A 136,680-nucleotide genomic window follows, 5' to 3' on the forward strand; every position below is an offset into this window, starting at 1 on the left:
GTGTATGTCAAATCTACATCATCTCTGCATGGTATAATGCATTATATAAATGATTACAGTAACTTAATTTTCTATATTATGACGAAAGCGAAGTTTATTCAAACTGGCAAATTTTAAATCTTCAAATCCATTGTGGATTTATTCCTTTAATGGAATCATTACATATCATCTAAATGTCAATTGAAAAATAAATTATACTTCTTGAAGATGTAAAAAACTTCATTTATTTACATGCCAGAGTGTCTGATTCTCTGCTATATACCTATAATTATAATGATAATAACTGTAATAATTCTCTACTGCAGAGCTTGCGTTTTAACTGTATATACGATGACAGCTTGATGCTTGTCAGCAAATTTGTATTGAGCTTCAAGTGCATACAGCAATTATCAGTTAGTTGACAAATTGAAATAGAGATTAATATTGTAACATATATATACGCCCAAAGCCTTAAGAAGACATATATGTAATGTATGTGAGAATACGCAAGTTGTCGTGTTTGTACGAGTCTGCTTACTACCTGCATTTTTAATATTTAGTGTTTAAGATTTGTATGGTTGTGTTTTTGTTGTTGTTATTTTTATAGATATTTAAAGAACTGGGAAACGCTTAGCTAACGGAAAAAGAAATAAGATATAAACTGACCTAAAAGTGTTTTCCCCTATAGCTAAGGGATTATCACCAACCATAAAGGCTTCAAGTCGGCCGAATTTGGTCACATGACTGTTTGACGTCAGAGCTGCGATGTTTGTCTATTTGGAGAACGCAATGTTTATGTAATGGTAAACAATTCGTGTCACATGGTAGTTTTGTTTTAATTGTCCCATAACAGAAGATTAAAGGCTCGAAAATAAACTGTATTTGATAAAACTGTGGTAGTGTTCTGGAATTTTTTCGGATGTCATTTTCCCTTCACTCAATCAGCTGGTGCAGGGTGATACGACGAAAAGCTATTCTCCTGACGACTAGTTGTAACGGTGAATCAATTACTGGAGTTTCCCCGGAAGCGACTGTAACTATAATAAAAAAGCAAAACAAAAGAAAGGAAAACCCCCAGAATACCAACATTATCAGAATAGATCCAACTAAATAATAATAACGGCAACAGCTCTTCCTTCAAGCTGAGGAATAACCAAAATATTCATAGTACTATATTTCGTAAATAGTTAAAACGTAATAAAGTAACAGTGAAGAACTGTAAGTGAGGTCAATTTTCTAACTCGATAACTTTCAAATATTATTGCATCAAATATTTGGGCAAACGATGATTACTTGTATTAGTAGTTTGATTTAATAAAACGAAATGAGCACCAATAACGACTTGTTGATTAACAATATTTGTGTTTTACAAAAGGTATTGATGGTAATTATTTCGTGAAGACGGAAATATGATCAATGCTATTACTCCTTTGTTTGTCTTTAAACACGGTTATCAATATATTTGTCTTTATTCAAACACACAAATATGAATATTGTTGATCAGAGAGTTCCATGCGTATTATTTTGATTATATTTATTTTTTATATTATTTCACATGCACATTTTGTTGTGGGAAGCTGGCTTGCGTACAATACGTAAGCACCACCATGTATGATCATTCCACTGAATCCAGTTGCACGTGTAGATTGACCCAAATGCTTATTTTTTAGATTAAAAAGCGTATATCTAAACACGTCATAAATTCAGTGAACTTTTCATTTCTTCAACTCATATATTTTTGGTTTCAAGTATATTAACACGTTGATATGATTATACTATTTTAATTAAGCATGAGCTATGCTGTGTATTTAATGTGTATGAACCTGAAAATGCATTTGTGAAATATATTTCAAGTTAAACCAGAAATTGTGCAGTCAGATTAGAAGTATGTTTCCAGTTTTCAGGGGCAAGAAATGCAATATCAGTTAATCATATTCAACACATTTGTCTCAAATCGTGAAAGTAAATCCACATAAAAATATCAGCTACAGAACAACTGAGGCCGCCAGCAAATAGAGCAGTATTAGCAGTCGTCACTTATCAGTAGCTGTCATTCGCGAAACCTTACTTGGATTCTCAACTGTAATGGCGATTCAAGGCTGTTATCATCACGTTTTATGTTCTAGGAATTTCACTGTTGTGCGACTCTCCTGACAATTCAGATGGATATGCCATCAACCTTTATTTCTTGTTTTAACTAACTGTTTTAAAGTTTGTTTCCACTGGATAGTGAACGGTTATTTCTCAAGGTCTCAACATGTAGGCCGTCATCGTCGTCTGAAAGCTGCGTTCCCTGTTTCACGAATTTGTGGAACTGTTGTGATCGACAGTATTTCATTCTGGCTCATTTGTTGACAACTTGTTTTTAAAACAAACAAGTCCAAAATGTCTGGTCATCAAAGGTGAGATATATATCATAAATACAATGAGTTTATTTATATCACAAAACCTTTTTGTTGCGCATGCACTGAAAATCAGCATTACGACTTCGAGGACAAACTAGGCTAATATTGGTTTGTTTACAAATTCCGTTAGATAATATGAGTCTTAAGTGTTTCTATAAGAAGATATTTTACAATAAATGTGGGATATTCACTTGTATGTTTGCATAGTTGTGGGATGGGACAAATTTTGAATCTTCTTGAATATCGCATTTTCAATCACACCAGTGGTCATAATTCAGGCTCCGAAATCGGACAACATTGCAGACATACAAATGAAACATTGTAGATGAGCAAGGACTGTTACAACATTTAACATCACATCTTTTGCTCACTTCAGTCAAACTTAAGTTGTCGAAAAAAAATTACACGCATTGAATCCTTTTCTCAGCTGTCTGTAGAAAATGGCCGCCATATTGTCTCGGAATGTTGTCACTCGGCTGACATAGTGGATTCACGCATCAACCTCCCCTGAATTGTTGTGGTACATCTCGGTAATTTAAATGAAATGTGCTGTTTAAGTATCCACTCATTCTTTGATTTGTGTATGCGTTATGAAGTCAGTAGTTACGTGCATTGTCTTGACTGAGGTACTGATGGGGGACACTGACACAAATTGGAGCATACTAACCTGACCCAATTTTATAAATATATGTTGGCACAGCTAATTAAACTCACTCTTTATTTCATTAATTTGGCATGTTTACCAACATGTTTTGTATTACAATGTCAATGATTTCTAGAGTTACTTTTTTCCTCAGATGTACTGAATTTTATTGATATGATATCTAGATTAGTTTTTTGTGTGTGCTTTCTTGATATTTTGATGGATTTATTTAGCTTAATGGTGCAATTTAGCATACAAGACTGGACATATTGCTTTTGTGCAGAAGGTTTGCCCTGATGCTTTTAAAGATGACAGATAAAGTTTTGGACCTTTCAGGTTTCATGTGACAATTTCAGTTTGTGTTTTCATTGATCAAAACAGAAAAGTGTTATCCGGTCGGCTGTATTGCACAAACATCTCTTCATGGACATGATGGACTTATTCCCAATGTCACGTTCTCGATCTATAGTAACTGCTGTCATCAATAGATAACAAAACACTAAAATTGTTCACCATCAAAGCAAAATCATGCTGTGCTGCCTGTGTATTGTCATGTTTATTTATTGTAATAGTGACAGCTTGTGGGACACAGGTAATTAATGCTCCAATATATTATGTTGATCATTTGAACTTGTAAAACCATTCTGAGATGACATGATTGATATGAACATGCACCAAAAATTCATCGACATGTTATTTTTTGTCAGAGTTGCTGCTTTTGCATATGTAGTCTAGACTTAGTTTTATTCATCACGAAAAGACAATCTAATATATTTGAATGTAACTTTTGAGTGGAAATTAACATTGCTGGATGTTTTGCTTACCAATCATTTCAATGTAGAAAATGATTCCAAGGAATCCGCTTTCTTTCTTTTTTTGTGTGTGTGTAAACGACGAAGTACTGATAATAACATTTAACCTTCTGACACCATTGACATTAGATTATTATTCTTGAAAGACATTTTTAAGAAATTGTTCACACCTTATAAATGGACATATGCCTATAAAGTAGTTGTTAATTTTCAGTAATTTATTACTGGTTTTTGTTTACCTCCATTTGTCTTGCACATAATCCATCATTTCTAGTTAGTACAGGGAGGTAACTGGTGTCCATGCTTACTTGATATGAGTGCAGTTTTGTTGACAGAGGTTTTGATTATGTTCAAAACACTTATTTTAATTGGGGCAATGAGAAATTACCTTAAACAACATGCTAGTAGAAATATTTCCAAAAAGAAGTCAACTCATTGGTTAACAATACCCAATAGATTGGACCCCGGAGAGGAGCAGTGTAAGTAAAGCCCAAAGAAAAACCATTAATAACCAGTGAATGCTAACATGTGAGAAAATAGGTAAAATAAATTATCATGAGCCCAATACCCTTTCAGTTTGGTAAGTTCCATCATGTGTTCATCTACTGATACTACTGGTGATCGTATGTTGAAGTGTGTGGATCAACTTGCCCAGGGGTTTTAGAATTATTCAACCGAAATCAAAATCACACAATCCATACTTTGGATCTACCAGGATAGAAACTTCCTTGTACTTTGTATATAATTAATAGCTACATTCCCGTAAATAACAGAACTGGTCTCGTAAATAACAGAACTGGTCTCGTTTTAAAATTGCTCAGAGAAATCTGATTAGATTTTTGTCATGGCACTCATTATCCACATTCACAAGGATAATTTGGCCTATTTCGGACCCGTTTCTCTGTGTCAAACACAGCAAATAATCTGTAAATCACTAAATGTTTACAATGAGAGTCTAAAGTAATATAAACAAAACATGTCAAGTAAATCAGTTCCTAAAGGTACATGTACATGCATATTCTAGAGGTACTTTTGAAACCTTATCCTCAGATCCCTATCAATATAGTATCATATTTTATGTACTGATACAAGTATCTAATGTTGATGTTTCAATATTTTAAAGAATGTTTTTGTAAATGCAGTAACATTGAAGGTTAATGTGGTACGATATTGTATTTGCACAGCAGTTTGATTTTAGGGTACTTTTTGACAGAAAATAGGACATAGTTAACACAGGCAGTGAGTGTTCAAATTGTCAGTGCTAAATGTCTTTTTTAGGAACAGGAATTGCAGAATGTATCATGTTCGTTTTGGTAGTTTGATGATGCAATCTCTATGTACTAAGCATGATGTAAGGAATCGTGTACAGTCATCAATGCTTGAGTCATTACTTTAGTGAGGGCTACTTGCAGCAGGGTAGCAGCTATCTAGGACACTCTGAGCAGAATGATGGAAGAATTGTTATTGATTGAGAAAGCACTTTGACTGGATGTGCCTGCAGTGGCTGATGCTGTCTGCATCAGGTTACAGGTTGCATTAACACAGTCAATCCCAGTAATTGATTTGTTTGGTTATTAATGTCTTAGTGTACATCTCAGTTTGTAGGATTCCGTTGCACTTGCATGTTTTCATGTTGGGAATGATTCAGTGGTGCTCTGGCTGGTGGCTGTGTTTATGTTTGTACAGGTATCAATCATATCTATGATAACAATGTGTTATGAAGTAGCATGTCAGTGTTGATATTGTGACCTTATATTTTGTCAAGTAGACAGTGCATACTGGACAATCTTTAAGGCTATGTTACCATATCAGTCATCCTGATCCTGTTGATGCCTATTTCCTATTGTAAGGTGCAAATGTTATGATTTTCAGATCTTCTGAGATCATGTTTCGACATCATAGCAGTGTTTTGTTAGTGGCCCTGAGTTATGGTAGAGTTGAATTTTTGTTTCTCAGATTTAGTCATGTAGAAATTATGCTAAACAAAGTATTTGAAATGGCACCTTTGTTTTTTAAGATCTTTGTTAAGGTAATTTTGTTTCAAATGCTGTTTGTAGCATGTGTGAGACAGGTAATGGGAGGAAGGTTGTGAAATATGCATGACTTAACTTTAGTGATAACTATCCACAGTAAGAGATGTAACACCAATATGGGCTTCCTAACTTGTGACAGCCTGAGGGTTATAGACCACCATACAGATAACATAGCTGATAAAACGATCATGAGTGATGGGCACTGGTAGATTATATATTCCCTGTATTGAATAATGTATGTGTACGGTGTGTACGGTGGGCGCGGTGGGCGAACTGGCTAAAGCGCCAGGCTAGTGATTCAGCGAGCTTGAGGTGACGGGATCGAGCCCACCTGTGACCGGGTGTAAAAACCTTGGAGTCAACTTTGTGTGCAGACTCTTTCAGTGTTGTCACAACCCCTAGTGTACAGTACACAACCCTGTGCACTTAAAAGAACTCACGAATCCGTTGGTATATGACCAGATGGTGGCCACATGAATACGTGCAAACACCCAGTTGCGGGTACAGCAACGTGCAGTGAACTTGGACAAAGTACTGTGACTATGTGTCCCAGTCCACCCAGCTGTGAATGGGTACCTCGTAAGGATGGGAATGCCACAATAACTCGGTGCGCCTAGTGGCTGCAAGAGTTGTATGCTCCCCAGGGAGTTGAGATTGAAAATGACAATGCCGTTGAGATTGACATCCAGTGAACGAGGGAAAAACAAAGCGCCTTTGAGCAGCTGAGCTGGGCTGGATATCGGTGCTATATGTATATGTTAGTGTGTATGTGTGTGTGTGTGTGTGTGTGTGTGTGTGTGTGTGTATGTGTGTGTGTGTATGTGTGTGTGTGTGTGTGTGTGTATGTGTGTGTGTGTGTGTGTGTGTGTGTGTGTGTGTGTGTGTGTGTGTGTGTGTGTGTACACACAAAAGCTGTCATTAGTCTCATGTTGGGAGTGTAAGGTGTCATATATTGTTTATCTGCAGTAGCTGACCGTTTGACAGTCAGCTGTCAACACGTTTGTTAATAATTGTGGATATGGGCTGAAAATACCCACAATGCATAACTATCATTCTTTATACATGTAATAGTTTACGATGTGAAAAGAATTTTGAATATGGTAACAATGAAATTGTTTAAGAAAATGTTTTTTCTACAGTGTTCATTTGAAAAATGTCACATCACATTTTGCCCATGTCAAATATTATTCTGAATGCTGGAGTTTAGTGTGGAATCCCCTGTGGCATGACTGTTTGCTGACACTTGAAATATAATTTACTCAGAATAAGAACTGTAAGCATTAGCCCAGCATAATTAGCTGCAAAAGATTCTTAGATGATCCGTCCTTATGAATACAGAGGAACAGTGTTATGTCAAAACAATCTGGTTATCATTACAGTGATGTTGCTTGACTATTGGTTGATTAAGGGATTAATTACTGTTGAAGCTTGTTTAAGATTCTTTGATTATATTGGTCACAGAGACCTACATGACATCCATATTTTGACAAGCATATTATGACAAGCATATTTAGCTCGGGACTGTGCTGTGATTTGTCAGTAATGTGCCAGTGGTGTATGACTGACGTATTAATGTTATTAATGAATAATTATGTATACATCTGCACCACATACATTGGGTACCATTGAAACCATTTTGGGTACCATATTGTTTGATATCCTTCCTTTAAATACTTAAGTTCTTAAGATTTGGGGGTGGTGGGGTATCCTAGCGGTTAAAGCCTTTCGCTTCTCACGCTGAAGGCCCGGGTTTGATTTCCCACATGGGTACAATGTGAGAATCCCAGTTCAGGTGTCCCCTGCAGTGTTGTTGCTGGAATATTACTAAAAGTGGCATAAAGGCATACTCACTCACTCCTAAGACTGAAGGGAGAGGATCTCCCTCAATGGTATTCCATGTCAGTCCTTGGACTATCAAGCACCTTTTGTTGGAATGTGTGGATTCCAGCCGTGCTTGCTCACTCACTCACTCACTCACTCACTCACTCACTCACTCACTCACTCACTCACTCACTCACTCACTCACTCACTCACTCACTCCTCACTCACTCACTCACTCACTCACTCACTCACTCACTCACTCACTCACTCACTCACTCACTCACTCACTCACACTTGACCGCCTCCGTGGTGTAGTGGTTAGAGCATCCACCCGGAGAGACGTTAAAATATGGTACTTGTTGGTCCCTGCCTGGCGTTCGGCATTAATGGGTACAACAAGGACTGGTCGGCTCGGAGTCAGTATATTGTATCTTAGTGGGGTATTCATGCTTCACTGCGGCATGGTATCTCAGTGGGCTAGCACTATAAAACCAGCTTAAGTCTGGGCTAGTACAAGCAGCCGCATATACACATACACATGCATGCACGTCGTCATATGAGCGATATAATCTCAAGCACGACGTAAAAACCAATTTCACTCATTCACTCACTCACTCACTCACTCACACAAGATTAGATGTGAAGCAGGTGTATAAGAAGCCGCAATTCAATGCAGAAGCCAGTAATAGTGGGTTCAAATCCCACGTTAATATTATGTTTTCAGATTTGTCCATTGCCTTGTCTTTGGGTAACACCAATGAGAAAAAGTCTAGACTCTTTATTTCTTCAGGCTATATTATATTTAACACTAAAATGGACGAACATTTTATTCAAATGTGCATAATCAGGGTCATGTATACGAAACAGAAGTACAATTCTAAATGGCAATACTGTGAAGCAAGTTAGTCAGTCTGTTTAGACAATGTCAGGGTTTTATCTACAAAGTGAGAATAATAGTAAAGTAAAGAAAATGTAATTTTCTGAGTAAAATTGATATTTTATACTTATCCTGACTCATGTATTATTGCTTGTCTCCTTTCCTTCCCGAACGTTAGTGGAACACTTGTATCTCCTTTTTGAAGCTCCCTTCAATAAAGCAGACGTAAAATCACTACTCACCATGAGTTGTCTTCCTCTCAGTTTTGGCGGGAAAACGGCGCCACCTGTCTTCCCACGCTTCACTCTCTCCGAATAGCTAGCCCGACACTTCGATTTACAGGGAAATCCAAAGTTCCTAGCGGGGAGGTTGGGAGGGCTTACCTCATGAGTCAGGATAAGTATAAAATATCAATTTTACTCAGAAAATTACATATTTTTCCTTATCCTGACTCATGTATTATTGCTTGTAGAATCCTGGTAGCACGGAACTGGTGGTGGGACAAGCCGCTTCTGGATTCAATTAGTGATTTTTTACGTCTTGATATCGTGACCCTTTATGAGAGATCTCCGTCTGTGTCGCTGTCGATATCGGGATGAAAAGACGCTTGGATTTTTCGTCTCCTGGTCCTAGACCTTTGTATGTAGACTTTCAATGCTCTTACTGGGCATAAGGATAAGTCCTGTGTATCCTGTGGCCCAAGGACTGATGATAGTGCTGGGATGTGGAATTGTCTGTCCGGTTGACCTGGCAGTTGATTCTTTGCTATAAAGTCCCATCTCAGTCCCAAGGACTATATAGTGCGATGTTTCGATTTCCGTCAGATCGTGTCCTCTCAAAGTCTAGAGCATGTTTTCGACATCCTTGCTGCTCTTGCTATTTCCGAAGGCGATCAGGAATAGAGTTTTTCTCGTCAAGAACTCAAAAGATGTCCTATCTAATGATTCATAAAAAGCGTCACTGGTGAGATGCCAGAACTATGTTGAGGTCCCACCGGAGCTTTAAATCTCTGCTGTTGGTCCTCCAGTTTAAAAAGAGTAGTAAGGCCAGTAACTCTGGTACCTTAGTCAGTTTTACACTCATCCTCATAGTGATAACTGAGCTAAATGCCGCTAGGTATGTTGAGAGTGTTGACCCTTTCAACCGCTTCGTTTGTCTTAGGTGACAAAGATAGTCCGCCACTTGAGGGTGTGTCGCTTTTATGGCTGTGAAGCTTGTTTTCAAAGCGTAGGTCTCGAAGCTTCGCCATTTGTCGTCGTACAAGTTGCGTGTTGACTTGCGTAAAGCAAGCGTGACTGCGTTCGCTGCTCTGGCGGAATATCCTCTCTTAATCAAGCACACCTAGATACGCTCCACGCGTGTAGCCGGAACGCCTGTGGGTTGCCGTGTGCTTGCTTTGTATGTGGATGTACTAGCAAGTTCGTCCACTCTGGTAGTTGCAGTTGAGGCGGTCCTAGTTCTTGTATGAGAATGGGGAACCATATTCTCGCTGGCCAGTAAGGTGCGACCAAAATCAGTTGCAGGTTCTTCGTCTGTATGATTTTCTGCAACACTTTCGGTATTAGAGCTGGTGGTGGGAACGCGTAAGCGTTTAGTCCTTCCCAAGAGATGCTTAGAGCATCTGTTGCCCATGCTCGTGGATCTGGTATTGGAGAGACGAATGTTACCAGTTGATTGTTGAATCTTGTGGCAAATAGGTCTATTAGTGGCGCTCCTATCTCTTGTATGATCTGTTTGAAGATCTCTGGATGTAGCATCCATTCTGTTGGGGATGGAGATAGTGCGTCTGCTATCACATTTTTGGCTCCTGGGATGTGGCATGCTTTTATGTGGATGTTCAGATTGTCTATTATGCTGAACAGTTGAAGGCAGAGGTTCAGAAGGTTCGCCGACCTTGTTGATCCTTGTCTGTTTATGTAGAACGCCACTGTGGAGTTGTCCGTGTGTACCGTTAGATGAGCATTTTTTAAAATGCTGGTCCAGTGGAGTATGGCGTTTATCACTGCTTTCATTTCCAGCTTGTTGATGTGCAGATCTTTCTCGTCTATTGTCCATTTCCCAGCTGACACTTCGTTGTCGAGGTGTGCTCCCCAACCTTGGAGAGATGCGTCCACATAGAGATTCGTCTTGCACTCCGGCTCTGCTAAGTAGGTGCCTCCGCAAACATTCGATCTCTGAGTCCACCATATTAGATATGGTTTTAGTCTGTCCGGGAGTCCGAAGGGGTCCGGATGGTCCAGATATACATTCACGAAGACCTGTAGTGGGCGTAGTTGTAATCTCCCTCTGCGCGTCATATCCTGTGCTGATGTGAGGAGACCCAACAGACTCTGCCACTGTCGGAGTGGCCACGGAGAGAGTAGAGCTTGCGATACCATCTGTTGTATCTTTAGCCAACGGTCCTCTGGTACTGCTATGCGGTTTTCTGTTGTGATGAGCCGAATTCCTAGGAACTGCAGGTCATGTGTAGGCTCTAGTTCCGACTTGAGGAGATTCACTAGCCACCCTAGTTGAGTGAGAAGCCTGATGGTAAAGTCCAGCTGTAGTCTGAGATGATTGGGATCTTGATGAGCTTGAATCCCGTCGTCTAGGTAGAACGCACTGCGTAGACCTGGATGATGTAGGTATGTGACTATGGGCTTGGTCACACAACCAGGGGGCCGATGATATTCCAAATGGCAGGACTTTCCATTGGTAGTGTCGTCCGTCTAGTACGAATCTCAGGTACTTCCTTGATTCCGGATGTATAGGAATATGCAGGTATGCGTCCTGTAGATCTATGCTGACCATGTGGTCCAACGGACGGACGAGATGTAGTAGTTGTGGTAGATGATCATGCTGAACTTTTGTGGTTTGCGTAGATAATCTCTGTTGAATGTCCTCATGTTGTAAATTAGTCGGAACTTTTATTTGGAGTTTTTCTTTGGTACGAGGAAAACTGGGGAGTAGAATCCTGGTGAGATCTGGTCCTGGTCTATCACCTCTATGGCATCCTTCTCTAGTAGAGATGTGACCGCTTCTTGTAGCCTCTCTGTCCGCTGGGTTGCAAAGTTGAACCTCTGTGGTGCGTTTGTTAGTGGAGGGGCTGCTTGTAGTTGTATGTGATATCCGTCTCTTAGGATGTTGGATACAAAAGGATCTTGAAGAATTCCCCAGTTCTCCCAGTAGTGTTGTAGACGTCCACCCACTTGGGAAGGTTGAACAGGAACGGCTGGGGGTGGAAGACTCCAGTCATTCCGAACCCGACTTTCATCGTCTATAGCCTCTGGCGCCTCTGGGTGCCCTGCCTCGTCCGGGTCGTCCTCTATAGTTGCCGGATGGGCTTAATTTTAAAAGAATCCTTTCCTCCTTTGGAGGTCCCCATTTTCTTTTCTCTTGCTTTCTGGATGCCTGCAAATTTCGATTTGCCCGAGTAGCGTTGGGACGTCTGTCTGATGACACTGGCTAGTGTATCAATGGACCTTATCATCAAGACTTCCCTAGATTACTCCGTGACTTCCTTGGCGACCTCGTCAATCTCCCATGCAAAGATGGATGTTGTAGACCATGGAGCTCTGTACAGCGTCTTGGTGAAGCGTTCACTCCAGTTGCATGATGACAATAGTCCTTGTCTTCTAGCTAGCGTCAATGCTGCTGATATGGAAGATAGATGCTCCGACATAAATTGGTGGTCCTTTTTCTGCGTTAGTAGGGCAGAATAAATCATCCGGTCTTCCTCTGCAGTAGAGTTCTTAAACTTGGTGATGAGCGTCTCATTAACTGCCCTGGATATGTTATGTCTGAAGAACATCCTTCTGGTCATAGTGTCTATCTGTGCCAGCTTTTTGTCATCAATCTTGTAAGATTTGGTCCGGGAGTCGTTGATGATTTTATAGTTCTCATCTATTTCTTGTGCCTTCATGAAGGGGTCCATGTTGTGTAGTGATTTCGGCCGAAAAGGTCCTCTTAATCTGCGAAGAACTGCCCGTAGAGCTGCTTGAAGTCTTAGGGGTGTAAGGCTTCTTCTGCGTAGAAGATGGCCTCTTCTTCTTCGTATGGGTTGAGGAGTTGTCCGATGTAGAAGACCTTTTCTTCGGTGTAATGGCGGACAACATCCCACGTCCATCCTCATAGGACGCCTCCGGCAGGTCACTGGATGGAAGTATGTCGTCTGACGACGATTGACAGCTCTTGAGGGACTCAGCCGGTTTATCCATGACTTGTAAAAGTCGTCTGGATTTATCATTAGCATGCCTAAGTACAGAGAAAGACTAATTATTAAATTGAATTTGTGTTAATTGCTGACATAAGTTACAGCGAGAGCTGGAAGTACATATTGTTGTGCAACTGGGGCACAGTAAATGCGGGTCTGCAGCAGATAACCTAAACCTACAACGAAAACAGGTTTTCATGAAATGTAAACAACTGAACAATCACGTAAAAACCGTGAATAAACAGTCAAATTACGAATAAATTTCAAACCATATTGTAGAAGGATACTCCCTAAAGCCTTATAAAGGTACTTTATAGGGAAATAACTAATTAATCAAAGGATATAGTGCCGTATTGGAGACACAGGTGCTCTCCCAACCGTCCACTAGGGCGAAGAAGGAGAGAGTGAAGCGTGGGAAGACGGGTGGCGCCGTTTTCCCGACAAAACTGAGAGGAAGACAACTCATGGTGAGTAGTGATTTTACGTCTGCTTTATTGAAGGGTGCTTCAAAAAGGAGATACAAGTGTTCCACTAACGTTCGGGAAGGAGGAGACAAGCAATAATACATGAGTCAGGATAAGGAAAAAATTTTGTTTTTCAATGTATTTCTGTAAGAGTATGGCTACTGCATGTGAGGAGTCACCAGTAGGTACAAATCGGATATACACAGTCACTAGTCTGTTAGTCTGTGACTGTTGAATACCTAGATGGAATATAGTTGATGTACATATGGTGAACAAATAGTGTCTATCCCTGAAGACATGAGAAAGTGACAACCTTGTTTTTGTTCTGGATGGGATTAGTCTGTTTATTGAAGTACACATCAAAGGGTTAACAAGGTTAAGGTGTTCAGTAATCATGGTAAAAGCTACTAGTTCCCTTTCAGCTGACTTAGTATGTAGCGGGGAGGCATTGTTCTTTTCTCTGCATTTTGGATTATACTCCTCTAACATACTTTTGTTTAACACATTCAAGTGTTCTAATAATGAAAGTAAACTTGTAGGTTAGGTTCCTAGAATCAGGTTTTTGTTATCTGTTTCCAATCGGCCGAGATTGTATTCATCCATATCAATAGGCATTCTCTTCCCACAGAGGTTACTCCTGTCATATCTTCCTACGTAACCTCTGTTCTAATACGGCCCTTTCATGGTGTGAGCGTTCAAGACTGGTGATTGGAGGCAATCAGATTTAGTTGTGCAATCAGCGACGTTTATCAAAAGTGATCATTCGCAAGGCCTCGGTAATTTCCGTATGCTTCGAGAAAACTAAACCTCTTCCCCTGCGCGATGCGCAAACGTTTCTTCTAGACAGAACTCAGTCATGTTATGGCGGATCAGTGGCGTCTCCATCGCCCTCGTTGACAACGGACAAGCTAGCCATTAAACGTCTTGTGTGTAACATCAACACAAGTCCCCGGCAGATGGGGGATATTTGTGGCCCCACATTGCTTGTGTTAGTCAAGTTGAATCTAAGTCGATGTGACACGTGTTATGATTGGACAGAAAGAAGGGAGATAATTCGTTTTGCGATCTTTTGCCGCTAGGGGATTTTACGAGAACCAGGAAATATGGCCGTATTAGAACAGAGGTTCGTAGGAAGATATGACAAGTAACCTCTGTGGGAAGAGAATGATCAATAGGCAGCCTTTAGTTGACACAAATACATGTAGCTGCATTTCCTTCATAGAAATCATGCATAAGAACTATACCCATAGCCGGGGAATATTTGTATGATTATGGTTTGAGCCAATGTTTCTCTTTTCATTCAAGACAAGTTCTGCAAAAGAAAACAATTGTCACATGGTGTGTATTTCATAGGAAGAATACATAACTTTTCTAATTTGCAAAACCTAACACAGAGTTAACTGTGTCAATCGTCAAAGTTGTGCTGTGGTAATAATATTGTGTATGATATATCCTCTGTGGGCATCTCCATCTCATCTACCTGTTTATTTGCACCAGACATTCTAACATATTACAAGCTCAACTTCTGTCGCTTTGTTAACGATTGACATGTTGTTCAAAATCTTTTGGTTCCTGTCACATTAACTAGTCTCACTTCGTTTTCAACATATTGAACTGATGGTCAACATGGATTAAGAGTTGATTGAAAAATGAGTGTATTTCTGGTGACAGACTGATGCTTTTTTATCAGTTGAGTAAATATCTTTGATTTAAAGATTTCGTTAGGGCTGAGACGATTCACTGATACATCATGATACATTTAAGTTTGATACAGCTATCATATCGTTGACTGGTGTATCGATACAAAACTATACACAACTTTTTTTCAAAACAGTAATTTCTTAAACATGTTAAAGTATTTAGAGAAAAATATGCAAGCATGATAGAGTTACTTGTTTGTTTATTACAATAGTGTTATTGTTATACACAAATACCTTGAAATAGATCATTTTAAATCTTAATATTGTGTCATTCTGTCAAGGGGTATGTATCGTGAAACGTATTGTATCGCAGGTAAAATATCGCGATAGGTATCATATCGTGACATAGTGTATCATCCCAGCCCTAGATTTCATATCAGGTTTGCGCACATGGCTAAAATGTGTGAAGCCAATTTTTGTTGTCCCCTGCCATCATATGGCTGGAATATTGCTAAAAGCGGTGTAAAATTTAACTCACTCACTAGGTTAGATTTGGGTATGATTTAAGATCCAGAAGCTGGTTTGATTCACATTTAGATTTGTTAGGATTAAGCTAGATGCAGCTGCATACAATTTCTGAGAACACAAGAACCCTTTCTGATTGGTAAAGATCCTTTATGGAACATATATTCAGAGCGCAAATGAGAGCTTTTGAAATATTAAAATGTAATGATATTTAGGATGGTAAAGCATGAAGGAACAGTAAAACAAGCATTTGGTTCAACAACATGACAGTTGTCATAGAGGAAAACAACGTGTGAAATCCAATGCCATATGTAACTGTTACAGTAAGCAAGGAACAGTAAGAATGCTTTTTACAGAAAATTTGGTGGCATCCCATATGTGTGCAAGTATGGATGAACATACAGAAGCAGTTGGCATATACTAGACTAACGCTTTGTCTCTGAATATATAATTTTGATTGTAACAAATAAACCCATTTAAATTGAAAAGGAGCCCAAGGAGGACCAGAGATTCAGAACCTGGGGAAATCTAGATTTGCTTCATTTAGGGCTTTAGCACTGCAGGGAGGGCTAGGCAGTAGGGAAAATAATATAGTTCAGGGACTGTGATACAAAGTAGGCATATATGTGCATGATGCATAAGATCATTGTTTAATAGAGTTTTGATTATTCCCTTGATTGCAATGCTTTTTGCAGTTTCAGCATTCAACTTTCATACCTCAGTTTTGAAATAACCAGAACAGATATGTAAATGATTAGCAATTAAGAATGTCTAACCCTTAAGAAAGGCATAAAAACAACAACCCCACATTGATGAATGAAAAAGACAAAATTTGTTTGACTGTGCACTTTGACTGTCTGAATAGATCCTCAAAATAGTACTGTGCTTTGAGCGTTGCGCAGGTGGCCTTCACCTTTGTTGTGCGATCACCTGGGTGGTATTTAGGTAGTAGCGTGTGTGTGCTTTGTGACAAACACATTTGTAAACATGAAGGCAAGTACCTGGTCCTAACATACTGGCTTCTACACACACTCAGTTGCTCTTCACATTCAGCCCATGCTTGCACATGTTATGTTGGTGATCTTATATGCTTCCTACTTGCATGGAACTGTTCTTTGGATGTATGTGTACTGTGGTTACAGCGCACAGATAGGCATTGTTTATAGACATCATAACTAGGGCATGAATTAAAAGAAAAAGTACAGCTTATTCAAGTCTGGTAAATTATGATGAATTTGATTTTGTTGAAATTTCTTGCTCTAATATGATTTGTGAAATATGAAATAAAAATGTAGAACATGTTCTTAACTCATGAAATTTATGGGATACAAATCTCCTTCAATGTGTCTCAGCCACCAAATGTTAAATGCTTGCAGACGGACAGAAGACTATTAGATGTTTGAAACCCCAAACATTTCAGCATGACATTAAGGTGTTTGTTGTTGATTGGGGGCTGTGGGGTAGCCTAGTGGTTAAAGTGTTCACTCGTCACGCCTAAGACCCGGGTTCGATTCCCCACATGGGTACAGTGTGTGATGCACATTTCTGGTGTCCTCCGCCGTGATATTGCTGGAATATTGCTAAATGTGGCGTAAAAGCATACTCACTCACTGTTGTTGATTGGTTCATTCATGTCAGTAAACATAGGGTAACTTTGCAGAACAGAGGGAATCATTATGTAAACACATCAACATCAGCAAATCAGAATTTCAGAAGTTTAATTCTGTTGTATGATGGAAACATGTACCATACCACAACAAACAACATGCAATCCTTTGGTTTCTTTTCTGCTAAAACCAATGCAAAGTTTGTGAGTTAGATGGGGGAAGTGTTTGAGACAGCCAGCAGGTGTTTGGTGACAAGGTGTAGTCTCCACATGACAAGTCCAGATCACATTTGCTCCTTTCAGGCCTGGTAGATGCCTGTCAGCTACAGACCACAGCCAATGTCCCATCCTGTGGTAGTAATCCCTTGTTGCATTACTAAGCCAACATACACAGTTTGTAATTAACTGTCTTTTTAGTGGTTTGTTTACAAATTCAGCCTTACTTGGATGCCAATCTTGTGTAGATATGATGCATTTGCTTTGTCCATTCCAATTGATTTTGACTAAAGTAAGAAATTAATATGTAGCTGAAAGAAACTTTATCACACTGATTGGAAAGTGTCCTGATTTTATTGAATATATGAAATAATAAAAAGATAAATAATAAATCACATATACTGTGAATCCTTGTTATTTTGGCCTACGTATAGTTGGAACGATGTTGCTGCCACTGTGTCCGAGTGATCACCAACAATTTATATATCTCAGAATTTGTTAATCTGTATGATTTCATTGGGAGGTCACTTCTTACAACAGATTGTCTCAACCTTGTATTTATCCTGAATACTCCCATTATTTACATTTTTTTCATCCCTTGTGATATGTTCCATGTAAGTACATTTACCCATTAATGTGAAGTACAGGTTCATGAGCATGCTGGAGCTTGTTTAGGTAATTCTTTGTGCAAAAAGATCTTAGAAAAGTGTTTATATCTTTCACATTTTTCCAGTGTATCAAGTCAATATTCTTCTGTGAGAAATACACTGAAACGTACCTTTTGCCACCCTAGTTGTTCTGAGTCTGGGTAACACACTGCAAATGACATGACCCAAAATCTAGCCATTCAATCATGTTACACTGTTCATCATTAAAATGAGTGGCCACATCACAAATGTTAATGTTGCCTGGTTGAGGCATGATGCCTCAAAGATAACTGAAAATGCCTTGTAACGTGTGTATCATGAGGACTTTGCTGTATTTCAAAGCTCATGTAAGCATCTTTTCATGAAAAGAAGTATATCTCCTGAGTGATTAAATGTACACAATTTTGAATGTTGGAACTAGAAGTTGGGTGGGTACTTGAACCAGTGAGCAATGACATTGTGTGCAAAGTTAGTTAAGAGAGAGATTGAGATAATGATTTCATGTTTGAAACAGTGCAATTCTTGGAACAGGCATATTGTATTTATGTAATAGAAATAGAAAGGATATATGATGCATTGGAGACTAGGATTAATTATGCAATACTGCTGAGCCTAATGAACATGACTGGAGATCACAATACTGTACATAACAACTCCCAAAATGCCCACTTGCTTACCTATGAAGCATGTATGTCATTATTATTATGGTTATTATTATATACTAGTACATATATCAGGCACCTGAGCAATTATACTACTCATACTTTGATAAGGATCACAAAAATTCACAGCTTAACTTAAACATAGATTTCTAATTTGAAATAGTGTCCATGTAAAACTGGAAAAATAATGATATGGTAACACCTCTTTAAACAAACAGCCACTTTAATCTAACCTTATGCACCTGATACATGAGTAACCATAAAAATGGTTTTCATGGCACCAATCATCCAATTTGCAAATCATGGAACTAGTCATTGACAAGTACACAACACCTGTCAGTAACAGGTATGGATCCACAAGATGCAATGACATACTGAAACCTACTGTCCATGCTTACTATAAGCTTAGATATGTAAACCAAATTTGACCCCACATCATAGTTTTCTGTTGAATCCATGATTTGATCCTTAGCAAAGTGAATAGTATACATACAGTTGACACTGTCACTGTACATGGCTCCTTCTGTAATGCATAATCTGAATGTTTGCCATTTTAGAAAAAGAGAATCAAAGTCATAGGAAACTTGTTTTGATGTAAGTTGTCAGTTGATGTTTATAAGTATTCTTGAATATTTTTGTTTATCTGAGACACAGTATGTTAGAATGTAGTGATATACAATGTATAATATACAATAAGCATGACAGTGGAAATTATTCAGTGATGACGACTGTAGTGACTGTATGTGACAAATGTTTCATTGACAGCAGTTTGAACTTTGTTTAATTGGTCAAATGTTAACTATTCAATCTTGGATAAATATTTGATTTGTTAGTTATGGTCATGGTGGAATTTGTATTTTGAAAACAGATCAGTACTGGGCCAGGCAGAACGATTTGTTGTGGTTTCACACAATAATCAACTAAACTGAAATAATCCTTTGGTTTTCCTGTGAAGATGTCTTAATTGACATAATCTATAGATACATTTTAGAGAAACAAAATGAAAACACAAGTTACATATATCTTAAGGTAATCTTAGTTCAGTTTCACAAGGTCTTGCTCAATAACAGGATAAGGATTTAGGTTTTGGTGTCCATGTTTTCTAAGGAACATTGTTTTGATTATTAAACAAATGAATGCCTCTTCCTATTTGACCACAATGTTTATATTTTGTGAATCATTCATATTCATTGATAAAAGAAATGAGATGTCTGTGGTATTTGATTGTGTAGTTTGTACTGTTGTGGATATCATGGGCATGTTTGCATTTGTTGAGGTTCAACACAGTAACCAGCTGCAAGTAGTTTGACTGGCCTAGAAAAAGCACCCACTAACAAACAATGACATCCCATGTCAACATGACCTGAACAGCGGAGTGCTATCTGTCTCTAGTAGATATTTATCGTTCTGCAGAGGTCTCCTACAATATACAATATTTGGGGATAATCCTGGTAAACCTGGCACATACAGTGTTACATGTTTATCATGATACGGATGGTTGAGGTTTAATGATGTAATGGAAGTACTTGATGGTGATGGATGTGTTGCTCATAGCTCTGGAGTGACCTGGTCAGCCTCCACAATGTTTCCTAGAGGCAATGAGAATTTAACACTTTTTAAAGTAATTTTAGGTTATCAGTAAGCTTTCCAGATACAACTTTCCTTGCACTAGATATTCATTTTTTGTTGTTAAAATTACATAGCTTCCATGTGATTATTGTTGTAAAGGAACTATTACTATTCCCAGTCTGGTTAGGATGGATGTGATTCTTAGATAAAAGACCAGTAACAATCTGTTATGACACTGTTTGTGTGAATGGATTAGTAATTCTTGTGGTATCCTATATCCTGGCATCAAACACCGCCTGTTTGAATCTATACATCTATGTGAAAGGACTTCCTAACTTAATCATAGGGAATTTCTGGTGTTGAGTGTCTAGACGCCAGACACAGGCATGATGAAGTTAGTGTCACTTTCACACTGCAAGATCAACTTTCATCATTGTCAATTAACAAACTAGAGTGACCTTTCTACAGATTGTCTATTTTAAACATTAGTGCTGGTGGTATATGTTTTTTTTTCCCAGTTTTGTTTAGTGTGTTTGAGTTTCTTAACATACATTCTTACATGTCATCTAGTCCTTGTGACATTCATTTGACATTATCACACATACTCAGAACATTCATGACCTCTTGTTTCACCACTCATTGGCACATAGAATATACAAATATACGGATGTTGTAACAGCTTTCTGGTTGTTGGCTTGTTATGTCTTAAGACTATGGCTCAATTGACCATATGGGTGCAGTGTGTGGAGCCCATAATCCTTATGAAGATAAATCATATTACATCATTGCCGTAATTCTTTGTTTTGAATGTCATCACACCATAAAATCTGCAGGTTTTCTACAGAACTCTTTCTCACTGTCAACTATCCATAATCATTTTTCACACTAATAGTATCTCCCTTCCTAAACCCCTTACACATGTGCCAGGCCTGAAAACCTTGCATCTTTCCAGAGTGTGCTATGGCAACTGCTGACAAATTGCGAGAGTTGTCTTGCACAAAATCGTCACGATGTGGCTGAAATATTGCCTATGTGACGATAAATATTTACTCACTCACTCACTCTTTCACAAATTTTGTGGATTCACACTGTAAAGTTTAATTTTAATTATGTATATAGTTTTTAATTATCATGTCAATCTTGTAGAAAAAAATGTTTTGTAATTGTAGTGGAAGAGGATATTTTACCTGATGTAGATTCAGGCTACGCGTAGTGGATCATGATGGCCTTGCTTTTGTGAAGTACTGGGCACACCTGATACCTGGCACCAGGCAGAAAATAAGCCTGAACTCTCTTTGAGTGTCCTCTTGGTTGCCTCTTGGTTTTAGAAGATTAAGAAAACATAATTCCACAATGTCCAGAACAACCAGGGTGTTTCATGCTCTCAACGTCTCAGGTCTCAGGGCACCTAAGAATAATGTAAACCTATTATGGATCCAAACAATTAGAACAATATTGTTCAAAATTGGTGGATTTAGAAGGAACCAGACCCAAACTAGATGGAAATCATAAACGTTTATAGTATATTTCAACATTGGTTCACAAGTCATAGCCCTAACATTGCTTTGAAGAAGAGGCCTCAGGGTATACTGTATCGTATGTCTGAACACATTGATCCTGATATGTTCTGGCAATGATATAATAGAGGTCTCATATTCGTAGGATTTATTGAGGCAAAATACCTCTATTACAATATGAGTAATTGTAGCCACTTCCCGTATTAACTGCATGTAATTAAGAAGTTTGCAAAGAAGTGAGGTTTTCTCATCTGGCTCAAAAGTCTGGGGAAGTAAAATAATATTAGTGTCATAACTGATTATGGTTAGTTGACAGTGAAAGGACTTCTGTTGAAATTCTGAAGACATTATAGTGTGATGTCAGCCAAAATACATGATAGCAATGATGTAATAGAGATGGTATTCTTTCACTTATTGACAGTGATAACTATCACGTTCTGTAACATGACCTTGTTCATTGCATCCCTCGTATGAAGGTGCTACTGACAAGACCATCAAATATCTTCACATAATTTCAGACAGCACTACTTTCATCTCTCAATTAAGAACCCATCAAAATTTGACTTTTCTGCGAGTTTCATCATAATGCATGGCATGGATAGTTGCTGAAGTCTACGACTGGTTTACCTCTTTATCCCAGATAATTATCACTATGCAGCTGAGGGTTTTTCGTCAGTATTTAAAACTGCTATAGAATATCTGTTATGTCTGTAGAGGCAAGCCATTTACTGGTATCCTGTTTTTGTCCTTTAGTTTTCAACATTGACTTCAGTTTAAGTTTCCAGCTACTTAACAAAGCTTGTATTTGCCTTTACAACTGGGAAAACATTTACCAAAAGCTCACGTGTAATAAGATGTGATATTCATTTTGGCTATTCTTAAGAAATTTCCTTCAATTAGTTTATGACATGTAGTAGCTCACACAAATACCTTAGTGCCATCATGTACAATCAGAACATATTCTGTTATATTGTGTCTGATTGAAAGAAAGTGTGTAGATGCTTTTACTGCAGTTTGAATCTAGGTGAATCATTGTAGTGCTGGATGCTGCAACAAGTACAAATATATCCACCAGCAATGCGATGTAGTCAGTTGCATGTGTACACACCTCTTGTGCTGAGACATTGAAGAGTCTGGAGGAAGTGCACTCCAACACAAAGTTGTTCTGGACTGTAACCTGATCAACAGGCAGCTTCTGTTACAAGCTGTAAAAAAATAAAATGTGTTGGTGGATCTAAGAATAACTTTAAAACGTGAAGAGTGAAGCCTGATGCTGCTATTATAGGGAAAATGAATGGTCTTTGATGACTCGTTAACCATAATTATGTATTGAGATTAGAAATGCATGTTTTGCTGTTTACATCAGTGGTGACTGTTGTCTATGTCTATGTCGTGTTTGTATTAGAAAATTCTTCAGCCAGGCATGTTTCTGTAATGTGCGTAGTGACTCATTGTCTTAGTGGGTAATGACATCCAAGGTCAAAGGCAAATTCATAATAGAAAGATTAGAAATGCTAAAGGATGACATGTTCTGGTAGTTGTCATTTTGTTTCCATGAAAGTAAAGGTCAGTGGTTATCAGAAAAAGAATTAATAGAGCATTAGAATTGTACGCAAAAATACTACCTTTAGAATTAGGGTGTAGATATTATTCATCTAAAAGACATATCTTGACAGTAAGGTTACAACCTAGAAACCACAAAACCACTGAAATGTCACATATTTATTCCCACCAGTGACAGCATCCCACCAAGACAACATCTTTCTTTGTTTAAGACGTTCAAATCCAATTTTCAGCATGATCAATCTTTATGAAATTTTGAAAATCAATTTGTGGTCATTATTCTGACATTTTGTTCAACATGTAATCATTTTTAAGTGAAGTTTACATGATGATGCACCTTTCTCAATCGACAAAATGCAGGCTGCGAAACTGAGGTTCATAAATGTATGAAGGACCCTTTTTGATGTGTTTGATGTGCAACGTGTTGTTAATTAGGGGATAACTGTACTGTGTTTGGTTATATAGCCGCAAATTTAATGTTATATCAATATAATGTTAAATTTGTGGCTATATAACCACCGGTATACATCCCCAATTCGTCAAACACAGTACAGTTATCCCCATTCTAATTCAACTCGTTTTACGCTGTTTTTTCGTGAAAGAAATTCATTATTTAAACCAGGTCAAAGTTCCTCTCGGTCAAAGGTTAATCATATCACTCCTTGAACTTACACCATCACCAGAAAAAGTAGTTCCCTATTCAAACTTCAACACATTTATTATGTGCACACTGTCTAAATCTGATAATGATGAATAAATCATAGTGTTATAAATAAAATGGATGGAATTATGATGAAACCACTCTCTAGTTATCAGAAATGAGCGGCCCGCTGATTCCTCAACTCCGGACCATTATCAGTTCTGTTGTGAAATGACGTCACAGCAGGTGACGTCATGCTCCATAATGACGTCATAATCTTGTTTCTAACAGTGTTGGGTCAACAGCCCATTGCGAGTAAGTTGTTTCAACTTAAAATTAAATTTATGATACTGTTTTGTCTTTTTTTAACACACATTCCACCCATTTTAGCTGGATAGGGGAGTTAATTGGCCAAGGGCTCCTGCACATGACAATGCCCTGAAAAACAGCGTTACCACAATTGTGTAGGAATACAATCAAAGGTTTTGGTGAATCGGTTTTCAAATTGTGACCGTATATGCTGATTATACGGTCGGAAATTTATAGCATTGACCAATCAGAACTCGTGCTACATACTAAGTTGACTTAGAATACTTTTTTCACAAGAAAATAGTTTTGAATTTATGTTAACATTGACACATTTTGCTAGGATTTATCTGCTTCCATTCCGATGGCAATACTGACTTCTCACAGGATGTTTATGTTGCCTGATGTCACCAAGATAAGGGTGATTGCACTGCAGTCCTTCAGACCTCAAATACTGAATCACTGTCAGGGGATGGATGAATCTTACCTTGTTTCCAGTGACAATCACTGCTTTTGTTGTTGGGGGCCAGCAGCAACATGAAAGTGTTGACAGAATGAAGCTGTCCAGATGGGTTGTTGTTACATGTTATCACCCATGTTGTGTCTGCTTGTCGATGACATGTCAGGAGGTCTCCAGTTGTCATCAGGTGCACATTGACATAGATTAATCTACTCAAACGTCACATTACCTTTCACATGTCCTCTTTCAAGGAGTACACATGCAGTGTTTTCAAGCATCAGACTAGTGTTTATGTGGTCATGTCAATTTCGAAAAATATATCGAATGACAGTTCTCCTTATTTCATGCCTTAACACTCAGAACAATTTAATTTTTCTGGCCATTTTGCCAAATATTTTGAAAATGGTGTTCGTATATTTGTAATGATAAGTTGGGAGTATTTGTACAGACTGTAATTAAATTGGCTTTGGGTGTGTAAATTGTCAGTTCTGTTCTGTTTCTTTTCTATTGTATATTTTCATTGTTGTATTTGTTTATTCGTTCTAGGCTTTGCAAATATCTTTGATAGAGATGAACTGTGGCATGTGTTTCTCTTCATGATGAAATCATAGTTTGTTTGAATTATTGAGGTAAATGGGTATTTTTTTTTCCCTCAAACGTATGAGAAAGTTATTTGAATATCAATGCTGACAGTAAATCTAGGGTCTACTGACCAAATGTATAATTCAGAACCATTTTGGGTAGGCTTTAGTATTAATGTATGGACATTAAATATAGAAAACCAAACAAGAGGCATTGAGACCATATAGTGTGGCTAGATACTTAGTTGAAGACTTGAAACAAGTCTATTGGAAAACACTTGACGGTAATTCAGGGTTGTAAAAATCAATACATACTATTGTTTGAAGGCTAGGAATAATGTTTTCCTCGGACAATCAGGACCATATGGTTAGAACGTGAGGACGTCTGCCACATTGTACACACTGATTCAGATTATTACTTTGTTGGGTTGTGGCTGACTATTCTTGGTTATCAGATGCGGTGAACATTTCTAGTTATTATGAAAAATGTTTGCCAACCATGTGACCATGTCTTGCTACACAGTGTTGCCAAATGTCAAATGTGTTTACTAAGGTTTCTAAATCTGACAGATGTTGACTGTTGTCATACTCTTAACAGCATCCATCAAATTACTTTGTTTTATAACTGAAGGTTTCCTAGAATTGAGTTTGGTGTATGAGATACAGGAGGTGGGTGTTTCAACATTTTGGCATGCTTATTGTTCTGGCAATGTGGGGAATTCCAAGAGGCAGGTACACTAGTGCAACATATTCTCAGTCTGCTAAGCTGCCTCATTGCTGCCTTGCCTTCACAGTCTTAGTCAGCTGTTTGCAGTGCAAATAGTTACATGCTGTTGTGGGGAGGTGGATAGAAGACAGAGCCTGATCTTGCACAAGATTGTGTCGCTGCCCTCAATAAACAAAATGCTGAAAAGGTGGCCAACAAAACTATGGAATGTTGTGAGATCAACATGTTCATGTTGTTGTTGCTGCTGCTGCTGCTGCTGCAGTCAGACATCAGATTTAAATGGATTCATGGCCTTCTTCAGACAGCTGTTATTTCTAGGGATTATTTGTCAGTTAATTTTTCAGTTAAATCTGCTTCGAAAATGAACACTTATAATATATGAGGCTTTGTCCACAAAAATAATGTTTAAAACCATTTAATAATGGAATACACTTAGTTCAAGAAACTATAATTACCACTGCACAATATTTGGAGAACCAGTGGTTATGAGCCAGATATATAATGCCTTTTTTGCTTTCAAAGTCTTTGTAATTTGGTACAAATTCACTTAGTGACTCAATTCGGCAGCTATTATACTTTTCAGAACACATACCACATCATGAGTGAGCAGGGAGGTTGTGTAGGCTTGTTTGTAGGCTAGTTGGATGTCAGATTAGAATCGTTTTCGTAGGTTTAATGGTTTTGTGAAATGAGCCCCACATGAAGATTGTTTTCGGTAGATACATGCTGCCTCAACATCATGAAGTGACTTTAATCTTTTTGAAAATAAATTAATGTTTGTAGTAGCAGTCATATATCTCCCCACAGGAAAATCACTGGAGTAATTTTTTATTACTTTTGAGAATAATAAATTATAGTTTTCAGAATTTATTACTATTCTTTGTCTCCATATGTGGCCTAAGCAATGAGATGTGGTGAAACGCCTCTGTATTTGCTGATATAATCTTTGCTGTCACATGGTAATGAATGCTGGCATTGGGGGAAAGCTGCCTAAATAACAGTATTCCCACTCTCAACTTGTTGGCAGTTCAGCCAGTTATTAGATGCTGTTTTATGTCATTTCATCTAAATTCAGCTGAAAAGTGTGTGTTGACATGTTTTTGGTCAGGATATAGCTACAGAGTAAAATTATGTATATTTGTGTTTTCAGACATGATAAGGAGCGTCTACGTGAGTTGGCGCAGAAAGAGAGAGCCACCAAAGCCAACACTTCCGCCTCTGACAGCCCCGCCATGCCACTCTTTGACAGACCTTGCAAGGTTAGTAGAAATGTATATTGAAATAGGTATGTTCCATATAGCTACACATTAAGTGTTAATTACCTGGTCTTTGAAAGCATGTAGGCAAGACAAAACTAGAAGCATCAATGGGTAAGTTTTTCAGGCTGTGTTCAGAATTTAACATCAACACATTCAGTGATGAGTAGACTAACTCTTAACCATGATTTATGCAAGGTCAGCAACACTAGTCAGTAGCAGGCAATGGGTGGCTGTACATGATGAATTCACATAATGTAAAAAAGCATAAGTTTAAATACAATATTTGTTAAAGTTAATGAGTTGTTCTGGCATGTCACACCCATATTCTTCACAAAAACACATTTTGATAATGAAATTAAGATGTTACACTGTACCCAATCATCAGGTGAAAATAAGTATTTGCGTGTATGATTCCAAAACATTTAGTTTCAAATCCAAATTGGAGTGTGCCAGTAAAACAATTGACCTTTTGACATGAGTGGTAGGCTCACTATATCGACAGCTCAAGTTCCACTCCCAACATTGGCAGAATGTGTGACACCCCACCTGCTGGAAATGGCTGGAATATTGACTCAAGTGGTGTCATACCATATTGCAGCCACTGGAAGCCATTACTCTTATTTCTTATGCTATTATGACGTGAAAAGAAGTCAGGCTTTGGTAAGTGTGTACATAAAACTGTAAAAATATATCTCTGAAAACGAAGATTTAATTACTTTGAGACAAACATTTGGGGCATGTAATATGTGAATTGCTTAGTGCTGGCCCAAATGTCGCTATATAGTTTGATAATGAATACAATAATGCAGTTTCTTCACGAAATGATTGATTTGAAGAAATTAACATTTCTGAACATCTGAAGTCATGTTATAAATGAAAACTTAGTTTCAGACAGTGATAATAGTCAATCCCCTCCTCCAATAGTTTTAAACAATTACTTATAAAAATATGGGACAGTTTTTCTAGTTGAAACATCATTTGACACATTATTTGGGTACATTTTAGAAGACATTATGTTCCGCCTCTCTCCACTTCTAATCAACATGGAGTCAGATACTAGAACTTCTATTATGCCTCTGTATGTCATTCAAAGTTGCCTATTTGAAAGAAGTGAATTCTTGCCATCTGGGGTTGGGCGCCAGCCACACTTCGGCTACATGAGAGAGATGTCAAGGTGACTCCAGTCCTCACTCGGTGCCAGAGAGAAACATTGCAGGAGAATATATTTACTAGCTGCTTCAAGAATGGTTCAAACCTGGTTTGTGTTGAAAAAAGGAAGACGATTATGGGAAATGTATTAAACAAGTGTCTTATCATGTTGATTGAAACATTTTAGGTGAAAAAGGTGTTTTGGAAGGTGTTGAGAAGGTAACACATTATCCATCAGTAATGTGAGGAGAGAAAGCGGAAGCTGAAGTGGTAGCTGGGTAATCTCTTCGAACTGATTCATGCTTCTCCTATAGGAAAGGGGCATTGCTGTAAACCTGTGACCTCTAAGTCTAATAAGCCCAGGTGCTTGTGCTGCATAGCTTGTTGACTTACTTTACTAAGGAGGATTTAACTAGATTCTTATGTCTTTCAACTCCATTGAATCACTGAGGAGGAGAGAAAGGTAATCAGATTAAAAGGTGTTCACCTGGAAAGTGTCTTATTTGTTTCTGAATTAATGAAATGACAATTTCATCAGATCAAATTGGCATGATTGATCCAAACAGTAGCATTGAAAGGAGACAAAAATGCATTCTGTTTAGACTGTTATGTATAATAATCCACTCGAGGGGAAAAAAGATCTAAATTGTAGAAATTAGTCTACATTTGATTGACATCTCTTTTGACTTTTGCTACCAATTTCTTACAAGTTTGACCTTTCATTCTTAATACTATTCCTTAGTTCATCCTGAACACGAATGATCACTTTCAGATATGCTTCTTGAAAATTCTAAGCATTGTCAGTCAATGATACTGAATTATCTATGTCAATACTTATCACGTATTCAGCTCATATCAAATAGTAATAATAATAATAAATAATTCATTTATATAGCGCCTAGTATCCATTTGACTAGTTGCCCACTGTACGCTTTAATCAGAATCTGATTATTATTACCTCGGATAACCCAAGCTGCCTGTGAGGCGCTTGAAGGTTAATAGTCACATGACTTATCTCACCGGGTACCCATTTTCTGCTAGGTGAACAGAGGCAAGTTTGAACAAACTCGCTTGCCTAAGGTGAGACCACATGTATCATGTATGCTTCATTGAGCGGCAGGACTGAAGTCCTAGAAACTCTCAAGAGTCAAGCTGCCAAACACGGTCACCCATCCAAGGACTCTCTGAGCTCAATGTTGCTTAACTTCAACTGTTTTGTGACCTGGACTGTATACACAAGTTTACTTCAATAAGTATTGACAGTATTGATACACCATCTGTCTTTACATAAAGATCTATTACGACCTATTGCGATTGTATTAAGATATCCTGTACTGTGTCACATTGTACACAATCTATCTCGATCTAATACAATTCAATGCATTTCTATTAACGACCACAGTCTATCACGATCTGTCATGATCTATTACGCTCTCTAGTGCTGTGACATGTTCTGGTGTGTTTGGTATGCTTTCCTATAAATTTTGTCACGCTGCCAGACGAAATTCATTGTGATCCAACTGCATTGTGTATCACACTATTTTATCATTGTAGAATATAGGAGATGTGACCGAAAAGGGCAAAGGAAAGGGCTCCAAAGTAACTCATGCTGTCCGAAAATCATGTCACAATCATGTTTAATTGCCCTTCTTTGTTTAAACAGAAGGCAACAAAAGGTAGCAGATCGTTATGAACGTCTCAAAACGTTAGAAATAGCAACAGATTGTATACTCAAATCATAATGATCGTAAAAAGTCGCTACAGATTGTCAAATATTCATAACAGATCTTCATTGAAGTGTAATTGATCAGATATCAAGTCGTAACAATGCATATCAGAACGTATGAAACCGTAAAGGAGCGTCAAGAAAGGGGAAAATAAACAAAACATTACATGATCATGAAGATCTTCTACGATATTTGGTTCATGTCGGATCGGCATAATCGTGGCCTAGTGTAAACGCAGCATTATTGAAATAGATCACCTATAACAGTCATTTTTAGTCTTTGTGACGGACTACTTACCAATCACTACGTGATGCAGAACTTTTCAAAATGCTACGTTAACCACACATGAAGTGCCCAAAGACCAAGCCATGCTGATCATAATTTCAGAAAGTCTCATTGTTTGACCTTCCTATTTTATCAGTCAAGTTTTATATAGGAAGGTACATGTATTATCAGTTGGAAATGTTTTAAGAGAAATTGTAATGTGACTCTCTAATATTTGGATTTGACTCCTAAATATGTTTTTGAGTTTCATTGTGACACACAAAATTGGATGTCTTGGGTGAACCCTATGTAGTGCCTGACAAGATTCCAGTCATAATATCCCCTTACCTTTTTCTTCTATATTTTCATTTTTGGGAAAATTATTATAAAAAGGTATCTGAAATAATATGTATGGACAGCTATTTCCCGATAACTGGCTTTCCGCTCGGTAACGTGACACAACAGCAGGACATACCTCCGTTTTCGAAGATTTTTATGAATAACACAGACTTTTTTTGCAGTTGTAAGAAGCGATTTTATTGGATAAACATTGGTTTCTAATGACGCGTTTTTGCCACAATCTGCTATAACATTCGTAATTACTCGCCTCTTTCCGTGACCTACAAGAAGACTTGTACCTGTATAGTAAGCCATTATTGCCAAATATCATGGCAATCCAATAAAATCGCGTGTAGTAAAATGTGAAATGAGTCAAATACATTAGTGACCAATTCGTGTTATTCCGGACAAGCCGAATAGCGTAGGTCACGGAAAGAGGCGAGTAGTTACGAATGGAGTCAAATGGTTTCTTTGCGATTATCGATTTTCATTATTAGTTTTGGGATTATAAAATTATCTTTTTACTGTTATTTGTTAACGACATAAGAAACTTACTTAACATTCCTTTCAAGGAGTGGCCATGTTTGGAAATATTCCTAGACTAAATCTTTGAAAGGCATTTAGAAGTGGAATGCATAAGAAGGAGCAAGCATACACTCCGAAAAGGCGTGTCCACAATAAAGAAGTTGACATCCATAAATCTTGCTTTTCTTATTCCAAGACTAGTTGTGAACATGGCCACGAGAGAGGTACGAGTCGCCATCCGGCTTGCCGGAATGACACAAGTAGTTACAAAGTCTGCTATAAGGCTTGTGATGGTCAAAATCATGCACGTGAGCTAAGGCAACCAATATTATTACAGCAATGGATACCGTCCTCGTAAACGAAAACTTTAGATTTAGACGAACGTTTTGGGTAAAATCATCCTATTCTGAATGGGTTGCGCACAAAATCACCACCTTATGGGACTTAGTTGCCGTATCGTGCTTGGTTATGACCTGTGACAAAAATGCTTCAAACATATATTTAAAACTTAAACATCGTGTGCAAGCGTGAAGCTCGAGGCGACGAAAGCCGAAATGTTATTTGGCTTACATTTCATGATCGCACTCAAAAAGATGGAATATAGTAACTTATGATGTACGTTTGACAACTTTTATGAGTACTGTTCTTGATTTTATTCTTTATTCAATTTGTTTAATTATTTCCTCGAAACATTGTTACTTTGCTCTTTGACAAGTTTGATGTGGACGCGTTGTCAAATCGTTTTTTGTTTCAATAACTATGGCGATAATATATATTTTTCCTTATCCTGACTCATGCTTATTGCTTGTCTCCTTCCTCTTGCGAACTTAGTGGAACACTTGTATCTCCTATTGAAGCTCCCTTCAATAAAACTGACGTAAAATCACTACTCACCAGAGTTGTCTCTATTTCCGTTTTGGCGGGAAACCGTGGCGCCACCGTTCTCCCACGCTTCACTCTCTCCTTCTTCGCCCTGTGAGCAGGTTGTGAGAGCGCCTGTGTCTCTTATACGGCACTATATCTTTTTATTACTTCGTTATTATCCTCTATTTTACTTTTATAGAGGTTTAGTTAGTATTCTATTATTACTTAGTTATTATCCTCTATTTTATTTTTATAGAGGTTTAGTAAGTATTCAACTACAATATGGTTTGAAATTTAGTCGTATTTAGCACTGTTTATTCACGGTTTTGTCCGTGTTTGTTCAGTTGTTTACCTTTCATGAAAACCTGTTTCAATTGTAGACTTCGGTTCTCTGCTGCTGACCCTCATCAACTGTGCCCTAGCTGCACTAAGCCATGTTCTTCCAGCTCGCGCTGCATTCATTGCCAGCATTTAAATAGTTTTGCATTTAATAAATACCTTCTTTGCGTCCTTAGACGTGCTGCAGATAGGTCGAGACGGGTTTGTCAGGTCATGGATAAACCAGCTGAGTCCCTCACGAGTCAACTGATGTCAGACGACCCTCTACCGTCTGGTGCTTCGCCGGAGACTTCCTCGGGGGACGGGCGTGGGACGGTGTCCGCCACCTCCAAGAAGAGGCCTGCTACTCCGGACGTCCCATCGTCACAGCCTAAGAGGAAGAAGTCGTCATCTACCCAGAGACGGCTACGCACCCCCAGGGCGACGACCACCTCTACGGGGAAATCAGCGCAGACTACACGGACTTTCTCGGCCGAGATTGTCCCGTTGACGGAACAGGGACTCTACGATGAGCAGCCGCTCGTCATCCCAGAGATAAACCACAGGAAGAGGCCAGTCTCAGCAACGGTGACTTCAGCGCAGATCTCTCCACAGCCCGAGGTATCTATGCTGACGGCAGATGAGCGATCCTTGGACCATGTCGCTACCACCGCAGAAAGGGCAGCTCATCTATCACCGCAGACATTCAACCCGGGGGGCCTTCATGCAGCAGTTTTCCCAACAGATCATGGAAATGATGGAGAAGCGCTTCGCACTGGAGAGGGCATCGCACGATCAAAACCCAGCCCGTAGAGAGGACCCGAGCCTTCGCGAAGGTTCCAACGCAGACGACGCTTCAGAGAGGCCCTCCGCCAACGTGACGTCTGGGAACAGAAATACGCCTCAGGACCAGCCTGCGCGAAGGACGGCTCAACCATCCCCTGCTGCGGACGCGGACGATCAGCATTCGCGAAGGCACTCGCGAAGGACGGCTCGCCCATCCCCGGATACGGAATCAGACGATCAGCATTCGCGAAGGCACTAGCGAAGGACCAATCACCTATCCCCAGATGCGGACTCAGATGATCAGCATTCGCGAAGGCACTCGCGAAGGACTTCGGATACAGTTTCCAAAACTTCAACATCACGCAGATCGTCGAGGGATTCGTCGAGGCATTCGCGAACCAAGCGTCGCTCATCTCCACGCAGGTCTCCGCGCAGGTCACCCTACAGACGCAGTTCACCGGGCTCCTCTCCACGCCGATCTCCACGCAGGTCTCCAAGAAGGTCGCCCCGCAAGTCTCCGCGCAGGTCTCCACGCAGGTCCCCGCAGTCGCGAAGGTCACCGCCGGAGGAGGAACAAGATCCCTTGCTCAATCCACCTGTCACAGAGGACGACGGCGGGATCACATTCTCGGACTCAGAAATACGCTACTGGATGGCCAATGGTCTGGACTTGGCGTCACCCTCAAAGGAAGTGAATGCAGCTCACACCTATCTAATGCAGGATGATGACGTCGACACGATCACTCTCCCACCGATTGATCCCATCGCAGCGGTCCCAGAGAACTTGGACGCAGCCTTCAAGAAAGCCACGAAAGCCCAGGCGCCGCCGCATCTGCCACAGTTCAACGCCAAAAAGTTCTCATCCCACAACATGGATCCATTCCTGAAGGCACAGGTCATCGACGAGAACTACAAAGTCATCAGCGATGCCAAGACCAAGTCTTATAAGATCGAAGACAAGATGTTGGCGCAAGTCGAAACGATGACCAGGCGAATGTTCTTCGGCCTCAACAGATCAAGGGCAGTCAACAAAACGCTCATCACTAAGTTCAGGGACTCTACTGCGGAAGAAGACAGGATGATATACTCTGCACTCCTTATGCAGAAGAAGGACCAGCAATTTATGACGGACCATCTCTCATCTATCTCCGCAGCACTGACACTAGCAAGACGACAAGGGTTCCTCGCCTCCCGCAGCTGGAGTGAACGCTTCACCAAGTCACTCTACAGCGCCCCATGGTCAACTCCATCCATCTTCGCGGGAGAGATTGACAACGTTGCCAAGGAAGTCACCAAAGACTCCAGAGAGGTCCTCATGATCAAGTCCATTGATACACTGGCCAGCGTCATCAGGCAGACATCCCAGCGCTACTCGGGCAGGTCGAAGTTCGCCGGTATCCAGAAGGTAAGGGACAAGAAAATGAGTACCTCCAGAGGCGGGAAAGATTCTTTTCGTCGCCCAACCGGCAACTAGAGAGGACGACCCGGACGAGGCAGGGCACCCAGAGGCGCCAGGGATCATCGACGATGAAAGAGGGGTTCGGAACAACTGGAGTTTCCCACCCCCAGCCGTTCCCGTACAACCTTCACAAGTGGGTGGACGTCTTCAACTGTACTGGGAAAACTGGGGACTACTGCAAGATCCGTTTGTATCCAGAGTCCTAAGAAACGGATATCGTATACAACTAAAAGCAGCTCCACCGCTTACAGTCGACCATCACAAGTTCGGCTTCAAGACCCATCTGACAGAGAGGTTACGAGAGGCGGTTACATCTCTGCTAGAGAAGCAAGCCATAGAAGTCGTGGATCCAGCCCACATCACACCAGGGTTCTACTCCCCAGTTTTCCTAGTGCCCAAGAAAAACTCCAAAGAAAAATTCTGACTTATCTTCAATATGAGGGCGTTCAACAGAGATTATCTATGCAGTCCTCCCAAGTTCAGCATGATACATCTACCTCAATTACTCCACCTCATCCGTCCGATGGACTACATGGCCAGCATAGACGCCTACCTGCATGTTCCTGTACATCTGGCCTCGAGGAACTTCCTCAGGTTTACACTGGGCTGTCTGCACTACCAATGGAAGGTCCTGCCATTTGGAATATCATCGGCCCCCTGGTTGTTTACAAGGGTGACGAAGCCCATAGTCACATATCTACATCATCGAGGTCTACGCAGTGCATTCTACCTCGACGACGGGTTTCAAGTACATCAAGATCCCAAGCATCTCAGACTACAGCTGGACTTCACCATCAGACTGCTTACACAACTGGGGTGGCTAGTGAATCTACTCAAGTCGGACCTAGACACCTACACAGGACCTGCAGTTCCTAGGCATCAGATTTCTCACGACGCAGAACCGCATCGTCGTACCAGAGGACCGATGGCTCAAGATTCAACAGACAATCTCACAAGCTCTACTCTCTCCGTGGCCACTACGACAATGGCAGAGTCTGTTGGGTCTCCTCACGTCTGCACAAGACATGACAGCCAGAGGTCGGTTACAACTACGCCCGCTACAGGTCCTCATCAATGCTCATCTCGACGACCCCGGACTACCTAAGACCACATCTACTATGGTGGACCCAGAGATCGAATGTCTGCGAAGGCACCTACTTAGCAGAGCCGGAGTGCAAGACTCATCTGTACGTGGACGCGTCACTCCAAGGTTGGGGAGCACACCTCGACAACGAAGTGGCGGCCGGGAAATGGAACAACAAGGAGGAAAATCTGCACATCAAAATGCTGGAAATGAAAGCAGTCGTCAACGCCATACTCAACTGGGCCAACATTCTACAGAATGCTCATCTAATGGTGCACACGGACAACTCCACAGTGGCGCTTTACATAAACAAGCAAGGATCAACACGATAATCGAACCTGCTGGACCTCTGCTTTCAACTGTTCGACCTAACCGACGATCTGAACATCCACATGCAAGCATGCCACATTTCAGGAGCCATGAATGTGATAGCAGACGCCCTCTCCCATCCAACTCAACCGTCTCCAAGGGAATGGATGCTACATCCAGAGATCTTCAACCGGTATTATCGCCCAACCCTACCTCTTACACAACATATACTACCCATCAAAAGTTTAGACTCGCTAGTGTAAATGTAGGAACTTACTTCTGTCAACTGTTCTAAACTAGATTTTCGCAAAATATTACATACTGTTTAAAGGTACTGTTTATACATGAACTGATGTATTGTAAAACAAATTTGTACCATTGAAAAGATTATTGTCATGAGTTCAATAAATGATGAAAATTGGCGAATTCTTAACAAACCTTTACACGCAAAACGCAGCTGTTCACATACACAACATTTGTACAGGCTGTCCTGCAATTTGATGCATGATTCTCGTGCAATTCATCTGCATAAGGTTTGCAGTTGGTTCTCCCAAGTTAGTGGAGAAAGTCATCGTTGCTGTAACCATATATATAAACATAACATATAGTGAGTGCTTTAAATGAGTCTAAACTTTTGATGGGTAGTATATTTGTGATGGCATATGCGCACGTTCGAGTAAGCTTCATCGAATCATCTCGTGGAGGAAGGTCACTATTTTGATAGAGTTTTGCCTGAACCGACAGAAGGGAGACACGGGTTACTGGAAGCTCAACAAGGTGGCACTGACGAAACATCCAAACATCTACGAAGTTGTCCATCTTCCAAAGAGCATTTGCTGACAGTGGAGCTACAACAGTTGCAGGGAACTGGCGCGAGCCTCTCAGGAAGAGGCTCTACAGGAACATTGACTCCGAACCCTGAAGGAACTTGTGAACAACATCATCGGGGACATCGCCTACACAGACCACAGAAAATGTGTAAATAACTTATTTGTATTTTTTTATGTGCCCAAATTAAAGAGTGTTAATCCTGTTTTCCTTGTAATTTGTGTGAGCTTCCAAGTGAGGCCTGCTATGTTCATTCAGCCATAACATTGCATTGCATGTACCACCAAGGCTATGCTCATTCAACCTAGAAACATCATGATTTTAACCTTACCGGTCATTAACCATCTTTTCATGACATGCAATCACTTTCCTAGCTGAACTACAGAATTGCTCAGTTTCTTGTGATAGGCAAGTACTTAATTTCTTTGGGTGTCCTTTAATTAAAGGAAAGACTATTACTGTTTTATAGAATTTCTTGATGGTAGGTAAGGCTTAACTTTGACTACAGACATTATAGCCAGAAGATGACAGCTGTTACAGTGCTCGAGACAGTAATTATCATTATTTGTGACTGCAGATCATTCTTCACTTCAGACCAAACAGTCTGTCTGCTCTTGACCAACAATCCATTTATTGTTTGCACCATGTTGTGTATGCAGAATGTTTTCACATTGTTTCTATTTATTTTGGATTGTAATGAGAATATTTTGGTTCCAGTTACTAAACATATGACATGTATTTCTTGTTCTTATCTTGGCATCAGTTGTATGTCACCAGTGTCAAAGATCAATATGATGCTCTGGTTGGAATGCTTTTCATCTGCAGTAATCTTGTATGGAACTCATCTCTTACATTAGTGTTGATAAAGCAAACCTGATCAAAAGCCAATTTTGAAGATGGAAGTTGTAAGTCCTACTTTTTATCATCACTTGGACTCTTGCCATCAAAAGTAGGTATTCAAAAGAGAAATTTTACTTATTTATTTAAAAAGGACTGCTTTAATCATTTGTCAGTATGTAACATTTGCTATATGTGATTTTTCTCATGTCTCCTACATTGGTAGAGTGTCAGACCACTGACTGTTTTTCAAGAAAGATGATTTTCAAAATTGACAAACTTTGCGTAACTATGAGTCAAGGCAATAGCTGGATTCTTTTGTCATGTAGGAATTTAATAAGATATTTTTTTCATTTTCATAAACATGACCACTGATCCAAGAAATCTTTTAAAATATGCAGGATATGTATCAGTCTTTAATTTAGTGTCATGTCTGTCCCAGCCAGCTCTAGTGGTCAGTGAGGGGCTTGAGTCATGATGGAACGTACCATTGGTTGGGGGATATGTGTAATTCATGCAGGTTCTTACATTGTCTTCCAAATAGACCCACAGTATTCTTCATGGCATTTTTAAAGATAATGGTTGAGGTAGGAAAAAGCTCAAGAGAATTTACAGTCTCAAGAAGTGTTAATGTATTTAACATTAATCTAAGTAATATGTTCTCTAGATAGAGTCCTGCTTTAAAAACGTTTGGGTCAAAGGTTACTGTTCAGAATTTGATGAAATGTTAAATATCATCGTTTCTGAAGCACACTTACCTTGACAGGAGCTAATGTTTCAAAAGATCAAGGTCATTTTTGAAATTATTGTGAAACATAATTGTATTATACATTACCAGTTATTGTTGCACTTCAGCTTGAACATTCCTGAGGTTTGTAGGGGCAGTGGTGTAGCCCAGTGGTTAAAGCGTCCCATTTTTGGAGTCCCCCTCCGTGATATTGCTGGAATATTGCTAAAAGCGGTGAAAACCCAACTCACTCACTCATTGAGGTTTGTATCATCTTAAGAAGTTTTCTTAAGGTCAAGATTTGGAAATAAGGATTTCCACATGATAGTACATGCTAGTATGAATGGTATGTTGTGATTTGATGTACTTTGACAGAAGTGTGGTGAAGTGGCCACGTATGTTTTTGCAGTACAAACCTTGCTCTTTTGCCTTTGCCTTTGCCTATTGCACTGCAATGTTGTAAGGATCACTGATTTGAAATTGATCAAGGCTTTTTAAATACCATTCAACCTATATATCACTGGCCATTGTTCTTCAGGCTGACATTATGATAAAAGGTTTATGACAATTTTCACTGAAAATTTGTGTTTCTTCTTCAAATATGATATCTGATTATACTCAATTTATAGCGATAAAAGTATCTGCATCCTTCATGTACATGCAGCCTCGATCCTGTATTTTGAAAATATTAATGAGAATTCCCATTGTTGTGTTATAGTTTTCGCACAAAAATATGTGGAATGGAAATTATTGACTGAAACTTATGTTTTTAAGCAGATTAATTAACAGAATAAAGAAGAACTAAATATTGATTGAATTCAGAGTTGGTTTATGTTTGTAAAGTGTTCATTACAGTTGTAAGATGTAAAAGATAATACTGCTATAAGATTAGACACGGACACAAATCGACTAGACCCCAAAACATAAAAGTAGTCATTTTCAACTGAAATGATGTGACATTAACCAATAGTTGAAAAAGAACTATGGACTGAATGGATTAAACATATTGAGTTTACCCCTAGACTATTGTGTAGAGTTGTTTGTGAGAGCAATATGAATGTTCAGTTCTTTGTATTGTTCAGTGAAGACTAGATAATGTGTGACAAGTTAGTAGCGAGTCGTATTGAGTTGGGAGTAGCAGATAACACTGATAGAATGTAGGTCAAGGTAGAGGTAGGTTTAGTCGGAACTGCTAACATCTTTGTAGCATATGCATGTCATCCTTCCTGTGCTGAATGTTTCTGACACAGCCTGTTAATGAGGCTATCTAAGGCTGTTAACAGTAAACATTAGATAATCCATGTGTTGTTCAAAAATAAGAAATGGTAGTTATTATTTATTGTCAGACAAAATGTTCAGGAATTTTGTGGTTTTAGGCTTTGAAATAATAAACTTTGTCTTTAGATAAACATCTTAAACTTCTTATTATTACTAAATGTATCTGAAAATATTCCATTTGAGCAACATTTCAGACATTTAGTGAAACATTTTTGTGTATAAATATTTCATGCATGTAACTGAATTTATTCAGTGAAATATGCAAGACCTACTGAACAATGAGTGAAGCTTACCGGGCAATAAATGATCTTTGTCCTCATTATGGCATTGTGAGCAGAAATTCAACAAGATGCACTTGGAGTTCAATGTAAAACCAGGTCATCCTGTTTTACTTTTCAAGGTTGAAAAAAGAATGTAGTTGTGCCCAAATTATTCAGGATTATTAGGCTCCAGCAGATTTAACAGCTGTGGAAATTAATATATATGAGGCTAGTGTGAGCTTGCTGGACAGAAAGAAATTTAACTCTGGGGAATATATGTGCTACAAAGAACCACACATATCTAAACATATCTTCAACTAGTGGAGCCTCCAGACATACTGCTGAATATATCCCAATTTCAAACTCTCTCTTAGAAACACTTTAACCACCAAAGCTTAGTAAAATGTAGTAATTCTTTTGGGTTGGTAAGATAAAACATCATGTTGCTTATAAGATGTTTTCTCAGACATCTACCTATAAAAGCAAATGACAATTTTTGGCTAGTTGACAGTTGGGCTGAAAGTGTTGAAAGACGAAAACTGTAAATGATCATTCAATGATGTAAGATAGTTCTTGAAGTGGTTTTAAAGTTAGGTCAGCCAGGTCATTCTATATTCAAGAGCTTTTCCAGAGGTATGTTTATGTCTGGAACACTGACATCTTAGTTTTTGAGGGTTGCTTGTGATTTTGTATGAATAAATTAGAGCAAGGATATGTATGTTGATATGAAAATAGAGCTTATCACCTTAACTTCAAGGTCACAAGGGACTTTGAGGTTTTACCCTTGTCAACGAGATATCTCAAGAACTGTTCACTGGATTTTCTGCATATCTTACACCAAGCTTCATCTATGGAAGCGCAGGGCTCAGTCGATTTTGGTGACCTTCACGTAAAATGTCAAGGTCACTGTGACACTTTGAAGATTTCAGCATGTTAACCTGCATGTTAAGCTTATCAGCGAGATATCTCAAGAACCGTTCACTGGATTTTCTTCAGATTTCACATCAAGCTTCATATAGGGAAGGCGCAGGGCCAAGTCTATTTTGGTTACCTTTCAAGGTCATGGCAACACTTTGTAGATTTCAGCATGTCTGCATGTTAAGCTTCTCAGCAAGATACCTCAAGAACCATTGATTGGACTTTATTCATATTTGACACCAAACCTCATCTAGGGAATGCACAGGGCCCAGTCGATTTTGGTGACCTTCACGTAATTTTCAAGGTCACAGCGACACTTGAAGATTTCAGCATGTTAACCTGCATGTTAAGCTTGTCAGCGAGATGTCTCAAGAACGGTCCACTGGATTTTTTTCAGATTTTCACATCAAGCTTTCATATAGGGAAGGCACAGGGCCCAGTCGAATATGGTGACCTTCGCGTAATGTTCAAGGTCATGCTGACACCTTGAAGATTTCAGCATGTTAACCTGCATATAAGCTTGTAAGCAAGATACCTCAAGAACCATTCTTCATATTTGACACCAAGCTTCATCTAGGGAAGGTGCAAGGGCCAGTCGATTTTGGTGACCTTCATGTAATTTTCAAGGTCACGGTGACACTTTGAAGATTTCAGCATGTTAAGATTGTCAGCAAGATATCTCAAGAACGGTTCTCTGGATTTTCTTCATAGGCTTTGAAGATTTCCCCTTGAGTGTTTTTTGATAGCTATTTCTTTATTACCAGTTAAGCCCATTTCTGGTGTCCCCCGCCGTGATATTGCTGGAATATTGCTAAAAGCGGCGTAAAACTAAACTTAGTCAGTCAGTCAGTCAGTCCAGTACTGGACTCAAATTAGTGATGCTATTGCATGCAATATATTCATGTCTATCTAGACAGTGGCTTGGCATCAGTTGGAGATGTCTGGAATCTGGAGAGGGCAAGGCAAAAACACCAGCATCAGTCAGTGATACAGTGGTAATCCTCTCAGGACTGCTTGCTGATTTACTGTTATCTTACTGTGGGAAGCTGGTTGTAACACATGATCAATATTGGAGCAAATTGTTCTTCAGATTAACATGACAAGTTACCAGATTCACTTATGATTTTAGCTTAAAGTTTCTTAATCTTTTGACACTATTAAAAAATATCATCAGATGTTTGCGTCCCTTTGAACATTTTTTGTATTTACTCTATCGTGGACCCTTTGCATTAAAAGGAACTGTTTTCAGTCTACACAATAGCTAGCAAACCTGATCGCTGACACTTTTAACACCTAACGCAAATGAGGTTGTAGCTTGGAAAATTCTTTCCATGAACAACCACATCATGGTCATATTTCCTTAATGGTATCTGTTTGATGACAATTTGTAGGTTGGTGAGTAACAATAAAGGCAAGATGCTTATGTTATGATGCAACATTTGGGAATGGATTCACAAAGGGGATTCACAAAGTGTACTCCCTCCCAACATAACTGTTAGTAGCTACTGCTTGTGAGAGAATCCATTCTATATCATACTGCAAATGTAAAGTTCTCTTTCTTTGATTGCAGGTCCAGAATTCAAATGAAGGTGATGACATGAACCAAAAGATTCGTCAGGTGCTTGGAGATTTTTCTGACTTCAAGAGCAGAGGTCCCAAGTACACGATAGGTGCAATGCCGGCACCCACAACTCCACAACCTCAAACCAGTAGCAGCAAGTTTTTAAGCATCCAAGCACACAGAATGGTGCTTTAAGACATGGAGAAAACAAATCTACACATGACCACAGCCGCCGCAGTTTAGAGGGATCAGGGTACAAATCCCAGCCTGGTCAAAGCACAGATTTTGATCCTAAGTCAGTGGACATCAAATCTGGCCATGGACATAAACAACGGAGTGATATGAAATCTAGCCATGACCACAAAGCAGGGTACAGCGACAAGAGAAGTCGAGACCACAGTGCTGACTCTTACAAAGCAGGAAGAGAACACAGAAGCCATCATAGCAACCATGATCGAACTAGAATGCCCTCAGATGGAGGTGGGGGATCTGATGGTGGTGGTGGTAGTGGAGGAAGCAGGCGAAGTCACTCCAGCGAACGCTCCATCCATTCCAAACAACCGAGTAGCAGCCACTCCCAGTCATCCTCCTCTTCACAACAGTCTAGTCTATCCAATTCCCAGTCCCCAGCAAAACCAAGTTTCCCATCAATGCATTCACCCTTGTCATCACAAAGCAAGTATCAGCTTCATTCCAAACACTCCACCAGCCCTAGTCCTAGTCAAACTGCCAGCAAATCACAGACTTCATCCAATATCATTGTCCCATCTCCCAAAAAGTCACCGGGCTCAGCCAGCAAGCCAATGTTCCAGTCTAAACCTTCTTCTGGTTCTCACCACAGTACTTCGTCATCTGTCCCAAACCAGGCCAGTAACATGCCTCTCAAAGAGTCAACGACTCCACCAAACGGTATTATCAGTCGGGGACCCTTGGTCAAGCAACAACAGAAAAACAAATTGCCAAAGCTTCTCATACAGTCTGAGGTAAGATTAGTAGCTTAACATCTGTTGATGTTGATTAAGCATTGCCAGCTAGTACAATTATTTTGTAAAAGGTATAAAACTCTTTGGCAGTATTAAATGAAGAATGTCAGTAAGCTTGTGAAATGGATACTATCACTTGAAAACAAATTCCTTTTTCATCCTGAATTACCCAGAAATTCACACATTCTTATCTTTTCAGAACAATGCCCCGTCTTTTGGAATTGAAGGTCTCCATGACATATTCAATGTAAGTATGTCTTCTTGTTCTCATCCCCACATAGGTACAATTTGTGAAGCCCATTTCTGGTGTCCCCCTGCCGTGATATTGCTGGAATATTGCTAACGGCATAAAACCATACTCAGTCAGTCTTGTTCGCATCGTTTGGAGTGAGTGAGTGAGTTTAGTTTTACACCACACTCAGCAATATTCCAGCTATATGGCGGCAGTCTGTAAATAATCGAGTCTGGACCAGACAATCAAGGGGTCAACAGCATGAGCATCGATCTATGCAAGTTGGATGCAGTGACATGTGTCAACCAAGTCAGCAAGCCTGACCACCTGATCCTGTTAGTCGCCTCTTACGACAAGCATGGGTTACCGAAGATCAATTCTAACCTCGATCTTCATGGGTTTGTTTGTCTTATTGTTTGGAGAACTTATTTGATGACAATATACAGTAATGTGCAGTTACATTGTATCATATGCTTTGGGAGGGGACATGATAGTATTTGAATGATCACATTCTGATGTCACAGTTATTTGGGATATATGAATTGAACATATATGTATCTCCACAAAATATTCTGGGATATTAGTACTTCTGCTCTGTTTTGTATTTTCACCTATGTTAACTTTTCAAAATTAATGCAAGCCTCTTCCCTCTTTCACACACATATGCTGACTTATGAAAGTGAAGAAAAAGTAAGCAGAGATTTATTTTCACAATAATAGTGTCATTGGTGGCTCTTCTGTCCCACCTAAATATTCTGAATCACAAAGCACATCCACACACGACAACAAACCTTTCTATCCATTATTGATAAGCTTCTATCTGGCAGTGCTGGCTGCTCCCACGGGAGATCTTTTATGCTAAAAACAACTGTGCCAGGGGAGGACTTCCCATCTGCGTAATCAGAAATTCAATTTGCAATGGGTGTCTCAGCATCCAGCAAATCAGAGAAGGAATAGATGGGATTTAGCTGAGACCATCCTGTCATCAAGAGAGTCAATTACACAGCCAGACCTTGATACACACCATCCATACAGCTAAATTAAATTACAAATATTGCTGAATAAATTATAACAACCAGTCTCCCAAGATGTCAGTCACTGTGGTAAAGTTGTCTGTACTGGACTTGACTGGCGGGACATTTTCTCTCTGTTATTGTCAAATGAACACGTGCCAGACATTTTGTTTGTTTTTGACAAATCAGCATGTGTCTGGAAAACCAGCAGTACCTCGTGTTATAGATTCTTATTTTATAAGTCTAATCTTGTCAATACACTTGATCATTTTTTCCATTTGTGTGAATAAGAAATATTTGCAACCACCCACATTGGTTTCTTTGCTGAAGTTCCTGAAATTTTACCTGATAGTTAACATATTGCCTTCCACTCTCATTTTCTTGAATTATTGATTTTCTATAAAAGGATGATTGCAATTGTAATCCTTATTTGTTTGGCAGGAAATGAGAAGTATCCCTGCACCTGTGTCAGAAATTAATACACCAAGAAAATCAGAGGAAAAACTGTCATTCCAAATTCCACCAAAGCTTGGAAAGGTAAGAAAGTGAAGGAGTCATTTTTATGGAAAAACCATTTGTGACCATTTATGTCTACACAAAACAATGTTGCAGTAAATGGAATGTTAGATGGAGACATTAACATCCAAGTAGCTAGATGTCCATGTGGGTTTGATTTAGTCTCATATCAATAACTCTTTGCATGAAGTACTGAGGACTCCTCTATACAATGTCTTTGCTCTGGTTAATACTGCACTTTGGTTGCGCAATCTAAATAAAGGAATATGGGTTCTTGAACCAATCACATCTTTCTGAAATGATTTGGCTTTTTTACCACCTCTATTAGAAAAATATTGCAAAAGAAAAACTCAACTGAAAACATACAAATAAGTTCAACTGACATGACTTATTTAAGTGTCGTCAGATCTTCATGCTCAGAGCTATCACATCAAAGTTATACAGCTTAACAAAATGTAATTGGTAATCTTTTGAAACCTGGGGTTGTGTTGTCCCTACATACCACATGATTGAAGTAAGAAGTGATTAGAATGGAAATCCAGTGTTACAATGTGACACCTTGTGTTTCTTGCTGTGATATTAACAATCACAGGCTTGTCTGATGCAGGCTGCAATCTTTGAAATGGCTGTACAAAAGCTAATTTTGGCCAAAGTCAGTATTTGCTCAGTCATGACACTGCTATAGAAAACACCTAACAGGGTCAGAGTATTGTCAGCTACTTACAGTTGGTGAGGTCATTGACAGGCTGTCCACTGACAGAGGGGATCAATAGGTGAGATGAATGCCATTCCAAGTTAGTATGGTTACTTTACTGTCTTTGTAGACCGATTATGTTTTAAGGTCAGTTAACATGGATGATAAAGAAATTTCTGAAAACTTTTGATACAATACTGATGTGGAAACGGAATACTAACCAATCCTGCATAATGAAATTAATTCGATCTGTGTTTTCACATTGGTCTTGTGCAGTCAAAAGCTTCTGTTACATTATTTATTTCTGAAGCTTTGTGCACTTCAGTTATAGCATGAAGAATATTCATTTTTACAGATGCATAGACATTTGGGATTTCTCTACTTATGGCTATTACTTCACCCTTTTCTTTCAAAGTGTTTTGACATGTACAAAACGCAACATGGTCCCAATAACAACGCAGCTGTCTCAAAACTTTGAACTGATCATGCTTTTTTCAAAACGTGAAAAAGGTTATTGTGGGACATTGGTCCAAATGCACGTGCATACTGGCAAACAAGGATAAGTTGAGCACCAACCCGACAATTGACCCGTATTAGCATGTATGAGTGCTGCCCACTGGCGCTTGCCATTGTTAGCGAAGGGGCCCTAGGTTGTCTGCGATCAAGTGTAGTGTGACTTGCTACACCGACGTGAGAGTCTTACAAGCAAGGCATAGAGTAAATTTCATTGTCAATGCAATGCACATGCACTAGCCTACATCTGCTCTACCATACTCGTATAGACGTTCTCTGCGCCGGTCCAAATTATCCTTGTTTGCCAGTAATTGTGGCATAAATACTGATGTTGGACAGAGCAAGCATGCAGTAGCCAAAAAATACACCTCGAACGTGCAAAGATGCACAACTAGACGGGGCAATCGGTATGTCCAATATAGGGGTTTCATAATGTCAGCTTGCAAGAACCTACAACTGCAGCTAGGCCACTAAATTGAAACACTGCTACCAGCAAACAGGCCAGACCCAAGATTGGGAAGATCAAGAGTCGATCAGGAAGATGACATCGGCTGAAGACCGCTACATCTGGCAGATCCACCTTACGAACAGATTCATGGTGGCAACGTCAATGGCGGCGACAGCATTAGGGCACCCCATCAGCAGTCTTTCGACAACTTGCTATGGCTGGTATATGAGCCTACTACCCCCTTCTGTGGAATGGCCCCGACTCATCTACACCACGAACTGTATGTCGGTGGCAGTGACGTGACTGGGAGAGAGTGCTCTTTACAGATGCAAGTCGGGTCAGTCGGTTCAGAAACGAGGGCAGAGTTCGATTTTTGGACGTTGAGGAAAGTGACTTGCACCTTACTGCATTCAAGAAGTTCATCTGTTCAATGGAGGAGGCGTCATGTTATGGGGTGGCGTTTGTTGCCAGAGAAACAAGGAGACCGGATATCATCTGAGGAAATCATTTTGCAGCATGACAATGGGTGCCCTCACACCGCCAGGAATGTTTGAGAATACCTTCACAATGTTAACATCAACATATTGCCTTGGCCAGTGCATTCTCCAGACATGAACCCCATTGAACATCTCTGGGATCATCTTGTTTATCAGCTGAGACAGCTTGTACCACCTCCAGCGAACCAACAGGAACTGAACAGACTGTCATGGACTGATGACATCAGTGAGGTGGGCACATGTTGGCGTGTATGGATGTCCAGTATGGTCACACTTGCTATTGATGACGTGTTTCCCGACTCCTGTCTCATGTGACACTCAACGCAGTATTTGAATGAATTCTGATTTGTGTCATATTTTATTTTGACCCCTTGACTCTTTCTTAATAAATTGCGACCAGCATTACAATGAATTTTGAGTCAAATTATTGGAAAATGACTTCTGTTTGTGAAATAATTATCATAAAGCTCACATACTTCCCTTTTAGAGTTGGTGATAACTTTTCTTTGCTCAGTTGTTTATTTTTCATTTTGATCTTTGACTTTTCACTTTGACCCACTGGACCAATGAAGCCAATGATGAATTTCTCCAAGAGGTTCAAATAAAAAATTTAATTATAACGTAAACATTCCCTCTGGATTATGGTAGCCTTATTCCTGTGGATACACAGAATACATACAGAAAATCAAAAGAAATTTTAACACTAAGTCATGGCTATTCCTAGTGGTATACCTAATCTACCCCTGAGTTATCTCCCTTGATCCTGACGTCACTGTATTGTTCTCCTAGAACCCTCCATAATTTTTCTGTATGGTCCACACGTATGACGTGCAGAGAATCAGTGAGATTTATTTTTCAATCAAGTCTTCATTTCTTCACAAATAGGTCAGTCACATCGCATTCTATAATAACGTTCAATCGCATTACTATTTGATATTGTATTTACGTATATTTTCTTGTTTTTGGACCCGCCCTTTTTGACTAAAACTAATATGGCGCATAACATATGTCTCCTATGCCAGAAGTTCATGGCGGACGTCGATCCCCACTCTCTATGTGTCTCATTCTTCAAGGATTGCTGTGCTTTTATCAGATAGAGGTCTATTATGTCAGATGAGAGTTGGCTTATTATGGAGAAAATTCGTTCTATGGCTAGGAAGCGTAAGTATCTTCATCTTCTGAATTCTCAGGAACTAAGAAAGCCAACATGGGATCACCTTCTTTGTCTATTAAATCTGGGCCTAAATCCAGATCTAGGTTCAAATAAAAAATTTGATTTAGCTGTAACAGCTGAATGATTATTCAGTCATTACTAGCTCCCTGAAAAGTGAGCTTGTGTCGTGGCCTGTTTGTCCGGCATCAGCCACCTATCACTATCATAAAATTCTCCTCAACAATCAGTTGACTGAAGAAGCTAATACTTCACATACTTGTTCCCATGATGACCATGGCGCTTTGACCATACTTCATACTCCTTAAAACAAATATTTGAATGACAATGCTGACTGCAACCTTTGTGAAGTAGCTTTGTCTTCAATAACATTTCAAACTGTTGGCTACAACTTCAGGTTAGCTACAGTGCCATTGCACTATTTTTGTATCATTTGATACCCATATTTATTATGATATTTGGGGTGGTGGAGTAGCCTAATGGTTAAAGCATTCGACCTGGGTTCGATTCCCCACATGGGTACAATGTGTGAAGCCCATTTCTGGTGTCCCTACGGTGATATTGCTTGATTCTTTTTCAGAAGTCCTCCTTGGGGTACATATAAGCATTAAAATGTCCATTTAAAATCCTACGACAGTTGTAACTATATTTTTCAATAAAATATTTACAAAACAAAAAACTCATTTGTCTTTTGAGACCACCCCTACAGGGCCCCACCGGAGCCCCCTACAACCAAGAGCAGGTAACTCTCGCCGTCTACCTCGTACCTCAGTTTTCATGCTGGCCTCACGCAGTCAGATGGACAGAGGTCAGGCGTCTCTCCAAGGGACTCCCCCTGGAGACACCGTCGCTCTCAATCCAGCCAGATACATCCTTGCAGGGTTGGGTCCATGTTCTGGGCGACCTGCGGTCTTTTCACAACAAAGTCACAACCTGCACGTCAATGTGCTGGAATTGACAGCAGTCAGGTTGGTATTCGATCCAGCACGGCGGGATTCGAATGACCTTTACGGCCAGACATTCTCACTCTGAACCGGGCGCCACACCCGAATCCTCGGATTCTCTGGGTGGCTTGGCCTCTGTCGGGTCTAACCCCCAGACACGCAGAATTCCTGCAGCCGTTGCAGACACAATTCTGGCTTCGAGGTGGGATTCCACACCTGTTCAGTGTGTTGATTGGTGGGGCACGCTGGTGTGCAGAATCCCTATTCTGCGGATTTAGTTCGGATATTGGAGTTACTATAACCTCGTTTTGGTTGAGAGCCTTATGACCTCCACCATTCCCGGGTACTCCATGGTAATTTCCACGCTTCACACCTCGTTCGATGGTGCTCTGCCTAGGCAACACCCTCTCGTACAGCGCTTCGTAGCTGGGTTCGACCGCCTCGGCGCGACCGAGCCCACCTTGAAATTGCCAATTATTCTCAATTAGCTGTCTGGCCCTGACTTTTCAAGTATATCGTCTCTCTCACTTCACTTGTTGACGTGGAAGACGGCTTTACTTGTGGGGGTGAGCTCTGGTAGAAGGGTCGGGTACATCCATGCGATACCCACTGACCCGACACTGACAGTATTTTATACTGATCATGTCCGTATTCGCCTCCCGGATACCTACCCCTCTCAGTTCAATATTGCTTTCCACGTGACTGCTCATATCGAACTTCCACCCCTTACCGATCTTTCGATTGCTCACCCGTTGGAGTGACTATAACGAACGAATGAAAGGGATCCGTACGGGTACCCATGTGTTCTGTTTGATGGCGGGAAGACTGGGGAGTCTGCTAGCAAGCGGACTTTATCTCGTTGGCATGTTTCTGTAATTGTACGGTTACAATGCTAAGGTTTACCTTCCACCGAGGGGTTGAAGGCAGGCTGGGTAGGGCAGATGCCGCTTTGTTGACAATACACAGCAGCACTGCTCAATGAAGAGATCGGTTCTGTCGCTCTCTGCCGGCAGAACGCCTTCATTCGCCATTACCGACTTGACACGCATTCTAAGGATCGTGCACGGTTCGGTCTTTCGGTTCTCTCCAGTGGAGAGTGTCCTGCCACCCTGACCATGTTTGTAACTGGTCATTGGTATCGGTTCTGTGTTCAATGTCGATATGGTTCATATCACTACATATCACCCTTTCGGGTTGGGTCGGGTTTGGGTGTACATACGTCCCTTACGTCCTCTTCACCTAAAGGCAAGAGAGGGCGGGGGCAGGTTTTGAACGCTATAACCAGTCATATGCTATTAACCCGTCTTGCGACGGAATTGGGTACGAACCCCCCATGGGTCACTGTTTGGTATGCCTCTCTTCGAACCGCATGTCACGTGAGCAGGTTAGTGTAATAGTGAGCCAACACATGTTCGACTACGCTTTTCGCTATTCAGGGGATTTTTGTACGCTAACAGTTTTTTCCCTTTTCCCGAGACTTCGGTGTTTGGGAGTCTGTGTATTTGGGAGACAAAACGAGTTTTTGTTTTGTAAAAATTTTATTGAAAAATATAGTTACAACTGGCGTAGGATTTAAAATGGACATTTTAATGCTTATATGTACCCCAAGGAGGACTTTCTTCAAGGAATTCATAACCTCTACAGGTTTGTATAAATATTGCTTAAAGCGGCTTAAAACTAAACTCACTCAAAAAAATATAAGGAAATTTATAACTCGGTCTATGAATTTTTTCATAAAATTACAATTGTCCTTTTGTTCGATGTTCAGAGATATGATTCTATTTTCTTTTTACAGGATGTCACACTTCCGAAAGCTGACATTGGGACAGGTATGTGGCATGTTTACATTTATAAAAGTGTTTGGGTGATTTTTATGTTGTGCATAGAGGGTTGTTTCATTTGTGGTAAAGCCAAAAATTGCCATGCAGAAGAAAATTATCCCAAAACATATTTTCTACCAGCCTGAAAGAAAACTTAAACATATGACTTAAACAGGTGATTAACACTCAAGTCATACAATGTGATGCTTTTCAATATTTCTTTGCAATTCCATTGAGAATGTTAATAAAGTCCTTGATCCAGACAGATGCTGTGTGACCCAAAGAGGTTACTTACTATCTGACAAACACTGCAGTATGATGATAGAAAACACAATTATTTACATTATGCAATCACATGATAGCTCACTGACAGGCAGGCACGCAAGCCGAACAGGTTGGCCAGAGATGGCTGACCGACTTTTCAGTTGTTGTGAGCAGTGACAAATAACAGCATGGGAAGCTAGATGATATGAGTCGGTATGTTCCTGATACACATACATCCATAACTGTTTGCTTTTTTTGTTGTTTTGCGGAAATGGAAAATGTATCTTTTCATTGAAAACAGTATGTATTCTGGATAGTGACCTACTTGGCAAATTACATTGTTACAGGACCCCTACAGGTTAACATGTGGGATATCTTGAATTATTTCTATATATAGATTCTTGCGTAGGCAAGGCTTGCTGGCTGAAACTTGTTTTGTGTTATGACTGAGGAGAGACAGAGCACATGGACGCCTACAAGCACATAACAGACCTTGACAGACAGACATACAGGCAGATGGATGGATGGACAGATGAACACAGACACGCTATACAATATAGTGTTTGCTGAAAGTAAAACAAAGTGAAAATTCAAATTGCCCTTAGTCAAAAGTCCTGGAAGTGACACTGTGACATAGTATTTCTGCAGATCCAATTTGAACAATTTATGTTATGTAACTGATAGCACTTACTGCCTGTATCAGAACAATAATTATATCAAATAGTATGATGATTCCTTTATGATAGCATGATAATATTCATCGATTTTTACCATATGTTCTGTCTCTATGAATTAAGTGGTTTGACTGATGTTTATGAAGAGCAGTAGTGGGGCAAATAAATGATTGTAAATGTCACAACACAACAGGCGGGCGATATGTTGGCAGTTTTCTGGGCTAAATCAACCAACAGGTTTGTAAATAACATCATCTCATTCCTTGCATCACCTACAAAATCCCCTGCATAGTAGTTGAACTTTATGGTTAAAATGTTTAACCCCTCTTTTTGAAAGGCTTTATTCCCTTAAGATGTTGTTACAGACTTCGTTAATTTAGAGTCTTTCATGTTATAATTTTATTTAAGTTTCATATGAAGCAGGTTGAATCTGATTTGAAGCAAAATAAGGGACAGTTGAATCAATGTTTTGCACATAAGTACTAGATATGAATTTACACATTATTATACAAACATATTGTTGAGGCCAAAGTGAATAACTGAACCTGTATTTATCATTATATTTGTGCTAACCGATATTAATAATTAACATATACTTTGCTAAATTTTAGATATCAGCATGATGGTAAATTATAAACCATTTCTAAAATAGAATATTGGCAAATGTTCGATGCAATATAATAATATATTCGATGTCATCATGTCTTTTGTTCACTGAGTTTATTCTCATGTGTCTTGTCTCAAAAATAGCAGGATATAATGAATGGCTTATGAATATTCACCAGTCCTAATTCTTCATTGAGTTTTTCTGGTGTCGCCCGGCGTGATGTTGCTGGAATATTGCTAAAAGCGGTGTAAAACCAAACTCAGTCAGTCAGTCTTCATTGAGTTTATTCTCATGGGTCTTGTCACATAAAATAGCAGGATAAGATAAATGACATGAATATCCACCAGTCCTGATTTCAAGTGTTTTGGTTAGCTATTTTTTTTACATTCAAACACACAGATATTGTGTCCGATCCATTTACACCTTAAATGAACCAAAAGTTGTTTACAGCAGTTTACAGATTTTAGCATTTTAGATATTTTTCTCTGCCAAATGTGTCATTTTCTAGCTCTAGTTTTCATTGCCAGTATTTTTAATATGAGTTCCTGTGCAAAACATACAGTTTGATTTTGATGTCAATTTCTTCTCCCAACCCATATTTTGGATTAACATGTGCAAACTATAGTATATTTTGTAGTTGATCATGTTGCAATATTTTGGGCATGGTCACACCACCAATGTTATGTTTTTGATCATAACCTGTGCATGTTACCCTGAAGCCCCAAACTGCTGCTATTTTTAATGAGCCATACTTTCGTAAGTATGGTAAGTTTCAAACTACAATATCTCAAAGAAAACTCAGTCAAATTAAGATATTTTTCAATCACTGATAGGTATGTAATTCTGTCAATCAGAATGTCATTTGTTCTGATTTACAATCAAATGGTAATTGATGCATCTTTGCTGAATATAGGCATGCAGTTTTCATGTTTCCAGTGCAACAATTGTCCTGACGCACAGTGTGATACTCAGTAGATTTGAGAGACACAGTCAAATTGTTAAGTTTACACTATTGCATTAAACTTACTATACCTCTGAAATTACAGAAAATATATTTTCGAAAAGAACATTTTTGAACTAACAATTTTTCTCAAATTAAAGTAAAAAATAGCCACATGCACATCCATATATGTCATTGTGTTAAAGTGTTAATGAACACAATGTAAAACCCTGTTTCACCTGGAGATCACTTGATATATTTAGTTAATAATGTTTCACTGTATCATATTCTTTTGCACATCAAGTTTCCATCTATTCTCTTTGCTGATCTGTCAGTTCTCTTTGTTACCATGTTCATCAGCGTTGTTTCACAATTATGTTTTTTCTCTGTGGATGTAGGGGTTTTATTGAGTTTTGTCCTTTAAAAACTCTTGACAGTAATTCAACAACCAGAGAAATTTATGACTAGCATGACAGCAGTCATTATATAACATGAAAATATCATGGTTCCATAGGAACAAATGTGCAATGGTTTGGTTGTGATAGACCAGAAAATGGCTCCCGTAAAAGACTAAAAGTGCTCTTATGCTGCAACTGTTGAAAAATGTTGATGCTTGTTTCCATGGATACGAGACCACTAACTGTGGCAGGAGCTATTAAGAGATTTTATCATATGTTAGTGTGATGGAGATGAAATGTTCTTTATGTAACCCAAATGCACAATAAATATGTCAGAAAGCTGAATCCAGCAATAAATGCTTTTTATCTGCTTAGTACAAAAATGGATCAGGGTTTGGTTTACAGTAGTGAAATTTATTGAAGCATCCATGTTTATGTGGCTAGAGTACAACACTGTGAGAGAGGGGGGAGATGTTTCGAATGAATTGTATTTATACTCAGGGCATCTATGAATGCTTGGATTAAGGAGACTTTGAGGCAAGAGATTGAATAAGGAAAGAAACACCTTTGATGACTAGTGAAATAAAAGCAGTACCAGAAAGTTTATAAGTGGCCTATTTCATCTTAAATTTTAATGTTGGAGGTATGAAAAGAAAAAATTGCCTTACATGTGATTGTGTCATGTGTTATAGTACCAATATTACTTCTCCTAAAATATGACACTACTTTTGGGTATTTTATCAAAACCATGGGTGTAAAGTTGATTGTATATAAAATCATTAGTATGCATAATTTTTAAGCCTGTATGTAGTGTTTCTTTGACACAGCTAATGTAGCTAAGTTTGACTATTATAACTGTACATTTATAATCCAGCAAAGCTTATCACTCACTTGTTATTAGCTTTCCTGACCTTATTGAGGCTAACTCAAGGTATCTGTTACATTAATTTGCTTGTATATCAGGCTATAGTGTAAACATATTGGCATGGCATCTTTGGTTAAAATTTTCTCTAAGAGTCATGATTCAGAAATCTAACTACAGATGAGTTTCATGTCTGTGAAAATGCCATCGATATCGCCACAAGAATACCAGCAGGCAGAACCTGTGTACAACTCGGTTGTCTCCGTATTGATTGTCTGTCATGGAGTATCTTCATTAAATGTGCTTAAGGTATGGCTTAATTAGTCAGCTATCATATTCACTAAAAGATTTTGTTAAACTTATATCTATAAAATGTTAATTATTAACAAAACTGGTGACTGTAATTCAGGTCTGACATCTGCTTACCAGTATCCATCATGTCACCACTGAAAATACACAACTTGAAACATGAACATGAAAAGTTAGTACATAAAATAACATTGTAATGTGAGTTTTATCTTAGTACTGGTGTTATTCTCAAGGTTAAACCTTTCACACTATTCATTAAGGCTTAAATTGTCACAGACCTGGGTTCGATTCCCCACATGGGTACAATGTGTGAAACTAACTTCTGGAATTAGACAACAATTAAATTTTACAGCATTGAGTAGAAAATTCAATACTTTACAACTATGTTGAACTGAAAACTCAGGCTGGCAATGTGAATACTGAATTGTACACATCTTCAGTGCAAACAACTAAACTGCATATATATTTTCAGCACACAATAGCAATGGTCCTAATCAATGGAATGATATCTACGAACACTCTGTTGTCATCAAGTGAAAGGGAGATAACTCTTGCTAACCGTTACATCAACCTCAGTTCCCTTGAACCATAATGATAGCATTAGAAAGCCTGGTCCGGCTCCACTGACATTGTGATAGCGTTTTCTGCCTCATCATTGATTATTTATAATCATTTATGTAATGTAGTATTACATGCCGAGCTGATGAATGTAAGAGCCTGGTGGCAATGCTACACAAATCACCATTGATAAAACCTGTTTCTCTGTAGGTAATTGATGCTTGACTATCAGAATTGTCCTCATAGATTTATGAATTATTGTTCTATTAGCTGGTAAATTGGGAGTTAGGGGAGTGAGACACCGGAAAAAGAAAACACTGAGCAGCATCATATTGACATGAATGTATTGATTTGAGGTATACTTTAATAGGCGAGAGATGAGGTATGGCTTCATCTTATTAGTCTCTTCACTCATTATTAGGTTGTGTGGAACTGACTATTATGTAAAAGAACAGATTAAAAGAATTTATGTCTACTTTGCATGATGTGTTCAGAATGTCATGTACTGATTAATCATTGAAAGCTTATATGTCTGGTGCTTTTCAGTTGTATTCTGTGAATTATCCTCACATTGATGCATTTTTACAAATGTCTGCAATTTACACTCTGTATTTTTTAGATTTTATCAAATATTTTGCACTAATATGTTGTTTTCATTGGATGTATTTTATCATTGTCTGATTTTTTATGAATTTAGGTGTAAACATTTGTTAATTATGAATCCCAAAACTGAAAATTAATTTTAAGTAGTGACTTCAGCCCAAAGCAGTTTTAGTTTTAGGCAATTTCATATTTTTTTACCTGAAGAACAAAAAAAAGAGGAATTTTCTTGAATATATAAGGAAACGCTCACTTTTTACCACTCAAAATTGACTATAGTAGACTTCCAAGGTTTGAAATGAGGATGATCCCATTTGAGTGATTTTCGGTCGACATTGTGTAGGACTTGACACATGGACTAGGGAAGAAGTATTGATGGTAAAACATCACACAACCAGTATTTCTTGGAAGAAGACTAGTTTGAAATTCATGTGAATTCAAGTGATGCTTCTGCTGAGATGTTGAATTCTTTTTTTAAGCTGGGCATGCTAGAGTTAGTCTGTTACAAACATTGTTTCCCAAAGAACCAGCTGCTAGTGTCATCATGCTCAGGTGTTCCCAGCATCAATCCCACCTAGCGAAGATCAAAACAGGATTCTCTTGCATTAGAATAATAATAACTGACTCTTGTTTGATCACAAAAAAGCCCACCATTATTTAGAAACAAATTTTCACAATTTCGCTTATTACCATTACTCTTATGTTTTGTGTCACATTCAGGCCAAGAGTGAAAAATATTATTTTAAAATCCAGGTTGTATGGTATATACTGCTGACTGTTATTGGATGTTGGTGGTGATATTAATTACCTTGTCCATGGTAATTGATGTCAGACTTTTGTTTTTCCAATTACGCTTCCAGTTTCCATGGAAAGTGATTCCTTCTAATTGGTTGTCTTTTTCTGTATCCTTCCAGCAAAACCAGAAGAAGAGGAAGAAAAGTCACAAGTATCCTCTCTTGGAATGTCAGAAAAGTAAGTAATTTGTATCATTGTTGTAAATGTAGGTGTTTACTTACTGATCCAGAACTAATATGTTTGAAATAGAATTTGAATAGAATTTCATCCTTTCAAAATGTGCATAAATTAAACAGCTTGTTGGACCAAGTGAGACAAAATAGTTCTTTTGAGCCACTTAAGTCATGGATGCCAGAAAGATCCAACATGTAGCATGTGTATTATTCTAAAAGCTTACACTAAACACACAAACACCAGCATGCCACTCTGCTGATTTTTAATGTATTTGTTAAATTGTAGGTTCAGATAGACATATGAGCCATGAGTTTGATCAGTTGTGTTGTGTGTGCCTGTAGTTCTACTGGGACAGTACTGCACACTATTGCTTGCATTAAGGCAGTATAGGCTTTGGTGGTTCTCCTGTCAGGTTTGAAAGTTATTGCTTTACTGGGTTTTTTTTGTATTAATGCATAATGAATAATGACACAATGTTACAGCAAACATATAAGAATGTAGCAACTACTAATTGTCGTAGTTATTTGAGTTAAAAAAATAATTGGAAAACAAATCACATTAATATTCTGGAAATGAAGGCAGTCAGCCTTGTGATACAGTACTTGACTCATCATCTCAGAAATCAAGGTGTGTTGTGGGGTTTGTTGCTCAATAGGGATGCAGAAATATTGGTTTTACACCCGACTGGGTGATTTTACTTGGTTTGGACATGCCTCCATCAGACAACTATCTGGACAGACACACATTGCAGTTAGTTACCCTTTGGATGTTGTTTGTTGTTTTCTTGCTGAATAGCTGAAGTGTAATATCTAGAGCTGAGAGTGGATTGAATCTATTTAGGGATATAATTCTGTTATTCTCATCGTGAAAACTATAATATACCGGAAGTGATATCATCAGATGTACTGTTAACTGGAAATGACATCATAAGTTCACTAATTTTAGAATATTCAGCTGCAAGAAGTATTAAGTGGTGTCACTACAACCAATTATTTGTATAATCTGTGACTTAGCCACTGTCTTTTGTGCTTGTGTGGAGATACACATGCTTTATGTGGGATTAGGCAATCAAGTGTTTGAGGGACATATTCATAAGGATTTGAACATTATAAACAATGGTAATGATACTTAGAATACTGCCTCTAACACTTAAGGTTTAGGCCCACCCATCCATCCTCCAGGTATCCCAGAGTGTGAGGTTTTCCCCATGCTTCTGCTAAGGAGAAAACTCTCACAGATAGCATGTGTGGACCAGAAAAAAGAAAGACAAGAAATCCTTGGAGTTTAAAAGTTTGTATTCAATTCAAGCGGTGGATTGGGTCAGCATTGTGTTTCAGGAAAAAGAGGCAGTCAAGTGTTGGAGGTAGTATTCTAATAATTATTAGTCATGCTGAAGACCCGGGTTCGAATCCCCACATGGGTACAATGTGTGAAGCCCATTTCTGGTGTCCCCTCGCCATGATGTTGCTGGAATATTGCTAAAAGCAGCGTAAACCCAAACTCAGTCAGTCAGTCAGTCAGTCTAATAATTATTAACATTGTTGATCATGTTCAACTTTTCACAATACAGCTGAACAATACCTAACCAGTAGGACATATTCAGTAATATCATGAAGTTAGTTATCATATAGTTAATTTGGTGATCTTAGTTTCATTGACTGTGTATCTTTTGAATCTGCTATTAAAGTTTCCATGGATAAAACCAATAACCATTTTATTGGCAAGGTTCCAGTCCTACTTCAGAAGGATTACTTTCTGTATGCTATTAAAGTTATCAAGTTTAATCAATTTGAATTAGGTTTCAGCAAAACAGGTTCTTTGTTTGATGGTGTAAATTGTTTAATTTTTAGCTTGTTTAATTGTTTAAATTTCAGAAGTTCTCTTCACTGTCAGTTATAACAAATAATCAAATTCAAATGATGAAAGTATCTGCTTTCCTAAACCTGTGCACATGTGCAACCAGGAAGTTTTCACTTCTTTCAAGTGTGTTTTACTGTCAACATCAATGCAATGCTGGAGTGGTCATAGCATAAAAGTTGCGCCCTTTTGTAAAATAGTTTAGAATTTCAGTTTACAGAGTTTAAAAGAAACTTGATAATTTTTTCTCAGCAGTGGAAGCTGAAGTGGATTAGTTTACCTTAGGATTAGTTCTGAGTTAGTACCCCACCTACGTGATGTCTTGCATATGTCCATTTCATCACTATGGATGACCCTATATTAAGTCATTTAGACTGGACGCTGAAATTTAATAGGTTCTTTGACGAAGTTAAGAGGGTTTGAATGGGGGGCACCTTATGCTGAGGGTAGAAAATGTCACAGGTTTTTAGCTGTATCAATTTCACGTTCCACTGGTGATGTGAATAGTCGTCACTGTTGTTGTTTGACAGTACAACAATTCCTCCTTTTCCAAGAACTATTTTGGTTTATGAACTTACATTGTGTATGGATTCCTTGTTTGTAGTGTATATTTTCAGCAAATCAAATTTTTAAAAAAAAATGAGCTTTGCCTCGATCACAATTGCCCAGCCAGCTGACGCAGTGAAAAAAGAACAGCATGGAGAGCCCAAAGTAAATGTTCTGGTAGAATGTCATATAGCAGTAAATTTTGCATTATATTTCATTTAAATCACCACTGCTTTGCCATTGTTTGTTTAAATATACATCTACATATATTGTTGTATTATAATACAGTACCTAGTAGAAAACATTTAAGCAAGAAGCAAATTACATACATTTTCATAATCTCTGATCACATGATATTACCTGTTAAAATGAAGTCAGTTCCCATTTATAATTGAAATTTTTAATCATATGTTAACAAGTGTTGGAAAGTCATGTATTGGTGATTGTACATAAATTATCATTGATTTTCAAGGGGTCACATGTAGACAGTGATATACTCTACATATGCACTAGGTGATGATGTCTGGAGTTGCTTCAATTCGCTTGCTGTAGACTCACCAATTCCTGACTGTCATTATATATCCAGTCCTTCAGCCACCTGTGGAAGAGGTGGTTGTTCCGCAGATGTTACCGATCCCTTGGGTCAACCATCTCTGTATGGAACCATATCTCCTTCCATTTCTCTGTCCTGGTTGTCAGCAAGGGAAACAACTGGATCAGGATTTCATTAATAATTTTCTACCATTTTCGCTTTTGAGAAAAGCCAATTAATAATTTTCTACCATTTTCGCTTTTGAGAAAAGCCAAACATACTGTTCTCATCATTTCCTATTGCCTGATCCTCCTGAACCTTCCATCTCTACCACCTAAACTCAGAAGTCTTGTCTGGAGTCATCCATGAAGTATTCTTTTTGTGGCTATTACAAAAGAAGTTCTACCGTCTGGTTGGATGACCTAACCTTGTTTCAGTCAGCAAGCCAGCAGTCTACATTTTTGAAATGAAAAGAATTGCCAGGCTGCCTTCAGGACACATATGCTTTAGAAGCCGCAGCCCCTGAGTGAAGTCTTCTGGCCCACGTTTAAAAAAGCCTGCAGCTTCTGATGACAAATATATTGACACATTTATTTACTGCAGGCCACAAGGACCTACAGGACCTTGAGTTGGGTCAAACATGGAAACTACCAGCTTGGTACAAGAAAAGGATCTCTAAACCCATTTCCTGGACTTATTCATGTGGAAATTATTATTACCATCAAGACCTTTCCACTTTTCGTCTTCTGTTCTTAGATAGGACATCAGCATGGCATCGCCAGATCAGCCTCTATCTTCTTTAGGATTTTTCATTCATCCTAGTAGAAACACATTCACCCCAGAGATCCCAAGCTATTGGTCTCATGTAAACAAGCTCTAGATAGGTCAGTACCAGAGCAACAGTCCCAGGATGGTTCCACTCTACAATCTCTTGACAGTTACTGGCACAAGGAATTGTCAGTACAAATCATGGCATTGTGAACTTCAGGGAAAACAGTCCCTGTGAAACAGTTCACTTCCAGTGGTAAGTGGCTCTCCCATCACCTACTAGGTGGCCCTACCTTGCCTTTGAGAAAAGAAACCCAGAGTCTACAGAGAGTCTGCAGAGACACCTTGGAAGGCACTTTTTGTGCCATATTGTCAACTTCCTCTTAAAATAGCAAGTTGTCATGTTCAAAAGTATCATCACTTATGTCAAGGATACTCTAAGTGTTGGAAAGTTGCTGGAAATTAGAGTGACATCTGAATTAGGGTGTGCATATAACTGTAAGTTTGGAAGTTTACCACATATTTACATATGTCCTTGGGATTATTTTGAAATCAGGACGTTTATGGTGGTTTGGGGTTTATGTGTGCCTGATATTGGTCCGAACAACTGGAATGGTTTGTTTGGAACAATTACTTTTGGACATCATACCGGATGTATGGAAAAGTCACACTTTTGATAAGATTTCTGCATTTCATTCTGTTAGCCATTGGGAGGCCACTATTTTGGTCTGGTGGAGTACATCTATATGGTGATGAAGTACTGTAACGGATACTGATTATCGAAACTCCAGTGCTTTGTGGAACTCTCATTTATTAACATGATAGGCATTAAAAAGCCCTTGACTACACAAACCACACCTTATATGAATCATGCAGTCTGCTTCAAATATGAATGGTAGAGGGTTTGCAATCTGCAGTCAAAAGTTCAAGGTAAGAGTACTTTATTTACTATCCAGGGTATTACAAGATGTCAGAACCTACTGTTCCTTTGGGTATATTCTGGCATTGATGTAAAAGAGGGTTTCTATATTGAGAATCTTTGCTGTTCAATAATTCATAGAATACTACCTCTTTACCACCTCTCCCACTTCCCCAACAATCTTCATCTTCATTGATGATGAAATCATAATATGATAAGTCTTTATATGTTGTGTCAGTGTTGCTTCAAAATTGTTAGGGTACAGGATCAGCAGCAATTTATCACCATATAGTAGTCCTTTGTAAACAAAGGTAAGAGAGAATACACACTGTTTATTTGTCTCAAAGATAGGATTTATCATATATGTCCATGAATAATTCAGATGTAATGGCTGAATGAAGACCAACTTAGTTGTGATTTGTTGACAGTTCTGAAGAAAACCAGTTACCCCCAAACAGCTTTTCAAGTTCTCAGACATGTAAAACTTGTCTAATCATGCAAGCTTGTAAAATGATTATGTCTCTGATTTTATTGTTGCTATTAATTTTTTTAATGAAGTTAGTAAATGTGAACAACCTAGTCAGTTTTTATATTCAATTTGAAACTTAGTTGAATTAGTGGGATACCAACATGATTATTTCTGTGCAACAAGTTAGGTTGTGTCTTGAGATTGTTTGATGCTGAGTTTGCCTGATGCTGTCAGTGGAGTTTGCACAGATGATAGTGACTCATCTGTTGTGGCTTTCAGCTAGCCACTGCTACATGGAACATAAGCAAAAGCACTGAATGACCTTACATGAAACAGTATATTACAGGAAACTTGTGAATGTGGGTTGTCAGACAACACATGTGTCTTCCTGCTTCACTTACTCTCAAAATACGCATTCAGTGTACAGTCTAAATTGTTTTTATCAAGATACTCCAAATATTGTACACCTCTCTGTTCTGAGTAAAATAAGGTTTGTAAGATAGTCTCATAATTATGTTGTATATCAAATCATTCATTTTCTTGATAGGAATTTGTATTTGTTATTCAGCAAAGTAGATTTATGAATTAAGTTTTCTTTACCTTTTAATTCACATTCTTCAGAGTTATTTCCCATGACATACATTTAACTACATGAGGGCATTGTATCTCATGAATTAAAATGAAATTATCGGAAATTATGAATTAAAAAGTAAATGGGTAGCATGCCATATGGTTACTGTATTTGAAAGTCTGTGGTCTGTTAGCTCAGGCTGAAGTTCTAATCTGGTTGAGAGATACACCTCTGCTTATGTAGATACAAATTATACATTTTTGTTATGCTAAAACGAAATCAGACCAGCAAGGGTATGTAATTAAAATCAGTCTTATAGACCAGCACTATCTATCCATCCGTTGTTGAGTCACTCCTGCAACTTGATCATCAAATCAATGTTTTTCTTACTACCTTAGGGAGCGATGGCAATAGCTACATTCTTCAACTGCAACTATTGTATACACAGGTTGTCATACTGAACCCTTTTTGTTTATTCAGTACAGGAATTGTTTTGTAACACAAGAATTGTCTGAAGTAGAAGGCAAATTCTAAAAAAGAATGTTGCCCTGATTTTTCTTGTCTTGTTGCTTTTGTTTAATTTAAGACGCATCATAGAAAATTTGATGTGTCAGTTCTGACCCTGTCCCCCTGGTTATAAGGGCACACTGCTTGTCTGACACATTATTGCAAACACTGTTATGTGGACACAGTGCCTGGTATGATGGGGAAGTTCAGCTTAGTGCACGGTCGGCCAACCAAACTCTGATCAATACCATGGCAGCTTGTATGCCGGTCGGCTACTGGCTTTGCTTCACACAGCCAACACTACAACCGTCTTTCTGCATGCATTTGCTGCTGAAATCTTTCACACTACTTGCCTGCAGGCCAAAAATGGCTGATTTGCAAGATAGATGTTGTTTACAAATTTAGCTCCTGTCGACTTTTGTGCAAAGATTTTGTGTGTACATTGGCTAATGGGATAATTTATGGATACCGCTTGTTACAATGGCCGTGCTGCCTGATGTGAACTGCTTACACCATGGGTAAGGTGAATTACTCTGCTCTCAAGCTCACATACCTATCTACATCAATAGCAACATGTCAGTGTGCCTATCGTGCTGTACATGACCAAGCTCTCTGTTCATTGCTACGTTGTGTTTATGGCCCTTTGCATGGACATGGATAACGACATCTAAATTAAAAAATGTACAGCATGTACTCACATCAACTGTTACTTGGACATGTAATTGTTTATGTGAATAAGCCAAAAATATTCAATGAAAATCTATCGTTTCAGAAAGAATGATTAGATTTTACTACCAGTTTTATAATTGATCAGAAATGACATATTTTCAACAGGTACATTAGGTTTGAATTACATGCATGTATTTGGTGATGAAAAGTATACTTTTTTGTTATTCTATTGATTAATCTTGTCTTGAGACATTCTTTACTCGTTCTTTACTACTGGTCTGTCCAAGTTGAAACTTTCAACCCTACCTGGCAGTCAAAGTGTTCCTTCATGGCCCAGATTGTTGACATTATCCACATTGCTGATGTTTTGTTGGGCCAATCAGCAAAACATGTAAACAAATGCCTACATCAGCCCTTTCTTTTCTGTGAGGATTGCAAGAAACATGCAACAGGACATTCATTTGAGATACCTTAGTTACTACATGAAAAACTCCTGTGTTGTCCCTGCAAGGTGTCATTGTTTGGAGTCTGAAATATTTAGCTGTAAGAGCTTAATTGGGATTTTAACTGTTGTTCATGTATTGACTTCTTCTAAGATCATGTTTCTATTGCATTATGTTTTTATGTCTATGTTTTACATCATCCGTTTTCTTGTCATAAGGAGCATGACATTTTGTAAAGAAGGCCTGTGAATTGAACCAATGCTGGTTGTAAGTGGCAACCAACCAGATCAAGTGGTAACACTCTCTGACCTGGTGTTGGCAGCAAGCTCATGGATTCTTTTACACAACATCAATCACTGGATTGTCTAGTCTAGACTCAATTGATTTGTCTGCCATCATACAGTAGGAAACATGATGAATTTGGCATTATGTCACAAACAGATTAGGCATGGCTCTAAACATGGTAAATGATAAATAAAACTTTAGTGTGAAATGGATTCATATTTCCCAGGGAATGTACCTATGATATGATTTTTTTTCTTACATAACATGACATGTTCCATGTTAGCAAAATTGGAAAATTATTATAAAAAGTGTTGGAAGAGTTTGACTTGTTTTTCCAAACAATCATTACAGTGCCTGTAGCATTACTTGTTTTATATCAGTATTTCTATATTTGTCTTGTTATGATTTCCTTAGATGTGTTAAATAAAATTATAATTTGTATTCCAAAATACAATGTTTCTCCTTAATTTTTGGTTTCACCCAGACACCTTTCTCTCACTTGCCAAATGTAATCATGTCCAAACATGACAACATTTAACATCTTGTGTATATATGTCTCCCACTTTCATTGCTGTATGTAATGCAGTCAGAAGTGGGCAGTCATTTTTAACCGTGACATAACATATTTAATACCTTGCACTGATTTCTTCATATCAACTGAGCAATGGTTTTGACTGCTGAGACAGTTAGGTTGAAAATGTGATGACACTCTTTGGCCTCCTGATGTTGCTGCTGCTGCTACTGGTGCAGTTGTGACTGATTTAATGCCTCTCTTCATGTCTAGACTCCAAGTAGCCAGATCACATTCATGGACCTATGCTAGTGTCGTGTCACTTGGAAACTAATTGGACAGACTGTATAAACCAGTACTGTTTGGATTTAGGAAATATGTAGGAATATAAAGGCAAAAAGGTTTGCGGTACATTGAACTAGTTATCATGAAGTCTGGACAATTGTTCTTTGCTGTTATGAGTCTCCTTACAAGAAGAAATACTCTGTTACTGCCAATACTCTGGAACTGTCAGGAAATGGTTGTGGCCACTCTGGAACTGTCAGAAAATGGTTGTGGCCGGAATAAAGTACATCAGATGCATTTACTGAATTTTTATATTGGTTTCTGTTGTAACCAGTAAAAGGCTTATACATTAGTAATGACTAGAACCATTACAGATCTGCTGTGCAATTAGATGAAGAGGAAAATTACGATACATTTAGATCATTTATATTTCAATAGAAGTAGTCTACTCTTCAGCATATGCTTATGTATCTGTTGCAGATTATTTGATCATGGTGGAGATCACATGAAGAATTTCAATGGTTAACATTAATTTCTACAGTGAACACCTCACAACAAATCGTGTTGACTTCCCCTAAATAGTATAAAATATTACTAAATTCATATAAACACAAGTGGTTTGTTCACTTAAAACTATGATAAGAACCTATGACATACAAATGTTTATCAGAATAGGAAATATCCTTCAGATAGAATAGATTGTTGAGTGTGTTAGACATGCTACATGACCTTTAAGCAACAGAGATCAGAACAACTGATATTGGTATGTCCACATTACTACACGTGATCTCACCAGGCTTGTTTCATGCTTTACTAATCCTGTTCAAACACAACAGGGGCTGTGGTTCTGGATGAGAAATGACTGAGTTTGTAACAATTATTTGTTTGATTCAAAATTAATCTGTTCCTTGACAAAAGTTTAAAGAGTTGATGCTGCTGGGGCAAACTGGCCACAATCAGGTTTGGATCTATTACCGCAAGCAGGAGGGGTACAACCCAAGTCAGTGGTTTGGCACACAGGTTCTCTTAGTGTTGGTAATCTGGGTGCAGTGTTAAGTGTGACAATGACCTTATCAACACAGCCAAACAATGGTAGGAAATAATACGCACACCCTGACATGCCCCTGCAAGACACAATTCTAATAACCAGGTTTCCAGGGTGGACTCCATTCAACATTAATCTTTCTTGGATCACATCCACAACAAATATGAAATAACAAAATTTGTATGTTTTAAGATCAAATAGGCACCTCTCTTAAGTGACCCCTTTGAGCTGGAAGATTTGAGTGTTGAACATTGTGAACATTTCATGAAAAGCATTAATCTGTCTCACAGTCCCTGAACCACATTACTTCCCCTACTGCCTAGCCCTCCCTGCAATGCTAAAGCCCAAAATGAAGCAAGTCTAGATTTCCCCAGGTTCAGATTCTCCCAATTCACTGGGGCTCCTTTTCAATCTAAGTGGTTTCTTTGTTACTATCAAAATTATATATTCAGGGACTAAGCATTAGTCTAGTGAAGCATAAATGTCCTTTACTGAAGTAAAATTGTCTTGTGCCCAATGGCTGTCTTGCAGTTTCTATGATAATGAAAGAATCTTTAGTGACAATGGATACTTGTCACGTTTGCTTTACTGATAAGGATGATGACACAGAGCACCATAGGAAAGCTGAATGTTTTATTGAAACTCAGTAATTATTGTGAGTCCCTTTTGGACAAATGTAAAGATCCTTTTGCTGAACATCTTTTGTTCTACAATTATCATCAATACCACACCACACCACACCACACCACACCACACCACACCACACCACACCACACCACACCAAACCACACCACACCACACCACCACACACCACACATCCATCCATTCATCCATTGTGACTGGAAGTCAGATGAACTTATGTCATGCGCAGCTTGTCCAGCTGCAAGCACCATAACTGTATACCATCTCCTTAAGAACCAAAGAAACTGAAGCTTCACATGCTTGATCTCACCAGAGATGACACTTGAATTTGTTAAAATATTTGGTTCTGATTTTCAATATGGTCCAAATGTAGTTAATTTGGTTTATGTGCATTTACTAGTGGAGTGCTGCCTATATGAAAAAGCACAACAGATCCCTTTATTTCTGAAAAGTATGGGTCATAAGTGTAAACTCACTGTACTTTGATACCTTGGACATCATATTCACAAGTGATGGGATATTTGACCCTGAAGTACTCCCATGGCCATGAATATCTGTAGTTACTATGTTTACGAAGGACAGAGAGGATCTGTCCTTGTTGATTGACTGACACAGAGTAATTTGACTGTGAGGGTATACAAACATCTCATTACTCTCCTTATTAAGGTGAACAGTTTTGAAAGAAAACATGATCATACATGCTGTTTCTGTTGTTGTCTCCCGGCTCATCAGCTTTCACTAACAGCGTTTGTCTGACATAGAAGTATGATTTAATGCCCATATGGATGAATGTTCTACATGTATTTTGCCTCCATTGATGCTTTGCCCCTACCAATTATTTCTTCAACTTCAAGTTCATGTCTTAATACTCTTGACCTAATTTCTGGCTTACACTGCTTAGGGACAGTTGCTTTTACAATGTAGATCTGCTTGTTTCAGCTGTTGAGAATGTCCATGGAAGTAAATAGTTTTTTCTCTATATGAAATCTGAACATAATTTATCAATATTTATAACCTGTAGTATGAACATGATTTTCTTGTAGAAAGATTGAACAGGGGCTGTTTTATTATTTATATGTTTGTATCATGCCAACATTTGTTGAAATTGTCAATGACACAAACCAGAAGATCAACTAGGTCCTACCACATGTTCATTTACTATGTCTTGACCAGAAAGTAATAGCTTTCTATGTTATATGGTTAGAATTGTTAAGAGTTGGAAATAGTAATTCTATTCACTGTCTTCAAAATAATTTCTCATCTTTTTAATCGTAGGCATAACTTGCACGATCACTTGTGCAAGGTTATATATCTATAATTCTTGTCCCGCTCATGATTATAATGTACATTATTATATCATGTATGTTTAGTGACAATCTGTATCCACATGGGAAATGTTTGTATTCACTGGGTTGATGAAACATTTCTGTCATGGGTATTCATCCAGAACAAGAGGCCTTGAAGATATCTTGACTTCCAGTAACAAGATAAATTTTCTAAAAAAATATCTTAAATAATTTAAAATACCTATGTTTTGTTCCTTTCATTTCAGCTCCCTCGCAGATGACTTACATGTCAGTGATGACAGTGAAACTGAGCAGGTATCTATGAATTTCAATATTTTTTATTTACATTATACATATGCGCATCCTACTTGATAAGGCAGGGTTATTATGTTCTTCAGCCAGATCTCCCTGGGAGTCCACTTGCCTCATTGTTTCCAGAGACATTAAACTACATTCCACAATATAATGGCTTGCTGTCATAGCATGTCAATTTTCGCAACATTGTGTTTGTAATTTCATGTAATGGATAAAAATGTGTTCATGTAAAGTTTTATTATCACATGGATCAAACAAATGGTGTCATGTGTCATTGTAATGAATACTTCAAGTTTTGGAAGCCCATTATTCATCTATAACACATTCTCAAAATGTTTATAAAATTGATGGGGAAAAACACCATGTCTCAGTTTGGTGTAAGATTTTCTTAGTGCAGTCTATGGCATTTATGTTGTTTATCAAAATTCAATAATAACTCCGCTCAAGTGGCCGTGTACTTGGCATGAATACTGATACCAAATGAATAAACCACTGCAACAGAAATGTTGATGGGAGCTGTTCAGATAACCATAGTTACGAAAATCAATTCTAAACAATACATGGATCAGACTGGTTCATATTTAGTATTGATTTGATTAATGGCATGTCAAGATTATTAATGTTAATTAATTAAAAAAATAATTATCAGTTTGTTATTAGCGTATACATTGTGATAGTTTTGCGTCAGTATTTCATTACTTTAATATCCAGTGATGACACCCCTAGGGATAGATATGATGATCTTGTTTGGATAATGGGCAAAATAATGATAGATAAGAATAGTGATATATATAGTAACGAGCAGAAAAAATGCGACAAAAAACTTTATTCTGAAGACTCGATCCTACTATCAAAAAAGGCGAAATACATTGTTTCTAGCCACCAGTAGCTTGCCTCGTTGGTATGGAATTATCTCCCTTGGGTTCCGGGATGGCTTGATCACGTGACCTCGTTGCTAGCAGACGATACTGAAGCTTTGCCATGACGTTACAAAACAACAGAAATCGACTCTTGGCATATTATGAAGCAGGTATTACATCCGTAACTAGACTTGTGAAACTGACAGGACTGCATCGGGCCTCTGTTTACCAAAATTTGAAGAAATTTGACGCAGGGTTAGGGAGAGAGCGACAGGCTGGACGTCGTTCTACTCTTGGGGCAAATGACAGACGACGTATCTCGCGTCTCGCGGCGGTGTACCCAAACTGGTCTGCAAAACAGCTTGCCGTGAATGCGTCAATCAAGGAACCCCTAAGGTATCAGAATGGACAATCAGAAGATCTTTAAAGCAATCTGGATATGTCAAACGAGTGCCGAAGAAAGTTCCATTGATGACAACAGCACATATGGAGAAAAGGCTGGAGTGGTGCAAGGAAATGCAGGGTACAGACTTTTCAAATGTGATTTTTACGGACGAATCAAAGTTTCAGTTTTATAGGATCACAAGAAAGAGGTGGTCAAGAGGTGGGCGTAGCTGCGAAATGGTTCCGAAGTTCTCACCCAGTGTCATGGTTTGGGATGGTATAGGCAAGCTCGGGGTAACACCGCTACTAACTATTACAGGAAGGATGGATTCACGCAAGTACTGTCAACTTATACAGGAAGGCATAGTGGAATCCCATATAGGACAGAGTTGAATACCTTTCAAACTTTTACAAGACAATGCACCTGTACACAAGTCAAGACACACCTGTAACTGGTTTGAAACAAGTCACGTGACCTTACAGAAATTTCCAGTGGCATCACCAGACCTGAACCCAATTGAAAATGTGTGGCAGATTATGAAGGACAAATTAGAAAAGTTGGAACCGAAGAGTGTTGTTGAGTGGTCTAATCTCATTAGTCAAATATGGGTGGGCCTACCCCAGGATTACATAGACAATTTGATTGACAGCATGGGACGCCATATTCAGCAGTGCATCGAGAGAAACGGTAGACTAATTGACTATTGACTTGCATAAATGTAAACTTCAGTATCCAGAGTGGATGTATGAAAAATATAACTGAATTTATCAGTAAATAAATTTTTAAACTACGTCTGTGAAAAGTCACATTTCTTTTTTTTCTGCTCGTTACTGTATATATATTATATAACAGCTCAGATTATTTTAGGCAGGTCGCAGGTTGGAAAATCCAGCTATATAAATGTATTGGCTGTATTTCAAGTGATTTCCTATCCCCTTGCTGTAATTCCAAACGAATAGAATGGCATGGTTTTTTTATCAGTAAGTATTGTGTTATTGAAGTAATTACCTATCCCACTCGCTGACCTGAGCATTGTGACCAGGATGATAAGCCAGTGCCTTGTTACTCCTTGCCTCCTGTGTTGAATGAACATAGAACATGCAATACTCTACTTTAACCTTGGTCATATTAAACGTGCCCAAACACTACTGCTTCACATTTTCATCAAAATTTTACCTTCACTTCAGAATCTAGGCTGTGGATGACACATGATGTGTGATGGGTTTCATTAGATGGAACTCATTCATAATTAGTCACAATGAGGCTAGCACATCAAGCATTCTGTATTGTGATTCCTCCCCATAGGCTGTTGATTATCCTCATTGTTTAAAAGATGCTAGGCTGCAACAAGATGAAACAGCTTGTTAGTTATAGAAAGCTGGTCCTCAGTGGTCAGGTGGTGCTTGTTCCAGAGTTGGTATGAAGGTGGAGTAAATTTTCACTAATTTGCCAAGAAGATTAAATTAGATCTTCAGTTTGAAAATAGGTAACTCCTTTGCTGGCAGTCTGATTCTACAGTGGAATTGATATGAGACGTTACTTCCAGCTAGTTAAAACATTTTGTTCAACTTGAATTTTAAAATAGTTTGAATAGTTTGCCTATATCAATCTGGAATGGGAAACAAAAAACATGAGACAGCATGGATTGGATGTCTCAATTGGTAGAAAGCATTTTGTTTTTCCTGGAAAGTGGAGTGAACATTACTTTAATCATTTGGATTTGGATTGTGCATTGAAAATAATGCCCTAGCTTGTAGATTTCATGATTACATTGACTACAAATGAGTAGGAAATCTACTGTTGATATTAATTTCAATAGAGAAAAGCTTGAACCATTTTGCCATTAATCAGCTGAATGGCAAGTCTCAACTGGATAATACCATTAGTGAAAAAAACACGGCATGAAATACAGACGGTTTGACAAAGTGATGAATAGTTGTGAAGTCTGGAATTACATTACAAGATGGTATGTCATGATTACAGCAAGTGGTGAAGATGCAACTGCATGCAGATAGTATTTTTGCAAGTGGTGTTCATTGCAGTTTCAACCTTGTTCATTTCCCTTACATGATAAGCCAGAGCACTACGTGAGGGTTAAGCTTTAACATTTGACTCGCTTTCAGCATAGAAGATACCACATTATTTTCTAAAGGAAAAGAGAAGCAGAGCTAATCTTTCATGGCATTCTACACCACTTGTTTTTGAAAAAACTATTATCTTTTAAGAATGAGTAATCTAAAAACTATATTCTTTGAAAATATAACATTCAAAAGCAAATGTGCTCTCACAATAATGCCATAAGGGGAAAGTTGTTTGATTCTTTTATATAATTTACAGACTTTATGAGTACTTGTGTAGGACTTTTATCTTAATACGTAAGCCATTTGTACAAAGCTAGAGTTGTATCTTGAAATATTTACAAAAAGAATAGCCTAATAATTACTTGATGTTTTAACAATCATAAATAATTCTTATTGAGAGTGTTCATCCCACACACAACATTCATAGGAGGGGATGTACAAGAAAGCTTTTGTTCTAAGTTTTTGTTGCATGGATTTCAAAATCACTACATAAAATACTATGCAACTTTGCAGACATATTGGTGTCTCTTGGAATTTCAAAATTTGCCTTTGTTCATGAGTAGAATAGAACCTCCATACCTAACAGGGCTGAGACATCACGATACATTTTACTGGTGTATCGATACAAAATGATACACAACTTTTTTTTCAAAACAGTGTTATCTTAAACATGTTTAAGTACTTATGTGGAGAAAACTACGCAAGTATGATAGAGTTACTTGTTTGTTTATTACAATAGTGTTATTGTTATGCACAAATAACTTCAAATAAATCATTTTAAATCTTAATACTGTGTCATTCTTGCAAGGTGTGTGTATCGTGATACGTATCATATCGCAGGTAAAATATCATAGTGTATCATCCCAGCCCTAATACCTAATGCTTGTAGTGATAGTGGTAGTTACAATGTGTGACATTGCTGATATCAGCCTTTGTCAACTTTGTCCAGACCACTCTATTGCTGACTGCTGTGAGCTCGGAAGTACCTGGAGCAGAAGTTATTAGATCACCCACAATATCTTCTTGGAACTTTGCATACATGTTCTCCTATTTTGAATATCTGATGATTTGTACTTTCTATCCCTTGAGAAGACAATGAAATACCTTTGAAAGTAGAGCTAGGCTTGATTCTGTATCACCTTGGGGATTTCTGGGCAGATACACCCACAGTAGTAGCTGTAAAATGAAGATCAGGGACTTGCAACTGTATGTGCAACCTGGCTTATTGTTGTGCTTTTGAAACATGTTGCTGAGTCTTGGTTGTGGCATTAGTCCACAGCTAAAATATTCCATACAAGATACATTCATTAAACAAAAGTGGGGTAGGTAAGAAGTGTTTTTTTCTTAGAACTGTTTTTGTTTTCATTTTGAGGGCAATTGCATGGAGTCAATATTAAATTGGATATATGCAAGCATGCAAGACATAAAATTTGCTCAAAGATATCTAGACTGTTCACCAAAGATGTCTATCGGAAAGAGGCACTGATCATCTAACAAAATCAACATGAGTATTAAAGTGTTTATGTTTACATGCACTATTTTTTGTACTTGGCAGCAAATGGAATTTTCCCTGGACTACCAGAACACTAAATGAACAGCACTATTAAGCTATAGCTATTGTTCACTATTAGCACAGCTATGTATACCTGGTATGTTTAAGCTGATTACCAACATAACTCCGGTTCATCTCTGCAAATTCAATCAGCAATGGGTGAATCATAAACTTCATCTCTGGGGCACTGATCATGTCAGCACTGCTGTCTATGGTCAGGCAACAGATATGTAAAACAAGTTGAACAATTAATCCTGGAAATAATGGCAGAAGTGTTGTGCTGGCTGTTATGTAAATATTCTCCCCATTGCCCCTTCAAAAATTAATAAACACTTATGTTTTGAAAACAGTTATCACAAGGTAAGACATAACATTATGCAAACAGATATCCATTGTGTCACTGATATATGTATATAAACAGGTTAGATATAAACCTTGTCATAAATACCTCAAGTTTTTGAAGTGAGAATTATAATTTCATATTTCATGGTATTGGGGGAATAATGTTTTATATCTTTGACTGATATCTTAAATATCTGGGCATCATTCAAGTAAAAATTCATTAGTTTAGTTTCAAAATGATTAAATTTTGTGCATCAGTTGATTGTTAAAGAGGGGTGGTGGGGTAGCCTAGTGGTTAAAGCGTTCACTCATCACACCAAAGCTGTCAATTTGGTTTTACAATGTTTTAATTCTTTAGTTCTTAATAATGTGGAAACACTGTTGTTTGAATAACTTCGTAACAGATCTCCAATGCATTCATCATCACCAATATTTTTCTGTTTAATCAGACTCGATAAGCAAAATTATAAACTAATTTAAATTTGATGTCAATTATATAACACATATCTGTTGTCATAGCCTTTTTTAAATTCTGTTTTGATGATTCTGGTTTAAGGCCATGATGTCTTGTTCATCAGATGTAAAACCAAAAATATATATACAACACATCAATGAAATAATGATGTTGAATATAGGCAAGAGAAATAAAATGTCACTGACATGAAAAATCAATCAATAGGTTGTCTCACAGTCAGGTGCGTTCATGTGCTAATAATTGTTTGCAAATTTATAACTAAAATGAAGAATTGTGGGAAAGGAAATTCTGCTATCCTGTTGCGAAACCACTGGAGTTATGTGTTATTAAACTGCTACAAGATATCCCAGCTCAATCTTTGTTTAGCAGCTGGGTTAGCATACCTAGCATGGCCACTCAAAGGGAGGGGTGATGGCTGGCATGACACTGATTGAAGTGACAAAATGTTGAGATCATAGTCAAAATTCCATTTCACTTTCCCAGTTTCAGTTTGTGCATGCTCTATTTACTCTCAGGCTTAGCACAAGTCGCTGCAATTACCCCACCCATTTAATTCCCCGAGAAACTCATACCGCCCTGTCCCCCCCTGTGGAGGAAATGAACTCAACCACATCTCATATTTTTAGTGTGGCAAATGACTTGGTCTCGGGGCACACTGTGTGCAAATCTGTAACTGTGTTGTGGATTTCCGGATGGAATTTTAGGTCCAGGATTACTTTCTATGGGGAATGTTTGTGGAAAATGACACCTTGTTCCTTTCTTATCTTCAGGTACCCACGGATATCCAATCCAATAAAGCCCCGAGCGTGATAGCTGCTAAGAAGAGGTAAGTCCTCATTCCACCTTCAAACCATTCACATTTGTTTCTATGGCGACACAATACCATTTAGGATAGCAGTTACTTTTGCACTCGCTGTTTACAAACGTAGGGTGGACAAAACAAGCTTTACTTGCCAGAGAAATGGAAGAAACACAGGTGAAATATGTGTTTGTTGATGTTCGATCCTGCAGACAATGACGAGGAAGACCTCTGGCTGACTGACGGCTATATGGTGAATGACTGTACTTTGTGACAGTATTCTGTATGTGTGTGAGTGTACACACACTGTAGGCTAGATACACTATTACAGCCATGTGATAGTCATAATCCCAGCTGCTTCCTTTGTTTATGCTCAGTTTCCTGCAGTAGATCTAAGGTCAAGTTGCAGGACAGGCTTCACTACATATATCTTTACTGCTGATCATAAAGATAGACATTCATACAAGTTCAAGGCAGTTCTATGTCTATGGACATTTTAAAACAAATTCAGTTTCGATTTTTGAAAGTAATACCAGAAGTTGTTTTGTACTGTGACTTTAATGAAGTGATTTTCTAATTTAGATGAAGCTATAATTGTATCTGGTATTATTCACTTCAATTTAATGTTCTCCTGTTCTCCTAATTTCTCATGCCACAGACAAACGTAACATTCAAGTTGTTTTGTTATGGAAGGTTAGTTGTAGATGATAGTAAACATATTTTTCTGTTAACTCTTTAACATGTGTGTTATTTCAGAAAAGAACTACAATTTTCATGGTATTCTATGAAAGCAGTGTTATGATTATCTGATAAAGAGAATGGTTATTGAAAGGTGATACATGTTGCTTGTGGCAAGTTTGCCTGATGAAATTGCGGATTATGATTTGTAGAATAACAATCAATATTGTCCTGGTTGCAGTAACCGCTAGCTTGTACATTGAGCATGATTTAAAACTGAACCAGATCTGGGCAGGCCAAACTCATCTGGATATCATGAAGAGTTATTTGAATCTGATAGTTACTGCTAAAAATTGGAGTACATGATGGTAAATAGCAATTTGCTTGCTGCTTGTCAGTTTCAACTAGATTTAATTTGTATTCATTACACGCTATACATCACTTTTGTTAAATATTGATCGGCAAATGTCGTCCAGCCATTGTGGAGGGAGACAATCTGCAGTGTTTCAAATCATTTTATACAGCATAATAAGAGTGTTTTTGTAAGAGATGAATGAAGATATTTTTCTCCTCACACCTGAACTGTCACTCTATAAACACTAGCAAGTAGAAGAAATTCCAAAACTGATGTTGTATGTGACCTCATAGATTGTAAGTAATTTGTAAGGTTTTTTTATTAAATATTGCTCAGCATTAAATGTCGTAGGAAGTTGTTAATACCAACATTACATTTATTTCATACAGGGAATTTTACCTCCATCTGCTATCACAAATAGGAAATGTAGATATATTTTAACAGATTTTCTCTGGGTTGTGTATCTTGTGAAGAAATGATATTATTAATTTGCATGTTGAGGTTATTATTTATGAACAATAAAACGAAATCTAGTGATGCAGGCAAGTGATTACCAGTTTCAAAGATGGTACTATTGTAGTTCTCTTTTCTGTTGGTGACAATACCTACCTGTGCTCAGGTATTTTATAGAAATACAGTTGTTTTTGAATGAATACACTGTCCTAAAGTGGTGATATTAGAAGATTGAGGGGATAAAAGTATCTGGAAGGAAATTTAGTGAGAAATATTTAGGACATATGGATTTCTTGCTTATCTGCTTTCCTTAGTTTTCTTTGCATGTTAATTGCACAACTTAGCTGTTTGTGATTTTTGCTGTGTATAGAAGTTGTTGAGATGTCTTTGATGATGTTACATGCACATGGAGAAAGTATACTGTCATCCTCATGAAACTCTTGATCAAACAGATGTTTGTGGGGAAGGGAGAGGCTAATGTCTCCTGATGACAGTAACTCACATCTCTTTAAACTGTCACTGGCAGTTTGTCTCATATGCCTCTTTGTTGCTTCATGACTTTTCCTTCTGCAACATACATGCTGAAAACATAAAAGAAATAGCGGTGAGAAGACCCATGAAAATGTTACAAATCTCAGTGAGAAGATGCAAAACCATGCATGATAATTGATTGAAGACAAATGTTCAACCCTGACTTGGCTGATATCAATGAGATTATAATGACATAGTATTGCACTACCTCAATCATTTGTTAACCTTGAGTTAATTACCAGTTATACTAGTTAGACAAACGACAGGAGGAACGTGTGATGTTGATGAGACTGACAGACAAAGACAGGTATTGATCTGAACCCCCTGCATGGCTGGCTTGACAACAGGGAGCCAGTCAGGTTTCCATACAAACACGCATGCACTGGTACAGTACAGGCACCTCCTCTGGGTGAACAGTGCTCATCACATACTTCAGATACTCAAGAGTACAACCCAGATACTGTCATTGTGTCAGTATTCCTGTTCAGTGGTAAATCTGTCAGTTTGGGGATTTATGTCAATGACTGTCATGACCAGGTCATATCTGGAGATGTCCAGTTTCCATGTTCTGATTTATTGGCAGAGGTTATAGAATAGGCTTCTCCCATAATTGGGAGTATTATGTATGAAAAGTATGTGATTATTGTTGCTGTGTATTTTTGAAAAGCTGTATATATTAGTCACTAGTGATGTGAGTGCCAGTGGGAATGTGTGCCTGAAGCGATACCAGTTGACATGACAGACAGGCCTTTGTGTAGGTGTTCGTGTGGAGGAGTTGTATTGCAGTAATGTAACTTGGGAGGCAGGGTAATACAGCAGATTGGGGTAGACATTTATGTCAGTCAAATGGATGTCCTGAAAAACAGATTTATGTTAAATACCTTCACATATCTAGCAAGGGAATTATTGTTAATTGTCAGTATTTCAGATTCAGAGTTTTATAGAGAACATGTCAAGCTATGAATGTGAGGAAGAACAGTCCCCATTTCCCTAGGCATGTCACAGATGCCAACTATAATCAATGTGATTGTGTGTCATTATGGAAAGAGCTTGTTTAATAAGAAATTTAATGATTTGTTTCTGTGAGCAAGGTAGTGAATGATTTAAAAAAAAGTATTACATGTTTACAGATGGCAGTCCTTGTGAGGAACATAGAATATGGTTGTTGGAGTATTTACTCCCACACACATGTCGAAACAAATATCCCACCCACCTCATGTCTGCCCACTATCTCTCCATCATGGCTGACAAACTCACTCCACCATTGCCTTGGACACACATGGCTATTTACATTTCTCTATCTTTAGCTCTAAAATGCAGACCGTTATCTTCTTATCACTCCATATTCTTGTCAGTATCCAGTTATGATGTAGAATATTATAAGCTTTTATGTTGAACAGAAAGCCTATTCTTTGATCTGGAAAGTGCTACAGTGAAATTGATCATCCTGCTGATCTGTGGTGCCATTGATGGAACATGACACGAAAGCTATTCTTTTACAATGGGAGAGTTGAAGCAGTTATGTGTTGTCTCATTGGCTGAGAGCATTAGTTTGTTGTAATGTATGGATTTTCTTTTCAGTTACAACATTAACTTTCCATTTAATATTTTATCTGTTTTGGAACATTGGCAAATTCACAGTGTTCATGTTTCTGCTCTCAAACTTTAACCTTTAATCTCAGTTATTAATAGCTCCTTATATATGCAGGTAGTATCATTAATTTTGCTGTCACCATATTGCTATGTTGGTCGAAGTGTTCAAATGTTCCATATTAACATGCATATTTTACACATTTCTGGAAAAGAAATGTCTGTGTCTGTATGTTACTTTCTTGTCTGATTTTATGTTCAGGGATTTTTGTATGTTTTGGGGTGAGTGGGAGAAGGGGCCATGGGGCTTCCATTCATAATTAGATACATATATCCCAGTATTTCAAATTAGGAATGATGATAAGCAATGCATCATTAATAATTACTGTGGGGGTCCCTAGATAAAAATTCTACAGCAGACTCACTATTGATGTATTTAGTTGTGTGTTCTCAATAGGACTCTTTCTTTGACACACTTGGACACATGATAGTACACATTCTGCACAGAGTGGTGTCCTGCTGTAGTGGAGCTATGGCAGTCAAAATATTTCCTGCAGAGGAATTGTGTGTCAGTGTCGGAAATGTGTATCACATTGACCCAGCTTACATGAATGTTGTCTAATTAGCATGTCCACAACTGCAAGTTGCGTGTGAATAAAGGTTGGGCTAGCAATTAACATTGGTTTATGGCATTCTGAGACTGGAGGAGAATTCACTGCGTGGGGTTTAAGTACTTCATATTTTGCTTCATCTCTTAACTTCTTTCACTTATACTTAACCATGTTGAAATTGAATCAAGGGACTGATGCTTTTTATGAAATGAATCAGTAAAATATACTTTGTGAATTGTTATGGTTTGTAAGAAGGATATTTCTCAGCATTTTTGTTGTCCTCAATGACTTCACTTCATAATATTCTTTACTTCCACTGATTTTAGGATGGGAAGGTCTTGCTACACAGTGGAGAACATGCCCCCTTCTGGTTTGAATTAGCATATCAGAATTTGAGATAGACTAAAATTCATGATGGCTTCCTTTGCCAGTGCGCTCTTCTACATGTAGATTACCCTGCATAAATAGATAGGCCAAATTGACCCTGAAACAAATAAGGATTTGCAAGTGTTATATTCTGTGAGATTTTACTTTGGATGGGATTGTGGAAGAGTGTGGTCCATCTCCGTAGACATTTGCAATCGATCAACATTGGAGGCTCAGTAATCCTACTGAGATCTGCCATTTATCTTCATCTTCAGTCTAAAAAAGTACTGCCATCAAAGACATGCAGAGCAGAATGAAGTGAACTTCCCTTCTGTCTCAAGCTTGGTTTAAAGTTATGTAGGTGAAAAGCTATTGATTCAGCATCTTTAAGAACAACTGTGCAACTGTAACAATGGTTAGGTAATGTTTAGAAACATTCTTTGCTGACAAATTTTGTGAAATTGTTATTGAATAGAATAAACATCAGTATGCATGAAACATTACCTGGCTAGCGTGAGTCAGTTTGCACAAATATTCGGAGAATTTGCAAATCTAAAAACAAAAATGTTACTTTATGTTCAAGAATTTTTTTTATTAATTCATGCTGCAGTTATCAGATTTTCTATTTATGAACACATATACATATCTTGATACAGTGGAATAATTTGTTTGCACAAAAAATTTGTGACATGAACTGGTATTATTGTCAGCTATTGTGGATGTTGATGTGTCAGCTGGACAGTTAAAGGTCAAGGTCAGTATGATCACTGTAATGAATTTGTTAATAACCCCATATTCCTGTAAATCATAGGTGGTGTCATACATATTCTGCTTGCGAAGTTACTGTCAATGACACCAGATGCATACCTACTGATTGCATTTCCATTACGGTCAGGCCAGTTAACCTTGGTCTGAAGTTCTTGGCAGCCAGCTCTTGTAGCAATTATCCATTGACTTTACTGGATGTATCATCGCTCATCCACCCTAATCAATGTCTAGACAAGTCCAAGAGAGAAAACAGTAGTGTTAATACAAGGCCATCAAGTTTGACAATTACATGAGGATTTCCCCTTACTGTTTAGAGTAAGTAGGAGTGATGGTATTCACTGTATACTCTAATAGTTATTAATTACAGGGATTGGCTGCTGTTTTTCCAATTTCATGGTGTTTCATTCAAAGATAACCTTATTTCAGGCTTGTTTTTAACATGGTTCAGAAATAAGCAGTTGAAGTTTATTCTTGATGTAATGGATGAACATTTCTTTTAGAAAATCCTCATCATTAGTTTCTAAAACTTCCATGTTAATCAGCCATAAGATCTGTCAATCCTCTGTGATAATGTATACTGTGAATATACTTGTGCAGTAAGGTTGCATAAATGGATTATTTCTTTGTAAGGGGAATGCTGTGAGCAATTGAAAATACCAAAGCAGGTGTTTATGACATCCTGGAAATTGCTATCCTTCAGAGCAACAGCTGCATATATCCATATTGTGGACATTGGTGAATTATCTGTGAGAATGTCATTTGCTATCAAGTTAATTACTACTCCTCTTCACTAAACTGGGTTGGTATCTATTTTCTGCCTTCCATTTTCATTGTCAACTAGATTGTTTCTATATTTGTGTCAACTGCAGAGCATGAACACCTTAAGTTTCCATGAAGCTGTTCTGACTCTCTGATAACAAAACAGCACATTGTATACTTCATGTAGTCCAGTAGAGCAAAGCCTTGCAGACACACAGTGCTCCATGCACCAAACTTTTCCATGGCCCACCCATCACTGACATAAACATTTCTTGTATCAGTTTGTTAATCAGCTGAAACTCTCTTGCTGTGGCTCCCTGGCTTGTTAAACCATCAAGCAGTTGTCTTGACCCTGTGCCAAACCCAAATGAGTGAGAAGTATATTAAATAATTTATAACTGGTGTCTTCCAGGCAGGGTTGTCTACAGTTTCATATGCAGACGCAGTGGAAAAGTATGAATGAGCTTCTTGTTTGTCTGCACATACAATACCCGGGAATATATAAATAAAATTTGTAGTTGTAGTAACAGTGAAGTGATTTGCTTGATAAAGGTACTTGCACTCCATACTAACATGTATTAAAAGTATTAAAAGTAAAGAAGAAGTATGAATCCATAAATCTGCTGTATCTTCTTTGCATTTACAGGTTTACAATCTCAATTGCCTGCAGGATGTTTCTTTTGAAAGGATGAAACCCTGTGATCATTTAAGAAAATACTGCATGTAAATAAGACTTGATTAAAAAGTGGAATAATATTTCCTTAATTTAATTTATTTCGTTAAGTAGATTGATTTCTAAACGTTTGGCTGGTCAAACAGATGTATAAATATATATATACACAAGAGTGGCTGAACTGAGTGAACTCATGCATGTGGCTCACAGGAAGTATTTGTTGTGATATGTTGTTCTGCAATACAGGTGAGAAATAATTATTGGTAACTGCTTGTGATGTCCTCCATGATTGATGTAATGTGTGGCATACAATGACATAATCTGTCATGAGACATATTGAAGAATATTATCTTTCCAGGGAGATAGATATGAGCACAGCTCTAATCTGCTAGGTACTAATTGATCACTTGCTAATGTATTGTACATTTTATGGGTGAATATGACACCTTTTGTCGTAAAGTTTCTAAATGATATCCAAAGTATAGGTTTTTCCCTTAAATGGAACTTTTATTCTATTTAAGTTTGACCTGAGGAGTCAAGGCCCTGTGGTTTGGTTAAAGGGCTGGACACATTTAGGATCTTTCATGAAAAGGAAAAGAAAGCATTTAATTCTGATTGGATTTTCTGGTTGATTTCCCTTGCTTTTGTTTGTTTAAAATCATGTATTTCTGTTCAATATGGAAAGTATATAACATGTTGGATGAGTGTCTGCAATGGTCTTTTTCTGCTTTCAAAGCCACACTGGTATTTATTGATCTGGTGAAATATAAATAACAATATTTTGGGAAGCATCTATTGCAGTAAATAAGTTGTCAATCCATAAAACTTGTTCATCCTCTTCATACCAGCTTCTAAATGCCACCTAAAGTAGTGGTTTAATATGGTAATTTTCACAAATCTGTAAATTCTTACGTGGGGAAGGGTGTGATTCATTACAAGTATCAAAACTCATATGAGCCTTCCGTGCTATCATAATGCTAAAAGTAATGTTAACCATTTTTCACTACCTCAATATGCTTACCAAATCATTTAACACAATAAGTGTCCTGAAGAGATTACAATTCTGTTGTTGACATGACGACAGTTCTGAAAAATCAGTGTTGCCATCGTGCAAAGAGATTAAATGTGTAGTTCATCCTTTCCTGGGACTGGTCATTTTGTGATTCAAGGCTACAAACTGTCTGGCAAACTTTGTGTTATTTGACAGTGCTGTGTTTGTAATCTGGTTAGTGGGCTATGGAAATTGTACACTGATTAGACAGGATGGCTTATGGGGTTGTTATGTGTCCATTAACTAATGGCAATGTGGACAGAAAGGTACTACAAACACCACCAAGAGGTCCTGGCCAAGTGACCAATTGACTGCTTTTGCCTGAGTCCAAAGCTCTGAACACACAACTGTTACATCCAATGAAGCCCTCTAATATTCTTCAAGCTTTTAGCCATAGGGACCATAACTGTGTGAAGCTCATTTTGGTCGATGTTTCTTTGATAAAACATTGGATCACTTTTTAAGAGTAATGGGATTCATTCACAGTGACACACAAATATTGATTGGAAACATGTAAATTGACTCTTGGGATTAACCATATCTTCTGTGATGGTGATGATTTGTGGCTGATCAGTCAGTTGTAGATTTACATTTACATATTTTTTGCAGTCATCAGTAAGTTCCCATTGCTAAAGATACCTGTGTAATTGCCAAGATTTGATTCCCAACACAAGTAAAATGTGTTCATTTGCTTGATATGTCCTGCTATCCTAAACACTCAGATCCTCTGTATTGCTTGGTATTGCTGTAAGCTTGATATGTGTTTGAACAGGTCTTTTTAGATATGGTTCAAACTCATATAGGTTTACAATATTACTCCTGTCAGCTCAAAGATACATCAGTGCATAGAGAAAGAGCAATATTGCTATTGAGAGATTTCATTCTGTAGCTTTCCTTTAGGACGAGTATGCTTGCAGGATCACATTCAAGTTGTAGATTTCTCAAGCTTTTTTGTTTTTTTAAGTCTTTTTTATGTATGTGGCCCAGTGATATAGGAATGCTGTTGTAATATAGAAAATCAAGTGATTGACATCATAATCATCAATCTAAGTTATTGGGATATGATGACATGCTGCATCCAAGTCACTGAATCTGACCACCCGATCCTGTTAGTTCCCTTGGACAGAGGTCACTGAAGATCAGTTCTAATCCTGATCATCACAGGTTTACAATCACTTAAGCATGAAGTCTCTTTAGCTGTAAAGGAGCATACTTTTTGCAGCTTTGCTAACATCAATGTAAATTGTAATAAATGTATTTTGTGTAAATGTCATTAATATGTTACTGGGGAATGAAAAGAACAAGAATTGACTAAAATACTTCCCTCATGGGGTAAGTGCCAATGAAAGTTTAGCTCTGTTTGATGAAGTAATGTATTTATGGATGAAGCATCTTTGCACAAGGTGTCATTATGTGCTGTGTGGCCAGTGTTGCATGTCTGCCAGCTATTGTCAGACACTGTTTGGGTGTTACTTGAGATGTTCACAGGCGATTCCCAACACCTCGTCCTCCATTGTTACCTCAGAAGCAGCCCTTCACACACCACATTGTCAAGGTGTGTATGTCACTCGGCATACCTTATCCAAGATGGTGTGTTCTAATTGTGTGTAATGGCTCAGCATTGGGTACCAACATGCTTAGTAACCCCTGGCATATATTTCTTTTTCTGTATATAAATTGATTCATATTGTCATACTTTGTAATTGGTACACTCAAACTTGCTACTTATCACCCCTAGCCTTTATGATACTGCCTTATGCTTGTGTAGCACTTGAAGTACAGCTGTCCAATGGTGTCTCTTCTCAATGTAACTAAACCACAGTTGAGAAAGTCACAAACACCTTCTACCCTTGTGCTGTCTTACAAGTGGAACGCTGACATCATTACATCAGCTGTGCTGAAAACAGACATGACTCTGTTGGAGATATTGACATCCTGTAGAAGACAGCTGCATTCCTGTATGAGTTCATGCGATTCTTCCTATGTGTTTCTGATTTTGATATATTTAGAGGCTCTGATACATCGCCAGCTGTTCAGTCCCACATATACTCATCTACTGCCACACATTTAAAACCTACATAATGAATTCCTGCTATTGTCATCATGTTGATATTAAACAGTCCAACATATTCTCATATCTTGGTGAATATACACATTGTGCAGTCACTCCACTGTGTGTCGTTCTTTGTTTTCTGTCAATTTTGTCTTTGCAGCAGTGCTGTATCTCCTACCCAGATAAGAACAACTAACAAAACAATGTTGATAATTAATTTAGGTGTTATTTGATAATGGTCATCAGCCTTGTCTGAAGCAGCAGCAGCAGCAGTAGTTTTGAGAGTGAACATATTGATCTCTGTTGTGGCTACCCAATAAGACAAGATGTCAAGATATTGGTCCCATTAATTACCTCTTATCAGCTTGACTTAGTGCCTCAAATCCATGACATTGTCAAAATATTGCTTCAGCTCCATTGCAGCACACCTATAATTTTATAGGTAATATTTCCATATATTGTTACTCATTACATGAAACACCGAGAATTCATTGGCCAGTATTCACAAGGAAGAGATGTATTGGTTTACTAGTGAAGATTTGCTTTATGTTCACTGACGTAATTGTTACATTTTGACTGGGGTTTATGTGGGTTACACATCTGTTCCTTTAGAAGCAAGGATTCTTTCCTGCTTTATTATAATAACTGGTCCTTGTACACTTTGATAGATAATTCTGTGTGACTGATTATATACTCATGATGGTATAACATTATGGATGCAGTGTTTTCTGTTTGAAGGGACTATACTTCAGGAGACAATAATACTCTCTTCATAAGCCAGTGCCTTCTGATAAAGGTAGAACTATCAATTTATTGTCAGTAGTTGCGCGTGTTGAACCTAAACTGTATAATTAGAAAACTAGATACAAAAAAGGAAGAAAAGAACTCTTTCTGTAAATTGTAATGGTTGTAAATTGTGCCAAGATTTTGAACTCCATTCAGAAGTATCAGTGTCTTTATCTTGAGGTCATTATAATACAAATGTTTAGTAGTTTGGTTTGAATATTTTGCACAAATAGACACTATTAACCCATTATATGTCATCTTCAAGACATGTGTGATGTGAAACAGGTAGATTTGCTTTGAAGTCTTAGGTTTTCTTTCCTTGTGGCTCACCAAGTTAATGACGAATCAACAAGATGGATTCAAGTTCATATTGAGGCTTACAGCAGCAAGAAAAATCAATGGTTTCTGAAACAAAATTAAATCCCTGGGCAAATGATTTTTGCATGATGCAATTTTCTTAGTGACTGTTACAGGTAGTGAGTTGGTTTGCAAGGAAAAATGTGACTTCTGATGTAGTGTTGTTGTAAAAGTTCACCATCACTTTGAATATAGGTTTGGTTAATTTTGTTTTGTTTATGATGAAGAGTTTGAACAGGATTGGTTCTATGAACTCATAAAATCACCAGATTGCCAGATCATCAACATGAAACTGATCTAGCCAACAAGTTCAACATATTCTTCCTTGAGAAAATCAGTTCTATTCGAGAAAAGTTAACGAAATGTTCTACGGATTCATTGGAAACAAAACAATTCAATGGACATCATCTCTCATGCTTTGAACCATTCTCAGAATCAGCGGTTGAACTAATCATCAAATCTGCAAAGAAAACTACATGCCCTCTGGATCCACTGCCTTGTAAACTTCTCCTAGAAAACATGGATGTCTTGCTACCTGTCATCACCCAGATTGTCAATGTTAGCTTACAGTCTGGCATATTTCCAGAGGTTTTCAAAGAAGCAGTTGTCAGACCATCACTTAAGAAGGATAACCTTGATACTAATGTACTGAAAAATTTCCGACCTGTCTCCAACCTTAACTTCATCTCTAAGTTGATTGAAAGAGCAGTTTACATCAGACTGTCATCACACCTGACTCAGAATCGACTATTTGACAAGTTCCAATCCGCCTACGGCCCAGACACAGCACAGAAACAGTTCTCCTGAGGGTGCTCAATGACCTCAGATGCTCAGTAGACAGTGGCAATGTTGGATCACTTGTATTGCTAGACTTGAGTGCAGCATTCGACCACGACTGATCACAGCATCCTCCTCAAGCTTCTTGAGCACCAAATGGGCATCACCCGGTTTGGCATTGGGATGGTTTTCATCATATCTGACAGGGCCGCACTCAAAGAGTCTTGATAAAGCAGTCTTCATCCACAACAGCAGATCTCACATGTGGAGTTCTGCAGGGATCTGTTCTGGGGCCCATCCTCTTCCTCCTTTACATGACATCCTTGACCGACATTTCCGACAAGTATGACACTCCTCATCATTCGTTTGCTGGCGATACTCAGCTGGTAGACTCTTTTGCTCTGGATCAGATTCAACATTCCCTAGAGAAGACAGCTATCTGCACGAAGTCCATCAAATCTTGGATGTCATCTATGATGCTCAAAATGAGCGATGATAAGACAGAAGCTATGCTTGTCGGCAATAAACATCGTCTGAACAAAATCACGACTGAGAAAATCACAATAGCTGGTGCAGAAATTACTCTAGCTTCATCCGTGAAAGATCTTGGAGTGTTCATAGACCAGGACCTATCACTTGATGCTCAGATCAACCATCTTTCAAGAATCTGCTTCCTCCACCTGAAAGCTATCAGTAACATTAGTCATAATTTAACAACAGATGCAGCCCATACTCGTCAGGTCCCTCGTTCTATCTAGACTAGACTATTCAAACAGCATTCTGTTTGGACTCAGCTCTGCACACTTGACAAAACTCCAGAAAGTCCAAAGCGTTGCAGCCCGCATTGTAGCCCTAACATCTAAAAGATCTCACATAACCCCTGTCCTAAAGTCTCTTCACTGGTTGCCCATCAAGCCAGAATCGAATTCAAGATCTTGACCATTGTGTTCCAATGTCTACATGACCTAAGCCTCAGTACCTCTCTGAACTCATCTCAGTGTACACACCGCCGCGACAGCTGAGATCACACCAACAGTTCCTCCTAACAACACCCCCTGTCAATCTCAAGAACTATGGTCACAGATCATTCAGCTATGCTGCTCCTTCACTGTGGAACAGTCTTCCCATAACCATCAAAACAGCAAAATCTCTTGACTTATTCAAATCTACATTGAAGACCCATCTTTTCAGGAAATATTACGAATGACTTGCACAATTCCTGCAGTTGTTTTTTTAGCTGTACACACGGGGCGCCTTGAGCATACACTAGTGTGTGGAAACGGCGCCATACAAATGGACATTATTATTATTATTATGTGCAAGTACTGCTGCTGTTGCTGCATGTAATTGCTGAGGTTACAAATACCATGAGTTAAGACGCTACACTCCTTTTGTTCAGTTGGCACAATAGATTTGGTTATAACACTGATTTATCCTTCTTACTGACTGATGATCAGTATTTTTCCTTGGGACTTTGATAAAAGAGGCAATAAGTTTAGACCACAGTGGAATAGAGGCAGACTGACTGCATGATAATTAACGAAGAAACGATCAAAGAAACTAATAAATCATTCACTGTATGTTAGTTGCTGTCTGCTGCAAGAAACTAACCTGTGCATAGATGAAATATGGAAAGTATTTGAAACGTTCTCGTTTGAAGTTTGAAACCATGTTTCTGTCCTACTGGAACTGTCTTGTTGGCGCACTTGATCTTCAGTGAGGAGTTAGTCATGGTGTTAGGTCCACCAATATGAGCAGGCTCAAAACATGATGCTTTGCTCTTTTTCTTTGTGAAACTTGAGATGAAAAAATCCAGGAAAATTATCCACCTCAATAGTGTCTATGGTTATAAGTGGAATCTTTGATACATTTGGTTTTGATCTTTTGAATTATTTATTTTTAATGGCTGCAGAAAATATGGATTCCTTTGCTTCCAATGGAAGAGGTACTAACTATATGTGTTTAGAATTTAGATGCGAATTACTTGCGTCCGTGCAGTGTATTGCATATACACATTAATACGTTTTATGATGTGCTTTCATTGAAGGTCATGATTTATACCTCATTTGCCTGCTAGGTGGAGGTGGTGTAAATCTGTCAGTGTGTCACGATGTACACAATGAGACATTCATCACATGCCTGTTATTCAAGTGAAGTAGTATATCAAGGCCTACCTCGAACTGGGTGTGCATAGAAAATTGCATTTTATATGCACAGACATTGAGCATTGATACCAAAGGTATCTACTGTGAGTGAACGGGATCCAAGGACATATGACCGTATCTGTAATATTGAAACTATTGTAGCGTGCTCATCAAAATGAACTGGTTTGTATTCTGATAAGAAAAACAATCAAACTTAGGTGTGTTTATTTTCACTCAGCAAGTTGTGATTCAAACAAGAAAATCTCCTTTCAAAATAAACGTAAGCATCACAAATGCATGTACCTTTAACTGCACTGAACTGTTGTTAATACAGTGGTCACTCACAAACCCTCTGTTTCCAATGAATTGCATGTGAGAAACCATTTTGATTTAGGTACCCATGAATGTGAGATGTGGACTTCAATACTCCAAATAGAAGTGTTCCCCACTGAATACACTAATGCTGAAAGGCCAAGGTTTTATGTTTGATTCAGTGTCAGACACACATGTGTTACCTGAAGGCTCTTATTAACAATAATGACCATTTAATGTCTGTGTCACATCACCATGACGCAGACAGCTACTCTGTCATGTTTTCCTTGAAAATAATTTGTCCTCGTGACTTACGTGTCAGTGTGTCCAGTAAGTTGTATGAGAACATGGTATTGATTCTAGACACATGGTTGTAAATTAGAGGGTGCACTTACATGCATACCTCCCAGTTACTGTCACAGATCAGATTATGTGCTATCACTGACAGAGAACCAATGATGGTTTGAAAGATTATCATTGTTTTAAGTGTATGATACAAGTTTTAGCCTGAGGCAATCTCCTTAAAATTGGATCTTGATGCTCGCTACTGCTTCCAAAAAAAGAGGTCTCATCAGAAGGACTGTTCACAAATGGTGACAGACCAATTAAGTGACAGCAGGAAGTTGTTTAAATAATGTTTGAATAAATGAATAAATGTTTTTGATTTTATTATTTACAGGATAATTTCTTTATTTCTGTAACTGTAAATAGATGTGCATTAAATCTCCGTATACAGTCCATTTGTCTCCAAATGAAAATGATGACTTAAACAATAACTCAAATTGAGAATAAACTATTAATGACAATATGGTACACTGCAATGAATATCATGTACCCAACAATATCTGTTTGTTATTTTTGTACAAATCACTTGAAAATGTTGTTTTAGAAAGTATTATAGAGATAGAGTGTAGTGTTCAGAAATATGTGTTTGCCAAAACAATACTTCTGTTAGCAATGACAATTTTTGCAAAGGGCACAGTTTGTATTTTGCTCATTCCTAAGTGCTTGAACCTAGTCTTCAAGATGGTAACATGCATGAAACCCAGTCCACTCATCATAGTGTTTAGATCGTGACATGAAAGCCAAGTGTAGCAAAAAATGCAATAATATCATTTGCTAGAATTCCCAAGTTGTCTTGGAATTGAGGGTTCCACTAATGAAAGATATTTCTTTGGCTGTCAGAGGTTATTAAATTAACGCTAGTTACCTCAGCAGAGGAAGTAATCCTGTCTTTGCTGTTCCAGTAGTGACTGCACAACTCTATATAGCGGCCAGATGCTCCTAGAACATGTTGACAAATTCTTGAGTGAAAAACAACAACACTCTTACAACTTATAATGTGATTCCAATCACTTGACCTACTGTACTTAATGGGGAGACCCTTTCATGTTATATCTCCTGAGTTGTAGAGTTGTTATTGAGACGGTAAGAAAAAGCACCCACCCACCCAACCATCATATTTTGAAATAAAGTGTAATTGTAACCATCACATTACATATTTAAGCTCTTGTACCAGGAAAGGGGCTTGCACTGTTATCACATTAATATTAACTGGGATAGTCATAAGAAAAGGAAAGAAAGATAGATTCTAATATTTTTTCAGGTAAGTTTAATTTATGGTTTAATAATAACACAGAGTAATATTTACCTTCCAAAATGGAGATGAAGGTAAACAACCATGAAATAACCAAGTTGAAGTACTGTAAATGAAAGTTGTCATGGTTACTGTAGTTTTGTGATATATATATATAACTCTTCCAAACATAATAGTTATTTTAGTGTTTAATTGTGTTGTTACATCGTGTGATAAATACATTAATGGAATCTACACTATTATCTTTGATTCCTCTGATCTCCAACATTTACACAATAAGACAATCTATTTTATAAGCGAAGGCTACAGTTGAAATTGAAAATGAGTGGTCAGTGATGTTTTCAGTTTAATATTAGTTCATTTAAAAAGTAAGTTTCTGTATATTGACATTACACATGTGAACACATGCACACAATCCACAGAGACACACAGCACACATTACTATCTTAGATTTATTGGTGATCAACTTGGCAGGTTGAGGTAAGTAGAGGAGTAATATCCCAGTTCTATGGAACACGTATCCCTGCTGCAGCCATTTGTCTGCTGCTCTTGCACACAGGCTATGTGAGGAAATGTCCAGCAGGAGCTCATATCAAGCAATGATGATTGATTGTCACGCTCAATCTCTTTAATTTAGAGGGAAATGGGAAGAGTCCGCGAAACATGGCTTAAATAGGGATCACAGGAATTGTTCTTGATTGAGACTCTGTTTGACTTGCCAGAGAAGGCCGATCAAATACTTGCTTTGAAGGTTCTTGTCAAAGTCAAAAACTATTTGACTGATTTTCTCCCTTTTGAGTGTTGTAATATAATTGAAAAAGACTACAAAGGCATTTCCCAAAGGTGCTTGATCTCCAACAGTTTAAGGGCATTTTCCCTCTACCTAAGTGATGATTTATGAGTAACTTCAGCATGTCACATTATTTTGTTGTCAAACTTGCTGTGTCACAGGACGATATTTTTGCACTAATTTGTATTATCTTTTACTGAGATAGGTTAAGATATAATCTGAGCTCAACATCTCAGTGAAGATTATCTGGTGGCTAGTTGTGGATCAGCAGTATATTTGATGGTATGTAGGGAAATCTAGCATAAACAAAGCCCAACTCAAGTTTATTTTACAATATTTTACATTATTGATGGTTTACACTGATTGTGATGAAATGAATCTCTCCATTAGTTTGCTATGTTAGTTAATATTCGATTTGCCAGTGTCTGACTACTAGATCTCACGGGCTTTGAGATATTGCTAGACAGCATGCATCTCACTATACACCAGTGTTTGGGTAATTTCTCATTCGTAACTCCTGGTGTGTCTTGCACAGGCCTGATCACTATTTAGAATGGAGCCATAACGTTGACATCTGCATTATAACACACCTTTAACCCTCTGGCTCATTCTTTATTGACAATCTGTAGGATAACAAACAGAATTGTATTGTTCGAGCCTCTTGTTGTGAAAGTGGTGTAGCCAGGCAGTGATGACAGGCTTTTGGTAATATGGAATGTTAGCGCCCTGTGCAAAAATGCAGTGTCTTGCCTGATTGTGCACTCTTTCAACAAACTGGAGTGTTTACACGGTCATCTGGTGAAATGACAACACTCTATATAACTTCAACACAGATTGGTGCAAAGTGCCCCTCCTTTATTACATACCCCAGAGGTACAGATAAGCTGCGTATCTGCGTAAATTACGCAAATATTTATGTGAAAACTCAATTCCTATTACGTCTGTTGCGTACAAGTACGCTTGTATTTTTGTAAATACTCAATAAATTTGATTGTACATGTGTACACAGAAAACTGTCAAATCTTAGCTTGCGTACCAGTGGATAGATAAAGCACTGAGGTATATTTAGAGGTTCTATTTCGGCACATGAACACTCAACTAGCAGTCTTTCATATCATTTCTCATATTACAGATCAAATATAAATAACAAACACTTACATTTAAACTTTATTATATTTTAACAATTAATGGAAAAAGGCAAAATACCCAATTGATTTTGAGTGAGGTGAGTACAATTTGTTTGGTTACTCAAAGGAAAATTAGGATACCCAATTGAGATGAAGACAAGCAGGTACATAACTCAATGACCCAAAAAGTTATCTGTAGCTCTGATACCCATTTATGTTATAATAGCAATACAGTCATGCTATAATAGGACAAGCTTAGGCGAAAATTTCCATTTTTCAGTAACAGTAACATTAATGGTGGCACTTTTAACATTTCCATAAATCTGAAAAATCAGCATAAGCATGGATGTGTGATTGTTGACACTGTGACTCTGATTTAATAAAGGCTGAACGTCGTAAACCTCTTTGAACTCATTTCTCTCTTACCATGACATCTCCTCGTCCAATAAAATTTTGCTTTTGCTTGGCTTTACAAAATTTGGAGTGGAGTAATGGATTTTTTAAAAAGAGATTCACAACAACAAAGCCAGGGTACAGTGTGAAATCAAAGAAACAACTGAGAAATAATTCTCAATGTCCTATTAGTATTTGTGAACAGAAAATCAAAATGGTGGTAACTTTTGTCCCATGCTATCAGTGATATTGGTTTACACATGTTGATTTTCCCCTTGATGTCAAGCTATATACTGTCAGCTCCACTTCATGACATCAACATTTCTCACCCATATCAAGCTCTAGTTTCATGCAAGGTTTCACCAAGAATAACTATGTACAACTTTTGAATGTAGTTATTCAGAAAAATTTACATATATTACACATCACTTTTCAACATTGATGGGTAATGCTACCCTTTTTCATGACCTTTGCATGGAGATCTTTACAAGATCCGGGTTAGAATTGATCTTCAGCAACCCATGCGTGTCGTAAGAGGCGTCTAATGGGATCGGGTGGTTAGGCTTGCTGACTTGGTTGGTCTTGGTTCCCAATTGCGTAGATCAATGCTCATGACTCGATTATTCACAGACCATCGCCATATAGCTGGAATATTGCTGATTTCAGTGTAAAACTAAACTCACTCACTAACTCACTCCTTGCTCACTAGCACTAACTACAATGAGTTTCAGTAGCTTGGTTTATCACATGGAATTGCATCAGGGTAGTGTGCTTATATAATAACAATCACTGGTTAGTTATCTCCAAAATCTTTCAATTAATTCTACTGTCAATATGGGAGGAATATTGCTAAGTGCGATGGGCAAAAAGAAAGAAGACACTTGCCCTTTTAATTATGTTGAGTTACCCATAGAGCAGGGCATGTTCACTATTTTGCCTATCCTCCTACAGTGTCAGTTTCTGCAGGTTTTCAAAACCGATTAGTCTCTTGCCTTGTTGTGAGCTGCTACTGTTGTGTAGGTTGTGCTGTTGAATTAAACTGCAATGGATTAACATGTTAGACTAATTTTGCTCAGTATGATATGGATATTTAATGTGTACATATGTGTATCCAATTGATTGAAGGGAACTGAATGGGCCATTGGGGGTCTTGTTTCATTTAGATTCTACAGGATTAATGCTTCATGGAGCATTTATAGCGGATCTTGTGGAGAATTACAGCTTTGCAAATTGTGTCAATTGACATGGACTGGGTAGAAGTCCATTAATTCTCTTCTGCTGACTCAGTAAGGAAGTAAGTGAGAGGATATAACTCTCTGATGAAATCTTTCAATGCCTTGGTGCAGAAATACATTGACATTTTTTTTACCAATTTTATGAATTGACTTCCTGAAAACTACTGGAAGTTCCTTCAGACCATTTCTAACTACAGGCCATGGGAATCAATAATTTTAAATGAAATCTTTGCCTTTAGTTTTGTGTTGAGAAATGCCTTTCTATGTTAGCCACCATGATGAGAGGTGACTCGATGTAAATTAAGCACTATCGTAATAATGATGGTTTAATCAGTGTTATTGCTTCATGTCAACTCTCAGCTGAATGTGTTAGTCGAGACAGATAATTCACAATGTACAGCCTTCTCACTGAAGATTATATTGACAGCTTGATCTCAATCATGATGAAAGTAATAGCTCCTCCCTGTGGAATATAATTTGATATTACTTGATTTTTACCATGACAATTTAAAGTTTGACTGCTTTTAAAATAGCAGAGATTTGACGGTAGTATTCTTAAAAAGAAGACTTTTGTCGTAAAAATATTTCCCACTATATTTTATTTCTGTCATGATGATTATATATTATATGTTTTGCAGAGAGGTGGAGCCAGGAGCCAGCAGAATGTCATCAGGCTCTGACAGTTCCAGTGATGGGAGTGACAGCAGTTCATCCTCTGAAGGGGAAACCTCATCTTCTGAAGGGGAAGAAGAGGAAGAAGGAAAGAAGGAGGAACAAGTGGAAGTGAAGAAAGAAGAGGAGCAAACAGAAACACCAAAAGAGGTGACACAATCCTTCTCTTCAGTTATTACTGTCATTTCAAACATTTGGATGCAATTGGATTGACATGAATAGATTCATTGCATACATTGGAATGTACATGCATTTGTATTTTGAGCTGTCTATTGTGCCCCCACCATAATTATTGTCTAATTCAAGATACATCCCTATTCAGAAGAATCATACTGAATACTCATGTATCTGTCATTTTTTCATTCAAGAGATATTTGCATGAGCCCAAATACCTTAGATGCAAACCTGAAGGAACCCAGGACTTCCTTTATTCAGAACACTGATCATCATGTTTGTGATGATGCTTCAAGGTCTCTTTTCAAGGGGTCTTTCAAACAAAACACAAGATAATCTTTTGCATGTCAGTTCTAATGGACTTCTTTCATGCAATACTATGTTTGAAGAAGCTCATCAGTTTATACATGTCAGTATGCACAGTGTTGTTGCCACCTGCCTTCACTATGAATGAACCTTTATTTGGAGTTCCCCCTCAAAGCATATGGTATGTGCAATAAATCAGTATCCATTAAGTCTAATCATAAGAATATTTGTGATAAGTTTGACTATTTGTACAGAATGTTTCTTTATTTTACTGTTTTAGACGCCATCTTGGGGCTTAGGCGGCTTTATAGAACAACTAAAGAAGTCGTCCCCTGAGGCACCAATTCCGAAGAAGTCATCTGAGAAACAGAAAGAGATTGATGAAACCAATGATGAAATGCTTGATGAAATATTGCACACCACAATCACTTCACAGACACCTCTGAAAGACATTGGTCCTGCATCCACGCTGTCCTTCTCCACAGACCATCTGGATGCTGACTTTATGTCTGAGCGTCATCAGAATGGTGCAGATTCTGGTTGTGATTTGCCAGGTAACAATGACAGAACTAACACCAGTCTGGGGAGCCTTGGTTCTCCTGACACTGCCAGTACATGCAGCAGCACCAGCTCAAAACCTTCCAGTGGAAAACCTGAAAAGAAAGGGCGAGGTAGGCCCAGTCTAAGTTCCATGTCTGATAGTTTGCATAGTACATCTAAAACTGAGGGGTCTGATTTATCCAGTTCCCTCAGTAAAAGCAATAGTGGTGCAAGCAAATCTAGAAATACACCCAAGAAAGACTCTAAAAGAGACAAACCTAAGTCTGCTCATGATGAAAAGAAACGAAGGAAAACTGATTTCAAATCTAAACCAAGGATTTCTGACAGTGAAGATTCTGAAATAGATGTTGTCACTGTTACTCCTGGCAAAGTTCCTGCAACAATGGCCAATTCTATCATTGATGAGGATAAAGATAAAGATAAATATTGCAACAAGTTATTTTCCTCCCCTAAAAGAAACAAGACATCTCCTGTTAAACTTCCTGTTTCTCAAGAAAAGGAGGAAAAAGACAATAAAAGTGCAACAAAAGACAGAGTTAAAGAAGTTAAAAATAAAACATCAAGTCATCGCAAGAAAGAACGTGATAAGGACAAAGATAAAAGTGATAATAATAATGAACGTAACCGAAGGAAAGAGCACAGATATGTGTCTTCACCAGTGTCTGATTCCAAAGTGGATGTGCATAGTGAGAAACATGTTGATGCCATCATTGAGACCACAAATGAGTTCAAACCCCCAAGTTTACTTTCCCCCTTTGCATCCCCAACCAAGACCCCCATTGCCCCATTGTTGTCTCCCTTACCAATCCCACCCCAATCTTCTTGCCCCAACTTGACTTTTGCCAATGGAAAGCCGGCCATTATGGTGGAGATTAATCTTTCTTTATTGGATCATATTCCTTCCAGTGCTAATTCACAAAGTGCTTCAGCTCCATCTATAGTCAAATCGGAAAATAAGAGTTTAGATTTTTCTGATACGGAAAAGAAAAGTTCTAATGTTGGAGCTAAACACACTGATTTATCTCATAAAAATGCTGATATTTTCCCAAAGAGTGCTGATGTGACACCAAAAAGTGCTGACAAGTCACAAAAGGGAATGGATATTTCTGAAAAATGTGCAAAAAGTACCGAAAAGAGTACATCAAGGAGTGTTGAAAAAAGTTCCAAAATTGTGGCAAAAAGTGCATATTGTGTGGATAAAAGTGCAAATAGTATAGAAAAGGGTGCAAATAATATAGATAAGAATGCAAATGCATCATCACCTGGATATAAAGAAGAGGATATGTGTGATGACACTAAGGACAATGATCCTCAGGTGACACAGGATAAAGTGCCACGATCTCACAAACGGAAAGGTGACAGTGAGCGTCAGGAGAGTACTGGTAGCAAAAGGCACAAGTCCACTTCCAAATCCAGCAAGAAGTCCTCATCAGAAGATCTTCAGTAAGTACTCCAGTGAGATGCAGTAATAGATTATTTTATTTTGAATTTGGTATGGATTTAATCTGCAGAAATCACAGAATGTGCATTTTCTCCCAGGGTTTTTCAGTCATTTCTATTGCAAGAAAATGGAAAAAAATTCAGATCAGTATTGGTTTTAAATGCAGTGCAATAACATATTCAGTTAACTCCTTTCAGGGCTCCAAATAAGTGCCGTATTGGCGTATGTACGGATGAATAATATGCACGATACGGTAGGAAATAATTTAGAAAATGAGGCAGATACGCACCACACCAATGGTGTACGGTGTTAGAATCATTTACAGACAACATTTATCTGAAAAAGTTTTGTTTTATTGTTTTTTTACCTGTTTACACAAGAGTAGCAATGTTGTGGTGCACATATCAAACAAAACACAAGATTACTGGTGCTCCATTAAATTTCATTCAGTTCTCTAAAAATACTCTAAAGGTTTTCCAGTACTCCTGTATAGAAAAATAAGGAGTACATACTACTGATGTTGAAAAATTATCTGGAGCCCTGCCTTTTATATGAAATTTACAGTTAGTTTTTCCCTGGAGTGAATATATTATATGGTGGTGATATAGACATATTTATGTGTAAGAACAGACCACCACTTAAGCAAATGTCCCAATAGGGAAACAACTAGATGTTGAAGCAGAAATCTCTTGTCACTGGAAAGGCTGACAAAAATGAAGTCTCTTTCAGGGTCTGTCTGTATGTTGCACTGTCTGACTTTCACAGAATAAAACTTTCAAAGTCAACTACCCCTGTAATTAACAGGTGTTTTCCTGTGGGCTATTGTCATTTCTGTCTGAATTTACATAGCTTGGAGGATGTGTCATGTTTGCGTTGACCGAAACAGTCGTATTTTATATACCTCGTTATGATTTTGATGAAGTGAATAGACTCAATAGCTAAATATTTAATGAATAGATATCATGTGTGTGTGAGATTGAATATATATGGAAGGACAATGTCAGAATTTTAGAAAATGAGTCATTTCGATTAGTTGTCAACCAAAAGGATTTTTCTGATTGTGTTTATTTCAAGTGAAACTGCTGTGATTCAGCACGGATATGTTAATAACTGACTTTAATATTTTTGGGATTATGGAGATATGACTGTTACAACTGATGTGCATGCTGTAAAAGTAAAGAAATAGTTGAAGTCAGCTCTTCTGATTATGTACCAGTAAGTGAGCGGTGATAGGTCGCATAGTAATCATTAACCAAAAAAGTTCTGTAATGCAACCTAAGCCCTGCCTACCTCATTATCAGCCATTTAGGTTGTTTTTAGTTTGCAGTTCTGGTTACCGAAGTCCAACATTGTTCTTGTTCAAAAGAATGTGTAAGATTTAACCAGCCAGCATCCGTCTGTATCTTGATTCATTTGTCATGAAAGTTATATAAAGAATCAGTTAATCCTGAAGTCATGGATTGAGTTAATGTACAATACCACTCGTCACCTTCCAGTGATCAAACCAAAATATGCAGTATCACCTGAATTCTTCATGGAATCAGATGAATACGGTAATCTGTCTTCCTGTCTATATTTGTCTGTATGAAAATGTATGCATTCTCCCTCAAGATTAGCAAAGTAGCCATCTTAGTGAATTAGCAGAATTGATCTGCCATTTTAGTCTGCAGCATAATGTTGTAATAAGACCAGGCCAAACAGGTAATATGCAAAGATTACTCACATCAAGCAGATTCATTCTCAAGCTGGTTGCACAGCCCAGTGTGTCAGCTCTACTTATTTTGCTGGCATTGATGAGTTTACCAGACTGATTATTGGTAATTTGTTTTGAATATAACATTTGCATGGATTTGAGTGTTTGGTGTTTGTGAGGCCTCAGCCATAATGTTGGGTTTTTTTTACAAAGTTTTTCATGATCAATGCTTCAATTTCATGACAACCTAGTAAAATAGTAGTGGAAAAGATACCAGATTTATCCCTTTGCTGATTCTTCTGTCAGTACATGGAATGAATGTGGATGGTTTAAACATTGCGAATGCTACTAGATTCTTCAATAGTTCGTAAGAGGCGACTAACGGGATCGGGTGGTCAGGCTCGCTGACTTGGTTGACACATGTCATCGGTTCCCAATTGCGCAGATCGATGCTCATGCTGTTGATCACTGGATTGTCTGGTCCAGACTCGATTATTTACAGACTGCCGCCATATAGCTGGAATATTGCTGAGTGCGGCGTAAAACTAAACTCGCTCACTCACTCTTCAATAGTACAGGTAATCTATAACTTGGCATGAAAGGATGATCTACATTTAGTTGAATTTCTGTAGACCATGTGAACTACAATAATAACAACGACATAGAAATACCTTTGAAAACAATTAGACACTTTCATAATTCCAATAGCTGATAGGTTGCAGATATTGAACCATGGGGAAAGACTATATTCTTTGTGAAAAGGACTTAAAATCATGATAAAGTAATTATCTTATGGATTGAAAGGGTGAGACCACCAAACCATGCTTTCATTTTGCCTTGGATTGGTTTCAGTTCAGCAAATTTTAAGTCATGCATAAGTAAACAACATGGGAAATTTGAATGATTCTTCAGTAATGCAGATGTGATTCATAATGAAAACGTAATTTTGATTTTTTTCATAATTGAAGTGTAGTGTTTCAAAGCTCAGTCCCAGGTATGTTTTAGGTTACTCTCTGAATATAACCTGCAGAAAGTTGATATAAATCACTTTTGTTCTGGAATATACGTAATGATTAGAATTGAGCTGGCGATGTTAACACAGGCAGGTCATTGGTATTGTTATAGGATGTTATCCTCTCCAGAAGGAAGTGTTTTTTTCATAACAATATCTTGCATATTTCTCAAAACAACATATTGGCCATAATGAATCAGGTGGGATAAACAGACTTGTGTCACTTACTCTTGTCAGGATCCACCAATTGTTGATTTGGAGCCTACATTTAAATTGCTGTATTGTTTGTTACCCCTGTTAGCTGGATTTGTTGTAATGAGGATTTGAGATTTCAGGCATTTATGGCTTCTTTAAACATGGGATGAATGATCCCATATTTTATACTTTTATCTATGATAGAAAAATACACTTTATCATCAAAATAAATCCTCACATTATCAAACATACAGAGATTCAGACCAGTGCCAACGGAAAATTTGTACATTTTCGTAAACTCACTGCAATTGTGTGATTGGCAATGCATTTTTTTATTCCAAACAAATGTTTAAATGTGTCAGACATTACCCTTGTAGGGCTTATTGTATTTGGTTAATGTGCATATACTTCTGGAAGCATTTTGGGGAGGCGGTGGGGTAGCCTAGTCGTTAAAGCGTTGGCTCGTCACGCCGAAGACCCGGGTTCGAATCCCCACATGGGTACAATGTGTGAAGCCCATTTCTGGTGTCCCCCGCCGTGATGTTGCTGGAATATTGCTAAAGCCGCGTAAAACCAAACTCAGTCAGTCTGGAAGCATTTTCTCCCATTTTCTCCCTTGTATTGCAATCAAACTTTCTGCTGTTGGGTGTATGAGGGTGCATCTGCCACCACAAAGCAAGGATTGTTGAGAAGTCTGATTTTGAATAAAATTAAAAGAAAAAAATGATTAAAGTTAATTTTTGAATAATCTAGCCCTAAACAGGATTGAATGAAATAAAATCATGAGTAACAATATTCATAAGAATATTTTTAGATAGACCCAAGTCAAACTGAATGACAAACTAGATAGAATTAGAAACTTGAAAGCCTTCATATCTGAGTCATCATTTTCCCGTTCTATTTTTACTTGTGTAACTCTACAGTTATACAAGTAGAAAGAGAATCATAAATAACAGACAGATTTCTTTTTAATGCCAGTGTGCTACAAAGTCCTTTTACCAGGTCAATCTGCCTAGATTCTCACTAAAAATCTTCAATATTGTGATTGTCTTTCTGTAGTAATGGACCACTTACAATATCATGTTGTTAGGATGACATCATATCAACTTGTTATGTGTCTTCCCACAATTATTAATATAAGAAAAGATCTGAACATTGACCGCATCACCCATTTGGATTTTGGATTTAGAATGGCAAAACTTGATGCTACACATTGGAGACACAATGAGAAAAATATGACACAAACGAGTGATGACATCTTTTACCCAGGTCAATTGAAAGTGAACAGGTGAAGATGATAAAATGATTGAGGAGCTGGAATTGTTTTCTTTCAACCAACCAAAAATTATCATCAAATAAAGAAATGACAACTATTTAACTCAGAATATGGGACTTCATGCCACTGAGTGTTAAGTGTCTCAAGTAAACAATGTCGGTTAAGGTGGTTGTCTGATAAGAAATTTAACCTACACCTTTTTCACTTGCTGGAATTTCTCGTTTAGGTACATGAACTACTGAAAAGCTTTGATGTTTAGAAGCTGAGCATTTATTATACCATGCATAATTAAATGATATGTAAAGACAACTTGTTGAACCAAATGCTATCACCTGTTGCATGACTTCTGCCTCAAATGCACTGTGTATAGAATGTTGTAGCATTGAGACCATTAACTTTCCTTCTGTCAACACCATGAATCTACTCTTCAGATTCACCAAGTGGTAAATGATTATGACTAGCAGCACATTTTGGCATTTCTAGTAATGAGCCATATCTTTTTGAAGATGTAATTAAGCTAGCATCTCTATGGATGTAGTCTAGTTGTGCAAAATGGGACATAGAAGGAAGTCCTTCATGTGACTATGTTCACACTTTTGTCATTTTTGTCTTGTGTGACTGACAAACATTTGTAGTTACAAGACACACTTTCTTTCCTTCATTATTCTTTATCATAAGATCTCATTTTATTGTCATAAGAGAAGTTTTGTAGCTACGGTATGTAATTTGACTTAAGCTTCATGTTTGCTAGTGGGTTAAAGTGCAGATGAGACCAGAGTCAGGCATGGTGTTTGAAAGTGCACACATCTGTAACAGTGATTCTCACAGATGTGGACAATCTTGGTTTGCATATAATACAGTAAATCATATATCATGTACATTAAAAGTGATGATCTGATATGTATTTCATATATGTTTTTCAAACAAATAACAGTCACAGTCTGCCGTATGGAACCTTGTACAACACACCGAATAGCATTATTAGTTGCTGCTATAGCGTTGACCACTAAACTTTCCATTTGACAAACCCTAGCTTGTGAGTTGCGATGGACCTGTAGAATGAAAGACTCTTTGGGATCACACTGTATATTCCTTTACTTCTACCATAATGACAGGACACTGACCTGGGCCCAACAGGTTATATTGTGTTTAACTGGCTGGACTTAAGCAAACCTTAGCCAAGCAACTCAGTTCAACACAAGGTCATTACAATTGAGAGAGGACAACAATAAACATTTCTTCCAAACCTCACCGGCAGTGTCAACAAGGATTTTGTAAGATTTCAGCTCAAACACTACAGAGCAGTGCTATCATTTCCGGGTTTGCACAACTGCTGAATCAAAAACATACTGAATATTTTCAAGAAGTTTAACACATACTGTAGACCGGTGACATTCTTCAAGTTATTCCATAAAGTTATTTTTTATTCAACACACAACTAATTTTTTTCATTGTCACCTATGTTCTTCTAGGCCTTAGGTATTGGGTCATTAATGTTTCCATGTTACATTAATGATAGTTTTGTTAAACTTTTACTGTATCAATATATAACATCTGCTTGATCTGTAGCTATGCACCTACCTTGCTGTTCAGTATTAAGTGGTTCTGCAAACAGTGTTCTTATCTACCAAACTTCTCGTACAAATACAGTGACAAAACCCTTCCTGATCTTTAGTAAACTGTGCTTAAGATGAGTCAGGTTGTATGATTGTGACATTATAAGCATGTATTCATGAACTGCTATCAAATAGTGATGAAACCAGGTGTTTACAGGCAGGTGAGGCTATCCTGGCCCACCAGTGCCAAACACATACAAATGTAATGCGACAGCTCACCTGAACAAACATGAGAATGTATGTTTTGGTAGTATTGTCATTGTACTTTATCCCAAATATGAGTAACGGATTTTCAATTTGTCACTTTATATGAAGAACTGAGTACACAGGTTCGGCTGTTCGCTTGGGATAACTTGACTTTAACAGTATGTGATTGTTGTTGAGGTAGTGTCATCAGGTTATAATGCACAGGAAAGAGAAATGATTCTGTTACTTTGATGAGATTTTGCTGATTCAATGGCTTATTTGGCTTGGCCTCCATTTAGACCCAAAGAAAATGGATATCTTTATACACCTTAACATTGATGCTGGTCAATTGCAGACCTCCAAAGAAAAATAAATATTTTGGTCCCTTCAGGTGAATTTTTGCATTGTAGGTAATGTTGGTTACAGTTAAAGGCTTTCGGACAGGGTAGTATGTTCTCAAAAAGATAATTTGGGGTGTGTTTTATCAAGGGATTATTTCAACTGGCCATCCTTTGGTTTTATTTCTGCTTATGCTTGCTCACCATCATTATAATGATAAAAGTTAGCTTTGTCTCATTTATCCAACTTTAAAGACATATACAAATTGTGTGAAGGAAATGTGTGTTTAGCAAACAGTATTTTATTGGTGCTTCAAACAGTTGTCTCTGTTTGTAAATGTGACATGCTGCTGTTCAGCCTGTGGTTTTCATTAAAAACTACTCCAAACTCTTGACTTTAATGAGAGGGTGAGTTATGATATGGTCCTTTTTTAGGATTAGATATGCACAACTTGTGAAGTGGTAAGAAACATATAAATATGAATGACAAGAATTTGTTCTTCTTTTAACATATATTTTGATACTTGCTTGTAAAAGTGGTCTAATACTTGAAAGTGAACAAACCTTCGGCTCAAGTTCATTTTAATATCTTATCAAATGTAGGGTGAAAAGATCATCATAGGTTGCCAAAGTCACAGATTTGGAGAAAAACATTTTATGATTGTGGAAATAAAATAAGCCATAGTACCAACCTTTCATTCACGCGAAATCAAACATGAAGAAATTGTGAACTATCCCCATGTTTCAGTTTTTGACAAGAAAATAAAAGGGCCCTTTGGGGCCCCAATGTAGAGATATTACTATGAAAAGGGGGTACCACAAAGTACCTGTTGGTGCCTACCATCACTATGTATGTCCCATTTTACTTGTGATTTCCTATTTATGTAAAAAGTCATGGATGGAAATAAGGCCGACCGGTCATTAAATCAGCTTCCTGTCCTAGTGCTAGTGACAACAGAGCTGCCCTAGTCTTGGTGATCTCAGAATCTTTGAATGGGCGTCTGTTCTTAACTGTCCTGCCACATCCTATAACCCTTGAAATTACCTTTGTTGATGAGGGAGTGTTGTACTCAGTGCTGGTGTTTCTTCTCCAGGAAGGGGAGAGGAGGGAGTGTTGTTTAAGTTGTACCATTGTTTCTTCTCAAGAAAAGGAGAAAGTGATGATGAGGGAGTGTTGTATTAAGTACTTATGTTTCTCCTCCAAGAAGGGGAGAGTGGTGAGGAAATAGTGATGTATATAGAGAATACTACACGAGGTCTCATTACATACAAATTATACGAAAAGAGTGTCCTTCCTATGGTATCTGACCGAGAAAAAGCGAGGTCACAAGTTTCGTATGTAATGAGACCTCATGTGGTATTTATTACCCACGTCTTACATGCATTTAATTAACAAAATAGCGTATTTTTGTTATGTTTTTGGTTTCAAACCATAACCGGTTTCATAAAGAGGTTGCGGATGAGTTTTGTACTGTAGTACAATATCTTCATGACGTCACACTGTAGTGACGTCACTGCCTTGGTAACCGACGTCAAGATGCATGTCAGTTGTCATCGCCTCGTACAGCCTCCCACAGTAAACTACTCCGTAGCACCTCATTTCTTGGTTTCCAAGTTGCTTCATTCGGCTTACATCACTGGTGGAAACATTGCGTTTATGTTTTTCGACAGATATAATGTCTCAGTTAGGCTCACAATTAAACAGCGACACGGCAACGTTCGCAATGTTTACGTTCCCACAATGCATTTAAGTTGTAGAATGAATGAATTCACGTGTTTGTTGTGAATGAAAAAATAGTTACGTCAGAATGTGACCTAATTGAGAGGTCATCGGTTATCCAATCAAATCGTTAGAATCTCAGGTCAAGTCGTTACGGCACAGGTCATCGCGATACGACACTCGTGTGACGTATGAGATTAGTATGCAACTACCCATACGTTGACCTCTTGGGTAATAATAAGTTGTACCATTGTTTCTTCTCCAGCAAGGGGAGCGTGATGAGGAGGTAGAGTTGATGAGGAGGTTGAGTTGTATTCAGTACGTTTCTTCTCCAGCAATGGGAGCGTGATGAGGAGGTGGAGTTGTATTTCAGTACATGTTTCTTCTCCAGCAAGGGGAGTGTGATGAGGAGGTAGAGTTGATGAGGAGGTTGAGTTGTATTCAGTACATGTTTCTTCTCCAGCAAGGGGAGTGTGATGAGGAGGTAGAGTTGATGAGGAGGTTGAGTTGTATTCAGTACATGTTTCTTCTCCAGCAAGGGGAGTGTGATGAGGAGGTAGAGTTGATGAGGAGGTTGAGTTGTATTCAGTACATGTTTCTTCTCCAGCAAGGGGAGTGTGATGAGGAGGTAGAGTTGATGAGGAGGTTGAGTTGTATTCAGTACATGTTTCTTCTCCAGCAAGGGGAGTGTGATGAGGAGGTGGAGTTGATGAGGAGGTGGAGTTGTATTCAGTACATGTTTCTTCTCCAGCAAGGGGAGCGTGATGAGGAGGTAGAGTTGATGAGGAGGTTGAGTTGTATTCAGTACATGTTTCTTCTCCAGCAAAGAGGGAGTGTGATGAGGAGGTAGAGTTGATGAGGGAGGTTGAGTTGTATTCAGTACATGTTTCTTCTCCAGCAAGGGGAGTGTGATGAGGAGGTAGAGTTGATGAGGAGGTTGAGTTGTATTCAGTACATGTTTCTTCTCCAGCAAGGGGAGTGTGATGAGGAGGTGGAGTTGATTTCAGTACATGTTTCTTCTCCAGCAAGGCTAGCTTGATATGGATGTAGAGTTATATTCAGTACGTTTCTTTTCCAGCAATGGGAGTGTGAAGAGGTGGGAGTTTTACCTTGTGTTTCACCTCATTAGGATGTCCTTCTGTATTAAGTAGTAACATTGTAGTCCTCCAGAAAGGATGATGGGGTAGTGTTGTATTAACATGTACCACTGTTTCTTCTCCAGTAATGGCAGCCAGGAAGGGGAAAGTGAAGGTGGTGGCAAGTTGCGAGCTGGGGAAAGACGGAACAGTTCATCAAGCACATCTAGTCGGCACAGTATTACCAGCAGCAAGTCTAAGAAGATGAAGATCGAAGATAAAATCAAGAAAGAGCCTTCAAGTCCAGACAAGCATAAAAAGGTAAACATTGCATTTAGTCCATTGTCTAAATATTTTATAGATTGTGAATTCTCAAGAATTACAATATGTTGTGATGGCAGTTTAGCTAGGCAACAGATTGCTTATATTTGTGTGATACTAGCAAGTGTAAGTAAAGGAATGAATGAGAAACACTATAATGTCTGCTGACAACACTTTACTGACCTGCTGACAGATCTGTCACAAAACAAGATTATGCTAGATAGGTATGTTTAATGCAGAAATTACACCAGGCAATGTGGGAATCCATTGGAGTGTTTTTATTTGTTTTAAGCATAATCCCCAGCTCTAAAGTTTACTCAGAATTTTGCTGGTCCACATGTCATATTCTACCCTCACAGATCAGTTCTGTTGAAAATTGCATCTGAAACAACTTGATTGAAAATGCTAAGGCACCGATAGTCCATCTGGTTTATTTATTGCTAAAGGATATGCATCTATTTGAAATCATTAGTCCATCAACTATAGTTTTTTTCAACCCTGGCTCAGAATCAGCAGCATAAATGTTTACACCAAGGATGCGACAGCTGCAGTGAAAAAAACACCTGTTTCTGGCATTTGACTGCGCATACCACATACTGATAACTGATGTTTACTGAAGAGATGTAGAGTAGATGTAGAGTAGGATGATGTTTTCTACATCATCTGGTTACAACCACAACTTCAATAGAATCTATACTTCTGCACAAATAACTATAGAGTACTAATTAGACATCTTCGATTTTGCTGTCATTTGCTGTAGCACATGCATGAGGCTTCCGCAGATACTGATTAAAATTATCTGCAGTGGCAATCAATATTTCCAATAACATAAATATGTTGTAAAAGAGGCAACTAAGATATTTTGATATTGGAATAAATATTATCTGATAAATTCTACTTTCAATCAAGCATTACAACATAATTCTCTGACATTATATTGGGTATTTTTTAACTGAATCACAGATAGATTTCTTGCAAATAGGCATTTGGCTGATTTCAAATGTCCAGCTTATGTCATGAGAACACACACAGTCCAATCTGTATGTCTGCGTGCATTACTGTAGCTAGCAGTATAGAAAATACAATTTGAATGGCAAAGCATCATATCTAGTGATATTTTATCTCAGATCTCGTATTTCATTCACCACGTTTGTTATCACCTGTTAGTTTTTCTGAAGTATTTTTTAGTGTATGTAAGACTGATTTGATTGGTAGCTTCGGGACAGTGTGGTAGCCGAGTGGTTAAAGCGTTTGCTCGTCACACCGAAGGCCTGTGTTTGAGTCCCCAAATGGGTACAATGTGAGAAGCTCATTTCTGGTGTCCACCACTGTGATATTGCTGGAATATTGCTAAAAGCAACGTAAAACCTCACTCACTCACTCACTCACTCACTCACTGGTAGATTCATGTATTATGTCTTATAAGCATTAATAAACAACAAGACCACGTCAGTTGACTCTACCTCTTTATTGTATATCCTTTGTTATGATAGACAACTTCTCATTCTTCGATCCTCCAATAGGTATTGCTTTGTCAGTGCAGTCAGACTACCATCAAACACAAGTAAAACCAGTCGAAATTTAGTCCATAGTAAGCAAATTTGTATTCCGCAAAGAAACAACCAATTCTTATTTCAAGGTTTTCAAAGCTGGAGTTTTGTTTCCCTTCAAACTAAAAGAACTATCGAGCATTGTCAGACCTTTTTAATAAATTTCATGTTGGAGGTCCTAACACAGATGTGCATTTGGTTGTAGTTGAGGAGATATATATGTAAATAACATGTGGAAGTGATCCCTTGCTGACAAGTATTGTTTTGACCCAGTACTGGAAGTCCCCTATAATCATCTTACTTACACCAGCTCCCTTTCTAAACACTTAAGCATGCAGGCCTTTAAGTGCAGCCTGGAAAATCCCCCATTCAGACACAGGTCATGATAGCTTCAGCTTGTCACGAGGAGAAACTGCATTCCTATGATATTCTCAACATGTTTTCTGCATCAAGGATTTTATTGTTTTGGGGAAACTGCTCGTAAGAATGGCATTTTGATATAATTTGGAGACTCATAACCTTTTTACACATTTTGAAACAGTTAATTTTAGCTTCAACTCTCATCCTTAAGTGTATATTCTTTGTGCTACCATTGATCCAAGTGTTGGTTTATGTGTTTATTTTTTGGCAGACAAGAAGTTGTTCAACATACAGACATATTTATAATTTAGCCAAACTAAAGGAATACAAATATTTTCACCCAATTAAGATGTTTTGATAAAAAAGCATTGTCTTTGGTTTAATACCCTGATACTAGTCAGTTTAACTTACACACATGAAATTAGAGATGTGTTCAATGGGACTCTTGCATTTGTGTAACATCTTCTATAATAGCTATTAGAGACGTGACCCGGGCTTTATCAGGATCAGTTCTGCTAACAGGCTACATGTGTACCCTTGCTGATATGTTTGTGTGAGAGAGACACAGCCATGATAGCTGGCCCAGAACAATGATGACTGGCTGACATTCCTGTCTTGTTTGGTCTGGCAGTCAGTCAGCTGATATGCTGCAGCTTATACAGAACTAGTTACAGTAAACATGGCTATACCAATTGATCTTGTTCACAGGACAAATCTCTGGTTTCACTACCTTTAATGTCCTATTGTACATGTAAACAGCTCATGCTGCCTTCGCAATGAAAACTTTGTTGGGATTAGCATAATGTTTCAGCAATTTTATGTTGCTGATATTTTTCTACCATTTGTATTTCCTTTCTCCTTCTTCTTTTAGTTGTGACGTTTTATATGCATTATTAAACGTCAGAAAGAAGGATATCAGATATCAGAGAATGACAAATCAAATATAATCAAAGATGTTTTCAAAATCATCCTTATCGTTTGTAGACAACTGGTAATTTATGAAATACATATCAGCTCTTATCGTTTGCTCCTATTTTAAGCAGCGTCAACAGCAAGATAAGAATGATGTGCCTCACCAAAATGGCCAGGATCACCTGCCCTTTCACTCTTACAATGAAGGAAGTAGTGTCAAGTCAGACACAACTCAGGATAATGCACCACGGGTACCACAATCTGGATGTCACCAGGATGAAAAGTGAGCTTTAAAGAGTCTCAGTACATTTAGTAGTTTAGTGTAGACTTATTGCAAACAAAACTGTAAAAGAAACCCCAACTTTATGTGTAGACGAAATGTGAACCTCCTCTCAAGGAACCATCTTCACAGTATACCTTTGTTTCACACAAAGGAACATTAATGACTAATTGTTATATTGTCCATACATTATCATCCCATGAAATCAATGAATGATAACGTTGCTGTAAATGTGTTGCAGGTTGGAATCAGCAGAAAGATACTTAACTAAGGCTAAGGAATTGAAGCACCTTGCTGATGTAAGTCACTGTTATCTACTGTACTTCATGCCTTGTAATTGTCTCCTCTGTTGTCACATGATGTATCATGTTGCTGAAGAGCTCCACTTACACATGATTATTGAAGTTGGTTGTTTAATGCCACACTCAACAATTTTCTAGTTATATGACAGTGGTCTGTAAATAATCGAGTCTGGACCAGACAATCCAGTGACTGAATATTTATCATCTTCATTTACATAATGTAACAGATTATTGAAGATATCTAGATTGTTGAAGATTCCACTTTGTCATGATGTATATGATATTGCAGAGGAGCTCCAAGTATATTTCATGTAGCCTACTGCAGATTGCTGAAGAGCATATAGGCATGACATTGTTGTATTGTAATTATTTCTTCCACACAGATACTTGTCCATCAGTGGACAGCCCTATTTATTCCTGGCTTTGTTGCATGTTTAACAGAAGGACAAACCGGCCAAATTCTCCCTGTACATCAAGTCAGTGTTGTCATTCGTCCAGTGTGGCTGTGCCATGGAGAAGGAGGCAATTAGTGAACCTCAGAAGATATTCACCATGTATTATGAAACACTTCAACTACTCAAGTGAGTAACATCATCAGTACACATGCTATAAACACAGCATGCTATAAACACAGGATGATATTTTGGAACTGTATTGAACAACTATTCTGTACAAAGATCACTGCGTCAATTTTGCACAAAGATGGAAGTAAAATTATTTTGTAGTACCATATTTACTTCTGTATGCTGCACATACCCATTCTGGAGTGGAGATTTCTTGAAAAAGTGCCATCAAAGTGAAGACTATGTTTGAGCAAACAGGATATTACAAACTGAAGTGACAGGATAAATCTTGACATTATACAGACAGAAATTCATATTCTGACAGCAGTGTTAGGTTATTTAATATTGGCTTCTGAAAGTGTTATCGAATATCTGATCATGTATTCTTTTGATACAGACAAGTGATTCGTGTGCGGGTAACATGCATTGACCCTGATATGCCCATCACAGACAAGAGGTTATCAGTATTATTGTAAGTATTTGGACCTTTCTCTGGGTTAGATTCAGTAAATGTGCTACCAAACTTTACAGTTACCATGGTTACAAATAATGTGTATCTTGCATTCACTATCCCAGCTATGAATGATTTGTGTTTGACACTGTTTCTGTCTGGTAGAAACTGACCACTAGTCTGTAAGTGTATAGACCTTTGTCCATGGCTGGACAGTATGAGTCAGTAGTCAGCGTGTAATCTGTATGTCTGTCTGCAAGACAAAGCAGTCTACTGGCAATAGGGTGTGTGTGTCTGTGTCATCTGCTGACACCAGACAAATGAGATGAATCTGCTGCGTATTGCCCCAGACAATCACTGGAGAAGCTGGAGAAGCCCCCGAGGCATTAGTCACATTATTCGTGATGCATCACTTCATCATGTTTGATTACTTGTCATAACCATACTTACTGCTGATATATTTGTCTGACCTGTCTGCTGGTTCTTAAGGCTGGCTAGACTGGGAACACTTTGCTTGTAGCAGTCACTAACATTAGGAAGATTTAATGGCTTCTTGTGATATGACAGAGTTTTGTTGTAGACTTTGGTAATAACAATTCTGTTGAGTTATGTTGTCTGTGCCAACTGTCCTAATGGTTACTGGTGTATATTTTATGAGAAAGCTCATGATAGGATACTTTCTCTGTTTCAGATTACGCATCCAGTCATTGTTATGTCTCAAGTTATTTCAGTTAAAGAGGCCAGAAGTATTGAAATTCAAGAAAATCATCGATGGTGACAACACCAAAGTAAGTACAAGGAAGCACAAAGTACTGCTGTCTATGAAACTTTCATCTAAAGTTACCTCTTCATTTGTACTTCTTGCTGATACAACACATTCTTAGTTTGGAAATGTTACAATCTCTCCATGTACTGTCCATTCAAGTAGAAATGTTAAAATTCAAGATTTATGTTGCATATTGAGGTTGTGAAAATGATCATTGTATGAATAGTGTAAAAAAATCCTGAGGGTACTGCTCACTTTGATGTGTGTTAAGCGGAACATTTGTCAGCCAGTCTCTGAATCCTGATTTGTGTTTTGTAGACTGCCTCAGCCAAGTCCCCCCATCTCAGCAGCATCCCAAACCGCAGTATAGGAACCCCACCTCCCATCTCCCCAACACGCTCCCCTGCTGGCAGCATTGGCTCAGTCGGATCACAGGCAAGTACCACTAATCTTACAAACATAGCCACTGGCTCAAGTCTCTGTTGGGCAAGTGATGATGAAGGGGAGATAACTCACCAAATACTTTGACATGTCCCATTTAGTTGTTCAGCCTAACTTGATACAGAAAAACTTTACTAATTTATACTTTTGGTCTTATGTTTTTAACATGTTTGTAATCAATATTGAGACACATGATTTGTTATGGGTTCTGAAATATGTCCATCTAGTAACTGTTATTGATACTTGAAACAGTGTTTGAAATTAAGCAAGAACGTCCAGGGATTCTTGTCATGCGTAAAATGTGAATGCTTTACAGGGTTAACCTCTGTAATTTATACCACACAAAGCACCTTCAGTTTTAACATTGCATGAAATGTTATTTATGACTTCACTGTCTACAGGGTAGCTGTGACTTGCCATCCAACAAGCTGACAAATGGTAACTTAAGCTCAAGTGCCACCACTCCAATGTCATCGCCAGGGACTATCAATGTCTCCCAGCGAATGCATTCCGTCATGCAACAATATATCAACTTCTCTGGTTATCTCGTCACCAGTCATGATCTCTGGTTGCAGGCAGATACTGCTGCACAGGAGTTTAAAGGTACGCTGAAATTGTCTTGTACATTTTGAAGTGATGCACATGATTCTTGCATTTATGTTTCTTTTTCTCTTAATATAGGATCTCATTTTGATTTTCAAGACTATATAAGTGAAGCAGGGAAAAGTTTGTTTAGAATTATTCATGTGATTTGTTTAGAATAAGTGTAGTTATGATGAAATGTGATATCCAAATATTATACATTATATGATGATTATTTTATATCCGGAGCAATAAGTCCACTCAATGGTGGTAATCTTATATATATATTTCTTTGTTTCAGAATTTTTTGATGTCCTTGACAACACCTGTGGCCCTCTGTCCTTACACAGTAGTGTCTTACAGCTGGTATATTATGTGAATGAAGGTTTACGGTTGCTGAAGGATACATGACATAGGGCTTGTCCCAGTGCTCACTGACAACACAACCAGGTGCTGAACTAAAATGGTCAACAGCCTAATCACAGTCTCATTATATATGTATAATGTGATATGTCAAGGACTGAGAATATTGACTCCATAAGTGCTCCCTTCACATCTTGGCTGCAGCATTGTGAAATCCGTATCATGCCAGACCTACATACCAACAAAATATTGTGCTTTTCAGTGTACTGATCATCAACGTTGCCTATTGCCACATGCTATATCATTAGGACATGTTCATTCATCAGAGTTACCACGTAATGAAACAATGAAGAAAACTCAACGAGAAAGTATGGCAACAGTCTTCATGGCTCAGTTTCAACCCATTCTTGAACTCATCTGACAGACATATTGTCTTCCAAAGGGCGGCCATGTTTTACTCAATGAATGGGACATATCCAGCTCAGCTCTGAAGATATATCCACAGTGCAACACATTGCCAGTTAATGAATCAACCCCAGTGGCTGTAAAACAGCAAACAAGATCCATCAGATCCCTGAAATATGTGAAGACTGATTATCCAATATGTGCCCTCTAAATGGCCATCACCATAACCCAGTGCTCATTATTTATTGTAATTTATTGCCCTGGAAGAGGAGCAGCTAATTACATGCCTACAGTGACTGACAGATCTCGGTGTTTTCCCACTCTCCTAGTCCACAACCAAATGCAGGCCTCCCTACCTGTGTGTGTGAACAGACCTTCTCTTGTTAATACAGAGAGGCAGGCTAAGTCATATGCAATTCCTGTGGATGCACGTACAGAAAGCCTGCCCTGAGAATCTCACCCTATAGAACTGACAGTTTGAAGCTGCATACAGTTGGCTGGACATTCTGACACTATGAATGGTAGACTGTTAAAGTTGGCAGGATGCTGCTGCTTCTGTGACCACAACATTGGGAGGGAAGTTGACCCCTCGAAACATGTGGCTTACTTTTGTACTCACATGACCATTTTCTGTTTGTAAATTTGTTTGGAAGACTACCACCAGTTTGGATGCTATTCTCAGCTGTACATATTCTCATACCTTTTTGAAATGATGGTATTTCTGTTTTTAAGTCCACTCCACTCACTGTGTTATACCCGACTACCTTTTATGAAATTGTTTGGGATTTGTGTGATGTCCCCTCTCCCTATAATCCTCCCTTCTGTGTTGCTGTTCTTCATGTTGGTGTTAGCTCTCAATTTGGTCGACTGACAGCTCCCTAGCTTCACGACTGGCGTCTATGGCTGGCTCGTCGACCTACACAAGTGCTGTGTCCTTATTCTGTGATTCTCTCTTGTCTTGTACTGTTGGATTTGGGAAATAACCAGTCAATGGGCTCATGATAGGAATCAAAATGCCAAAAGTTGTCCAAAAGATTTGCACATACATGAAATTGTATTTTATTGTTACTAGAGTGATGAATTATTTAAAGGATATCAAGACACTGGAAAATATTTTCACCTTTCCATGTATGTACATGGCAAAACCTATCATAATATCTTTCTTTGGGATTAGGGGTTCATGTGTTTCTGCTTCCAGTTTATACATATATGGTACAGTTGTCATGCGTCTCATTTCGTTTGTGTCATGATCATTTTTATAAATATATATATACATACATGTATATCTTTTATATATATATATATACATATACATATACACTCCAATACGATGGTGTTTGAGCCAGTCAATATGGTCTGAGTCAGTAGCAATAGGCCCATCATGTTTTGTAGCTTTCAATCATGTGACAATGGGTAGCCAGTGGTGCTGCTACTGGATGACTATGGAGGTTGGAATAACATGAGGAAATACTCCACAGCAGATGCCATGACAGCTATGACATTGCCACCAGTCTACTAAACCCATATCCTGGCTAGCTCTCGAGACAGCATCGGAGTGTCACATCCCTCATTCCAACATCATCAGTAAGACACATGGTCATCACCTCTCTGGAGTTTCCCATGCAGTAAATCAGTGTTCCAGAAGAAAGTTGTTTCACATACTTTCTAAAAATGACTAATCATTGATGTTTGATTTATGTCCTGTGATAGAAACATTTTTGACTTTGGCAACAGAGGAATCAGCTTTTGTTTGGTGTAGTATTTATCTTTTAAAAGTATAAGTAGAACCGGTAGTTAATTAACCTCGCAAGCATACTGATGAGAAATCTGTTCAGTGTTTTATCAGTCATAATTGTATTTTGTGAATATGTTTGGCCATACAGCAATTAATTTATGCTATGGGGCCAACAAACGGAATCCTTGTGTTTTGTACTTAAGTATGATGTTATGCATTTCTTCCTATGCATTGTGAAATTCAGTATTGCTCACCCAAGACACTGTCAAATATTCTCCTTCATCAGATATTATTTTGCAGAATTCAAAATTCTGATATTTATTTCCCCAATTATGTACGACACCAATCACAACTATCATGATTGACAAAGGGAGGTAACTAACTATTATTCATGTGGCTTGTCACTGACAATCTTGCATTAAGGCAACTCATTACATGTACACTGTCAGACAGAATGTGGTGCTGTAAGCATCATCTACACATGATACAAATGTCTTGATGTAAACTTGAAAACCTTTATGGCAAAGGCCATGTCAAGTCCTCTTCAGTATTCCTCTGATGTCAGGCTGCAGTTGTACTTCAGGGAAAACAGCATTTGTATGTGCAGACAATTCATTCAAAACTGCAAGTATTTTGCATGCGATGTTATAGAAATCTAAATTATATTCCTTATTATAATTAAGAGAAAACATATTCTTTAAAAGATGTATTTTTATAGCAATGTTCATGAATACTAAACTTGCAATATATATTGATGTTCTACTACACTATTGACATGTAGTCAGGATGCAATCAAAGCTTTGTGGAGAATCACATGTGAGATCTTAATGAAAAATCATGTTACAAATCAAATAATAGACCAATAGTCTGGAGAACAGATTCACTACAATGATATGTTTCACTCCAAAATAATCCTGACAAATGAAATATCTGCTTGCTGCATGATATCACAATGTTAAAGAGGAAAGCAATTCTAATAATAAATCATATTTAATAATAGATTGGAACTAAGCTGTATGAATAAATTGTGTTGTATCAATGCATCTGTTACTGAGATGATGTGATAATAAACATGAGACATCTGAGGGAGCACACCTGTAACCTTAGTTTGCGACAGCACAATGCCCAACAGGCACATGCAATCAAAATGATTACTTGCAGTCAATAATTGTACATTCACATTCTTACTATAATTCCATACTTGATTCTATTTTGTTGACAAAATTATTTTGCATTATAGTGGTTCGTTGCATGAAACAATGAAATAAGTTTCACCCAACAAGAATTTCTTGTGCTACTGTATCATAAGTGCTACTAGAATTTGTCGTACATTGTTGCATGTAATTGTTACACCTATGCAGCTCACGTAACCGTGGTGACAGGACAGTCACACTCTTTGCTTCTGTAATTACCTAAACTTTGGACTTCACTAGTATCCCAACCATCATATTTCTCAAGCCAAATGTTGTCAGCCGTCAACACCAATACTACTTTGAGGAACACTGATGCTTGAGTCTTCAATTTGAAATCAAATGAGAGGTTTATAAAAAGCTGTTTAACCCAGTTCATTCAGTGTTTTAAGGTCATATATTTTATGGGTAAAGATATGCAATAAACAATCAATATGCAATACAATAGGTAATTGTTTTTATTGTATTTTGGGTAGTTGTTATGAAGAGCAAGCAGACATTGGACCATTTCAGTGTATAAAAGTAATTACATTTCTAGTCCAAGGTTTAGGCACTTACTCTTCTATATTGTTCTGATTTGATGAAGCCCCATTTGTTGCAACAATGAAATCATTCTATACACGCAAACCATATCAGTGTTTATCTTTTGCTTCCACTAAAAGGGAAAATGTAATATACTTTTGTAGTTTCCATAAGTTGATATTGAAATGACATATTTGGATTATGGTTATTTACTTAACAAGTAAAACTCCTAAGTCCAATTTTTTTTTACTCCCACATGTTTTCAAATTATGAGTATCAAGCTACAGGTGAAATCTTATCCATATGTGCACAGTATTTACAGATAGAATATTTCCTTGAAATTTGTCAGTCCTTGATTTGCAAAACATTCACAAATTCATTTGGACATAATCCTTTTTATGGACCCGTTTCTTACTTACAATCATTCCTTTAATTGGGACTTTGATCACAGTGGGTTTGATCAGGCATATGCCTACTTTAATGTTGAGTCATTTGGATCAGAATGATGCCAGTGCTGACACCATGAAGCCAAATATATATGAGGATGTCTTTCCTAGTTCATTTCTTTGATTTTAGGGATTTTAAGACAAAAGAATACTAGGAATAATGGACAAGGAATGAAATCTGTCTTACCAAGACTGTCAATTCCTAAATATTCAAATTAAGATTGTGGGGTTTAATTGAAAAGGATTTTCCCATGACTCTGAAATAAGTATACAAATGAACTATGACCTAAAACTAAGAACATCTGAAATAGAATTTGTTGTTCTTTTGGATTAAGCTGTGTGACGTTGGCATTGCTGAAAGTGAAATATGCCATCATGGGAAAGAGGGAGGGGGGATTGGCTGTTTCAACATGTGTCTTATCAGTTCTTGTACATTGTACTTCTTTTATTTATGTCTGTTTTACTTAACTTTGTACATACCTATTATGTAGATGATCTATCTACCAACAGTAAGTAATACTGTTAACAAATTATGCACAAAATACATGTTTTATAATGATTGAATTGCATATTGATAATTTATGTAGTTATTTATTGACCTCAAAGGACATGATTTTATTTATTTGGGGGTTAAGAATTAATGCCGGCTTAGATAAGTTGACAAGACAGTTTTGTGCATTATCTTACAGATATGAAACTGTTTTTAACATTTCAGTGCTGAGACCAAATTTATTTCTGAAGCATAATGTTTAGGGAATCATGCTTTAAGGGCAGGAAATCTGTCATTATTTTAGTTATGGACATATCTTAGTTTCAGAATGCCAATTTTCTTCTATAGAATCCAGAACGTCAAAAGCTTTGTAGATTGTACATTTTGAAAGGCACCAGAGAGCTGTTTAGTGTTATTTACATACTAATAACAGATATGTTTATTAAAGTTATTGCCATAGATTTAAATTGTGATTTGAGTTTGCATAAATGAATTCAACCTATTTGTATGATGCATTTCATAGTCAATTGCTGTAACCACAGAACATCTATATCGCTACTGACATGTTCTCAACAAATGTTTCTCTATATATGAACTGTGCCTATCAGGTGATCATTGTCATGTGTACAAAGTTTTTGATCATTTGGACTCCATGCTCATGCAATATCAGAAGGGAGTCTTGGCTGTACTCATCATTTAACAATTTCACATCCATTGTAAATATGGTTAGGTTACAAATTACATTTCTGTTTTGTAGCTGTAGTTTATTTTAATATTTTAAAGCTGACATTTCTTCTTCAAGCAGAAGAAATGCCAATCTTTTGTGATGTTGCCTAAGAGCTACAAAATGGAAATGTACAATATTTTCCATGATATTGCAGATACTCTCATGCTCATTGTTTCATTGTAAATATCTGAGCAAACAGATGCAGCACCGTGTCCTATTTGGAGTAATCTTAGGCTGCCACATTTGTGTGAAATGTTGAGTACAGCTTATTTGAGTGCTGCCACTCATTTCATGGTGACATTCTTATTCTTTTTTTTTCATTATTTTTTTTTCTGCATACATTATCTCATTCACAGGTTGTGTATGTTCTGTTACCGTGGTTATTTTGTTCTCTGCTTCCATTAGTTGTTCATCCCTCATGCCATTGCTGTACATAGCTTTGGCAGACTATGCTCCAGATATTATATATGCATCATTTCATGTTCATTATTAAATACAAAAATGTGCAGTTATGATGTAAGACTTCTGTTATTTTTCTCTTTATTCACATATCACAGATAAAACATAAAGGAAGCCATAAAACTGCCCAAGAATATTGTGTGTTATTGACATTTGAAAGGTCAGTACTATACATTTTGTTAGCTATATTTGTAGTTGACAAATCATTCAGTGATGTGCTGATGCTGTTTTATAAGAGCCATGGTGTGTGTGGACGTTTGGTACTAGTACCGAATGGAATGTTTTGTTGTGTGAGGAACATTGAAAGAGCAGTGTGGAAGGACATGAATCATTAATGAACTTTATCAACATCTGTGGAATAAACTCAGAATCACTGTAGATATTACCCCTGGGGGATTCCTTCACAAGAAAATTATGGATGTTCATATGTGTGCATCAGTGTTCCACAAAACAAGCCATGCATGGTGAACAACACACATGTATTTACTCACATGCATGTTATGGCCTTGTCTTAGCTTATATGGATAATCTAACAAAGAAACAATACACCATGACAAATACTATAAACGTCCATATTTCTTTGTGTGCAAACATCAATGGATATAATATACACCAGTTGTAGAAACCCGAAGTTTTACTGTTCATTTATGACACTTATCAGTCACAGCCAAGTGCTATCACAGGCCTGCACATTGAGAAAACAAAGTTACATGTGACAAATGGTGTCATTCTGAACCCCAGTGAGACATCCTCTGATATCTGGGCATTCTTGCAATGCAGACTGCTGGGGGTTCTGTGGTAAGTGTCTGATGTTACTAAATATACTACCCATCAAATGTTTAGATGCACTCAATATAAATATATACATCGGAGATGACTTTCGGCACCAACATGGGAGAGCCAACTGCAAACCTTACACAGATGAACAGCACGAGGATCATGCATCAAATTGCCGAAAAGCATGTCCAAAGCTGCGTTTTGGTGTAAAGTTTTGTCAAGAGTTTCATCATTTATTGAACTCGTGACCATAATATTTTCAACATTATGAATTTGTTTTACAACACGTCAGTTCATGTGTAAACAGTATGGAATATTTCGCATAATGTTGTTTAGAACTGTTACTGAAGTGGCTACATTTAAAAGTGAGTGTAAACTTTTGATGGGTAGTACTAGTATACAATGTATTTCATCACACTTCCTTACATTGGTCATACAACATAAACATATACTGTCGTAACCATGAAAGTGACCTCGAAGGTTGGCGTGAGCGTGGCACCACCAGGGACAGGCTGTGAACCAATGACATTACACGAAACAAGATTTTTGCCCGCGATTTACAGATGACAGAAAAAAGTTAATGCAGCGGTAAGTGGTATGTCAGAGTATCAGTTCTAGACCACGGCAACTCATAATAAGGTAAATCCCGTTTAGTAATCTGGGTGGGTTATTTTGGTTTCCCTAGCTTCTTACTTTACTAACGAGGTTTGTATTTAGTGTGTATCAACCACTTTGCCATCTCAGTATGGGAACCAGCACCTCATCATCTGTTTTCACAACAGATTGAAAAGCCCACCCCAACTCTTTCAGTTTCTGACAGTGGGTGGAATCTGTCAACGTAGTCAACGAACCTCACTTGTGTCGGTGAACTTTGGTCAAAGTGATCAACCTGTGGAAACTGAATATGTGCAGCCTGCCTTGTTATTTCTATTACTGGAATAAAAGACATTTGAAACATCTCTTTTATTACTTTATCATTAGATCTATGTATGGAAAGGCTTGCTAACGCATATCACAATTATTAATGTGCCTACACATGACTTTGCAGGTACATTATTGCAGGCACAGATATATAATCAGCCGTTTCCCCCAAACAGTTGGAAGTATATAGTCGTCATGGTAGGTAAAAGGGCGGTTTAAAACCTAATTTATTTGATATCAGGTTTCCGTTTTTGTACAAGTTTCAATATGAATGTTATGTTGACACGAGTGATTTTCGTCATAATTAAATTTCATTGCAATTTTATTTGGTAAACTATAGTAGCCTAGCTATGACATATATCTGGTTAGAAATCGGTTTCATTACAAGGTAAAGGGTGTGCTTTTCTTAAAGTACCAGTAATGGCAAAGATATAACCATTATGACAAACATCAAACATCAATTATAGATATTATCATCAATAATATCAGGACCAACGGGCACTTGCGCGCAATAGAACACAGTTAGACCAAGAACGAACCTCAACGCATATTATCCAATGATTATTAACCCATTATTTAACAGCTTTTTTCGAATAAACATAAATACAACGAAGCTAACATATTTATACACACAAAACTCAATTGATTGTATATTAAAATACTCAAAATTGCCACGTCAAAGTGAGCGGGTTCCGTGGTGTAGTGGTTATCACGTCTGCTTAACACGCAGAAGGTCACGAGTTCGAGCCTCGTCGGAACCTCTTTTATTTGTGCCTTCATGATTTCTGACGTCAACGTTTTCTGTGAGCTACAAATATTTATGATTGATATGCAGCTTGACACTATTAATACATTGCATGGATGTGATAGAGCTGAAAAGTATATTACAACATAATATTGCAGTATAATACATGTTTCACACACGATGGGAAAAACGACCATAAATTTGTTTTCCTTTTCTGGCATGATTGTTGTGATACCACTGAACCATTGTCATGAAATAGAGTTTGTATAGTACAGACAGTGTTTTTACGCCGGTTTCTTTCTATTTCTATTCTTAACAGACAGCGCATAATCGAGAGTACGGCCTGTCTGCATAATTAAAGCGCACATAAAATCCGCTAGAACCCTCCAATTTCTACCTTTACTTTTATGTCTTTGTAGTGAGCGAGTGCGTTTGGTTTTACGCCGCTTTTTTATATTGCTGGAATATTGCTAAAAATAGGCTTCACACATTGTCCCTATGTGGGGAATCGAACCCGGGCCTTCAGCGTGACGAGCGAACGCTTTAACCACTAAGCTACCCTGCTACTTAGGAAAGTCAGTGTTTACACCCCTGGTTGTGTTTTGATGTGCTGCCTGTACACATCACGGGTATCTCATCAGTAGGAGCTGCACCTGGGTGGTATGTAGAAATACGTGTAGTTGGAATCTTGATACACTTACCGCGGATGAGCAGGCTCACAGAAAATACGTTGAAGACTACAGTTGACATATCTCCTTGTTCCAGTACATGACAGTCAGTATATGACAACAGTGTGACAATGGTGCAGATGGCGGCTTGGACTGTCAGAATAGCTGCCAGAAACGGGATCATGTTGGACAACATAGAATTACTTGCTACACAATGATAGTGAAACAACCTACCGTCACGTGTGCTGGACATTATGCATGTTTACATATCTGGAGTTGTGCTGCGGGAGATAGGCCCTCGTGCATTAGACAAAGATCTTGTCTCTGACGTCAACATATTTTACAAAAAAAAAAAACAATTCCTAAATTAAATTCTTCACCCCCCAAAAAAAGAAAACAAAAATAGAAACACACAGTCCAAAAATAAGGAAATGTATTAAACGCATTGAAGTGTAGATAAGTCGATTAGGCTTGAACATAGGTGGAGGAGATTCGACAGACGGATCAACGTATGTATTGTTGTCATTGTCGACATTAATTCACTCACTACACGCACTCACTACACATATGTGGACACAAGGGGGCGTTCAGGTCAGTACCTGGTGACACCACCCCTTGCAGCCGTCACTGCTCGACACCGCCCTGGAAGGGATTGCACAGGTGGTCGGATTTTGGCTTTGGGAATTCTTCGCCATTCCTCCTGCAACGCGTTGGCAAGTTCAGCAAATGTCTGAGGACGATGGTGACGTTTACGGACGCGTCGATCAAGTTCGTTCCATAGATGCTTAATAGAGTTCTGATCCGGCGATTTGGAAAGCCAGGGAAAGACATTGACGTTTGCATTGGCGGGATAGGCACCTGTTACACGAGCTGTGTGGGGTCGAGCGTAGTCGTGTTGAAACAGTTACCTCTGGCGGTTAAAACGTGGGAGGAGATGAGGTCGCAAGACTTGGTCGATGTAGCGATTTGCTGCAAGATTGCCTTGAACCACCACTAGCTCTGATATACCCGTGTAGGACATGGCTCCCAACACCATGACACTTTGTCCACCCATCGAACGCAGTTCGGCGGAATACGTTCGTGTCGACGTCGATAGACACGTTGTCTCCCATCCCGTCATTGCAGGACGAAACACGATCCATCGTTGATCCAAACGCGTCGCCAGTTCCTCAGGTTCCATGCACCATTGGACTCCTTGTTGTCGGTGTAATCGTGTCCGAACAGGTCCAACTTCTGGTCGAATTCTCGAATTCTCACTTCTCTCAGACGATTTCTGATTGTTTGGTAGGACATTCTTCGAAAACCAGGCACCTGTCCTGCAGTGTCGGTTGCCGTAGCAAATCGGTGACGTAGGTGAAACACCCGGATAAATAGTCCTGAGCAGGTTTGGTCCCTCTTGGTCTTCCACTTCTGGGACGATCTTGGGTCGAATTGAAGCGGGTATATCGATGTCATAATCGAGATATGGTGCTGTGGTAAACGTTGATGTGTCTTGCAACGAGAGACTGGAAGTCCCTGCTTCCAAACGTCTAATAGCGATATTTCGGTCAGTAGCGTTCAGTCTTGTCATTTTTATTCTTCATTTACGTCGTAAATTTCGTAATGAAACGATGAATTTGGTTCGGACTGTTATAGCCGATGTCTCTACTTATGTTTACGACACATTGCACGTGCATTTGGTGGAAAACGTTTTCTGCATTAACGCTTCATGAATCGTTTTCATTTTTTATGACAAACGTTTACAAACACATTTTGGGATGCGTTTGCGCACAATACACAACAACCACGACATGATTAAAGGGATTCAAACATAGGAATTGTCTTAATGACGATTGCTGTCAAAATGTATCGAAAAGAACTGCTGAAGACGTCTGTGCGTTTCTTTCTTTGAAGTGTGTATATTCTTAAAATATACTCTTAAAAAAAAAAGAAACTTGACACAGGACAAATTTAAATTTTAGGAAAACATTTTACACAAACCAATCCATGCTGAAACCCAGCATGTGGGGGAATGGTTGCCGACGACAAAACGTTTGAAAAAAACAACGTTTAACAAAAACGTAACGTTACACTCACGTCTGTAGTGAATCGCTAAAACGCACCCTACATGAAATGCACGAGCATCATGAAATTGTGTATCACCCTGAGCTGAAGCCTATGAATGTAGGCTTTAAAAAGCCACATCAGTGGTACTCCACATGCATTGCTTTAAGCCGCTATAGACGACAAGAGAATGAAAAGACTGACAGAAGCTCAACGACACAACGCCATCGGCCGTTTACAAGGACGGACATGGCAGCGTGATGTGGCAAGGCACTTCAGCGTGTCCAGACAGACCATCTCAAACCTATGGACCCGATACAAAAATACTGGGGGTTTTAATGACAGACCCAGGTCAGGTCGACCTGGAGTTACCATCGCCGCCCAGGATCGCTACATCCGGTTGAGACATTTTCGTTCCAACACCACGGCCGCATCATCCACAACAATCCAAATCCCCTGGACTGCGCCGAATCTCCGACCATACAGTGCTATGGAAAGCCAGACTTTTTGCCAGAAGACCAGTTCAACGTCACGTCGTTCCCAACATCAACGTCAACGGTTGATCTTTGGAGCATGACAATGCTTGACCTCACGTTGCACGTGTTTGACAGGTCTTCCTCCATGTTCAGTTGTTACCTTGGCCTTCTCGATCACCGGATTTGTCCCCCATTGAACATCTATGGGATACTCTTGATCAACGCTTGCGCCAGCGTAATCCGCCACCTCAGACACTACCAGAACTGCACACAGCACTTCAGCAAGTGTATCAAAACATTATCCTTTCTGGATAATCATGTTTTGGAAATTCTCAAAGTGATAATTTTACTGTAACTGAGCAATGATGTCATGTTTGAATCAGTTATATGCACTCAGTAAGTAAACTCCAAAACAGCATGTCAAGTTTCTTTTTTTTGAAGAGTGTATTCTTCTTTCCTTAATACTGTGTTTATCTAGACTTGTTCATATTCTAGACTTTCATCGGCTGCATTGGGCATATTTGTTTCATTGTCTCTGACAGCCTACTTGGAAACTCGACAGTATCATGACAGAATCATCGCATATCATCATCAGGGAGCATGACAACAACATTGTCTTTGTTTTTTTCATCAGATACACAAAATATGTCGTACTACCCTTTAAAGTGGTATTCCTTAGCAAACTTTATGTAGTATATTATTACTCTTAGATATAATGAAATTTTGGTGTAAAATGCGATAGTAGAGGTTTTCAAACACTGTGTCATTCAGACGGAAGCGAACGTAAAATGCTCATTTTGAAATAACGGTCACGTTGTTTAGTAGCTCCTCTTAACCTGGTGATTATATAATTCAGTTGTTTTATCACGTGAAAACATACAAATATCCCCGTTGCTTCGACTTATGAGGTCTACACTTACACTGCACACTTCACAGTGCCCGGAGGCTGCTCCGACTTCGATAAGCATATGGTTCTCCCCGGCAGTAGTTAGTCTCGCGTCAGCCTCGGGGCGTCTATGTTGGCAGATAAAGGATGTGTACCAGCTCCATAGCTAGACGCCCTCCTCTCATCCCCTACATCCCCAGGCTACACCAACAAAGTAAATCTCCCACATGGACCCTCCCCTTCCCCACCCCACCCCCATCCCTTCACCTGAGCAACAAGCGAGCTACAGTGTGATATCGCTACAGTGTTTACTTGTAATCGTTAATTGTTTGAATGACGAATTCCAACGCACGATGTTCATCAATGTTCAGTCAAATTCATGAAATGTGGGCAAAATCCATGTACACGTTAATACAGTTATCATCGCTGCTGCATTCAACACTGTTTCGACTGATTATACCAGGGCGTCTTTTACCTGATAGAACCTGCCCCCATACCACTGCGATCTGAACCTAATAGAGCTGATATCTCTAAAACCAGTCTCCGTCTTACTGTTGTACACCTACCCAGGTGTCCCTAACACCAGTGTCCGTCTTACTGTTGTACACCTACCCAGGTGTCCCTAACACCAGTGTCCGTCTTACTGTTGTACACCTACCCAGGTGTCCCTAACACCAGTGTCCGTCTCACTATTGTACACCCACCCAGGTGTCTCTAACACCAGTGTCCGTCTTACTATTGTACACCCACCCAGGTGTCCCTAACACCAGTGTCCGTCTTACTATTGTACACCCACCCAGGTGTCTCTAACACCAGTGTCCGTCTTACTATTGTACACCCACCCAGGTGTCCCTAACACCAGTGTCCGTCTTACTGTTGTACACCCATCCAGGTGTCCCTAACACCCGTGTCCGTCTCACTATTGTACACCCACACAGGTGTCTCTAACACCAGTCTCCGTCTTACTATTGTACACCCACCCAGGTGTCTCTAACACCAGTGTCCGTCTCACTATTGTACACCCACCCAGGTGTCCCTAACACCAGTGTCCGTCTCACTATTGTACACCCACCCAGGTGTCTCTAACACCAGTGTCCGTCTTACTATTGTACACCCACCCAGGTGTCCCTAACACCAGTGTCCGTCTTACTATTGTACACCCACCCAGGTGTCTCTAACACCAGTGTCCGTCTTACTATTGTACACCCACCCAGGTGTCCCTAACACCAGTGTCCGTCTTACTGTTGTACACCCATCCAGGTGTCCCTAACACCCGTGTCCGTCTCACTATTGTACACCCACACAGGTGTCTCTAACACCAGTCTCCGTCTTACTATTGTACACCCACCCAGGTGTCTCTAACACCAGTGTCCGTCTTACTATTGTACACCCACCCAGGTGTCCCTAACACCAGTGTCCGTCTTACTGTTGTACACCTACCCAGGTGTCCCTAACACCAGTGTCCGTCTTACTGTTGTACACCTACCCAGGTGTCCCTAACACCAGTGTCCGTCTTACTATTGTACACCCACCCAGATGTCTCTAACACCAGTCTTAGATTGTACTGTTGTACACCCACCCAGGTGTCCCTATCACCAGTCTCAGACTGTACTGTTGTACACCCAATGCTAGGTTAAGCAGCAAGACGCCGGTGTTTTTGCACTGGCATGGTGTTGTTAGTATGAAGTTATCAACCCATGCCTTGTCTCACTCTGCCGCAGATTCAACACTATACTGTTTGACGCCACGTTGTACCCGGGGGATACGATTCGTCTAAATCTGACCCAGTGATCTCCGAGGGTATCCCCTATTCAGCAATACAACCCTGTTTACTTGCACATCAACAAACACCTCGGCTCATCATAACAGTTCCAGTTCGCCTCAGACTGCCATTCAATGGGTCGCTAACACCTACATATTACCTATTATGATGCGTCCACCTGTCACAGACCCCAACCCTCGGGGAGTCCACCGGTATAGTTAGAAACGCGACCCCCTAATCCCCCTTCTCCCCTCCCTAGCGTCCAAGGGGGATGTCAAGTAGACAAACACACACTTCCGATTCCTCGTAACCCTGTGTCACTAATTTCAATTTAAGTATAGTCCACTCAAATCTTGGACAAACACTGACCTATTAGTGGTCTCTGAGCCGTGCATGTGACGGCGATACAGAAGACTTCATGTAATCTCCCTGTAAGATACGCGTTGGCGTTAAATTGTTGATTTGAGAAGCAATTACTCGACTGTCGATTACTTTTGGCCAGTGTTTGCGTCTATCTGAATTGCAATTTAGATAAAACATGTCAACTACCAATATGTCCACCATCAGGCTGACCGGCTCCCCACTTCCTAACCATTTCCATCATATCCGGTTTAATGGAATTAAAATCAGCGATTCCAGTTAGAAGTTGTAACATCTCAATAGACCTGATTTGTCATATTTACAAATTGAAAGGAAATACACGAACTGGTGACTAGAAACTATAGTGTTTCACATGGTGCCGTGTTCAGAATATAATCTGAGAGTGCTTGACAAGGCAAGGATCGCCATTACTGCCTATATCGTTTGATGTGAATAATCTATGTTGGACCATTAAGCCTTATTTGAAAATATTGTGTGGTTCCCTTATTTTATCATTACTGCAATAAAGTCTGTCTTGAGGCGAGGAAAGTAGGGAGGGTTTACAGAGAGTGCGTGCGTCAATATTTGACGTCGTATTGGCAACAGACAACTGTAGTGTCTGTATATTGTCTGATACGACTGTAGTGTGTACATTCTTTGACAGATCATATCTACACACATTGTTTCCAGAAGTTGTCCATCTTTCAGCAGGCTGGTTATATATGAGACAAATATGAAAAACAACTGCTATGAATTACAGATTATTAATTTGTGAACTCGTCATTTCCACTATCAATCGCACTACAACAAATTATGAAGCTATACCAAGTGATTGGTTAGATCTAACCATTCCCGTCAAGTGTATGTGTTCTACCTGCCATCTCCACCTCTTGTTCATAATTACTGATGTGTTAGTTATTTGACGTGCGTCACTATGATCCAAGCTCGAGTTCATGTAGTCTACAGTGACCCCATTACACGATGTAGGGAACGGGTGTTACGTTGACAAACGGTCACGTTAATTAATGGAAATTAACTCTGACTTTATAAATTACATATAGTGACAGCACGACAACCGATACTCGTGTACAGTTGCGCAACGTCATCAACTTGACTACGTTACAATTGTCTGTTGCCAGTTACGGGGCCTTACCCCTGGCGGGGTCTAATTTGCTCTCTGTTGAGCCCCGTAATAACATGTAGTTGTTGGCAGTGACTGAACTTAGTTATGGCAGTCACCTCGGCTCGTTGAATCAGCCAGAAGAATCAGAACTACAATACGCAGAATGGCGTAACGTGCCTTTGTTACATTAGCTCAACTACGCAATAAAACCTGCCAACATCTTTGAACAGCTTAATAACGTTTTAAGAAACAAAGGGGGAGATCAGTCAGTCCACTACCTGCAGACAATCGTTTTGTAAAGCACGCGTGTCCAGATAACAGCCGAGGTGGAGACACTTATAAAATGCAATGTGGTGTAAATAGATTAAAGCGCAATAAAATTCTCGTGTCATAGAAAGGTTGCTAACCCCTGTTTGTGGCGGTCTGTGTTTGGTGTATGTTGGAGGGTTTTCCGGAGTTAGCCGTTGGGGACACAGGGCGCAGATTATATCATGCTTCAAATTCAACTTTTAAAACAGAATAATAGAGTGAACAAATTCTATAATTTTCAGGATATTTAACTTCATATGGAACCCTTTTCTCACACTTTTGAGATTTTCGTTTAAACAGTAATCGGGATACTGAGGTAAAACAAAATACATTCAGAGTGAAAAATTAGATGGCATTCGGGATTCAGGGATACAGGGTTGTTTCGGGCCACTACATGAGATATCATTAGATCAAGTGCAGTACTATGACATCATATAGTGTGAGCAGAAATTATTGAGAATTTTAGGAATATGTTTAATTTGATTTCTACTATAAACAACCTAGACCAACTATCAAGTGCTTGGTTTCATCCTTTTTCATTAGTTTGTGAAGAGTTATCCCCCTTTGTTTTCTTGCTAGCAGACGACATTTTCAGTGATCCTCAGTATGGATGATTTAGAGAAGAGGAAGTTGATTTTAGAGTATTATAACAAGGACATCAGATCAGCTGATTCCAAGTAGAACAGGCATCTCCTGGTCCACTGTTTTTTTTATCGTGTTTTGAAAAATATTGTAAATGGATATGGCATTGAGCACCAGGGAGGCGCAGGTAGGCCCAGAAAATTGACTGTCGTTGACAGGAGGCGGCTTGGTATTCTTGTTTCTAAAAACAAACGAAGGAGTTTAGAAAACTTAAGGCTGGATATGATTGATTAACAGGAACTGTGGCTGTCTGTAAGGACACAATTATAACTGAGCTACATGCAATGGGTTGGCAGAAAAGTCGAGGGATTCCATCACCGATCATGAAACCTGAACAAAAGGAGCGAAGGTTGAACTGCTGCTTACAGCATAGAAATTTTAAATGGGACAATGTGATTTTCTCAGATGAAAGTTCTGTGTGGCTGTTTCCTAATACACTGAAATTCTGGACCAAACAAACTGAAAAACCTTTGTATCAGCGCCCAAAGTACAGTCCGAAATTTAACGTGTGGGGTGGCATATCTGTGTTAGGGGCAACGCCCCTCTGTGTATTTGAAGGGAATATGAACAGTGAGCGGTACACAGATATTCTCGAGGGGCATTTAGTTCCATCTGCTCACGTGTTCTATGGAAATTTTTGGATTTTCCAGCAGGACAACGACCCAAAACATCGGTCAAAGCATTCACAGGCCTGGTTCGGACCAAAAATATGACATTATTAGATTGGCCAAGCTATAGCCCTGACCTAAATCCAAAAGAATATGTTTGGGGACTTATGAAGGAAAGTGTCAATAAGATAATCTGACAAATATTGCTGAAATGAAAGAAGAGGTGGTCCGATATTGGGACAGCATGGACCACGACTTTCTAACTTCTTTGATCAGTAGTATGCCCCGCCGCATTGAAGCTAGACTAACAACTAGTCTCTGAAATGAACATATTTTACTGAAAAAAGTTCATAGTAAAAAAAACCATAATATAATGAAAAGGAGCCCTGAGACTTTCTTCATTTTCCTGAAGCTGAGGAAATCTAGACTTGCCACATTTTCTAGACTTGCGTGGGCTTTCTTGGATATATTTGCTTCAGGGTCTGTACGACAGACTACATTGAAGCCTGCATTGCTGCCCATGGTGACTTGACAAAATACTAACTGTTCACCTGTCTTTGAATCTGGAGTCATGTTCTGCTAATATTCACATTTAATACGTGAGTAATGAGTGAAAAATAAAATAAAAATTACAATCTTAAATTCTCAATAATTTCTGGTTGTACTGTATCGTCAAAATATATTCCACACAAATGTTTTAGTGGATTGTTCTTATTGCGAGGTATATCATACAACTCAGACATTCCCCAGAGATGTGCTGTACGAGGAATCAATGTAAATGCTTTAGATGGCTGTGATATAAATTAGTTAGAGAACTCGGGACAGTTCCATTTGTAATTGACTTCAGAGTAACTAGACTTACTACATGTTACCGTTTTGGATGAAACACCCCTTCTCTGTAGTACGCTCCACAATTTAACCGATTAATTTAACAGATTACTTTGGTATAATCGATGAAAACAACATAAATCTTTCATTCGCTTTTTTATAGAAAAAGTATCGCATGGCAGACAACTATAGTACAAATATATCAAAAGTGGTTGAAAGTGCATTTTTTTATGCATCAACCCAAACATATAAAACAATAATTCAGGATAAATGTACGTGATACAGAAATTGCCCTATCACCATTTAGAGAATTTACTTTCCACTTTCTTAACAATGCCTTCTACCCACCTTTCTGGAACATATCCTTTGTCCAATAAATTATTCAAAAAAAAGCAATAGATAAGGCAGTACAAGACCAGATGTACTTTTCAACAATTCCGATATTACTTTATCAATTCCCGATGGTCTGTTAGTAACTATAGCAGCTTCTACAGTTTCATCTTCAGCAATTGGGCTATTATGAATACATCTTGTTATATCATCAAAACCGTTTAAATATATCACTGGTACATGAATATTTTCATTGCCATCGTCATCGTCGTCGTCGTACACATCATCACCACGTGGGGTGACATCGCTGGCATCACCTGGAGACAACACAGCACTAGCATATTCAAGCTGTTGTTTGTCCGGTATAGTAGGAGAGTGAGTGAGTGGGTGAGTTTAGTTTTACGCCACACTCAGCAATATTCCAGCTATTTGGCGGCCGTCTGTAAATAATGGAGTCTGGACCAGACAATGCAGTGATCAACAGCATGAACATCGTCAGAGGCAATTGGGATACGGTGACAAGTGTCAACCAAGTCAGCGAGCCTGACCATCCGATCCCGTTAGTCGCCTCTTACGACAAGCATGGGTAACTGAAGATCAATTCTAACCTGGACCTTCATGGGTCTAACGAAGGAGACATTATGGAAAGTCACTTAAATACCGATCAGGATAACTTATAGTTTATATTACTGAGCAAACTGTTGCATTTCTCATCGGAAAACATCTGACTTTCCCCGAGTCTGACAGTAGAAAACCTATCATGGGCTTCAGAGTAATTATCAAGAGAATCCCTACTCTTATATCGAGGGAAGACATAAAGAACTCGATCTCAACTAACAAAACCTTCATCACACCATCACATCATATCATGACAGACATAATCTGTAACACTGGACCCATTCGTACAACACAAGTAGGCCCACCAGCAGTGCGGTATTAGCTCCACGGTGACCATTATACTAGACAAACTGTTGGAGGCACACGGCAGGGTAGTCTCTCGTACAGCCCTGAAGCAAATATATCCAAGAAAGCCCACACAAGTCTAGAAAATGTGGCAAGTCTAGATTTCCTCAGCTTCTGAAAATGAAGAAAGTCTCAGGGCTCCTTTTCATTATATATATTTTTTTTACTATGAACTTTTTTTCAGTAAAATATGTTCATTTCAGAGACTAGTTGTTAGTCTAACGGCAGGGAACCAAAACGATTTAAACCTCTGCCGCAAGATTAACGCTCTAATGTTAATACTATAAAATATGTAGGAATATGATCAAAGTTTAGTCGTTCTGAAATACCATTTACTGAAACTCAGGCTCCAGTTCCGTCCTTGACGAGGAGTATATAGACATCAACGACTTCCTCAAGAAGCGATTCTTGCATCTGATGTTGATATTTATTATACCGTGGAGATTTAATGGTCAAAGTGAGCTTTATGAAATACATTTTGGACAAGTGAAATTCTGGAAAATACTGTTAGGTCACGGGATGAACTCATTGTTTCAATCCTATGGTCAAAGCTTTTTTAATTTTGACGTATTCGTGGACTGACTGCAGTCGGTATCACCCCTATCAAGGCAGGGTGTTACAACTACAAAATGGGTACTCCAGGTTTGGGTGACGACATGCTTGAAGGGTTGGTGCAAACACCACGTGGCCCAGACAACCCGCGCTTGCTTAACAAATATAATATTTTGTATTACTAAATATATCAAAGTGTTTTGAGATATTGGTATTATGTATTCTACTAAAAATGCATAAGGCAAGATTATCCGTGGCGAGATTTGTTATATTAATCCACATTTGTTAATCCACGTGCACAGTTCTACTTGTGGTAATATGGATTATCCCCAGGGTTTACTACTTCCTTGATCCAACTGCACACGGAAACCTTTGTGTGTGGCTGTATATTCCGAGACTAACTTTGAGCTGGCGGACTATAGGCACACACCGTTATTACAGCATTGCTACTGAAGGCTGATTCTGCTGAGTTTCGTAACAAGTGCTTGGACCCAGGAGCTGAAACTCAGTAGGATAAGAATAATCATATTTCTTTGGCTAGAGTCTGAGATTGGATTAATTTAAATACGCATTGTTTAGGGAACGTGATTCTGTTTCAGACATGTAGCTTCATTTCCAAGTGCAGGATCGTTTTGAAAAATGATTGGGCTTCCGCTCGTCACTGGGAAGGCCCGGGTCGATTTCTAACACTGGTACAAGGTGCGTGGAATGCAGAATCACTCACTCACCCGGGTTGCACGGGAGTGAGTGGAGTATCTGTCAATACTAACGAAAAAATAACTTTGCTTCTTGGAAATTCGCGTAAATGAAAACAGCAACATGATATCAGATCAGTGTCCTATCTTAACAAACCCATGACAATGTTGGACAGCATTACCGACTAATTCTGGTCCTGTCCTAGGCGTCGGTCCATCTAACATGTTCTATGGGTGAGAATTCTGTAGAACATTTGGGTATGGGAGGAACAGCAAGGTTAGGCTGCATCAAAAAGTTTACATCTACTCTCTCAGAGTCTACCAGACTCACGTCGTCATTGTTAAAATAAAGAAGTTGATCATACATAACATTTGGTCATCTCTAGTCTTACTGATGCCTAGAATGATTTGGCAAGTCCAGATTGCCTCAGTGCTAGGCCAGAAATTAAGGATTGTTCTGGAATGTCCTTACTTCCCTGCATTTTCCAAAGGGTAGAACATGATCTCAAGCCGTGTCTTCTCGGCAGTATGCCTCGCTCATTGCCATAAACAATGATGTGATTGGTTCTTTCATACCATTAAAATTTACCTATCACGTTGGCCAACCTAAACTCCCTGACAAGTTTTCCTGGATGACTTTTGACCATGAGAGCAGTCCAGATGAAACCTCACTCACCTGTGAAGAACAGTGAACAGCCCCAGACTTGCTGTCTGAATCAGATGCAGTCTACATCTCCACAGGCATAGGGGCGGTGGGGCATCCCGGTGGTTAAGGTGTTTGGTCATCAGGCCAAAGTCCCCAGTTCCATTCCCCACATGGGTAAATGTGTGATACCCATTTCTGGTGTCCCCCACTGTGATATTGCTGGATTATTGCTAAAAGGGGTGTAAAACACAACTCATTTACTCCTTAGGTGTACTTGATAGCGAAACAGTACGTGTAGCAGAATGCTGGAGGTCCCATTGGATGTTGTGCTCCCTCAAACAGTACTGTAAGGTTCTGCTACTGATTGGGCTTTACCCAGGTATTGCCCTAGTCTTGTTCACATGCAGGCAGTAGTTAGTTGGTGGATTTAATGTCAAGACTCTTGGTGTGTAGAGTCTTACATAATTTGTTGGTAGTGTGACATATAGCCCTAAAAGATCAGAAAAGATAAATATTTCAGCTTGGTCTGTATAACAGAAATTGAAAGGAGACTGTGTGGTCAGAACTCAGACCTTGTGTGCATCCTGATGGTTGTAGCTCCATCAGAACTAAGACCTTGTGTGCCATCTGATGGTTGTAGCTCAATCAGAACTCAGACCTTGTGTGCATCCTGATGGTTGTAGCTCAATCAGAACTCAGACCTTGTGTGCACCCTGATGGTTGTAGCTCCATCAGAGCTCAGACTTTGTGTGCATCCTGATGGTAGTAGCGCCATCAGAACTCAGACCTTGTGTGCATCCTGATGGTTGTAGCTCCATCAGAGCTCAGACCTTTTGTGCACCCTGATGGTTGTAGCTCTATCAGAGCTCAGACCTTGTGTGCATCCTGATGGTTGTAGCTCAATCAGAACTAAGACCTTGTGTGCATCCTGATGGTTGTAGCTCCATCAGAACTCAGACCTTGTGTGCATCCTGATGGTTGTAGCTCAATCAGAACTCAGACCTTGTGTGCACCCTGATGGTTGTAGCTCCATCAGAGCTCAGACGTTGTGTGCATCCTGATGGTAGTAGCTCCATCAGAACTCAGACCTTGTGTGCATCCTGATGGTTGTAGCTCAATCAGAACTCAGACCTTGTGTGCATCCTGATGGTTGTAGCTCAATCAGAAATCAGACCTTGTGTGCACCCTGATGGTTGTAGCTCTATCACAGCTCAGACCTTGTGTGCATCCTGGTGGTTGTAGCTCCATCAGAGCTCAGACCTTGTGTGCATCCTGA

The 136,680-nt window shown here is 38.5% G+C and overlaps 1 protein-coding gene and 1 non-coding gene across 3 annotated transcripts; both read left to right on the plus strand.

Annotated features, from left to right (window-relative positions):
• The first annotated feature begins 2,052 nt into the window (after positions 1 to 2,052).
• LOC124257247 (AF4/FMR2 family member 4-like) lies at positions 2,053 to 120,126 on the plus strand. Of its 2 annotated transcripts, none has more exons than XM_046691260.1 (20): positions 2,053 to 2,381; positions 27,036 to 27,144; positions 42,387 to 43,360; positions 43,560 to 43,607; positions 45,047 to 45,142; positions 51,184 to 51,217; positions 57,335 to 57,392; positions 68,991 to 69,039; positions 75,505 to 75,560; positions 95,578 to 95,761; positions 96,372 to 98,095; positions 107,352 to 107,526; positions 110,477 to 110,631; positions 110,870 to 110,927; positions 111,372 to 111,511; positions 111,891 to 111,965; positions 112,636 to 112,732; positions 113,029 to 113,145; positions 113,553 to 113,754; positions 114,035 to 120,126. In XM_046691260.1, exons 3-20 carry the CDS (start codon positions 42,719 to 42,721, stop codon positions 114,142 to 114,144), a joined length of 4,020 nt encoding a protein of 1,339 aa, XP_046547216.1. In that variant the 5' UTR covers positions 2,053 to 2,381; positions 27,036 to 27,144; positions 42,387 to 42,718; the 3' UTR covers positions 114,145 to 120,126. The 2 variants fall into 2 exon arrangements, with proteins under 2 accessions (XP_046547216.1, XP_046547217.1); XM_046691261.1 differs by having other exon boundaries at positions 110,480 to 110,631.
• A 2,330-nt stretch (positions 120,127 to 122,456) lies between these two features.
• On the plus strand, positions 122,457 to 122,529 carry Trnav-aac. The gene has a single exon. It is a non-coding gene; the product is annotated as a tRNA-Val (tRNA).
• The last annotated feature ends 14,151 nt before the right edge of the window (positions 122,530 to 136,680 follow it).

The sequence above is a fragment of the Haliotis rubra genome, unplaced genomic scaffold (genome assembly GCF_003918875.1).
Source record: "Haliotis rubra isolate DU_JTF1 unplaced genomic scaffold, ASM391887v1 Scf654, whole genome shotgun sequence".
Lineage (NCBI taxonomy): Eukaryota > Metazoa > Mollusca > Gastropoda > Lepetellida > Haliotidae > Haliotis > Haliotis rubra.

What these genes read in the sequence shown, in the direction of transcription:
- LOC124257247 (XM_046691260.1), top strand. Translation starts at nt 42,719, where the DNA reads ATGAAATCTAGCCATGACCACAAAGCAGGGTACAGCGACAAGAGAAGT. An exon ending in AAACAGAAACACCAAAAGAG is followed by an intron (nt 95,762 to 96,371) that starts GTGACACAATCC and finishes TTACTGTTTTAG; the next exon opens with ACGCCATCTTGGGGCTTAGG. An exon ending in TCCTCATCAGAAGATCTTCA is followed by an intron (nt 98,096 to 107,351) that starts GTAAGTACTCCA and finishes TTTCTTCTCCAG; the next exon opens with TAATGGCAGCCAGGAAGGGG.